At 44.3% G+C, this 144,179-nt stretch overlaps 1 protein-coding gene across 5 annotated transcripts; it reads right to left on the reverse strand.

Annotated features, from left to right (window-relative positions):
• Positions 1-7,802: 7,802 nt before the first annotated feature.
• On the reverse strand, positions 7,803-107,574 carry LZTR1 (leucine zipper like post translational regulator 1). Of its 5 annotated transcripts, XR_008847414.1 has the most exons (23): positions 107,187-107,573; positions 103,099-103,161; positions 101,713-101,769; positions 101,224-101,303; positions 96,123-96,231; positions 93,502-93,585; positions 91,931-91,988; positions 91,007-91,146; positions 82,518-82,719; positions 81,982-82,092; positions 76,376-76,468; positions 74,351-74,446; positions 73,777-73,957; positions 72,622-72,791; positions 72,265-72,421; positions 71,676-71,699; positions 66,003-66,129; positions 61,332-61,481; positions 60,072-60,177; positions 59,543-59,623; positions 38,242-38,396; positions 11,668-12,186; positions 7,803-8,252 (listed from the first exon to the last, which is right to left on the reverse strand). XR_008847414.1 is itself a non-coding variant. In XM_056537278.1 (21 exons), the coding sequence occupies exons 1-21, from the start codon at positions 107,333-107,335 to the stop codon at positions 56,743-56,745; spliced, it is 2,412 nt and encodes an 803-aa protein (XP_056393253.1). In that variant the 5' UTR covers positions 107,336-107,574; the 3' UTR covers positions 54,235-56,742. The 5 variants fall into 5 exon arrangements, 4 of the variants coding, with proteins under 4 accessions (XP_056393253.1, XP_056393255.1, XP_056393254.1 ...); XM_056537278.1 differs by lacking the exons at positions 7,803-8,252; positions 11,668-12,186; positions 38,242-38,396 and adding an exon at positions 54,235-56,916 and having other exon boundaries at positions 107,187-107,574; XM_056537280.1 differs by lacking the exons at positions 7,803-8,252; positions 11,668-12,186; positions 38,242-38,396 and adding an exon at positions 54,235-56,859.
• Positions 107,575-144,179: the final 36,605 nt, after the last annotated feature.

The following is a 144,179-nucleotide window of genomic DNA, read 5'->3' on the forward strand; positions in this document are numbered from 1 at the left end:
CTAGCAGCCAGATGGGGCCGTGGGAGGGGAGATGCTTGAATGGAAGTCGCTTCTCATTCTCTTACCGCTTATATATCATATAATGTTTGAACCTGCACCGCCTGAAAAAAGGGAGTCCATTACCCTATTGGAGTGTGCCCTACTTGCCCAGGTGGCACACTCAGGGTTTATTTTTTCCTCTATAGTACCTATGATTGTTATGTTATGCGTTATTTATACTGTTTTGTTACTGTTTTTTTCACATGTCTCTCGCCCATGGCATGCAAGATATGAAGTCCGGGAGGTCCGCTCCAATGCTGCTGCACCTGATATATGCGCCCACCACATACTCCAGTTATTCTACGCCTGCAATCCGATCGACTTATTTAAGGTACCATGATTACACTCATCTCAAGGGTCAAGGGTCTTCGTTCCCCCCACAAACGAAGGCTCTTGCTACGTTATCTCAAAAAACATCGCCCTGACATAGTCATGTTACAAGAGACTCACTTGTCTCAGCAAGACTTTTTTCAGGATGCAGCAGCAATGGGTCGGACAAGTTTATGGATCTCCTGCAATTGAAGGCAAGGCTGGGGTGCTCACTTTAATGCATAAATCTTTCACTCATACACTACTCTCTCAGACTGCCGACGAGGAGGGTAGGCTCTCCCACCTACAGATTGACCATAATGGGGAGGTTTATAGTCTGTATAATGTTTATGCTCCTAATGGGGAAAATAAGACATTTTTTGAGGGTCTTCGAGATATGATGTTGACTGATGACACACCTCATAGGTTATTGGGGGGGGATTTGAACACGGTTCTAGATCCCCTGACAGATAGAAAGGGTCGCTCCCAGGTACAATCAACCCCTAGACAACGTGACTGTGTGCTACCCGACTTCCTGATAAGCCTAGCCCTGACTGACGCCTGGTGACTTTCCCACCCGGACGATAGGGAATTTACACACTATTCGTGCGTCCACCAGTCCTGGTCCCGAATAGATTATATCCTAATAGACCGACGACTGAGCGAACGCATTGATAAGGTGACCATTAGTGACTTAGTGATTTCTGACCATGCCCCGGTGATCCTTTCCCTACTTCCCACATATCCGAAGGTCACTGATATCCTCTGGCGCTTCCCGACATTTCTGTCTAAGGATGAATCCTTTATAGAACTTCTTCAGGCATGGTGGCTAGAGTTTGCAAACGATAACAGGTCCCACCGCTCTAACGCGGGGCTATATTGGGAAACTGGAAAATCAGTACTGAGGGGGAGATTGATAGCTCATTTCTCGACCCTTAAACGTACTGCTTCCACCAAATTCACCGAGGCTAGTGCTGATCTACGACGTGCCTATGCCGGATATCTACGTGCCCCTACGGATGCAAGCAGAGAGGATTGGCTCAAAGCCCGTACACAATTCGAATTATGGCTAGATAGGAAGGAACGATTTCATCGCTCCCATTTTGAAGCGGATTTATTCCGCCATGGTAACAAAGCAGGCCACCTGATGGCCAGGCTAGCAAGAGGTCGCCTTGGACTGTCCCTTCCAACTAAATTGAAGGACGGAATGGGTATGCTTCAAAGTGACCCTCACCAAATTAACAAAATTTTCGCACAATTCTATAAGGACCTTTATGAGGACTCACCCTCTGACCCTTCCTCAGGTAGGACGTTCCTAGATTCTTTGGAGCTTCCGCGCTTGGTAGAGAGTCAGAGGGAACTCCTTAATGCACAGGTTACGGAGGAAGAAATTCAGTACACCATAAAATCCCTACAAAACGGTAAAGCCCCGGGACCTGACGGATATACAGGGGAGTTCTATAAAGCACTCCTGCCACAGGTCTCTCCGATCCTAAAAGATCTGTTTAATGAATTCATATCCTCGGGCCAGATTTCTAAAGAGGCATCGGTTGCCTATCTCAAAGTTCTGCCCAAACCAGGGAAAGACCTGTGTGACCCCGGATCATACAGGCCGATATCGTTAATAAACCAGGACATCAAGATCTTGTCCAAAATAATGGCGGACAGGCTATCTAGACTAATGCCAGAATTAGTGGGAACGCACCAAGTGGGGTTTATACGGAGGCGCTCGGCGACCATGAATATCCGAACGGTTTTAGCAGTTTTGGATCGTGTCCAACACCATCCACAGGTGGGCGAACAACCAGCCTTGCTTTCCCTGGATGCTGAGAAAGCATTTGATAATGTGCGATGGAATTGGTTGTGGCTGGTGCTTGATAAGTTCGGTATTCACGGTCGATTCAGAGACTTTCTACATGGGGTATATAGTTCACCTGTCGCAAGAGTATACACACCGGGTATCCTCTCCCAACCCATCCGTCTCTATAGGGGGACACGCCAAGGATGCCCACTTTCCCCATTACTCTTTGACTTGGCCCTAGAACCCCTGGCCAAACATCTTCTCGATTCGGCTGTTTTCTCGGGCATACGGGTGGGGGCGTCCGCGATCAAACTTACCATGTTTGCGGATGACATCCTCTTGTTTCTCGACAAACCAGCTGTGTCTTTGCCTACTGTGCTGACCTCGCTGCGAATGTTCGGTGAATTTTCTGGTTACAAAATTAACGTAGATAAATCCGAATTGCTGCCGGTGGGAGCTTCTCCACCTCGCTGGTTGCCGGACGTAACGAACCTAGGGATACGTCTAGCCTCCAGTTCTATAACTTACCTAGGCATTAAAATAGGACGCACCCCTGACTCCTTGTACCGCCTTAATTATCCCCCCCTTGATATTGAAAATACAAACAGAACTGAAAAAGTGGGCAGGAATACCTCTCACATTCATGGGCAGATGTCATTTGATAAAAATGGTTAGTTTTGCACGCCTCTTGTACCCCTTGCAGACCCTCCCCTTATTATTACGACACATGGACATACGCTCCCTGCAATCAGCCTTTACCAAATTTATTTGGGGTGGGAAACGCCCACGCATAGCGCTTCAAAAATTGACCATACCAAAGAAAGAGGGAGGCCTTAATTTCCCAAATATTAGGGGTTACAATTTAGCATGTCTCTTCCGCTTTGTGGTGGACTGGCTCCACGGTACCTCTTTCCATGTCAACTTTGGCCTGGAAAGTGACTTAGCAGCCCCATGGAGTCTGGCGGCACTGCTACATACGCCATTTTCCAGACTGCCCCCGTTGATCAAGCACTCCTCCTTGCTCAGGGATACCATCGTGACATGGAAAGTGACCCGTAAGCTGTACCGTCTTCCCTATTTAGTATCGAAATACCTTCCTCTTGCTGGCCTGCCTGAACTTCCGGATGGCATCACGGCAAGGACTCTAACTATGTGGTCAGATCATGGCATCCGTACAGCTAACGATCTGATGAACGTACAGGAGCATACCTGGCTCACACCTGAGCAACTAGCGGATAAATTTCACTTACCGACATCTCACATTTATTCTCTCAATCAAATCTACTCCTTCCTAAAACACCGATTGCGCGATCTGTCCAGAGAAGCGAACACGCATCCCATGGACGACCTCATAGGTTCGGGCCAACGCAGCCTGTCGATCTCGGACCTTTATCCAGCATTTTGACAAACCCTCCTGAAAACAGACCCTTCCTCTCTGTTTGCGTCCTGGGGAAAGTGGATCCTTGATGACAATATCTCAGATAGTATTCTGAAGGGATGGCAAAAACTACTCACATGTGTAATCAATGAGCGCTGGAGAGAGACTTATTTTAAATTGGCACACAGAGCTATCTATGGATTCAATATCCTCCCTTCCCCAGACTTCCCCGACAGAATAACGGCCTGCCCCAAATGTGCATCACCGCTTACTGACCTTTGGCATGGTGTGTGGGCGTGTGGTTCTACTCAGGAATATTGGGCGATGATTCAGAGTTATCTTAGAGACACTTGGAACTTGACCTTACCCCTTCAACCTCAGGTTTTCCTCTTTCACCAACTGAGACCCCCTGAAATTTCCCAGACAGAGCACTCGAAGGTACCCTCACTGATTCATGTCATCTTACTGGTAGCCTTACGCTGCCTTTTCACTGCATGGTTGTCTAACTCTATTCCCACGTTATCAATGGTAATCCAGCAAATGAAACAGTTCTGTAATATAGATCGGCTTGACACAGAACGACACAAAAACACTAAGACTCAGAAATTTTTTGACAAATGGGAACATTTTATTATTAACCATTATACGACTCCTGAAATAGCAGACATAGTCCAACCCTTCAGCCTCACAGAGTGGTATTGTGTACAATCTATAGGGAATACCTTGGGTACCCTACGCCTGCCTCATTCATAAATGGGACCACAAATACTCCACGACTCGGCATGTCAAATCCCCTTGCTCCCCCCACCCCCCTCCCAGACTTCAATCTTGACTTAACAACGATTTAGTTTGTAACGGACGAGATATCTAATGTTACTCTGTCTAATCTGAGTTGATGACTTTACTATCCTGCAAGACATCGCAAGTTTTTATATTGTGGTGGTTTGTTGAAAATATCAATAAAATATGTTTAAAAAAAAAAAAAAAGTTAAAAAACACTATACATCGCAGGGTTGCGGAGCTTGCCGCCCGCTCCCCGGCTTAACAACTTCGGATCTCATCGTGTCTCAGAAGTGAAACCCAGGGCGATCAATCCCTCAGCCCCTGTACTACAACCCCCATCATGGAACAGACACTGTTCCATGATGGGGGTAGTAGTACAAATAGCTTCCACAGCTGTCTGCAGACCCCCGAAGCCAGGGAATTACTACTCACATAATGGAAACAAGTCTGTTCCATAATGGGAGTAGTAGTCCCAGCTGTGGGAGTCGGTAAGCAGAGGTGTTATGGCCATACATGAGGGATGTTATAACGGGTCTTAACAGATGAATATTTATTCATCCGTTAGCACCCGTTATTTCATCCGTTGTTATACATCCGTTTTCACACAGAAAATGGACATTTAATAACGAATGAATGCTCATAGTGTGAAAGGAGCCTAATCTGTTGACATATCGTACTGCAGATATGTTGTCTAGGTCTAGGAGGTTGGGGGCCTCTGTATGGTTGTCTCTCTTGGAAAGAATGGCTGGGAAATCGGCCCCTCTGTTTCCCAGCCCTCCCAAAAACACGCTGTGCCCAGCTTCTGAGGGTAGGTAAATCAATACAATTTTCAGATAGTGTAGCTTCCTCAAATAGAGGATTTTTGTCAAAGGACCCAAAAGGTCTGGAAACCTATCCTGGATTGCTCTAAAAGAGCAATCAAGTAAGAGCCTGATTTGGCCAAATACTTGACCAAAGTTGGGTCCAAATCCGGGGTAGATGCTTATTTATTGGGCAAGGTGGGTCTAGGGCATTCCGCCTTTAATTTATTCCTTACTGTTTTATCCAAAGGTTTCTTTATCCAGAGACTTACAAGTTGTACGGATTTCCCGCACTATCCAAAATTACATGTTCTGATGGAATATCATCAAGCATCTCATCTCCTTCATCTGATATATCCACATAACCATAATCATCATGGTCAGAGGAGTTATCCTCATCAGAAGATGATTGATCTGGTGGTATTGGGAAGGTATCTGACTTCCTCTAAGTAGAGGTTTTATTTGCCCACTTATTACAGACTTCCTCAGGGGCTGAGGGTAGTTGAGGTAATTGGGAGACTTCTTGTTTAGAGATTTTTGGATAAGCTTTGATAGGAACCTGGTCTGATTGTACCATCAATTTTTGAAGTTTAATTTTGGGACCGGTATTGAAATGCATTCTTTTTTGAGAAGCTTTACTTTTTTTCAAACCTCCGCCATATGCGAGGTCAAATCATCGGCAGACCAGGATATTGCAAATTAATAGCAGATGCAACTGAATTTGCTATCACGTCATGCATGGAAGACATTGCTAATCTTAGAGCTGTCTGCACAGATTTAGCTACATAGCTTGTAGGAGGTTGTCATCAATAAGTTCAAAATTCTGAGTTTCGCATATTTCTTCTAAATATTGTAAAATAAATTACTATAAATTATATATTTTTTTATTAATATTAATTTTATAACAAAACAATTAATTATATTTAATTGTTTAACTATTATAAGCTATTAAATATTAATACATTTATTCATGAATTCATGAGATGTCAAAAGGATACTGTAGTAAAGCTTTTACACAGTAGGTGGCGCCAGCAGACTGTTGCAGGTATATGTCGGGATTACTCCGTTCTGCTGTTGCGGACAATGTATTTAGATAGAGAGACAGCTGTCAGGACACAACGCTGTTGTGTGGGGAGAAATGCTGTGATGAGATATTGAGACACGCTAATAGCTGGTCATCAACTAAGCGTGGGAAGGACCTTAGTACAGGACGAGAGCTGCGCTGAGGTGAAAAAATTACGTCAGTTACCGGTATAGTGTTGTGACTAGTGTGAGGGGAAATATGGAAGGGCAAAATAATGGAAATGAGAAAATAATTATTTATAAAGTATGAAATGGAAAATGTCAATGAATTATATGTGAGATATATGAATTTATGAGGTATATGAATAATTATGTTTTGTGAGAAAACTTTTATAATAATGGTTGAAATAGTGATACAAAAAAAAATTATATATATATATATATATATATATATATATATATATATGTTTAACGTTCAGAGAGCAAAATATCAGAGAGCTACATCTGAGGGACCATTATATGCACATGGAATGTACCATTAGATGGACCACCATAACTGTTACTCAGCTTTAAAATGTTTTTTTTCTTGTTACTTGTTAAAATGAACCCTATATTTGCTGCTATCAGTAAAGAAAGATTTAAGCATAATGGGAGTCTCCTGTCCTGTGATAAAATTGAAGAATACAAGAAAATGAGAGAATCGGATAACTTATGTCTAAGAGAAGCTTTATGTGTATTTTCTAATACCACCTAAGCAGTCCTTAAATGGGCACTCTCAGATATAAAAACTTTTTATATATTGTTTGTCTTGGCAAAACAATGTTTTTTCTAATATACTACTTTAAACATTTTTCACACTTTATTAAAGAAAACTGCCTTAGAAAATCCCACCACTAGGGGTCCCCATATCTCCTAGGACACTGAGTCTCACAGCAGCATGAGCTTGTCCAAGGGTCATGGACACGAGATGGCTGATTGACAAGGCTGCAGGAGGAACACAGCCTGCAGCAACATTGCTGTAACACAGAGTTTTACCAAACATGTGCCTCCAGCACAAAACTACATCTCCAAGCATGCCTGGATAGTCAAAGGATTTCTGGGCATGCTGGGAGTTGTAGTTTTGCAGAAGCTGTAGGCACACAGCAGAAGGCAACACTACTGCAAAAAGAAAAGAGTTATCTAAACACTGTACCTCCAACTATTCCAAAACTACAAGTCCCAGCATTACAGGACTGGCAAAGGAAGACACACATGAATGGCATAGGAATCTCAATGTATACAAGCCATATTGTCTTTGGTGGTAGAGTACAAGCAATCCCCAATAATAATTGTGTGTGTGCGTGTATACAGCATAAATCCAGAAAGGAAAAGGTTACAGAGCAGGGCTGCCAGGCTCGCTCCCCAGAGTAGTGAGTCAGCAGAGTGAGTGAGGGGGGAGGAGTCATCACAGTACAGGCAAGAGAGGGATATGCCCCCCTTCCTTTGACAAGATGGAAAAGACATTGAGCAGCTGTAATTTGCTGTATTTTTTTTTAATTACATGTACATGATCAGGATGAGGTACTAAGTAACATATATCAGGGTTTTCTTTTTCTTTTGTGGGATCTGACAGGTACGCTTTAAGGATGCTGCAGGGTATATAGTCAGAAAACAACAAGGTTATCTTCAGATATTTGTTTAATACGCACTGACCAGTGAGCATTTACACACAAAAAAAAATTCACAAGAATAAACTTTTTCACCAATTTTGGTGTGCGCTGCAAGACCACAAATCCAATACTCTTTGTCAACTAAACAGCGGCAAAGTTTGTTGGCGTTCCCCCCCCCCCATTCTGCATTAAGATTCTACATCCAAAGCAGCAAAATATAAATTCTAAATAAACAATCATTTTAGTAATTGTCCGTTTCCTGTCATCCACCTAAAATGCCCCTTTGCATGACACCATTTGCATGTATTATTCACCAGCTCCAAGAACATTTTCTTATAGCTTGGTTTCAGGTTCTAGTCCATTTGCTTCTATGTCATACTTGTGAAGTTCATTCTCAATGATGTACACAGAGCTGTCTCTTGGGGCTTTTTTGTTTTTCATAAACACTGTAAACTGGTAAAGAAGGGCACCTGGAAGAAAATGAATGGACATACTTAAGTGAGACAATGGTCAGAATTAGTAACCTTCTAATTTTGATATAGCTATGAGTTCTGTACGAGAAGTGCTGTACTATAAGGGGGGATTTATCATTGTGTTTAGAGCTGTTTTTGTGTGTATATTTGTTGCACAGTTGGTGCTGCCTGCAGCGTTTTGGGCTCTTTTTTGCGACTTTTTAGATTATACTTTTTTTTTTTATAAAAAAAAAAAAAAAAAAAACAGGTTGCACGGACCAGCTGTTTGGGTTAGTCTTTTGCAGTGGAAATTAATTTATCAACTGAGATTTTTTTCAAGTTGTTTTTGTGCAAAAAACAAAGTAAAAAAATACACCAGCCCAGACTTAGCATAGCTTTTTGATGTGTGTAGAGTGAAATTTCAGTAAATGTGTACCTGCACAAAATTTAATAAATGCCCTGCAACCCATAAATTTGGTGCACCTACACATTACCAGCACACAAAAAAAAAAGGTGTACAAAAATGTTTCACCTACAATTATAAATTCCCCTATGTTCTTTAAGGGCAGGTTCACACGGGCCGTTTTCACGGCTGCATCTGGATAGCTCAGTAGAGATCCACAGCTACGAGCGGACACACAGAGCTACCCGACCGCAGCTGGAAGCTCACTCAGCAGTCCTACTGTGACTGCCATAGTCGGATCCGTAGCCTGAAATGTGCTGCGGATGCGCCCCTTGTGACCCTGCCCCAATACAGGAAAATAATGCCATCATAGTAAAGAGTTAGGCTCTATTCACACGGCAGAATTTCCACAAATCTGCACCAATTCTGCTTCCGCATTCATTTGGGTGGTTTCTGGCTTGTGCGGAATTGGTGCTGAAAGCCCAATAGACACCAATGGGATTCTGCACTCCCATTCACACTTCAGAATTTCAGCATGTGGATTCCGCACAAGCTAGAAACCACCCACATGAATGCAGAAGCGGAATTGGTGTGGGGGTGGTTGGGTTGAAATGGGGGGAGACTGCCACTGGAGTTTTTGAATCAAAGCCTGAAGTGTGTTCAAAAGGAATGGGGAATATCTGCTGGATCTACTTCTGGCTTTGGCTCAAACTGCGGTGGTAGTTAAAAACACCAATTGGAAGCTCAGCCTTAGGATTCACATGTAGCTGTAATTTGTACCTAGCCTTACTGCTCATAATCGCCTCCTAGACAGGAAATTGTGTTATACTTTGAAAAACACATGAGAATAAATACAAATACTGATGCAAAATGGACCAAATACAGATAGATGCATAATTTAATCCATAGACTTCAATGGGAATGTTCCATTTTTAATATGGATAAAGGCAGCCTACCACATCAACACCGGCTCTGTATTATTTCTGATAAAAATCAGACACAATACAGACTTAGGGCTCTTTCACGCAAGCGGATTTACTTTCAAATTCGCAGCATTTTTCCCGGGATGGGCTCTTCACAGCAAATTTTCAGGCACTGGATTTTCTATTGGAGTCAATAGGGTCTGTGATTCAGTAGAATTGTTCCAGTAGAATTGTTCCCATTGACTTTACATTAAAGTTTTCCTTTTGACTTACATCATATTCCGTTTTTTTATTTTTTTTTATTTTTTTTTACACAACAGCATAGTTGACTTTGTTTTGCATACAGCAAAAAGTACTGTAACAGAGACAAAAATGCAGTGTGTACCCACTCTAAGACCTATATCAATATCCAGAAACTTGATCTGGACAGTCTTGTGTATACATCAGATAACTGGAGAAGCATTTGGCTGACAGTTACCAGAACATGCGTTCTGGATTGTCGTGGAGCGTGCATGTTGATTTTTAACAAAGAGATGGAGATAAGGCCAGGTTCACATCAGCATCAAGCTCTGTTCAGTGGAGCTCCGTTTGCTGAGTTTAGTCAAATGACAGGAGTTGAGTGATGAAAAAAAATAAATGCAGGTCCAGGTTTTTTTCTCTCTGCTCAACTCCTGCAAAACATCCGTCCAGCTCCATTGTTTGTCTCTAAAACAGACTCTTCCGGACGGAGCTCTGACAGATGTGAACTTAGCCTTCAATGTTACCTCTGGTAGTGCTCATGGGGAAGAAAGGATTGGGCACGTATAGATCCAGCCTGCCAGATTTTTGCACCCTACACAGGTTTGCAAATACATATTAGATCATTGGCCATGTTTGCCTAACCCAAGTTTATGTGTGTAGATTAGAGCTGGGCGGTATGACCAAATATGTGTATCACGGTATTTTTGCAACTTATGGCGGTTCAACGGTATATAACAGTATTTCTTTCAACGCCACCCCCCCACCCGCGAGCGCTGTTCTGCTCCCCCCCCCAATTAATTATCAGCCCAGCGGGGTACTACTCTCAAGTGTCACCCGCAAGCACTGCCCTCCTCCTCTTTGTTGGGGGCCTCCGGCAATGGAACTCTATACTGTACGCCAGTGGTCTCCAACCTGTGGACCTCTAGATGTTGCAAAACTACAACTCCCAGCATTCTGGGAGTTGTAGTTTTGCAACAGCTGGATGTCCGCAGGTTTGAGTTGGCTGTCCGGGCATTCTAGGAGTTGTAGTTTTGCCACATCTGGAGGTCCGCAAGTTGGAGACCACTGGCGTACAGTATAGAGTTCCAGCGCCGGCAGCCCCCAACAAAGAGGAGGAGGGCAGTGCTTGCGGGCCGTTGGGCTGATAATTAATTGGGGGGGAGCAGAACAGCGCTCGGAGGTCACATAGGATTAGTTCCCAGATGTGGGGACAGCGCAGCGCTGGGCTGGTAATTCATTCCCAAGGGGGAGGGGCCCAACGGTTATTGCGGTATGGGAACAATTCATATCGTGCAGCCCAAAAATTTCGGTATGAACCGGTATACTGCCCAGTGCTAGTGTAGATTGTAGATTGTACTAGTCTAATCAAGCTAAAATCTGTATATACAAAGCCAACATCACTTCTACATTGGCTAGTGTTCTCTAAGCACTAAACAGATACATCCATATTAGATTGGTACCTCATCTTCATTGGAAAGCAAAACACTGGGATGTCGCCCTGTCCTCACAGTAAGGTTATTGTCTAAAGAAGTAATTGGGTTCCTTGAACAACCCCAGTGTGCCAGGAAAGTACATGCACATGATAGAAATATATGCCAGGTGCTAAATAGGGTGGAGCAAGTCACAGCACAGATCGGCCCCAGGCTACCAATGTCTACATGCAAAAACCTGCTTATATGATGCTAATGAAGGGGAGTGCTCCAAGACGCCTGCATGCACAGATCCTGGCAGGATAAAGAAAGTAGAGAATCTTACATCTTAAGATAATCTCTTTTGCTGTAGTCTTATGGGCACAAGAAGGTTCTGTTTCACAGTTGTCATGGACAATATTCATTTATTTTCTTATTTCATTCAAGTTTTTACTTACTTAATAAAATAGTGAGAAAAAATGCCCCTAAGGCAATAGCCAGGACTTCACCATTTGTTGGGCCAGAATTGCAAACTGACTTGTCCATTTCCATCGCAAAAGTGGTGATGCCAGGAGTCACTGACTGCTTATCTGCAAAGTAATGACTTGGAGAGAAATTTGTGTGATTATTTACTTCGGTCCAGGAGATACTTCTTGTGTTAGTCTGTGCATCACTAGTTTGGTCCGCTGTAGTCCATGAGCTATCTGGGCTCTTCGTTGAAAAAATATTGTCTTTAATGACTGGATAATGTGTTTGGGCTTCAGTCAATGTCAAATTGTTCTCTGAATCCGTCACAAAATCAGATCCATGTGTTGTGTTTGTTTCACTCAAGGTAGGGTGCTTCCCATAGGGTTGGATTTCAGAAGCTTCTATTCGTGTAGTTGTGTGAGTGACGGCTCCACCAGTGAGCAGCAGCAATATGTCCGCAGCAGCAGAATTCACAGGGAGGAACCATATAGCAATAGCACTTAGCAAGGCTGAAATGTAAGATACAGTGTGAGAAATAGGAAAAACAATTGTTATATTTCATCAGTAAAACTCTACTACAGTAAGTGCGAAGTAGACAGAAAAAAACTGGATTTTTGGGTGGAGCGCTTCTGCTTGTAAAGAACAGGACTCAACAGCCGCGGTTGCACAGGACAAAAGGATTTATTGAATAGAAAATTATAGGACAACGCGTTTTGGCGCTAAAAAGCGCCTTCCTCAGGTCCACAGAGATCAAATAAGTGCGTCCTGTAGGTGTTTGTTGTGCATTGGCGGCGTGTCACGCCGCCAGTGCACAGCAAACACCTACAGGGCACACTTATTTGATCGCTGTGGACCTGAGGAAGGTGCTTGTTAGCACCGAAACGCTTTGTCCTATAATTTTCTAATCAGTAAATCCTTTTGTCCTGTGCAACCGCGGCTGTTGAGTCCTGTTCTTTACAAGCAGAAGCGCTCCACCCAAAAATCCCCTGTTTTTTCCTGTCTACTTCGCATCCACATTTCCGTACCCTTGGAGATACGGAAGAGGGGAAAGTGAGCTGCATACTGCATAGATCCCACTCATCCCTCTCCCCGCAGAGGGTTTTTGTTTTGCTCTGCTGGAATCTCCCAGCAGACCATGACAAAACCCAAGATGGGGTAGTGAGTTGGGCCCCTTCGTTCCTCCTACTATCTACTAGAGAGCGCCCCTTCGTTTTTTTACCTCTGCCTCTACTACAGTAAGTGCTAAGAGTCATTTGTGTAATGTACCTTGCAAAATTTATTTTTACGTTAAAGGGGTTGTCTGCCCTTAGAAAAAGGACCTGCTTTTACCAACCACAGTATTATAGAAGCATTCTAGGATATTTTTTTTTATATATAGTGCAGTATAGGCTATTATTAGAGAATCATGTCAAGGTTTCTTTGTTTGCCTTTTGCTTACCTCATTTTGTTGATGTGGCAAGCATGTGATTGTTTTACAAATGCACAATGATGTGGGCTCTGTAATGCAGCCTACATTTCCCAGGAATCCTCTGGCTTTGGCTGGGGTATTTCATTATTACAGCTGGTCATCTCATGGGGATCACCCAAGTGAACTCATTAGACTCGTTAAGGGGGTTGAGGTCAGTTCACACTATGCAGTTTTGTGATTGATTGATTTGATTTGTTACTCAAAGTGAGTTATTTTTAGAGAAATATTGCCATGAGGAGAAAGTGGTTTGACCTATAAACACAATAGGAAAGCGAAATTAGGGCTCAACTTATAGATGGGCATGGCTACAAAAGGAGGTGGCCTATTGGGCCATGGCAGAAGGAAGAGCAGATGGTGGGGACACAGATATGCGGTGGACATGCTTGACACCATGTTGCAGTTGGGAGGCAGCTATAAAGAACCCCCCAACAAAGGTACAAGCAGGCAGTGGATTGAGATAAGCATGTTCAGCTTGTAAGTTTTTTTTTAAAAACAGTGTGCCACCTGCTGTTGCAGACTACGATTCCCAACATGCTAGGACAGTTCAAGAATATCTGGACATGCTGAAAGTTGTAGTTTTGCAACAGCTGGAGGCACGCTGTTTGGAAAACACTGCTCTACACCCACGCATGTTGTGCTACAGAGCAGTCATCTACAATCTGTGGTTCTGCAGCTAGTGGAGAACTATAACTCCCAGCATGCCATGAAAGCCAAGGGCTGTCAGGACATGCTGGGGGTTGTACTTTACACCAGCTGCAGAGTCACAGATTGTGGATCACTTCTCTGTAGCACAACTTGCATGGGAGTTGTAATTTCGGTTTTCACCCAAGTACATCCCAAATTTTTAGTTTTGGCCTGCATTTCAGTTCACCACTAGTTTTTACCATATTTCGCACTATTGTGGCAGAAACCCTATTTTTGCTATGATTTGGGGAAAATCAAAGAAAAAAAAAGGCAGCGAGAAACACAATAGGGGACATTTATTATTGTGTGTACACTGGTTTTTATATCTATTATGTAGCGCTATTTTTTTTTTGCGTCTTTTGAATTGTTTCTACGTTCTGGTTGCTGGATGCTTTTTTTGCAGTGGATAGCGAGTTATCATGTGCTCCTTTTCATAAGTCGAGCACAAATTTTGTGCACAGCAGCATTATTTTGCGCAACCCTACATCATCAATGAGGACACCCGGAAATGTGTGAGATGATAAACAACTAAATGTGCGAGAAAGGGGCGCATGCGCGCAGCTTGCTGAGCAGGACGTGTTCTATGTGAGCTCCGCGCCACTCGCTACAAAGCACCTATATTAGTGCTGACCTGTCAGCTCCTGTGAGAAGAAAACCACTTACCAAAATGGCGGATAAGACCAAGACAGCTAAAAATCGTGTTCCGGGAACAAATCGTTCCATATCTCAGACTTTACCTGAAATCTTTGGGTCCGGCGCAAAATCCAAAACCTCCCGCGCCTCAAGCCCGACTCTCCTTGAGGAAGCTGATATAGCTGACGAGCCGACCCTATTACAATTACCAGCGGACCCCATGAACCCTGCAGAACTCTACAAGTCCATACAACAGATGTTTAAAGCTGAACTTACTCAAGCGGTGACTGACTTCACCAAGCAGGTGAGCGACTTAGGCCAGAGAGTCTCAGACCTGGAGCTGAGGTCTGATGATCTAGAGGTAGCCATAGAAACTGACAGACAAGCCATAACTGAACACACAGACCGCATGGATCTTATTGGACTTAAGTTGGAGGACCTTGAAAATAGGTCTAGGAGGGCAAATATTAGAATCCGGGGACTACCGGAGACGGTCACTGACCTTCCCACCATGGCCCTCTCTCTATTCGGATCCCTGCTGCCACAGATTGATCCCACACAATTTAGAATGTACCGCATGGTCCCGAGGGATGTGGTTCTTAGACTGCACTATCCAGAGATGAGAGATCGCATCCTCCAGACTGCCAGAAATGTTTCCCCGCTACCGGGCTTACCTCAGTCTGTACATCTATATGCGGACCTGGCTCCTTCCACCCTTGAACGCAGAAGACTCGTGACCTGTTACACTGGCCCTACAAAAAGCGCAAGTGCGATATCGCTGGGGATTCCCTTTCAGCTTGCAGTTTGAATTGCGTTCTAAGAATTACACAGTCCGCACACCTACCGAAGCATTGGAAATATTTCAGCGTGAGAAAATACCCTATGATGAAAACGAAGCTCCACTGGCCCGTCAGCCTAAGCTGAAGAGAGTCTGGCAACGTATTGACTCACCATATAAACGACAACGTTCACAGGCTCGTCACCCTGATTGACATTACATCCTGCAGGATTTTACATGCTGGGTTTAGTGATGTTTCATATCCTCATGGAGATTTGACTCAATTTTTGTTGACTACCTATGTGTATTTGAACACTGTTCGGATATAAAATACCTGAATTTCGTGCTGGACTTAACCTACAAATTAAAGGAAGGGCATAATATCATATTTCCAGTCTTATACCAGCATTTCTACCCTTTCTGACTTCTCACCTCACCTTCTTTTCCTACTAATTATTCTCCCCCTTTTTACCTTCTTCTTTACATTAATCCTGCTCCCTCTTTTCCCACCTCTTCTATATCCTCGGTATACTTACCTATATACTCTCAGATGTTGCCTTATGATGTTCTGACAGATGGTTAATTTATTAGATCTGTTTTCTGAATCTGATAGGTTGGCTTTCTTTGTACTACATGTGGTGCTAGGCGGAATGGATTAACATGTTGCCTCACTTTCCGAGGTTTTGCTGGGAGCCGGGGGTCATGAGTGGCGATGAGTTCCCTGCTCCCACCGGCCTTGGACTCCTTGATTTCGTATTAGTTGTTTTACTTAAGTTCATTGCAGTTTTACTTACCATTATTTGTTTAACTATATCTTCTCCTTGTCCCCATCTTAATGTGTATCTCCTGTGGTATGGTTCAAGTGTACGCTCCAATCATATCTTATTCCTGTTTCCCTTATGTCCAGTGCTGTTGTTCTTCCATCACTTTGTATTATCCTTCCCTAATGTGTCGAGTCCTGTCCCATAATGTGAGGGGATTTAATTCCCCCCTGAAGAGGAAAAAAGCATTTAAAGATTACCTTAAACATAACCCAGATATTATTGCATTGCAGGAATCTCACTTTACTCCGCAATCATATCCTTAATTCTTTCACTCCAGGTTTAATAGATACTTTATGGCTTCCTACACTAACAAAACCCGAGGAGTAGTAATTCTTCTTAATATTGAGTTCCTCCTTTCTGTCCAGGGCTCCCATGTTGATCCTGATGGGCGTTATCTTATTTTAGAGGGCCTCCACATTCACTCTAAAATATGTATCATCAACACATATGCACCTAATGATGATCCACTGACATTTTTTACCCTTATTGCTGCCAAACTACAAACCCTTTCTTATGATAAACTGATATGGTGTGGAGACTTCAACATGGTCTTTAACGGAGTTCTGGACAGATTGAGCACCACTTTATTTAGACGCTCGGGCACTCAACATAGGCTTTTACTTAAAACATTTCTTGATAATGAGCTTGTGGACACGTGGAGGGAACACAATTTAACTAAGAGAGGCTATAATTATTTTACCCCAGCTCATGGACTCTACACCAGAATTGACTGGATCCTCACTAACTCGACCACTTTATCTAATCTCCTCTATGCCCGACATATTCCATTTGTGTGGTCCGATCACGAAATAGTTTTTGCATGTTTCCAATTTGGAAATAGATGTGATACTCCATTTACATGGCGACTCAATGAATCGACTCTGTCGTCCACACATACGTAACCAGATAGAAACAGACCTTTCTGACTTTTTTACCACCAACTGTACTGACAACTCAGATGTGGGCTGGGTTTGGATGGCCCATAAGGCCTTTATTAGAGGTAGACTTATAGCTGTTGCTTCATAACTGAAAAAATATCGCAATAAGATACAGGCCACTCTTGAAAATAAATTAGCCAGATTAATCATAGCACATCAGGACAACCCTACTCCGTATCTCCTACAAGCTTTATGGACTACGAGGTTACAGTTGGACGCGGTACTTACGGAACATACGGAGAAGGTTTTAAGATGGACCCAGGCTACATATTATAAATGGGCAAACAAACCGGACCGTCTTCTGGCGTCCATGCTTAGACAGAGGCAAAGACAAAATAGAATACACTGTATACAGATTAAACCTGGTGTTCCCACCTCCGACCCATCACGAATTTATGAGGTTTTCCATAATTTTTATTCCTCACTATATAAAGAAAATGCCACATCCCCTTCTGCTCCAACTATTAATACTTTCCTTCGCTCTCTCTCTCTTCCTTCAATTTCTTCTAATACTAGAGACGCTCTTAATGCCCCCATCTCATCTGAAGAGGTCTCTGCAACAATCTCAGATTTAAAACTTGGTAAGGCCCCAGGGCCTGATGGGCTTTCGGCTATGTATTACAAGAAGTTTGAATCCATATTAGTTCCACACATTGTTAATTTTTGTAATAAATTACTGACAGGATCCCCAATGCCCCCTGAATTTTTGATGGCCTTCATAGTTGTTATCCCCAAACCCCAGAAAGATCCTCTTATCCCGTCTAACTACCGTCCAATCTCATTGATTAACTTAGATACAAAAATATTTACATCTATTCTGGCCAAGAGATTAAATGTTATACTCTCTGATATTGTTCATAACGACCAAGTGGGATTTGTTAGGCTAAGTTTCCACTTGTTTTATTTTTTTTGCAAAATGCAAAGAAAAACGCCAATTCTGCCGCATGGCGTTTTTTTGGTCAAAAAATACTGCGGCCAGATGTTAGCTGTAAGTCAATGAAAAATCGCAAATTTCAAATTCCACTTTGCGTTTTTTCACTTTGGTGTTTTTTTCACTTTTTCTGCGTTTTTTTCTGCTCTTTGGCGTTTTGAAAAAAACGCTGTAGTTCCCTCAAACCGGTGTTTTTGTCAAAATCGTGGCGTTTTGCTCCAATAGAAGTCTATGGGAGTGAGAAAACGCCAAGAAAAACGCTATGTGGATTTTAACTTTAGCGTTATTGCAGTTTTTAATCTTTTTTTGACTTTAGCGATCCAAAAAAGTGATGTAGATATAAGGAAAAAATTGTATCTAAAAATTGTATCTAACGAAATGTATATTATTGAAAAAAAATATATATATTACTTTTTAAACAGGAATCAATTTATGTGTGCGGGGAAATAAAAATGTAGCCGACAATTATAAAAATGTATTGTGTGTGTTTCACTTTTTTGCTTTATTTTTTAATTTTTTTTTTAGTTAGTTCTACTACTCCCAGCATGGAACACACTGTTCCATGATGGGAGTAGTACTACCTGTACTAATAGACAGATCGCCCGCTGCGATCTTTCTGTATAATATATAGATGCGGCGGCCGCTCTTCTATGGTCCCCTGCCCTGACGTATATTTACACTTATTCATATTTCCCACATAGCTGTGATTAGACAGATGGTTCCAGCCAATCACAGCTCTCTGTGAGAAATAGGAACATGTGTATATATACGGCCGTGCAGGGGACCATAGGAGAGCGGCCGCTGCATCTATACATCATACAGGAGCATCACAGCGGGTGTCAGGAGTGATACCCGTGGTAATCTTTCCATAACTGCAGGTAATACTACTCCCAACATGGAGTACACTCTGCCTCATGCTGGGAGCTGCAGTACCTGCATTAATAGACAGATTGAAGCGGGTGTCAGAAGTTACACTCGCTGCGATCTGTCTATTAATACAGGTACTACAGCTCCCAGCATGGAGCAGAGTGTGCTCCATGTTGGGAGTAGTAGTGCCTGCTTAAGGACACATCACAGTGGATGTCACTACTGACACCCGATATGATCCTCCTGTCTATAGCAGAGATGGAGCGACTGTATACATCGCTCGCATCCCTGCTCTGCTTTATACTCTGGGCCGGCCGCTCATTCATTCATCTTTTCCTCAGAGCTGTGATTGGCTGAAACCATCCAGCCAATCACAGCTCTGGGTGGGAAATATGAATTTCTGTTGACATCAGTGGCCGGAGTATAGTGCAGAGAGGCGAGCCATGTATAGACCCGCTCGCTTCTCTGCTATACTATGGACGATCGCATCGGGTGTCAGGACTGACACCCGAGGCGATATGTCTATAGTACAGGTACTATCACTCCCAGCATGGAACAGTCTGTTCCATGCTGGGAGTAGTAGTACTACATAAAAAATGTTAAAAATGTATTTAAAAAAAAAAAGTGAAACACACACTTTATTAAAAAATAATAAAAATTGGGTTATAAAATATATACATTGCGTTTAATAAAAAAATTTCGGGGGCGTGGCCTGGCCGTGCACGGAGATGGCCGCTTAACTTCGCAGCTCCGCAGCAGTCACTCGTAACACGGGCTATTGATCCTGCCAGCGACTCCTAAAACTACTCAGAGGACTCACCGTCCACTATGGCGACTGCGGGCAGGAAGCGGGCTAACAAGCAGGAGGAATCTCGGTCCCTAAGTCGATTTTTCACGCCGGGGAGAGCCGGAGCTCGTGGCGCCCAAGATGGCGCGGGTCTTCCTGCTGCAGCTACCTCGGGAGACGGCGCTACCACACGCAGATCGTTCCTCCCACAACCTCAGAGGAAATCTGCGCCCTCCATTGCCGAGGTAGGAGACACTGCCCCACTCTCTAGGGCCCCCTCTTTCAGCATTCTCCCGGAATCATGGGACTCCCCAGGCCCGTCGCTGCATTCCAACATGGCGACGGGGGAAGAAGCAGATGATACCATGCCACTGCCACTGATGGGGTCTCCTAATACCCCTGGGATTGATGAGGGCCTGCCAGCTCTCCACTCCCCGTCCCCACACATAAGCCCTGTGAAGCAGAAGCCCCGGCTTGACTCTGATGAGGGGGGAGAGTGGGGCCTTGCAGCTGATGGCAGCCTCAGGGACGCTGCAGAACACAGGGACATGTTTGCTCTCTATCAAACTACCGACAAGGCTGTCTCTGAAAATACCTTAAAGGATATGCTCCTGCTTCTCCGCTCATCCCTCCATAAAGATTTCTCTACACTACTGATCCCTATTAGATCCTCCATCTCAGCTTTGGAGCATAAAGTAGCGCATGCAGAAACCAAAATGGCGTCCTTTGCTAAGGCCCACAACGAGCTAGTGGACGCCCACAACGCTCTGGATGAAGCTGTTACCGCGGTGAAGGGAAAAGCTAGTCGACGCAGAAGACCGAAGTCGGAGAAACAACGTTAAACTTAGGGGCATTCCAGAATCTATTCCGAATTCCCAACTTGCCAAGTATGTTGAAGATCTGACTAGACATATTTTGCCGGATCTCCATCTCTTTGAATACAGCATTGACCGGGCGCACAGAGTAGCCAAACCTAAAACGCTTCCTGATGACTTGCCCCGGGATGTCCTTGCCCGCTTCACCTTCTTTAAGACTAAGGACTTGCTACTGCAATACTCCAGGAGGCGAAACTCCCTCCCAGCACCCTATGAAGGGATTCAATTGTATGTCGACCTCTCAGCTGCAACCCTACAGGCAAGACGTGCCTTAAACCCCCTGACAAGAGAGCTGCGCAGATTGGGGGTGCCCTACCGTTGGGGGTTTCCGACGAAGCTGCTGATTCTGCGCCAGAACAAGATGCATGTCATGACCACGGTGGACGATGGGCTTGAGACTTTGAGAAAATGGGGTTTATGCCCTAATGACCCCCCTGATTCACCTGTCCATCGCTCTCCTAGAGACCCCCCCGGACTCACTTGATCTACACTATACCTGGCGCGGGACTGTCCTGATTCATCTCCTAGTTTGAATTTTTTTTTTTTTTGCCTTGAGTGACTCTGCTACTTCACGTTGTGACTCACACTTTGCTCTTTCCTTTTCCACGACCCCGTCTGTGGTGTAATTTCTCCTTTAACACCTTGCTCATTTTTCCTAGTCCCTTTTTATTTTTTGTCCTTGATTTGTGTCTTACCCCTCATTATTACTGGTCCCTGTCCGTTTAATTCCCATTTCTCTTATATTGATGTATGTTATACTTGTTGGATTTCAGGTCTCACCCAATCAAAGACCAGCACGTTAACCGACACAGGCTCACATCGACAGGTGACAAGGTAGGCCTCTCATCTGACTATTCTCCTCATCCTCTCTTCTCCGTTTTCCTCTTTCTCCTCCTCTCTAATCCCTTCTTCCTAATTCTCTTAAAGACCCCTGACTATCATGGGCGTTAAGCTATTTTCCATGATTGCGAACGGACTTAACAGTCCACAGAAACGGAGCTTCATGTGGTGTGAGATAGAGCGCAGCTCTGCTGATATTGTTTGTATACAGGAGACTCATTTCTCCTCCAAAAACCCCCTGTCTTGCGCCACAGGAGATTAACCACACAATTGTTGCATCATCTTTTCAGAAGAAGAAGAGGGGGGTAATGATTGCCTTTGGCAACAAGATAGCGACGACCATTCACACACAAATAGTTGACCCTTTTAGTCGTTATATTATAATTGTGGGCACGTTTGACAATGTTGACTATACTATAGTAAACCTATACGCCCCTAATATTCGCCAGGGCCAATTTTTACATCGGCTTATGCGTAAGGTAGATACGGTACGTAGGGGTGCTTTAGTCGTCTGCGGGGATTTTAATACGGTCGCCTCGCCCTTGCTTGACTGCTCCTCCCCTGAGACGAGGCGATCCTTTTCCTTATCGGGATTGCTTGCAGACAATGATTTGTTTGACATCTGGCGGCTGCAGCATGCGTCCGAACGAGACTACACCCATTGTTCGGCAAGATTTCGTACATATTCTAGGATTGATCTAATTCTAGTCGATCGAAGTCTCATTGAATGGGTGGCCTCTTCATGCATCGGCCAAATTACATGGTCGGACCATGCGTCGGTCTCCATTATTGTCAAAGGAGACTTGTCAAAACGCTCTGACTTTGTGTGGAGAGCGAACACCCACCTGATTGCACATACCTCCCACTCTGAGCGACTGTCGACTTCCCTAACGGATTATTTCCTACTAAATAATACCCCTGACGTAGGGACCCTGACAATCTGGATGGCACACAAGGCTGTGATTAGAGGCTCTTTCAATCAAATGGGGGCTACGTTGAAAAAACAACGGACTCTGGCATTGCAAGAATCCCTTAATAAAATAGCTGCTTTGGAGGCCATCCAGAAATCCCAATATTCTGCTGATTCTGACTTACATCTACGCACTGAGCATTTACACCTCAGATCGTTGTTGTTGCGCGACTATGAGAAAATCCTCAAACGCTCAAAACTGTCTTTCTACCTGCATGATAATAAACCCGGCTCTCTCTTAGCTAGAAAATTGAAACCCGCTTTTTACAAACAACGAATTCCTCTGATTAAACATCCCAAAACCCAAGCCCCCATGCTCTCACCTCGACAGATTGCCAATGCCTTCAGGGATTATTATGAGTCCCTCTATAACCTCAAGGATGACCCTCAGTGCCCCCAGCCCTCCCAGACTTCCATTGATTCCTTTCTCTCCTCCCTCACACTTCCTACACTCTCTCCAGACGCACTCTCGCTTCTCAACACACCCATTCAAGCAAAGGAAATTACAGACGCCGTACGATCCCTGCCCTCTGGCAAAGCTCCAGGCCCTGATGGTCTCCCGAACGAATATTACAAACGTTTTCTCCCTATCTTACTGCCCCATCTCTTACCTGTATTCAATGACGCTATGACGACTGGAACTCTTCCCTCTGACATGTTAGACACTCTGATTACGACTATCCCCAAACCAGGTAAATCGACAGACTTGACCTCTAACTACCGTCCTATTTCACTGCTGAACGCCGACGTTAAACTTTATGCCAAAATATTAGCCACGCGCTTAAGTTACTACTTACCTTCTCTGATAGGTAGAGACCAGGTGGGGTTTGTTAGGGGACGTCAGGCTCCGGACAACACTAGAAGGATGATCTCCATTCTGCAACATTGTGAACTACACCAGCTCCCGACTGTATTCCTTACCCTCGACGCTGAAAAGGCATTCGACAGGGTGAACTGGCAATTTACATTTGCGGCGTTAAGAGCCTTTGGCATTATACTCCAACCCTGTTGCCAATGTATTTACCAACGGAGCCCGCTCTGACCGGTTCACCCTGTCGAATGGGACGCGCCAGGGCTGTCCACTGTCGCCACTGGTTTTCCTTTTGACAATCGAACCTCTAGCCCATGCTATACGCTCCCAACCTGACATAACAGGAGTCCGTATTGGAAAGAGGGAACATAAGCTGGCGTTATTCGCTGATGACATAATTCTGACCTTGACGGACCCGACTACTTCCCTGACAGCCCTTTTTCAGACTTTAACCCTCTTTGGCTCTGTCTCCTACTATAAACTAAACGTTTCCAAATCCCAGGCCCTCCCCATCAGTGTCCCCCCAGCTCTCCTTACAGTCCTACGCCCTCTGTTCCCCCTCGACTGGCAACGGCACACTATCTCATATTTGGGCATCCACCTTACTTCCCCCTCCACCTCCCTCTTTCAGGCTAATTTCCCCCCGATGCTACCCTCCCTAGAGTCTTCCATCGCACACTATAAAACGCAATTGTTGTCCTGGCTTGGTAGACTAGCTACATTTAAAATGCTACTGCTCCCCAAACTACTATACCTTTTTCGCACACTTCCCATTAGGATCCCCCCTTCCTTCTTTAATTCTGTTAACAAACTCCTCGACAGTTTCATATGGGCGTCGGGCCGCCCTAGGGTTTCCAGGAGGGTTATGACCCACCATAGACAAGTGGGGGGACTGGGAAGGCCAGACGTTGCAGACTACTATCGGGCCGCGATTTTAGACCAAATGCAACATTGGTGGTCGGGTAATCAGGAAAAGTTGTGGGTGTCTTTGGAACAATCATGTAGTCAAGAATGCTCTCTACAATCTAGGATGTTAGCTCCACTGTCGCGTAAGACATTACTCCGCACCCCTTTGACAGCGATCACGACCTCGGATAATATTTGGAGAACTAGCATAAAATCCTTTCCGAACCGCACCACTTGCCCCACATCTGTCGTTCCCATTGAACACCTTTCGCTCCTCATACCTGACCTAGACCTGTCTTCTTGGAAGGCAGCGGGTATTCACACTGTCAGAGACCTCCTAGATGACCACAACACAGTACATTTCCCGACGATCAAAGATAGGTTTAATGTTCCACAAAGCGACTTCTATAAGGGGCTTCAAATTAGGAGCCTGCTAGCGACTGGTCTGCTAGACCGTATGAAGCTACCGGCAAGATTACTCAGTTTCCTGGGTTCACAGAGAGGGTCATGTAGAGACATCTCATTCTTCTATGATTTACTTAGTGATAAACTAACCATAGCTGACTTTCCTTATATGCTCAAATGGGAACGGGACCTGAAATGCACTATTTCTTCTGATCAATGGCGCTCAGCCTTTCAACAGCTTACCTCTATATTCAGGAATGTGACCCATCAAGAAGCCGTCCTTAAAAGTATCCATAGATGGTACTACACCCCCTACCGGCTACATAAAATTTATCCTACTTGCTCCGCCCAGTGCTGGAGAGGATGTGGGGAGGTGGGTACAATAATGTATGTTCTCTGGGACTGCCCATCCATAAAACCTGTTTGGAGGGGCATTGAGCTGGTTCTATCTAGAATGTTAGGCCTCCCGATCAGCGTTCCCCCTACCACTGCACTTCTCTTATTAGACTTAGAGGACTACCCTTACTCTGTCAGAACTGTGTTAGCGCACCTATTTATGTCTACTAAATTGTTCATTACCCGTAAATGGAAGACGCCCTCTCCCCCAACCCTGTCCACATTTGCTCTCTCTCGCCAGAGAGATGTGAAATTTTTGAGGGCCTGGGACATTTGGATACACAGCCCGCACTACGTTCCCCCTATCTAACCATGCGACTCTCTCCCATCTACCATCTGTGCTTTCCTCTTCACTCCTTTTCCGTTCTGTTTTTTTTTTCTTTTTTTTTCTTCTCTTTCTTCTCTCTCTCTCCTCTGAGGGGCCATGCCTGTGAAAATTAGTCCACTGCACATCCAGAGTAACTCATTATGCCACCTATATATGCATAGGGCCATTACTAACTCTCTGACTGACTGACTGTCTGTGTCTCTTGATTCTCCTTGATCCTCGAAGATGTATTTTTGCAAGCTCTTTTTTTTTCCACTTTCTTTTTTTTTTTCCTCTTTGTACCTAGTGGCACTGCTCTGGTGCTCTCTGAGGATAATATCATTGTTTACTGTTATGTTCCCTGTTATACGGTTTGTTCGATGTAATTATACTTTTCGAACTGTATATGTTATGTTCACCTTTTTCCTAAAATAATAAAACTATTTAAAATTAAAAAAAAAAAAAAAAAAAAAAAAAAAAAAACACTGCTGCATCCTTTTTTTTTTTTGGTACCCAAGAAATTTTGGGTACCAAAAAAAACCCACCAAGGTGCAATTTCCACACAAATGAAAAAAACGCCGGAAAAAACGCAAGAAAAAACGCATGATGACGTCACTTGCACTGGCGGTTTTTCAGGCGTTTTTTTTATCCCTAAAAACGCAGTGCAAAAAACCAAGTGGAGACTTAGCCTTAGAGGTAGACAGGCCCCAGATAATATCCGTAAAGTCCTTAACATAGTCAACTGGGCCTCCTCCACTTCCACTCCTGTTACGTTGTTAGGGCTTGATATCGAAAAAGCCTTCGATACAGTATCATGGCCCGATTTATTTGGTGTCTTGCAGACTATGGGTTTTTCAGGTCCATTTGTTGATGCAATTCGCCTAATCTATTCTGATCCTCAAGCCTACCTCAAACTTCCATCCCTCTCACCTTCTCCAATTCAGATTGGACGGGGAACTCGCCAGGGGTGCCCCTTATCACCGGCACTATTTGCTTTAGCCATGGAACCCCTGGCGACACTTCTTCGAAACAATCCAGATATAGCAGGAGTCCACATTGGGGAATCAATATATAAGGTGAACCTTTTTGCCGATGATTTGTTACTTACCATTACTAAGCTGCTCATCTCCCTGCCCAATCTTTTTGTACTACTTGATAAGTTCTCTACAATATCGGGGCTTGTCGTGAATAGATCTAAATCTGAGATTTTGCATTGCCAAACTTCTAAATCTGTATCTGACCTCATTTCCCTCAACTTTAATCTGAAATCTCCTTCCTCTTTTCTTTCTTACTTAGGTGTCTCTGTCCCTACATCCCTCAGTGAAATTTACAAGGTAAACTATATACCCCTCTATAAAGCTATTAGAGAGGATTTAAAAAATTGGAATCTTCCACATATCTCATGGATGGGGCGGATCCATTCAGTAAAAATGGTGATACTCCCGAAAATATTATACTTATTTCGCACACTACCTGTCCCAATTAGGGTGGCTGATATTAGAAAACTACAATCTGAGATTTTCACATTTATATGGCGAGGTAATCACCCAAGAATACCTAAATCGATCATGTATTATCACAAGAGAATGGGGGGTTTATCAACACCTAACCTTCTCCTTTACTACCGGGCGGCTAGATTAGCCCAACTCCTTCTCTGTAATGCACCGAACTCCTATCCTAGATGGGTAACATTGGAAAATGATCTACTTTCTCCTTACGGTGGCTCCTTATATTAAGACTAGGGCTACTATATCTTTGTATTCTATTTTGCTGTGGCGATCTGTAAGATTTAAGTCCCATTTACAATCTCCTATCTCTCCTGCTATGCTTATTCTACACAACCCAATGTTCCTTTCGGGTGTCCGAGGCTCAAATTTTTCATGGTGGTATAGGAACAACTTACTTACATTAAACAATTTTCTAGTGAGGAACAAATTAATTAGTAAAGACGCATTCATGTCATGCCACAACCCACCTTTAGCGGAATCCTTTAAGATCTCTCAAGTATTTTCTTTCCTCGCCTCTCTGTTCTCAAAAGAATCTATGGTAGAACCATCCTTGTTCGAGAGGTTAGCCTTATACTCCCCATTACGTCCGGGTTCTCTCTCTATAATCTATTCGTCTCTTAATGCTCCTCCACCTGATACTAAACTTAAATTTATGTCCCAGTGGGCAGAGGACTGCCAGATAGATCTCTCATTAACCCAATGGCACGACTGCTGTACTCAGCTCAGCAAGGGATGTTGGCAGGTATCTTTGGCAGAAACCACTCTAAAGATTTTACATAGAACATATTTCGTTCCTATCAGACTAAATGCCATCTATACCTCAGTATCTCCACTATGTTTTAGAGGTTGTGATGTGGAGGGATCGATGCTGCATACATGGTGGACTTGTTCTAGGGTTGAATCTTTCTGGAGAGATATTATGTCACTCATCAAGTCTGTTACAGGTAAACAACTCTCACTTGATCCAGCTACCTACTTGCTGGGTCATAAACCTACGGGAATATCCTATGCCTGCTTTAAATTGATTCAATTTATCTTGTTAGCATCCAGGATTCATATAGCAGCTAAATGGCGCTCTCCAGATCTCTCAGTTAGTACTGTAATTACTCGCATTAATTCCATAATGGTTTCTGAAAAACTAAATTCAATCCGAGCTGACTCGATGGAACTGTTTACCAAAATTTGGGACCCATGGATCTCCTCTTCTCACGCTCCGGACATATCCTATTACTTATCTTTATAAAAGACACATTTAAATTTATTATTATACGACAGCGCTCTCTAAGTATCTACCATATTACTGATGATGCCAATTTCTGAGCAAACTATAGTTCACTTGACATTATATTAATTCTGACATCCATACACATACCTAACTCTTCCCCCCACCCTTCATACTTCTACCCATTAAGACTTTGTATGTCTGTTATTTTACTATGCTTTCTCATTGAGCATCATTTGCTTTTTGTTACATTTGATTCTACTCTACGAATATGTTTTATTGCATTGATGTATGTACTCTTGAGTCTTTCAATAAATTTCTCATTTTGACATTAAATGTGCAATAAAAAAAATTTCACCTGCCATGCGCATGAACGATAAATTTTCCGCAACAGCGTGCAAAATAAAGGAGAGGATAGGGGGTGAAAAACCATCCATGACACAACAAGATTGATAAATGTCCCTCATTGTGTAAGAGGAGGAGTATTACTACTATATATCCTGATCCCATAGAGATAGCAGATGGAGCGGGGTGGGAAGAGGTCAGGGAGCTAGGAGGGGATCTGTTGGTAATAATATCATTCTGTAGTCCACAGGCACTGGAAGATTTGGAGAGCCAGACATGACCGAAGTAGAGTAATAAAAAACAGATGCAGGATGAAACAGGCGACGCTGTAGGACTGGTGAGGGTGAGCTGTGTGATATAGGCTGGGGAAAAAACAACAGCCCTAACAAGCTTCTTTAAGACAAATGCACATAAAGAAAAAGAAGAATACATGTGTTGGTGCCAAAAATAAAAAAATTACGGTAAAAAAGTTAGGAAATGTATCAAAACCTGTGTAGAGGAAGAGTGGTGCAGTTGCCCATGTCAACCAGTCTAATTGCTTTTTTCCTATTTAATGAGGCCTGTGAAAAATGAAAGAAGCAATCTGATTGGTTGCCATGGGCAACTATACCACTCTTCCTTTACACAGCTTTTGATAAATCTTCCCGCTAGAGTTCAGTAGAATTCAGTAGTTTAAAAGGCTGGTTTTCTCAATTTTTGAGCAGTTAAAATGCAGTTTTACAAGTGTTTTATGACAAAGTGTTCCGAACGCCGGCGCCGGGAGCTAGCGGAGTACCCCTTTAAAAAAACTGGCAAAAGATAGTCTAATACTGGATTCCCACATTTGCAGCTGACAAAACATGATTCGGCAACAGTCTTTCTTTGGGTGTGTTCACATGTTCAGGTTTTTAATTGCAATTGTTGAATACAAAGCCAGGAACGGATCATAAATGGAGGACACATATAAAGGATAGACAAAGACTTCTGTTTTAATATCCATTCCTGGCGTTGTATTCAATAATTGCAATTAAAATGCTGAATGTGTGAACACAGCCTTAGTCATAAAGGCTCTGATTAGGTCTGGTAACGCTGAACACATTGCAGAGCCCACACAGTCAATTTAGGCTGTTATGGAGAGATTTATCATTACTGAAATTTGGGGCAAAAATTTTTTGCACAGTTTTTTGCACACAAATTTAGCGCAATTTCAAAATAGACAACTTTGGCAAAAGTGACTGTTCGATGCAGTGCTTCATTCTTGACTATGCAGTGGACGAGATTTATTAATTGCATCTTTTTTTTTTTTTTTTTTTTTTTTTTTTTAAAGGCCCAAAAATAATGTGCAAACATAAAAAAAAAAAAAATGCTAATTCATACCACCTCTGTCTTTTAGAAAATAAAAAATCTACAGCAAGTTCTGAGGTGATTTTTCATTTGTACAAAATTTATCAAAGTCTGTGCGCATTTATAAATTTGACGCATGCAAGCCAAAAACAGAGCAAAAAAACAAACAAAAAACAGGCGCTGAAGTGGCTGCACACAGACACATATTGATAAATCTTTAGTGTAAACAAAGAAACGCAGCAAATATTAAAATAAGGGAACGCAGCCAGTATGGACAAAATGATTGAATTCAGATGTTTCCATCCCATTGCCACAGGTGTATAAAATCCAGCCCAAAAAGAATGGGTCCAGTGAGATACTCTAATAGGACACTCCTACTGAAGCAAGTCAGTTTGTAAACATTTCTTCCATGGAAAGGGGATTATTGAAAAGATTAAGGAAACTCGCCAAGAAGTGGAAACCATATAAATTTACAGAGCAGGGTTTCGTAACAGTCACCAACTTTCTGGTAACTCAATAAGCGTTTCAAACATCAGCTGGCATTGAAATCGGCACAATAACTATGCCCACAGTGAGCTTCATGGCATAAGTTTTCATAGCAGAGCAGCTGCATGCATCTTATATTTACAAGCACATTTCCGCGTGCCGGATGGAGTGGCGTAAAACCACCACTACTGGACTCATATTCCGTAGAGAGACAAATCACGCTTCTCTATCTGGCAGTATAATAGATGCGCCTGGGTTTGGCAAATGCCAGGAGAACATTACCTGCCTGACTGCATGCTGACATCTGGGAAGATAAATACTTCTAGCTTCGTGGGAACAGTTTCAAGGCAACTTTACTGTTCCAATATGATTGTCCTAGTGCATGAAGCAAGGTTGGTGTTGAACTTGATTGGCTCACACAGAGGCCTGACCCTAACCCACAAACACCTTTAAGCTATGTTCACACTTCTGGAATGTCCCACGTAAAATCTCTGCGCAGACTTTTTGGAGACTGCTGGAATCGCACAGAAATAGACGGCTATGCATTCCGTGCAAAGTCTGCAGAAAGAATGAACAGGTTCATTCTTTCTGCAGACATTGAAATCGGAATTTCCGTGCCAGAAACATCTGGCGCGGAAATTCTGCCATGTGCAAAGCGCAGCAGTATCCTGTTGAATTCAACGGGACTCTGCTGCTCCGGAATCTCCAGCGGAATTCCGTATGAAAATTCCAGACTTAAACTTAGTTTAAACTAGAAAGGAGATTGTTAGTCAGGCCATCTCATCCAACATCACTGATCTTATAAATGAACATATTTTGGTAAATCATTTTATCTTACTACCTTTCAGTGGTCTTTCATGCTTTCTTCTGCTTCGGATGCAAACTGTCTGCTCTGTTGTCTTCATTAGCCCAACTTCCTGTCTGGTCAGGACACTCTAGCAAGGAATTTTGCCACAATCCTTTCGACTACTCTGTCTTGTTTATAACCCAGGGAGGTAAAGTGGGATAAATTCCTGGCTAGAGTGCCCATACATGCACAACAGATAGGAAGTTGCGCTAATGACGACAGCAAGAGCAGATATTTGCATCAAAAGCTGAAGGAAAGCATAGAAGACCACAGAAATAACTTTATTAAATAATATTTATCAGTATATGCTCATTTATTAGACAGTCCAAAATAGGTTTTATCATTGGACAACCTCTTTAGGGTCTTTTTGATGACCCAATGTTGGCTTTACAGCACCTGTATAATAACCAAATCCTGTTGGTATGGTCATATTTTTGCTCCAGCTGATGTAAGCAGACCCATGGACTGTACTAAACTAATCCACTTGCTTTAACAGCCGGATATTTGGCATTTGTCATATAATGATAAAGACTTTTCAGAAGAATCCCTGATATGCTGGCCCGAGGTCGTATGTAGATCTGCATTTTTTCACTACCAAACAGTATATTTATTCACTGCAAGGCTAAAGCGGTTTTATGTAAGCGAAGGATCAAGCAGATAGACAACTTCATTGTTTGGATGCTAATCATGTCATGTAAACAAACCTGCAAAAGAGATCTGAAGCATCATGTGAATGGGAACTAAATAGAGCTTATGGGGAGATTCATCAAAACCTGTGCAGAGGAAAAGTTGCCCATAGCAATCAGATTGCTTCTATCATTTTTCAGATGCCTTTAAAAAAAATTAAAGCAGCAAGCTGATTGGTTGCTATGGGCAACTGATCAACTTTTCCTCTGCAACGTCCCCCTATGACTCCATGATTTAGAAGCAGGTAGAAACAGTGAGCAGTGGGCGACCAGACATCTGTGGAACTGGAGCTGTGGTGGACCAGTATGACTACTTTTTTATTTTTATATCATACTCAGAAACATATAAAAAATATTTTGCCCATTATAGTACTTTTTATTTGTGCATATTAGATGAGTAATGGATACTTGCTTTAAAGCATTACTCTGAGCAGTCCTAGTAGGAAGGAACCTATATGCTTTATATACATTTCTGATTTCCTGTATGTTAGATCATGACTAAGGAGCTTTAGAATTCAGAAACATGTAGATTGTTTTCAGCTTTCCTGTTGTGCAATTTTGCTTAAAATTTGGAGCTTTTTATGTGAAGCACTGGATCTGCTATTTTGATTTCTATGGGTACGTTCACACGAGCGGACTCACAGCATATTTTATGCTGAAGATCTGCCGCTGAAGGACCCTAGCATGGTGGCTTTACATGTGCCTGCTCGGAGCGGCAATACGCCGCTACGAGCAGACACACTGCCTTGTGCGAGTTGCCACACATACGCGGCGTACTCGCACACATAGTGGCTGCTCCCCCTGCTCTATGAGCTAGGCTGACAGCTGCCGCGATGTGCGAGTATACTGCGCACATCGCAGTGTGTCTGCTCGTAGCGGTGGATTGCCGCTCAGAGCAGGCACATGTAAAGCCACCATGCAGGGTGGAGGACCTATTTGTGGAGGACTCCAGGTGAGCACCAACAAACAACACTTCGAATCAGTTGGTGAACGATAAAAAAAAAAAATCAGTTGTTGGCTGCACATCTCTCCGTTCACTGTGTGGGGTCTGACCATGTAATAGAGCCCGACGACACATGGAACAGAGTGGAATTGTAAATAGTCTACATGGGAAAAGAAGCAGATTGCTTTCAGATATGCCAGTGTTTGCAACGGGCGACACATGGCATTTTTTTTTTTTTTTTGTGCAGACACACTGCATCCGGATGTTAGTTGGGAGTCAATAGGGAATTATGCTATGCCTACAAATGTTTTTTTTTTTTTTTTTGGGTTTGTGGTTTAGTGGCTTTTTAATTTTTTTTTGTCAGGTGCAGCTTTTTTTTCAGAATGCCGCATGCTCTGGTTCTGCTGTTTTTTCACCTAGTTTGTGGTGTTTTTACTCCCATAGACCTCTATAGGTTAAAAACTCCTTTTTGATGTTTTCCCTTTACATTCTTCGAAAGGTTTAAAGGAATGACAGGATTAAAGACTTGTCATTTTAAAAATGCCACAAAAAAGAACAAAACATAAAAAAGGCATATACTAGCGTACATTGTTTTGGGTAACACACAACAAAACTGCATCATGGAGGTAAAAAAAAAAAAAAGGTTAACTTACATTCATAGTACTGGGACAAATCTGTAAAAGTCGAATCTTGTTAAATAGTTGAAGATCATGTGTATGAAGAGTCAAAGGTAACGGGATTAGAAGGAGCTTGCAGGCAGTGGTGCAGATAACATATTAGTGCTTGCTAGTCAGTGTTTGAGGAAAGTATTAACTCAAGTGATATACATGAGTCGCTGGTAGTTACACAGTCATAGGCTTAGTTAATCTGAGAGATAAGAGGACTTTGATAATCGTACTCTACAATGTCTGGCTCATATGGCTCCTCCTCACAATAATCATCAGTATATCTATTGGACTGAGTAATCTGCTATCCTCCCTGATTCTACTAAGTCAGATCTACCAAATGGACACATTATTGCTATAGTAGAAGATAAACAGCCCAGACATACCTCACCTATCCCAAGGGAACAAACTCATTTATAGACACCCTACCATGTTAGTCAACTAACAAATACCTTTGATGGGACAATGTGAAGGCAAGGCAAGCTTTTTACACACCAAACATGGCAGACATCTTATAGACCTCGCCTTATGCATGGGGGGTATTGCCAAACTGGACAAGCCTTCTCCAAATAGTCACTACAAATCTGGATGCACACAATTCAGTTCTATGCCCCTTTTATGCTATCATTTCTCTTTACTAAAATACACATTAAGACAGCCAACCCAATCCTTAGACCAATGGTCTTCAAGCTGTGAACCTCCAGCTGTTGCAAAACTACAACTCTCAGCATGCCTGGACAGCCAACCTCAACTCTCAGCAGGCATCACAACTGCCTACCCACCAGCAATGCCTGGGCTCTAAGGAAGGGCTGAGGTATTGCTGACAATGTCCGGTAGACATCTGCCCACTATGACCAGCTTTAGATGAGGCAAAGAGCATTTTGCCCAAACCTTGTTTTTACAAATATTTTAACACAAATTTCAAGATTCAGGGGGGAATTTACCATTGTCTGTGTAAATCTTGTTCTTGTTACCTCCTATTTTTCTGGACATACATCATGTGAACTTCCCCCACATTTATCAGATAGGTACATGCTCTTCATAAATAGCAAAATACCTTAAATAAAGACAAGTTTGTGATAAGGGCTGGTGTGAGATTGCGCTAACATAGGTTACAGGTCAACCACTGTTCTGAATCTAAATGTGTTATGCAAAAATGTTGTGATTTTTTCATTCATAGCACAAAAAGTTTGCGACCATTTACTGCCCAAAAAATGAAATTTCCCCAATAGTCTATGACTATAGCTTAAAGTGTACCTGTTATCAACAAAAACTTTTAATATAATGTAGATAATATAATTATATGTATATTTTTGTCCCTGCAGCTATTGCCTGTGTGTCTCTATGAGGAGTCCAAATACAGGAAGTGTGGTTGGACAAGCAGGGCTCTGTACACTGAGGACATGCGGGGCTCTGTACACTGAGGACATGCAGGAATCTGTACACTGAGGACAAGCAGGGCTCTGTACACTGAGGACAAGCAGGGCTCTGTACACTGAGGACAAGCAGGGCTCTGTACACTGAGGACAAGCAGGGCCCTGTACACTGAGGACAAGCAGGGCCCTGTGCACTGAGGACAAGCAGGGCCCTGTGCACTGAGGACAAGCAGGGCTCTGTGCACTGAGGACAAGCAGGGCTCTGTGCACTGAGGACAAGCAGGGCTCTGTGCACTGAGGACAAGCAGGGCTCTGTGCACTGAGGACAAGCAGGGCTCTGTGCGCTGAGGACAAGCAGGGCTCTGTGCGCTGAGGACAAGCAGGGCTCTGTGCGCTGAGGACAAGCAGGGCTCTGTGCGCTGAGGACAAGCAGGGCTCTGTGCACTAAGGACAAGCAGGGCTCTGTGCACTGAGGACAAGCAGGGCTCTGTGCACTGAGGACAAGCAGGGCTCTGTGCACTGAGGACAAGCAGGGCTCTGTGCACTGAAGACAAGCAGGGCTCTGTGCACTGAAGACAAGCAGGGCTCTGTGCACTGAGGACAAGCAGGGCTCTGTGCACTGAGGCTCTATGACACGCTCCTGGCTCACACACACCAGGATGATTGACAAGCCAGGAGCCTGCACAGAGTCCTGCTTGTCCTGCCCTCACTACCTGTATTTGGACTTGTCACAGATACACACAGACAATAGCTGCAAAGACAACATTTTTTCCCATCAGAAATATACACATTTTTTAACCAATGTATATTACAAATATACATATAATGGTATTATCTACATTATATAAAAAGTTTTTGTTGACGACAGGTACACTTTAATTGAGATATCTCATGAATAAAATGTATCCCCTATACACAGGATAGAGGATAAGTTTTAAAATGCATGGGGGTCAGAGCGCTGGGGGCACCGTGATGTCTTCTATGGAGCAACGGCTCTTCCGTGGAGATATATGGAAAGGGCGTTTCGGGGATCATCACAAGCCGCTTCATGCAGGAGATTGCGGGGTGGGTGGGGGGTCTGAGTGCTGGGGTCCCACTCTAAAATAAGTTTTATTCCATGAGACTACTCCTTTGACAAGAATGAAAAAAAATTATCTTAGGCGGAGGTCAAACACCTTATTTTGGTCAGTATTTTTTAGCTAAAACCAGGAGTGAATCAGAACACATTGCACCTCGTTCTGTGTTTTGGACCCACTCCTGGTTTAGGCTAAAAATACTGGCAAAATACTCTTCATGAACCCAGCCTTATGCATCCTGAACATACGTGTAACTTTCTTAGGGTATGTTTACACATAATCCACTACAAATTTGCCCCAAACGGATTATGTTCCCACCCATTGACTTCAATGAGTCTGTAGCAAATCTGCTGCGAAATCACCGCAGTAGATGATGTACATGTGAACATGCCCTTATACAGTACACCACATAGAGACAAGTTTACTTTAACAGTACATTTTAACCGCAGTAATAGTTCTTTGCCACAGCTTGTGCTACATGTTCCTGTTCTATATTGGTTATTAGAGATGAGCGAACTTACAGTAAATTCGATTCGTCACGAACTTCTCGGCTCGGCCAGTTGATGATTTTTCCTGCGTAAATTAGTTCAGCTTTCAGGTGCTCGGGTGGGCTGGAAAAGGTGGATAGAGTCCTAGGAAAGAGTCTCCTAGGACTGTATCCACCTTTTCCAGCCCACCGGAGCACCGGAAAGCTGAACTAATTTATGCAGGAAAAGTCATCAACTGCCGAGCGGAGAAGTTCGTGATGAATCGAATTTACTGTAAGTACGCTCATCTCTATTGGTTATGTATCAAGAGAGCTAATGCCATACAGCAGTGGTCTCAAACTGCGGCCCTCCAGATGTTGCAAAACTTCAACTCCCAGCATGCCCGGACAGCCGTTGGCTGTCCGGGCATGCTGGGAGTTGAAGTTTTGCAACATCTGGAGGGCCGCAGTTTGAGACTACTGCCCTAAAGCAATGCTATGTGAATGATATCCTATTAGAGGCAATTGTGGCTGCAGGACAAGGTGAGGCGACAAGTTCTGTTCTGTGCCAGGGCTTCAGATTTTTTTTCTATAGCTGATACAATGCCAGGTATAGATTTATTACTGGCACCTCAGCTACACTCACCAGTCTGACTCCACATTCACGTGTTTGCAGCTAGGTACAGCAGAGTCACAGAGGGGGGAGGTTAATGACAGCGTCCCTGCACTACATATGGTGGTCTGTGCTGATCTGTGACCTCTTCATTATTTATCAGGGCAGAAAGGAGGAGCTCAGATAGGCAGCTATAACCAAGACTCATGACATTCACTGTTTCCTTTCCCTCCAACAATCCCCTAAATTCACCATTATGGACATTTATCAACGGGTTTAGTCAGGTTTTCTTTACTATAATTGTCGCAAAAGTGTCGCAACTGTGACTACGCGATTTTTCGTGCGACATTTTGACTGGAAAGCGAGAAAAGCAAGTTTTCCAAAAATTAACTACGTAGTAATAATTTTAAAATGGACTACGGGTAGTCAGGTATTTATTAACTGTCACAACTGCGCAAAAAAAAGTCGCAACAGGGTTAAAAATTGACTAAATTTACTCCAGCTCAAACATGGAGCAGAAAAAGCTACTACCAAAGTAAAAAAGGAAAAATTGCTTACGTGAAAGAAAATTATCAACAGGCTGAAACCAGTTGATAAATAAGTCACACATAAGCAAAAAAAAGTAAGGAAAAAATTACTAAAAAAAAGAATACATAAGCAAACATTGATAAATGTCCCTCTATATGACCAGTTTCTTAACTTTGCTGCTATACAACATTTATATATATATATATATATATATATATATATATATATATATTTCTATCTATATATATATATATATATATATATCTATATCTATCTCTCTCTCTATCTCTCTCTCTCTCTCTCTCTATATATATATCTCTATCTATAGAAGACAGATACGAACAGCACGTCCAGTAAAGGTTCAAATTAAATGGTGCACGCCATCATCTGGGTCTTGGTCAGAGATCCCAATGTTGAAAATCTCCACAGGAAAGGATGGCAGCACACAAAAGAAGTTTCAAATCCACATGTAGTTTATTTCATCCTCAGCACAATACAAAGGTGCGACGTTTCAACGACCTCAAATCATCTCTTTCGAGCTTGAAAAAGACTATGTGAGGTTGTTGAAACGTCGCACCTTTGTATTGTGCTGAGGATGAAATAAACTACACGTGGATTTGAAACTTCTTTTGTGTGCTGCCATCCTTTCCTGTGGAGATAGATATATATATATATATATATATATATATATATATATATATATTTATTATCTTCACAAAGGTGAACACTATGTTTTGCATGTTTGGTAGTTAACCACAATATTTATTACAGTATCATATTATTTAATGGAGGATCAATGGATGACTATAAACAAACAACAAAAACAAACCCCTATGTAGAACAATATGATACTGTGTGTATATGTGTATATATATATATATTATACATATAGCTGTAAATTAGTGAGCAGCAAACATCACGGTGAATGGACTGGACACAGAACTGACCTGCCAGCAGTAGGACTCCCAGTCCGCATTTGCTTTTCATTTCCACATTGGTGGTCTTGTAGCATAGGTCTAGGAAGGAAGGATATATATTGTAAGGCAAACAGTGCTCTTACCTTCTGCTGCCTCCAAATATAGAGTAAGGTACAGGGTACAAGTGAATGGGAGTCTGCCCCTCCTCCTGGCAGGCTCTGGAGGCTGAACTTTTCTTTAGGAGAGGGGAATGTGCTTTCTTTGTTGGGGGAGAGAGCCACTTTTATCACGTCCCCAGCTGTGTGTAAATAAACAGAGAGGACACAGTGACTGGGACTGAATTACAAAGATTTTTTCCCCTTATTGTTTGATTTTCGTTGCTGCAAAAAAAATGTTTAAAACCAATTATTTCATGTATGTTCTGATATTGTCTTCATTAGAGTCCATATTTTGGCATATAGACACCTCTGTACATTGCAGATAAAAAAAATATCTAGAAAACCCTGTTTTTCGAGGTTTATTGACTTTATCTCATGTGGTAGTATACATACTATATACAGATTTGATATCCATGTAGGCAAAGTGAGTGAATTACAGCTATGTACTGTTGGTTCTGGTGGAAGGATAGAAACATAGAATGTGTCGGCAGATAAGAACCATTTGGCCCATCTAGTCTGCCCAATAATCTGAATCCTATCAATAGTCCCTGGCCCTATCTTATATGAAGGATAGCCTTATGCCTATCCCATGCATGTTTAAACTCCTTCACTGTATTTGCTGCTACCACTTCTGCAGGAAAGCTATTCCATGCATCCACTACTCTCTCAGTAAAGTAATACTTCCTGAGCATGCATAAATTCAGATGACCACTCCGATAAGAAGATTTAAGGACTAATGTCTGGAGATAAAACTTTGAAAGATCCTGCAAAACAGGAAAGTATCTATAGAAGGCAATGCACCATTTTCTTATCCTGCATGTGTTGTATGTCAATGTAAAGGGACAGAAATTCCTACACAAGATACATTACGAAGCATGACCAATTTCACACAAGGATATTACATTGTACTGACTTGACACTGTATCTAGTTACCAGAACTGATTACAGATCCTATAATACACTTATGTGAAACTGATCTTAGGCTGCATTCACATCTCATTTTTGCAATACGGTTACCGTATCAGTTTTTTTTGTTGTAAAAAAACGTATGTCTCAAAACAGGACCGAACCATATACAACCGTGTACAACGGTATAGACCTCTGTACGGTTTTAAACCGTATACGCTTTGAAAACGGATGTCCAGTTGCATACGGTTTAATAAGTTTAAAAAAAAAACAATACGGTTTTATGTGTCCTTAATTAAATAAAGTTCTTTTTGTTCTATTTGTGGGAACAACTTTCGACGTGAACTGCGCATGTGCAAACTGCAAACCAGATGGAACCGTACGCACATACGATTCAGTATGGTTCCCATAGATCACCATTTAAAAAAAAAAAAACATATAGGGGTTGTATCCAGTTTTTCACCCGGACATAAAACCGTAGTAGACTGTATATATATACGTTTTTTTCACTGAAACCAGATATGGGAACCGTATTGCAAAAACGAGATGTGAATGCAGCCTAACTGTGTTACTATCATCAGAGCTCCCACAATGCATTGCCATTGTCATGTGCCCTGACTCTCCATACCAACTATGGGACAAACAGAAACAGTTGACCACTGTAGTTTGATGTTTTTTTTTTTACTCGCATATTGTTGGTATGGAGCAGTGATGCACATACTTGACCACCGCTCCATGCAGGCTCTTCACTGCAGTCATACAGGTGAGGAGGAATTGGAGACTTAGGATGTCCCTCCCCACCCAACTTTAGTGATCGTGGGGTTTCCTGCAATTTAACATTTATAACTTATCCATAGGTGCAGTTTATTGTAGGAAAATCCCTTCAGTCAATGCTGATACCATGCTACAAATGGTAGTAACCAATACTTTTAGGCAAAGAAGTTGAAGGGGGGAGGGAACAATAAAGCCAGATCGCCAGCTATAGTTCACTATACAGGGTGGGCCATTTATATGGATACACCTTAATAAAATGGGAATGGTTGGTGATATTAACTTCCTGTTTGTGGCACATTAGTATCATCATGTAGGCCACTGGATATCTGAAATTGCTACATGATGATGTGTTTCCCTCTTTATGCACTGAAGCTGGCACGTTCCCTGAGTTTTTCCAGCAAGATGGTGCACCACCAGATTATGGGTGTCAGGTCCGAGCATTCCTAGATGAACAGTTTCCTGGAAAGTGGATTGGTCGTCATGGGCCAGTTGAATGGCCCCCAAGGTCTCCCGATCGGACCCCCTTAGACTTTTATCTTTGGGGTCATCTGAAGGCAATAGTCTATGCTGTGAAGATACGAGATGTGCAACACCTGAAACTACGGATACTGGAAGCCTGTGCTAGCATTTCTCCTGCGGTGTTGCTATCAGTGTGTGAAGAGTGGGAGAAGAGGGTTGACAATCCAACACAATGGGCAGCACATTGAACACATTTTATAAGTGGTCAGAAACTTGTAAATAACTCATGAAAGAATAAAGTTACGTTAAAACCAAGCACATCATTGTTTTTCTTGTGAAATTCCCAATAAGTTTGATGTGTCACATGACCCTCTTCCTATTGTAAAAACAAAAGTTGGATTCAAAATGGCCAACTTCAAAATGGCCGCCATGGTCACCACCCATCTTGAAAAGTTTCCCCCCCCCTCACATATACTAATGTGCCACAAACAGGAAAATAATATCAGCAACCATTACCATTTTATTAAGGTGTATCCTTATAAATGGCCCACCCTGTATATTTCACTAGCAGGCGGTATTGCTTGACATCAACAGTGAGTGACGCCAGCGGGATGCTCAACCATGTAGAAAAGGCAGTCTAGTATATACAGCACAATCAAAGAAAGCAGGCAAGCACTCACCGCAATAGGAATCTAAACGCGCGAGGCAGCGATGTCACGGGAAGGCATATGCCTTCCCGTGACATCGCTGCCTCGCGCATATAGACGCCTATTGCGGTGAGTGCTTGCCTGCTTTCTTTGATTGTGCAGTAACCATTACTTTGCTGAAAACTTGTAAACAAGTAATAATGTTTATTTATTGTTAAAGCTAAAAAAAAATCCACAGCACTTTATAAGTCTGAGGGTACAAATATTATTACAAAATGACACACTATTTATTCGGAAGAGAGAATGAGGGTCCTGCTTGTGAGAGCTTACAGTCTATGATGAATGGTTGAGACAAAAGGCAGAAAGTGATGGAGGTTGTATGTCTCTTATGCTGGTGATGTCACAGTCATCAGAAACATATGAATGTGTGATGCAGTGTCCAATTGGAAAACCATAGGTAGTCTTTAAGCTAGCCCTACATTTCAGATCAAAGTGGGCAGTAGGGACTGACTGCAGTCTAATGTGTATAGGGGCCTACTGAGATGTAGATGTTGAGATAAAGAAGGATTTTGCAGATGATGAGATAAAGAAGGATTTTAACAAACCTGATCCTCCCCATAGGAGTGGACTGGCCACATGGTATGCATGCATATTCAAGGAGGAGTCGGGAGAAATAGCTGGTATACTTGGCAAAGCTGTATACAAAAGATAGCCGTCATAGCTGATGGCAGCTTCTCTTCCCCCCAGTACTGGGGATGATGTCGGAAAGAGTCAGTAGGACTTAACATAATAAATGGTGATCAAAGTCGTTGGATTCAGCTGACACGTCTAATGTCTATGAAGGCCCTTGGATTGCCATGACAGCCCATCTGTACATAGTAGAGCTTTTGTGTTCAAGAGGAATGAGTTGCACTCAGTTTTAGCTGGAAACATTTTACTTGTTTACAACTTTTGTGCAATGTGGAAATGTAGTGTGACAGTATACTCCAAGGCAATATTTTATTTAAGAGAATCTGGCAGCTATTTAACCTTACATGTTTACGCTACGTATGTATGAAGTTCTGCCCGTTAGAAGCTCCCTGCTATAGTGCTCCAGCGCACACTGGAGGCGGGGAGCCAGCTCGCGCAGCTCCCCCTTCCTCATCCATATTCTGCCCAGGCCCACCCCCTTATGGGACATCAGAGCTGGGTATAGCCCAGAGTGGCACATTTGTATTTTACAAAAAAAGTGTGGCCATATAATGGTTGCATCCTGTAAATGTGCAAAAAACTAAAGTAGACTGTAAGCTCTCGCGAACAGGGCCCTTACTACTTTTGTTTTAATATTTAGGGTGTAATATTGTAATGTCTGATACTTCCCTTTATTTGTATTTTCAAAATTGTAAAGTGCTGCAGAATCCATTGTCCCTATATAAATATTATTATTTATTATTAAATTCGGCTTTACCTCCTTCCACCTCACATATGCTCCTTTATATATACACACCTTGGATAACTGGCTCCATTGCTCAGACAAGAGCTGTGGCAGGAACAGGTGAATGCAGTTGTACACGATATTCGCCAATAATTTGGATAAAACTTTGAATAAAAAATGATGTTCAAAATGCATTGCCATTAGGACATGTTTATGTTTTATACTTTTTCCACGTCAATGTATTTGAATGAATTTGAACAGAAGTTAAGGAGTTTTAACGCTAAAGTACTCCAGTGGCAAGATATGTATGGCCAGTATTGTGTATCCAGAGGTATTACACTGAAATTAGATCATAAAAGGCTTCTATGGAGCTGCAATATGGCCATCTCAGATGAACCTTACAGTGACATTTAGCTGCCCACACCTGTTTAGATACAGTAGAGTCTCCCAATAGCGGGCACTCACAGGAAAAAAAAAAAAAAGTATTGAGAAACGTCAAAAGGCTCACAAATCTTTCTAAATGACGGATTACTCTCCTGTACTCACTACAGAGTGTAATTACCTATAAAACACGATAAAACGAAATATTACAGTAGAATCCCCCAGTGTCATTTAATGCCCCCTTACACCCCCAGTGCTTATTTATTTCCCTTGTTGCTCCTTTCAATGCCACTTCATTCCTCCCCCTTGAACCCCCTGTGCCACATCATTTCCCCTTGATCCCCCCTGTGCCATTTCATTCCACATTTATCCCCCTGCACCAAATCATCCCCCACCTTACCCCTTGTACCACATTACTTTTCCTCTTCCCTTCTCCCCCTGTTCTTTCCTGGCCAGCAGGCTCAAGTGTTAGGGTTCTCAGCAGGGTTTGGTTGTTAGCAGCAGTGGCTATTAGCAGTGACTCGTTAGTGCCCCCAGCCACTGCTCTCAGTAAGTGCAGCGCAAAGGAAATCAGGAGCGTCACTTGTCACTGCTGGCAGCTTCTCACAGCCACCTCTGCTTTCAGTGAGTGCAGCGCAGAGTACATAAGGGGTAAGGAGGGATGATTTGGCACAGGCCACAGGGGGAATTAAATGGCACAGGGGGATAAAGGGGACTCAAATAGCACATGTGGTGGTAAAGAGTGGGTGATGAATTTGCACAGAGGGTAATAAAAGAGGAAAATGAAATGGCAAAGGAGGATGGAGTGGTCAAGGGGAAATGATGTGGCACAGGGGGTAATAAAAGGGGGGGGGGGGTGTTTTTGGCACGGGGACAATAAGGTGGCATATGGGGGAGGGGGGATCAGAGGGGGCGAATGATGTGGCCAGCGGACGTACAGAAGCAGGAAACCACTGTTTAAAGAGCAGCATTCTGCTTCTGTGCTAGAGCTGCTGCCTTGGGGTGCAGGGGCCCTTACTGTGGTATTGGCTGTGCTCCCTGATGGCGGCCCTGCTTACAAGGTAAGGTTGGCACATAAGCCTGGTTGTCCCCTATTGTGTGTGTCTGCGTCCGCTATTGGGAGTGTCCCCTATTTGGAGGGTGCAAATACATTAAGTCTTACTAAAAAATTGTCCACTATTGGAAGGTGTCCGCTAAGGGAGATTTTACTGTACATAGAAAGTGGAAGAAAAACTGTTGACTTTAGCGTCACTGCTGTGCTATAATAGTAATGCTACTGAATACCTTCTTATGGTATCACGCTAACCCTGGAATGCATGGGGATTTCTATTTAGACCCGAAATTTCCTGTGGCAGTGCAAGTACAGAATGTTGTTCAGCTTCTATGGAATGTCCCAGGAACGGAAGACACTTAGTACTCTACAGTACACAGGGGATATATTGTTGTCCACTGTAATATATTGAAAGCATGCAGACTATAGGTCAGGAATATGTGGATGTTTGTTCTAGGACGGGCAGTTCATGAATAGTGCAGTGCATCTACATCCATATTTGTCATACAGTGTATACACAGATGTAACTAACCATTAGAAGAGATTGAAATGGAAACATTTTCTACATAGCTATTGTGTGCAGCTAGTGTGCATCTAGCCACAGCAAGACAGATGGTTCCTATACTATATATCAGAGACCACTTTAGCTATTACAACAAACAGAATTTTGTCCAAATGTCAGGATCATATATGAATAAACCCAGGTTAAGTCAGGGAAGTTTAGTGTCATTTTAAAGATAAAGGCAAAATACACCAATACAACACAACGTGAACCTAGCTCCTAGGACACATTTGTTAAGGGTATCCCTCTGTATACCTGTGGGAAGGTACCTGGTGCCAGAAAGTTAAACAGATTTGTAAATTAAATTTGGGTAGAAAGCAGACATGGCGCACATCTACAATCTTGTATAATGATCTGATTGCTTCTCAGCATAATATCAAAAACTAACAGGTTGTTAGTATACATTTTTGATCAAAAAGTACAAGCCCACTCGCCACGTCAAGGCCACCTATTTAGAGTGGGTCCCTAATGTCCCTAGCATAAAATGGCGTAGCACTGGGCGGCGACCACCACCGCCGCGGCACCAGGGCCCACGGGGGGGGGGGACCCACTGGCAGAGCGGCCCCAATGCCACTCAAACCAGTCTATGGGTCGCACTACCCCGCAGACACAGCAGCAACGGACGCCGCACAGCACCACACCAGTGTGAACAAGGTGTAATAGCTCACCCCTCAGCCCAACCCTATATAGCACACTCCCTCAGCCCAACCCTATATAGGTAGTAGTTAGCTACACAAGGACCATTTCTTTCCTAGCAGCCTCCCAGTCTGACTGGGAGAGCATGGTAAGCGAGCTATTACACCTTGTTCACACTGGTGTGGTGCTGTGCGGCGTCCGTTGCTGCCGTGTCTGCGGGGGGGTGCGGCCCATAGACTGGTTTGAGTGGCATTGGGGCCGCTCTGCCAGTGGGTCGTTCCCCCCCGTGGGCACTGGTGTCGCGGCGGTGGTGGTTGCAGCCCAGTGCTACGCCATTTTATGCTAGGGACGTTAGGGACCCACTCTAATTAGGTGGCCTTGACGTGGCGAGTGGGCTTGTCCTTTTTGATCAAAAATGTATACTAACAACCTGTTAGTTTTTGATATTATGCTGAGAAGCAATCAGATCATTATACAAGATTGTAGATGTGCACCATGTCTGTCTTCTACCCGAATTCAGATTTGTAAATTACTTCTATTAAAAAATCTTAATACTTCCAGTCCAGTACTTATCAGCTGCTGTATGCTCCACAGTGCTCTATGCTGACACCTCTGTCCATGTCAGGAACTGTCCAGAGCAGGATAGGTTTGCTAGGGGGATTTGCACCTACTCTGGACAGTTCCTGACATGGACAGAGGTGTCAGCAGAAAGCACTGTGGTCAGAAAGAAAAGAACAATACAACTTTCTCTGTAGTATACAGGAGCTGAGAAGTACTGGAAGGACAGCAGCATTCTGAACAAGCTTCTGTGTTCAGAATGCCGCCGTGCCAGCCCAGAGGCCGAGGGGGGTCCCAGCGGCCAAGCCCCCTACAATCAGCCAGATGTTTAGGGGTGGAGTACCCCTTTAAAGGTGTACTCCGGCGCTAAGACATCTTATCCCCTATCCAAAGGGGACCTGCTGCTGGGGACCCCCGTGATCTTGCACACAGCACCCCGTTACAATCAGTCCCCAGAGCATGGGTCTGATTACTGGCGATCATGGGGCCGGAGCATTGTGATGTCACGGCCCCGCCCCATGTGATGTCACGCTCCGCCCCCTCAATGCAAGTCCATAGGCTTGCACTGAGGGGGCGGAGCCGTGATGTCACAATGCTCCGGCCCCGTGATCGCCAGTAATCAGACCCGGATCGAACATGCTCCAGGGACTGATTGTAACGGGGTGCTGCGTGCAAGATCACGGGGTTCCCCAGTAGCGGGACTCCCGCGATCAGGCATCTTATCCCTTATCCTTTGGATAGGGGATAAAATGTCTTAGCGCTGGAGTACCCCTTTAACTCTATAGTGATACTTACATACTCATACAGCAGTATTTTAGGGTGATACCAAGACCTAACCCGGTTCTACTGAACAGATCACCCAAATATCTCTCACCAAAAATTATATGTGACTTAAAAAGATAATCTGTATTATTTTCAGGCATACTGCAGCTAGGTTAGGAGGATTACATGGGAAATTCTGTAATAGTAATACAGTACAGAGACCACTAGAAATATTTGATCATATTTAATACTTTATCTTTTGTATTGTAGTATTTTTAGAGTGAAGCTTTTAACACCAATGTCCTACATAGTTCTCACCTCGGACACTAAAAATGGAAGCCCCCCCCAGGACATGGTTATTTGTGCTATCAGCGACTATGTAAAGGCTAATCCCCTATTGTTGGCTTCACTGTGACAAGACTTTGAGGGAACAATCTAAAAAGATAAATAAGATATTAGACCTCTATTCCAACAATGGAAGGAAGAGGAACAGGTAGAAATGGTATCTTATAAAGTAGTCTAGCTTATTTTAAGACATTAACATTGAATATTACAATCCAGGTCTGTTTCTATAAAGTGCACATCATATTGTTGATATGGATACAGACTGTACAATGGTTCGGTGTTTGAAGAACAATGGTAGTTTAGCTCCCAATCTTAAGCTGCCCACACATTAGGCATTTAAGACTGAAGAACTGGATGTGTGAAGGTTATTGTCTTGTACAACAATGCCATAAGATAAAATGACAAGTTTTATAAAATAATCTCTCTCCACTCTGATGTGAGTTTTCATTAATGGGATACAGTGGGATCGTATACAGCAGGTATAGGCAACCTTAGGCACTGCAGATGTTTTGGACTACATCTCCTATGATGCTCTTACAGCCAAAATGCTGCCAAAGCATCATGGGAGATGTAGTCCAAAACATCTGTAGTTGCCTATGCCTGGTATACAGCATTCATTTTTAAACCACGCCCCCTTGTGGTGACCAGTGGCTGCACACTGTTGTGGCAACATGGGGCCATTGGTCAATGCAGGAAAGCATTGTTTTGCCCAAATGTGAAGATTTCAATACTATACCTGCAAGTTATACTTCTGAGATGACCATGACAAAAGGTGATATCTAGAGATGAGCGAACTTACAGTAAATTCGATTCGTCACGAACTTCTCGGCTCGGCAGTTGATGACTTATCCTGCATAAATTAGTTCAGCTTTCAGGTGCTCCGGTGGGCTGGAAAAGGTCGATACAGTCCTAGGAAACTCTTTCCTAGGACTGTATCCACCTTTTCCAGCCCACCGGAGCACCTGAAGGCTGAACTAATTTATGCAGGATGTCATCAACTGCCGAGCCGAGAAGTTCGTGACGAATCGAATTTACTGTAAGTTCGCTCATCTCTAGTGATATCTTTCCTGCTCCTGAATAACCCCTTTCAAGGTTAGGTTTAAGTTTGTCAATTTCTTCCACACTAAACTTACTCAACCATGCCTTTATGGACTTCCTTTGTGCGCGGAGGCACAGTCATGTTTGAACAGGAGCAATTATTTAAAAAAAAAAAATTTCTCCTTAGTTCTAGAAGCAGCATGATATTGGGATAATTCTGCTTCTGTAAACTAGGTCAGATTGATTTTTTACCCCCTTAAGGACTCAGCTTTTTTTTTTTTCAGTATTTGCATTTTCGTTTTTTCCTACTTGCCTTTTAAAAATCATAACCCTTTAAATGTTCCACCTATAAATCCATATTATGGCTTATTTTTTGTGCCACTAATTCTACTTTGCAGTGACATTAGTCATTTTACCCAAAATCCATGGCGAAACAGAAAAAAAATCATTGTGCGACAAAATTGAAGAAAAACGCCATTTTGCTACTTTTGGTGGCTTAGATTTCTACGCAGTGCATTTCTCAGTAAAAATGACACCTTATCTTTATTCTGTAGGTCCATATGGTTAAAATGATACCCTACTTATATAGGTTTGATTTTGTCGTACTTCTGGAAAAAATCATAACTATATGCAGAAATATTTTTACGTTTAAAAATGTCATCTTGTGACCCCATAACTTTTTTTTATTTTTCCACATATGGGACGGTATGGGGCTAATTTTTTGCACCGTGATCTGAAGTTTTCATCGGTACCATTTTTGTATTGATCGGACTTATTGATTGCTTTTTATAAAAAAAAATTTATGGCATAAAAAGTGACCAAAAATACGCTATTTTGGACTTTGGAATTTTTTTTGCGCGTACGTCATTGACTGTGCGGTTTAATTAACAATTTATTTTTATAGTTCAAACATTTCCGCACGTGGCGATACCACATGTTTATTTTTATTTACATAGTATTTTTTTTTTTTTTAATGGTAAAAGGGGCGTGATTCTGACTTTTATTAGGGAAGGGGTTAAATCAGATTTATTAACACTTTATTTTCACAATATTATAGCCCACACTGATCACTGCCATGCATCAACATGGCATTGATCAGTGTTATCGCCACTCGACTGCTCCTGCCTGGATCTCAGGCACAGAGCAGTCGTTCGGCGATTGGACACGTAGGAGACAGGAGGGATCCTCCTTGTGTCCTGTAAGCTGTTCGGGATACCGCAATTTCACCGTGGTTGTCCTGAACAGTCCAACTGAGCTGCGGGGATGGATTCGGTTTCGCCGCGTCTGAAGGGTTAAACCAGGCACTGCCGCGATCGGTGAAGTCCGGTATTAGCCGCGGGTCCCGACCGTTGGTGGCCGCCGGCACCGACCCGATATGACGCAGGTCAGGGAGCCAGCACAGCAGGACGTAAATATATGTCCTGGGTCGTTAAGGAATTAAAGGGGTACACTGATGGAAAACTCTTTATCAACTGGTGCCAGAAAGATATGCAGATTTGTAAATTACTTCTATATAAAAATCTTAAGTACTTATCAGCTGCTGTATGCTCCACAGGAAGTTATGCAGTTCTTTTCAGTTTGACCACAGTTCTTTTTACTGCCACCTTTGTCCATGTCAGGAACTGTCCAGAGCAGGAGCAAATCCCCATAGCAAACCTCTCCTGCTCTGGACAGTTCCTGACTTACAAGTCTGTAATAACTTTCTGGCACCAGTTGATTTGAAAAAAAAAAAAAAAAAGTTTTCAACCGGAGTACCCCTTTAATGACATCACTTTTTCACTTATTAATGAGAAAATGCAGGAGTGAGGTAAATGGCTATTAGCTCTTTCTGGTTGGTGGGCATTAGCTACATTGTATTCTCTATGTAGGTTGTGCTGGAATCTTCAGCCATCATAGCTTCTCTAAGCTTTACCACTTTGAATGCCCTAAGACCCCCCCCCCCCCCCACAGGTGGACGTGAGAGCTTCCCCTGGTCGACATCTTAGTCCCTTGAGCAGATGGCCTTCAACAATGGCTGCTATTTCTACAGGAATCTATAATCTCTACATTTCATTCATAGACATGGAGAAACTTCATCTGAACTCCATCAGATTGATGTAGCGGTCAGAGCACTGCCACAGTAACGCTTAGGCATTTAGACAATGACTCCATTTCAGCATGGATTCTTGCCCATACGTATCGGCCCATCATGCACAGGTCAGATCACCAGGTAAGTACTCAGATGACAAATTTGGCACTTGGATATTCATAGGAGTCAAGTAGGGGATATCACAATCTCTGTGAATAAAGGACTTTTATCCGCTGTCACCAGAACCAGCTAAAAAACAATTTAGCAAATTCTTTAACCCCTTAAGGACTATGGATGTAAGTGTAAATCCTGGTGCCCTGGTAATTAACACATCTGAATGTATATTTATACACTTGCTTCATAGATTGTAAATGAAAAATTCTATCAGCAACTGTGCACTTAGTCAGTTATGAAGAATGAAGAATGATGTACCCTCTCACTCTGTCATTACCCCCTTAAGTGCCATGATTAAAGGGGTACTCCACCCCTAGACATCTTATCCCCTATCCAAAGGATAGGGTATAAGATGTCAGATCGCCGGGGTCCCGCTGCTGGGGACCCCGGGGATCACTGCTGCAGCACCCGGCTATCATTACAGCACAGAGCGAGATCGCTCTGCACGTAATGACGGGCAATACAGGGGCCGGAGCATCGTTACGTCATGGCTCCGCCCCTCATGACATCACTGCCCGCCCCCGTCAATACAAGTCTATGGGAAGGGGGCATGGTGGTCGTCACGCCCCCTGCCATAGACTTGCATTGAGGGGACGGGCCGTGATGTCATGAGGGGCGGAGCCATGACGTCACGCTGCTCCGGCCCCTGTATCGCACATCATTACGCACAGAGCGAACTCGCTCTGTGCTGTAATGATGGCGGGGTGCCGCAGCGGCGATCCCCGGGGTCCCCAGCAGCGGGACCGCGGCAATCTAACATCTTATCCCCTATCCTTTGGTTAGGTCATAAGATGCCAGGGGCGGAGTACCTCTTTAATAAGTATAACAGCACTCAAACATCACAATTATTGTCCCCCTAACCGATCAGCACCCTGCAACATGTATGTGGGGGCTGATCCGTTTACAGGCCCGCCGAATATCCTCTCACCTGCTCTATGCTGGGTCCGGCTCAGACTTGCTAATAAAGTCTCAATCAGTAGATCGCCGATAACACTGAGTAATGCTTTCCAAGCTCCCCTGCCTCCTCTATACGCAGCACTACGCCCATCTGCTGAATATTCTCATATCTTCACTCTCCTATCCTAGTGACAAGAGCCTGTGGGCATTTGAGCACTCTGCACTTGTGGCAGATATATGTATATATGTCCCAGCCGCTGAGACTGGGATTGGGCTGTCCTGGCAGCATTAACCCCATAGATGCAGGGGGGGCCTCCCCCTGTTCCCCAACGGCAACCCCGCAATCACATTGTGGGGTCTGTTGGTTGCCATGGCAGCAGAAGACCAGCCAATGGCCTCCTGTCTGCCTAGTATGGCAGCTTGTGAGGTCCAGCCATAAGGTGGATTGCACAGGCTGAATGTCAGTGTAGTACTGACTGTTATACTGTGCTGCTGAATAGGATTACGAGTAAAAAGTTAAAAATATTATTATTTTTTTCCATAAATGACTAATACAATGTGAGGGGTACCGAGGTCAATAGTTACCCCCCTAGGACTATGATAATGCTGCCCATAGAGAAAAGTATTAAACATACTATATAGACAAATTCCACCAATGAGGCATAGATTGTATAAAATATAGCTTTTACTCAATTCATTAAAATGCAGAGTATACAGAACACATGAAAAAATAATACATAAAAAGATGGCCCACCCAAGTGGTAAACAATGTGAAATAAAAAAAAAGGTATTAAAAATGCTCCCACATGTGGCCTATAGGTGAAGAGGATACAGGTGCGTACCTATCCCGTAATACCCCCCTACCTAATACAACTATCCCTTACTACCCATAATTGTGGAAAAGGGAGGGGGTAGACTATAACGGCTTCTCTGCTCTGTGCCAGCTATTTAACGGTTTCAATGCTGCTTTTCGTTTTGAAAGTGATGTCATAACAGTACTACACCACATCACTGGAGTTCAAGATCGCAGGGAGCCAATCCTTCTGAAGGCTCCGGTGCCTGCCATGACAGATCTGCTTTTACTAGTAAATTGCATATAATGCAATTCTATGCATTCCCCAGGGGAGCTTAAAGTGTAAAATAAATAGTAAAAAAAAAGTGATTAAAAATTCAGATCGATATCAACTTGATCCAATAAAAAAAAAAAAAAACTACTGATTATGGCAATAAAAATTGAGCCATGCAGCTCTAGACATAAAAAGTAAAACGTTATAGGAGTCAGAATATGGTGACAAATTTATTTAGTATTAAGTTTTTAATTTTTTTTTAGGTAGTAAACAACAATGAAAACCTATACAAATTGAGTATCATTGAAATTATACTATATTGTCAAATACAGATAACATGCCAATTTTACAACACAGTAAGTAGAAAAATACCCCCCCCCCCCTCACACACACACGGCGTACGACCCGACAAAACATGTCGGGTTTGCAATAGTAAATGAGGGCCAATAAAGCAGCCAGTCAACCACCTACCCAAGTCATCACAGGACACAAAAAAATCCCACAGGTTGGAAGGGGCCTAGACGGCCTTTTATAGGGTGTAGGGTTCTAATTAACGTAAATTTAGTTCACAGGGGCAGAATGACCCCATTATTGTGCTGCTGGTTAGGATGGAAGGGAAAAGGGTTTCCCCAAACATTTATGCAAAAGGTCTTGGTTTGCTGAACCTTTACGATTTTTGGCACTATGCTTGGTGATGTGAGGGCTTGTTCACATATGTCCGGCGACAGTCTTCTTTCCCTCCATTGCTTGCTAAAAATAGTTGGGAAACTGATGCTAGAACTTATCCCATTCATTTGAATGGGACAGTTCACAATCATCCATCATCTCGACATGCCAGTCACCGGCAGAGGAATGCATCTTGCTGCTTTCCCGTCTGGCATTCAGAAAAAATGGACACGAGATGAATCGGTTGAGTTGTTTTAGGCTGGGTTCACTCCGGACTAAGGCCGGCAGGCAGCTGTTCGGCAGTAGAAGCTCATGTCATGAAGCTCCCAGTGCACCTTTTGTGCAGATTTTAACACCAGATAAACTTCAGAAGTTATTAAGCAAGTAGAGTGGTGGTGGCTTTTATGCACTTCATCAACCCGGCTCTGTAACTTTCCGTGGTTTCTGGGGTTCCTAAACGCTTCCTCGTTTCGATAATGGTGGATGATCTCGGAGGGAAGAAATTTCCCAAACTTACTTGTTGCAGCCGTGGCATCCTATTACAGTACCATGCTGGAATTCAGTGCGTTGTTTAGAACAATTCATTCTTCCACTCTTTCAATTATGTTTAATGACAGACTGTGTTGGTAATCTTATAAACCTGTGGCAATGGGTCTGAACAAAACATCCGAATGTAATAACTAAATGGGGCCCAATACTTTTGTCTATATAGCGTATAGTGTAAGTCTGATGGGACATACAGTGTGAAAGGGGCCAAACAGTTAAGTCTGGGACAAGTAATGATCAGACACATTTTTACGTTACAGCAATAAATACATTTTATTTTTTAAACTGATACATATCATCTTTCTCTCATATCACAATATACAGAAGAGAAGATACTTGAGCATATTATGCATTTACTATGTACATTATGAATACACAGACATTAGTTATGTGTACAGTATATAAACATGCATTTATACCATCTATACTTGGCAGGGAAAAGATCAATTATATTTTAGAATATCTCATAACTTGATCCAATTACTCTCCAAATTTAAGGAAAATGCTTTAGAGATTGTTTTATGTTATTTAATGTTTGAAACCTGTTAGGGGTACTCCAGTTTTGTTGTGGATTAGGGATAAGTGTGTGATCCTGGGGGGCCCGAAATCTCGTGTCCCCCTCCCCCCAGCGCTCCTGCCCTCACTTTCAGAAGCACACTCATGGTGAACCGGAGTGACAGCCCACTCAGCCAATTACCAACTCAGAATCCCATCCGATTGGCTGCGTGGGCCATCACTCCTGTTCACCAAAAGCGCATCTCAGAGGTGGGGGGCGGAGGTGGTCAACCCTTTAAAAGGGGTACTCCGCTGCTCAGCGTTTGGAACAAACTGTTTCGAACGCTAGAGCCGGGAGCTCGTGACGTCATAGCTATGCCCCCTCATGACGTCACACCCCGCTCCCTCATTGCAAGTCTATGGGAGGGGGCGTGACAGCAGTCACGCCGTTCCCAAAGACTTGCATTGAGGGGGCGTGATGTGACATCATGAGGGGGCATAGCTATGACGTCACGAGCTCCCGGCTCCAGTGTTCGGAACAGTTTGTTCCAAACGCTGAGCAGCGGAGTACTCCTTTAAAGTTTTTTGCTGCAGGCTTTGCTAAGCTGAATAAAATGTAGTTTTCCCTTTTAAAGAGCCATAGACTGACAGTGACAAAATAATCAGTGGAATACTTCGTAATTTAACAGTACTGGAGTATTTTCTGAAGACTGAGAAATTGAGCAGGGGGGCATATCAGGAGATTACGTCAATTTGAGTCTTATGCATAGAAATTAAATGGGTATTTTGGTATCAGAAAATAGTTTCTAGATAAAACTGTCACCCTAGGACATATAACTTACTAATATAGAGTTATCACAAACTGTACTGGCTTCAGAATGTTTTTTTATTTTATTTACCACAACACGAAGTTGTGTAGTTCTTTGTCAGTGTGGCCTCAGCACCTCCCTTCCGAGATGACGCATTAGTCTCTGCACTCTAAGCCCTTGTGCTGAACAATGCCACAGGCAGAGAAGCAGATAGGGAATGAATGCAGCATCCTTTGCAGACTTGCTGTGTGGAGACATTCTGCTGTACAGAGCAATATTCTGCAGAAGCTCTGGGCAGGAAACTGGCAGGAGTGCTGTGGGATAGGGGTGAGCAGGCTTTAATGAACAGCTGAGGGGAAGCAGTGCATTCTGGGAATTGTGGTACTGAGCAACTTCTCAACTGGTAAGTACAGTAATTATATGACACAGGAGAACCACAGGCACACAAAACAAATGGATATTGGTGGTTTTAGAACTGGGGTAAATAGGTAAGCAATGCTATAATGCTTCTGCAACATTTTTATTTTATTTTTACCCGATATTGGGTAAGGTGTCCTTTGGTAGTCTGTAAAGGTTTATTTCAGACTAACAATATCTCTAATCCAAGTAAATATAAAGCAAGTTTTTAATATCTCAATATATATTTCTATACAAGAAATGAGCCATTGAAGTTTTTCTCATTAGTGCAAAAAAAGTATGTGTTTTAAAGATTCAGGGATAATTCTACCAGACATAGGTCCACAAAGAGGAAACGAAGGTGTACTCCGAGGAAGTTGTATGTAATATGGGTGTGTTACCATGTACTGATACCTGTATTTATATATGTTTGTCACATTGCTAGCACAACACACTTTATAAAACAAATAAATAAGACCCCATCGCATACATAATAAATGATTTCCAAGGAGTGGTTCTACATCTCTTTCATATCTAGTGGATGCTGAAAGTAAGAGTTTTTGCAACAATTAAAAGACCACTTGATTAAGACCTCGTGCACTCCAATGTCTCTGGTGTCCTACTACGGGCCCCGCAGTGATCCTCTTTGTGAGCCGGAGCGTGACTGTCGGGTCCAGCATGTCACACTGCTGCTCAGCAAATCACTGGCTGAGACGGGACATCGCTGTGGCCAGTACTACCCTGAGCGGCAGCGTCACACACTGGACCCAGGTGCACCAGGGCCTGATCAAGAAGAATAATGGGGGGGACCAAGCAGGACCCCAGAGGCATTGTTGGAGCATAGGAGGGGAGTTAAATGGGCACTGTCAGATACAAAAACTGTTGATATGTTGTAAAGCATGTATGACCAATAGTTTTTGCAATTGCTTTTATTAGAAGATTTTCAGTATTTCATACTGAAAAAGCCAGTCAAACAACTGCCCCCCTGCCTGCTTGGACACATACTAGTCCTGCTGTGTCCATGCATCATCACCTATGTCATGGACACACTTCCTTGATTGACAGCTGTGAGTGCAGGGCTCAGAGCTGGAGGAAAAAGCTTCCCACTGTCAGCTTGTGTCCCCCTACTGTCAGTGAGGACAAGGAGTCGTAGTTTTGCTAATGCTAGTGGAGATGTGGGCAGACAGCATACTGAGGGAGGGGGCGGAGACCTGCACAGTGAGGCCACACCCCCTCCCTTTGAGAGGAATTCAGACTAGTGAGCTAAATTATAAGTGTAATAAAAATAAATAAAGGTGCTAGAAACACACAAATTAGATGTACATGATCAGGATTAGGTACTGAGTGATACAAAATATTTTTGTTGGATTTAACGGGTACGCTTTAAAGGTTGTTTGTTATATACCAGAAAGCAGGCATACTTTTGAACCCCCCCGCTGCTGGATAACCCATTAAAGTCAGTCATTCATATGTCTGCATATGTAGGTATTACACCCAATGCAAAAACAGTGGTATTATTGGATATTTATATAGTATACAGCTGTTAAGTACTTTAAACTACATTCAGAAAGTAAAAAACAAAAAATGTATGTGCAACTACACGCAGCTTCTATACATAAATGGAAATACCACATGATGGTGATCCTTGATTTATTACTGCTATAATGTGCAGGATAAATCTTCTCACTATCAGTATGTATAGAATACTCAGGTCAAATCAACAGCTGCTCATTTCTTGATACAACTTCATGGTCCCAAGCGTTCTGGCTGTGAAGGACATTCAGCAGCGAGGAATGATTCAAACTGTCCACAGGTAGGTCCTAGAAAGTGGTCATTCATATGTCTGAGCCTAGCTCCGCACATTGCTTGTCTGAGATGTGGCTGGCCAGAGATTCGATAATGTTGATGAGCAATGGCTGGCTCAATAAACGTAGGTTCGGCAACTTGGCAACCTTCATGTGGGAAAGGAAAGGAGGAAGAATGAGGAGCAGTGTGGTGTCATCCTCTATCTAATAAAAAAACAGACTGACCTGAAATGTGCACTGTCAGATTCAAAAATGTTTTATATGTTGTACATATTGGCAAAACATTAACCTTTCTAATATACTTTATACATTTGTATTTCCTTTTTATAGAAATCATGGCTTATAAATTAATGGCTTCGTCCAAGCTGAAGCACAGGCATGGACAAAGTCCAGTAAGTGAGGGTGAGCTAGCACTCCTCTGTGCTCTCTCCAGTCTGATAGGACTCCTCTGTGCTCTGTCCTGTATGATAGGACTCATCTGTGCTCTCTCCTGTATGATAGGACTCCTCTGTGCGCTCTCCTTTCTGATAGCACTCCTCTGTGCTCTCCCCTGTCTGATAGCACTCCTCTGTGCTCTCCGCTGTCTGATAGCACTCCTCTGTGCTCTCTCCTGTCTGAAAAGACTCCACTGTGCCCTCTCCTGTCCGATAGGGCTCCTCTGTGCTCTCTCCTGTCCGATAGCACTCCTCTGTGCTCTCCCCTGTCCGATAGCACTCCTCTGTGCTCACTGCCTGTCTGATAGCGCTCCTCTGTGCTCTCTCCTGTCTGATAGCGCTCCTCTGTGCTCTCTCCTGTCCGATAGCACTCCTCTGTGCTCTCCCCTGTCCGATAGCGCTCCTCTGTGCTCTCTCCTGTCTGATAGCGCTACTCTGTGCCCTCGCCTGTCTTATAGCGCTCCTTTGTGCTCTCTCCTGTCTGATAGCGCTCCTCTGTGCTCTCTCCTGTCTGATAGCACTCCTCTGGTATATCTCCTGTCTGATAGTACTCCTCTGTGCTCTCTCCTGTCTGATAGGACTCCTCTGGTATATCTCCTGTCTGATAGTACTCCTCTGTGCTCTCTACTGTATGATAGGACTCCTCTGTGCTCTCTCCTGTATGATAGGACTCCTCTGTACTCTCTCCTGTCTGATAGGACTCATCTGTGTTCTCTCCTGTCTGATAGGACTCCTCTGTGCTCTCTCCTGTCTGATAGCGCTCCTCTGTGCTCTCTCCTGTCTGATAGCGCTCCTCTGTGCTCTCCCCTGTCTGATAGCGCTCCTCTGTGCTCTCTCCTGTCTGATAGGACTTCTCTGTGCTCTCTCCTGTCTGATAGCACTCCTCTGGGCTTTCTCCTGTATGATAGGACTCCTCTGTGCTTTCCCCTGTCTGATAGCACTCCTGTGTGTTCTCTCCTGTCTGATAGGACTGCTCTGTGTTCTCTCCTGTATGATAGGACTCCTCTGTACTCTCTCCTGTCTGATAGGACTCATCTGTGCTCTCTCCTGTCTGATAGGACTCCTCTGTGCTCTCTCCTGTCTGATAGGACTCCTCTGTGCTCCCTCCTGTCTTATAGTACTCCTCTGTGCTCTCTCCTGTCTGATAGTGCTCCTCTGTGCTCTGGCTTGTCTGATAGCACTCTGTGCTCTCCCGTCTGATAGCACTCCTCTGTGCTCTCTCCTGTCTGATAGGACTCCTCTGTGTTCTCTCCTGTCTGATAGCTTATCTGACACTTATCTGATCAGGGGATACATTTTACTAAACTGGATAACTCCTTTAAAGAGGACCTGTGGTCACTGAAAAAATGAGTGACTTTAACCTTTGTATATCTTGGGGAGGGGGCTGATCACATACCTTTTTATAGCATGTATACCCCTCCCCATTGTCCTCTTTAAGAGCTATGTCTAAATAAAGTATTTCTTAAAGGGGTAATAATTAGCAAGAATGTATGACCACTTGTCAGCAGCTCAGTACTGTGGATGTTGGGTTGGTAGGAAATGTACTATACATGGTAGTAATTGAACATAGCTGCTTTACTTCATAAAATGAATTGGTAGGGTTAACACCACTATTCAACACCCTCTGGTTTTATCATATTATGGTACAGTGTATAAGCATATGAAAGTAGTAGTTATGCACAGAGACAGGACAGACAATAATAGTTTTATTTCTGCACATGCATAAAAGGGTTATGTTAATAGAAATCCACAACAGACAAAAGATGCATACAAAACATAAGTGCTCCAAGTAGAGGTAGCAAACAGACTGATACTTCATCACAATGAGACTTTAACAGATGGTGTAATGAATCAACGTGTAGAAAAAGAGAGATGTAGCACAAGTGGTGACAGCTCCTCCAGTGAAAGAGCAAGCGCTAGACCAGTGTTTCCCAACCAGGGGTCTGCAGCTGTTGCAAAACTACAACTCCTAGCATGCCCAGATAGCTTTTGGCTGTCCGGGCATGCTGGGAGTTGTAGTTTTGCAACAGCTGGAGGCACACTGGTTGGGAAACACTGCACTAGACTGATTCACAAGGATGATGTGGAAGAAGGTGCTGGTGAGCCGATACGCACTTCATTACTCTTGTAATGGGAAAATACTCAAAAGCCAATGAAGTCTTACACAGACGGCATAATGCAAGCCAACACTTGGGGCGAAATCAGATGAGACCAATCCAGTCATTCTTTAAGCCCACCAATCCTTTACTTCCACACACACACGAATATAACAGTCAGATTTAGTAGCGTTAGTGCAGAGAACCAGCATTTTTTTAAGGCACATTAGAAAAGATTGCTCCAAAACTGAAGATGAAAGGACAACATGTTCCCAGAGCCCCAGAAAAGATGCCACCAACCTTGGTGAACTGATGGACAATGATGTGAAGACAATGTTTCTTCATATCCAGGGCTTGTGTCTTGTCTGCTGCTTCTAAGATCTGAAAACATATTTCACGTTAAACCAGGATTTGTCTTTTTCTTTTATAGTACATGGTTTGATTCACATATTTAGAATCGCATCAGAATCCTATAGATGCAGTATGGGGGAGATTTATCCAAACCTGTCTAGAAGAAAAGTTGCCCAGTTGCCCATAGCAACCAATCAGATCGCTTCTTTCATTTTTCAGAGGCCTTGTTAAAAATTAAAGAAGCGAGCTGATTGGTTGCCATGGACAACTCGACAACTTTTCCTTTGGACAGGTTTCGATAAATCTCCCCCAATATTTCTATACTGGTCCCTATTCTGGTCTATCATAACAGGCTCCATGTAATATTCTCTTGTTAAAGCCAAGAATGCGAACAGTGGCCACACGCAAAAGCCTCCCGTACTTTCCACTGTATAGATAAAGCTATCGGTGATGAAGAAAAATCCACAGATTCCTTTACCTGGAGCACATTCTCAACAGTCACGTTCATCTCCAGATTTTGCCGGCAATAGGCCTGCAGCCGGTTACTGAAGAATCCGTAATAATATGGAGCAGAGAACAAATAACTGGTAGTTTTGTTAAGGAATAAAGAGACTCATTTGTAGACTTTATTAGGAAAGAGCAGGTACAGACAGTGGGGGGAGATTCTCAAAAACTACTGTAATTTATGTTCCAGCGATATTATTCACACCATATTTTTTTCTCCTCGCATTTTCAAAGGTCTCTTGTGCCACTTTTGCTTTTTTCGTGCCACTTTTGTTTTGTTTTTCACGCCAAATTTTTTTTTGCAGCCATATTGGATTTTTGGGAGCCAAAATTGCTACATTTTACATCCCAGAAAATTCTGGCGTAAACAAGCCCAGACAAGCGATAACTGTATAAATAGAACTTTTCTGAGCTTAAAATGTGAGTGCAGGTGCAGTGACCAAGAAAAAAATAAAAATTAAAAAATAAATAAATATATATATATATATATATATATATATAATTTTTTTTAAATAATTACTTAAATAAGACCTTTTCCCCAAAAAACTAAGAAAAAAACAAACCAAAAACAATAAAACTGCAACCATCTCTGTGATTTCTACACTAACAAAAAGCTGGTGAGAATTTTTTTTTTTATGTAAACAGGACTCTCACCCCTATAAAAATATCATGTAAAGCAGACAATATACATGGACACGCCCACTTTGGCAAAACTGACGTGAACAGTGTAAACCGCGGCACAAAGCTCTTTGAAAATGTGGTCGATACTGTGGTCGAAATTGATATTTTTGGGGCGCAAAATTCTATGAGAATCTCCCCCAGTGTATTCATTGCTGTCCTCAAAATACAGACGCCAATTACTGTATACAGACACAGCTGGGAGGCGGCCACAGATGCTGCGACACATTACAGCCGTGTTTCCCAAACAAGGTGCCTCCAGATGTTGCAAAACTACAACCCCCAGCATGCCTGGACAGCCTTTGGCTGTCCAGGCATGCTGGGAGTTGTAGTTCTGCAACACCTGGAGGCACCCTGGTTGGGAATCACTGCATTACAGGGTAAGGACTTCTCTTCCGCTACTGAGGGGACGATCACTGCACCCCTTTTTGGAAATCAGAGTTAGTGCAGAGAACCAGCAGTTTTCTAAAGCAGAGTAGAAAAGATTAAGCAAATAAAATATGATATAAAAGTTCTCATTTGGAGATAATTTAATGTTGCTGGATGAAAAGGATACAGAGAGTCTTCAGGTGGCATATTGACTTCTCCATAATAGATGTATCGAAGTAGTGATTCAAAGGCTTGTTTGCTTGGCACCATCTCGCCAATAGAAATATTCACTTGTCCATCCTCGGGCATGAAAGAGCGGAACATGGCCTCAAAATAACTGCAAAGAAACCCACGACAAGGATCCGATTTACATGTACTGCTCTTGGTAAACTAAGTCATCTTACTGTTAAGCTGGCCGTTTACATTAGTGTTAGCCAAACCTGTGGTTTAGTCAGGACTGGATGACTATGAGATGTGTATGGGGGCCTCCCGACTATTCCCCAGTGGCAGATGCCAATGCAGAGAATCATCAGGCATGTTGGATCCACAGATACGGTCATAAGTGTCTGGCAGCGTCATTCTTCACTCTCACTAAACAATCTGTTTAGCTTAAAGGGGTACTCCGGTGGAAGCAATTTCTTTTTAAATCAACTGGTGCCAGAAAGTTAAACAGATTAATAAATGACTTCTATTTAAAAATCTTAATCCTTCCAGTATGTATCAGCTGCTGAATTCTTTTCTTTTTGAGTTTCTTTTACTGTCTGACCACAGTGCTCTCTGCTGACACCTCTGCCCATGTCAGGAAATGTCCGGAGCCATATAGCAAACCTCTCTTGCTCTGGACAGTTCCTGACATGGACAGAGGTGTCAGCAGAGAGCACTTGTGGTCAGACAGAAAGGAAATTCAAAAATAAAAGAACTTCCTCTGTAGTATATAGCTCCTGAGAAGTACTGGAAGGATTAAAGATTTTTAAATAGAAGTAATTTACAAATCTGTTTAACTTTCTGGCACCAGTTGAAATATAAAAAAAAAAAAAATTGTTTTCTACTGGAGTACCCCTTTAATAGTGCTCTAATAAATAATCTGCTATAACAGTGTTTCCCAACCAGGGTGCCTCCAGCTGTTGCAAAACCACAACTCTGAGCTTGCCCGGAAAAAGCCTTTGGCTGTCCGGGCATGCTCGGAGTTGAACTTTTGCAACAGCTGGAGGCACCCTGGTGGGGAAACACTGTGCTATAACCGTTTCAACAGATGAATAAAGGCTGGCTCCTCTCACATCAAGACTCAGACCATTAACATGCATGTACAGCATAGTAAAACATGTATGGCATTTTATCTGCACAGAAGAGACTGTTAAACATGCATTTTTTTTATCCTAGTATATTAAAGGGGTATTCCAGGAAAAAAACTTTTTTTTTTATTCATCAACTGGCTCCAGAAAGTTAAACAGATTTGTAAATTACTTCTATTAAAAAAATCTTTATCCTTCCAATAATTATCAGCTGCTGAAGTTGAGTTGTTCTTTTCTGTCTGGCAACAGTGCTCTCTGCTGACATCTCTGCTTGTCTCGGGAACTGCACAGAGTAGAATAAGTTTGCTATGGGGATTTGCTTCTACTCTGGACAGTTCCCGAGACAGGTGTCATCAGAGAGCACTTAGACAGAAATGAACAACCTTAACTTCAGAAGCTCTGAAGTACTGAAAGGATGAAGATTTTTTAATAGAAGTAATTTACAAATCTGTTTAACTTTCTGGAGCCAGTTGATATATAGAAAAAAAAAGTTTTTTCCTGGATAACCCCTTTAATGCCAGCCACATATGTCAGATGGCTGTTGAGTGAACAATGGCTTGGAAAACAGGTATCAGCTCCTGTAAACATTCCGGTCACCTTAGGTGAACATGCATATTGTAATAGGGAGGAGCGCCCTGTGGCCATATTTCCAGGGAAGCAAAAAATACTGAAGGATAAGAATCCGATGTGTTAGATCCCTATTTTCACATATAACCGTAGCATTTGGCAGTTTCTACAGTAAGTGGATCAACTTCCAGTTAAAGGCTGTCCGGGCATGCTGGGAGTTGTAGTTTTGCAACATCTCGAGGCACCCTGGTTGGGAAACATTGCACTAGGACATTGCTGATCGTTCCATGGATACCACAGCAAGCCTAGGTTCCCACTGTGTTAATGTAGTCCATCCTAGGTATACGTTGGTATCCCGTTAAGGGTACGTTCCCGCGTACAGGATCCTGCGCAGGATTTGTAACTGCAGATTAGAAGCTGTGCTCACTCATTTAGTTTACACTGAAATCTGCAGCAGAATATCCTACGCATCCAATCTGCGTATGTGTGAACGCACCCTAAAAAGGAATTCTGTCGTATACTGTGAAGTATACGGACAGGCCCATTCAGCTAGTGGCGTGACTCCATTCAGACCACTTCCTACACATGTATTTTATTTAGCAGGTCGCCCGTGCTGTTCAATCTCGCTACATAAACATATACATGCAGGACGTGGACTAAAAGTAGTCCATTTGCCTGCTGCAGTACGCCACAGTATATGTGGGCTTTTTTTTGTGTCGTAATGTTGCGGTATGCCGAGGACAGACCGCATCAGCACAGCTGAACTTTAAGGGCATGTTCGCACGTACTGTATACGTGGCAGATTTTATGCTGTTTATTTAAACAGCATAAATCTGCAGCATATACAGTATACATTCTCTAAGGTTACAAAAAAGCGGAAATCAGCAGCATAAAATCTGCAGTGTAAACATATCCATAACCCCTTAAGGACAGGCTAATTTTCACTGTAGGACCAGAGCGTTTTTTGCACATCTGACCACTGTCACTTTAAGAATGAATATCTCTAAAATACTTTTACCGAATATTCTGATTCTGAGATTGTTTTATCGTGACATATTCTACTTTATTTTGGTGGTAAATTTTCAGCGTTACTTGCGTCCTTTTTTTGGTGAAAAATCCCCAAATTTTTTAAATTTAGCATTTTTCTAACTTTGAAGCTCTGCTTGTAAGGAAAATGGATATTCACAATACATTTTATTTTTATTCACAAATACAATATGTCCACTTTATGTTGGCATCATAAAATGGACATATTTTTACTTTTTGAAAAAATTAGAGGGCTTCAAAGTAGAGCAGCAATTTTCTAAAAATTCATGAAAATTGCAAAATCTGAAGGGACAGATGTTACAGAACTACAACTCCCAGCATGCCTGGGCAGTCTAGGCATGCTGAGAGTTGTAGTTTGGCAACATCTGGAGGGCTACAGTTTGGGCACCACTGTAACAGTGGTCCCCAAACTGTGACCCTCCAGATGTTGCAAAACTACAACTCCCAGCATGCCCAGACAGCCTTTGGCTGTCTCTGCATGCTGGGAGTTGCAGTTTGGCCTTCCTAGTGGTTGCCACAGTATAGATCACTTTACTTTCACTTTCATTCCCCTCCCCCACCCCACGTTGCTTCCCTACCTGAGCCAGGATCCAGCAGTCTGCAGCGACGATCAGCTGTTCCCAGGCATCTTCTCCTGCAGGTACTGGCCTCCCTCTTCTCCCCATGTTCCCTGCGACATCCAGGGGTGGGCAGAACGGGGGGTTGCCATGGCAACCCACTGTCCTGCTCTGCCATTAGTCAGAATCAGTTCTGACCAATGGCAGGGGATAGGAGGAGATCACATCACTGCGACTTCACTCCTACCCTGCAAGATGATCTGGGCTGTCACTGAAAGGTCAGATCATCACTATTTTCCAGAGACCAGAGACCCGATCAGCCCGGAATAGTAGAAAATCGCATGTCTGAATTGACATGCGATTTTCTGCGATCGCCGACATGGGGGGTCTCAGGACCCCCCTCGGCGTTTGCCTCGGACGCCTGCTGAATGATTTCAGCAGGCGTCCGGTTTCGCAAGCCGCGCGGCCGGATGCGAAATTCCCACGGACGTACTCATACGTGCCTGGTCCTTAAGCGGTTAAAGGGATACTACCGTGGAAACCTTTTTTTTTTTTTTTTTTTTTTTTAAATCAACTGGTGCCAGAAAGTTAAACAGATTTATAAATTACTTCTATTAAAAAATCTTAATCCTTCCAGTACTTATTAGCTGCTGAATACTACAGAGAAAATGGTTTTCTTATTGGAACACAGAGCTCTCTGCTGATATCATGAGCACAGTGCTCTCTGCTGACATCTCTGTCCATTTTAGGAGCTGTCCAGAGCAGCATATGTTTGTTATGGGAATTTTCTCCTACTCTGGACAGTTCCTAAAATGGACAGAGATGTCAGCAGAGAGAACTGTGGTCATGATGTCAGCAGAGAGCTCTGTGTTCCAAAAAGAAAAGAATTTCCTCTGTAGTATTCAGCAGCTAATAAGTACTGCATGGGTTAAGATTTTTAAATAGAAGTAATTTACAAATCTGGCACCAGTTGATTTAACAAAAAAAAAAAAAAAAAGTTTTCCACAGAAGTACCCCTTTAAGCTGACACTACATATCCTTTTTTACTTTCTCATTCCTTTTCAACTTTTTTTTTTTTTACTTCTGGCTTTGGCTCAAAAACCGAATTAAAAATTGCCACTAATTGTTGTGTGGGAAAACTTCTTTAAAAAGATTACAGGAATCCCGACTCCCTCACACAGGTTGGAACGTACATGTGTTGTCAATAGGGAGAAGAGTATTAGCTGCAGCCAGACAACTCTAATAGTGGCTTATCTTCAAGAAAAAGAAATCAGGATCAGTTAGCTAGAACACATTTCACACATTTCACTTGTAGCTGCTAGAGGGCACATTCATTCTCCTAAACTACCAGATACGGTTCTGTTTTTGATAGCAAAAATAATGCAGCATGCTCACCTGGAGCGAGCAGCCAGGATGGCTTTGTGTGCAGGTCTAGGGTGTCCATCCAGCAATAAGGTAATGTCACAGAAATCTCTTCCTGCGCCCTCCAGATAAGCCTTCATATCCTGGACCAGAGAGGTGCCTAAAGGACAAACACAATACCTGCTGTATAAGTACTTGCATATATATGTATATATAAATATAGCGCTGGCTCACAACTTGCTATTTCTTCCAAAAACAATACCATGCCTGTCCTCAGGTTGTGTGCGCTATTACAACTTTCTTCTATTCACTTCAATGGAACAGAGCTGCAAACCCACACCCAACCTGCAGACAAATGTGGGGAAAGGAGCTCTGGATAACCCCTTTAAAATCTAGCAACAATTTATTCAGCCTTCACAATGGCTTCAGCTTTTAGGCAACACACATCATATAGTAGTATGACTATTATTCCCTTTATTTGGAATCTGTCCTTTCTCTACAACCTTCATTTACTACTATTTCCCCCGCACTATTCACTCACTACCCATACTTACTACCTGCAGTCTTTCTGACATTCAGGAAAACTGCAGGGAAATAAAAATAACCGATTTAAAACGATTTCCCAACGCTACATTATATTCCAAACAGGCTGACATCACCGCGTGTAATAGGGCCTATAAGCAGCGTTTGCTTGTTGGTCAGCTGGGATGTCATGACCGACCTTTTACTGGCAACAAGACCGTAATCTGGGCAAACATTTGCACCCATATTAAGCCTGGCCTAACCATGGGTCTCCTGACTTGAACAAACAGCTTGTTATGGTGCATGCGCACCATGTTCTCACTCTATGGGTGCCGGATCCGGCTGGGGGAGGGGAAAACCGTGCGCTTCCGTACACCAGCCGGACAGACGCCTTAATCCATTGATTTTAATGAGCCTATAGTATACTACGTTTTGAGGTCCGGTCGGAAAACCGGATACAGGTTAAAAATGAGCCGACCGGAGTAAAACGATGACTCCGGTCGGCTCATTAAAGTCAATGGATTAGGGCGTCGGTCCGGATGGTGTACGGGAGCACACGGTTTTCCCCTCCCCCAGCCAGATCAGGCACCCGTAGAGTGAAAATGTGGAGTGCATGCACCCTTAGCAAGACCAACTTGGATTTTTGTCTATAGGTCCTTTGACTCTGAGATGAGCCAATGATGGTTTAAAGGGGTTGTGTGGTTTTATATACCCTATTAGAGACTTCTAGTTAACAGGACTATTCCTTGGCCAGGGTGGAGAGTGCATCTTGAAAAGAACTTTCTCTGTAGTATATAGCAGCTAATACAAGGTGCATCTCTCTCTGTTTTCTGTTCTGTGGTGCATTGCCTAAACCACCCATTGATTTAAAGTGGACCTGTTGGCAGGTTATTAGGGTATAAAGAACCTCTGTGCGCTGTCATCTCCTCTTTCCCCCTAATTGACAGTGAAGTGACTAACTGGTGAGGGGGGCTGAACTGTGCTGTAGCAGCAATTTGAATATATATTTAAACTCTCTCTTAGCACTGGAAGGGTCAATTAACAATGAGATATTTAAAGGGGTACTCCGGTGGAAAATATTTTTTTTTAATCAACTGGTGCCAGAAAGTTAAACAGATTTGTAAATGACTTCTATTTAAAAATATTATTAGCTGCTTTCTTCTACAGGGAAAGTTATTTTATTTTTTTTCTGTCCACGGTACTCTCTGCTGACACCTATGTCCGTTTCAGGAACTGTCCAGAGCAGGATAGGTTTGCTATGAGGTCCTGCTTTGGACAGTTCCTGAAATGGACAGAGGTGTCAGCAGAGAGTACCGTGGACAGAAAAAAAAAAAAAAAATCCAGAAAGAAAAGAACTTTCACTGTAGTATATAGCAGCTATACCCCTTTAAGGGTAAAAGCCTTACACATCCATGTCCATGCTCTATACCCTGAAAACCTGCTGACAGGTCCGCTTTAAATGGGCACTATGTAATGCTTCTTTCCTCCTATGGTGGTGCTGCAGGCAAATTGAACACTAAGGCTATATTCACACGAGAGAATTTCCGCACCAATTCCGCATCTGCATTCATTTGGGTGGTTTATGGCTTGTGCACTGAATCAATGCAAAATCTGCATGCTGAAATTCTCAAGTGTGAATGGGAGTGTGGAATCCCATTGGTCTATTGGGCTCTAATTTGATGCAGAATCCATATACAGAATCCGTGCGGAATTCCACGTGCGCAGATTACTGTACGTGTGAATAGACCCTAAAAAAATTAGTATGTTTAAAATTGTTATCTTCTGACCCCTATAACTTTTTTATTGTTCCACGTACAGGGCGGTATGATGGCTAATTTTTTGCGTCGTGATCTGAAGTTTTTATTGGTACCATGTTTGTTTCGATGGGGCTTTTTGATTGCTTTTTATAAAAAAATTTAGGGTATACAAAGTGACCAAAAATACACAATTTTGGACTTTGGAATTCTTTTTGTGTACGTCATTGACCGTGCGGTTTAATTAACATTATATTACGCACATGGCGAAATCACATATGTTTATTTTTATTACTTTTATATATGTTTTATATGTAATTTGGGAAAAGGGGGGGCGATTTAAACTTTTAATATGGAAGGGGTTAATGTTTTTTTTTTTTTTTTAACACTATTAGTCCACCAGGGAGTGGGGAGTGTTCAAAGGTCCCTTTAGACACCACTGTCAGCTTTGACAGCGGCGATCTAAAAGGGTTAATAGCTGGCCGTGGCGATCGCCGCACGTCGGCTATTAACGGCAGCCCCCAGCTACAGGAATCCGCTGGGGGCCGTCCGGTATGGCCCGGGCTCTAGTCGGGAGTTACACTGTTAACGGCACAAGGACGTGTATGTGTCCTTGGTCGTCCCCTCCTATAGACTTGCATTAAGGGGTGGGCCGTGCTCCGTCACGATGCTCTGGCCCCTCTATCACCCGTCATTACGCACGGAGCGAGTTTGCTCTCTGCAGTAATGACAGCGGGGTGCTGCAGCAAGAGATCCCGGGGGTCCCCAGCAGCGGAGGACTATCCTTTGGATAGGGGATAAAATGTCTAGTGGCGGAGTACCCCTTTAAGGCTATATTCACACGGCAGAATTCCGCACAGATTCTGCATCAAATTAAAGCTCAATAGACTTCAATGGGATTCCACACTCCTATTCACACTTCAGAATTTCCGCATGCAGATTTTGCATGAAATCCGTACAAGCCAGAGACCACCCAAATTAATGCAGATGCGGAATCTGTGCAGATGTGCGGAAATTCTGTCATGTGAATATAGCCTTACTGTCAGGTTACCCCATTGATTAAAGCTGTTAGTTATGGTTTCAAGATAAGGACAATTTGTGATAAATTTACTGCCAAGGGACCCACCAACAAGCAGACATTGCTCAACAGAGAGAAACCCTTTAAATATATCAGGATGTCAGACATCTGAAATAGGACCAGAAACAGGCTTTGCATGTTCAGGTAAAGGTAAGTTTTAAGGTTAGGGGGTTGAACTTTTGACTACTCTCTAAAAGAATGTCTTCCTGGTTTAGAGTTACTCCTTTTATCCAAGGATTCGTGTGTTAGGCCTCCTTTACACACTACTTTTCGGGTAAAAAAGAAATTAAAAATGCTGTGTTTTATTTTGTGTGTCATGCATTTTTCAGTTGTGGGTTTTGTGAAGCTGCATGTGAACTCGCACCACATTTTCAATGTGTTTTACACACTTTTGCTTGCTAGGCGTGCATTAAAGGGGTTGTCCACCATAAGGTGATTTTAGTACATACCTGCCAGGCTTTCTTTTTGTGAACTGGATATTTCCTGTTGGATTTAATTCTCAAACTACACATCCCATAGTTCCATGCTTGTAAGTTTGAGGTCACTTTCCTCCCTCCCAACACATCAGCCACCCCACTTATTGCAGCCCAAATGAGCTGCATCGATTCAAAAGACCAGTGTTTTCTAACCAGGCTGCCTACAGCTGTTGTAAAATGATTTATCTTCCACCCAGCGGTTGCTCCACCCATTGAAGCAGGACTGGCTCCCTTTGCACAACTGACTAGTGATGTCAGGTCGAGACGCACTGCAACCTGGGAAATCCCGAGACATGAGTCATTTTGTATGCTGTCAAAAATAAATATTGGGGCGAAAATCACATAAGAATTGCGAGACCACTGTCACACACACAGGTACAGACACTATATTATGAACTACACTAACTTTAAGATTTATTACAGGCAGAGAGGGAAGCTATGCACTGCCTCTGGCCAGACCACATTACCAGACTTTGGTCTCATGCCAGTCCAGCAGTAGACCAAAGCCTGTGCTTTTAAGGATATGGAATGAGGTCTAGCAAAAGAAGGCCTAGTGGCCATATGTATGAGGCCATTAAAAAAAATAATAATAAAAAAAAAAAAAAAAATTATATATATATATATATATACACACACCGTATTTATCGGCGTATAACACGCACTTTTTAGGCTAAAATTTTTAGCCTAAAGTCTATGTGCGTGTTATACCGCCCCAGGAAAGGCAGGGGAGAGAGGCCGTCGCTGCCCGCTTCTCTCCCCCTGCCTTTCCTGGGGTCTAGAGCCCTGCTGCCGGCCCTTCTGACCCCCTGGCTATCGGCGCCGCTGCCCGTTCTGTCCCCGACTATCGGTACCGGCGCCGACAGCCAGGGGGAGAGAAGGGGCAGCGGCACCCATTGCCGGCGCCGCTGCCCCGTTGCCTCCCCCCATCCCCGGTGGCATAATTACCTGGGTCGGGTCCACGCTGCTGCAGGCCTCCGGCGTGCGTCCCCTTCCTCGTTGCTATGCGCGGCGCATGACGTCAGTGCGCCGCGCCGTGCATAGCAACGACACAGGGGGCGCACGCCGGAGGCCTGCTGCAGCGCGGACCCGACCCAGGTAATTATGCCACCGGGGATGGGGGGGAGGCAATGGGTGCCGCTGCCCCTTCTTTCCCCCTGGCTGTCGGCGCCGCTTCTCTCCCCCTGGCTATCGGCGCCGGCAATGGGGCGCCGGCACCGATAGTCAGGGGGACAGAACGGGCAGCGGCGCCGATAGCCAGGGGGAGAGAAGGGCCGGCAGCAGGGCTCTAGACCCCTGGAAAGGCAGGGGGAGAGAAGCGGGCAGCGACGGCCTCTCTCCCCCTGCCTTTCCTGGGGATGTATCGGGGTATACACGCGCACACACGCACCCTCATTTTACCATGGATATTTGGGTAAAAAACTTTTTTTTACCCAAATATCCTTGGTAAAATGAGGGTGCGTGTTATAGGCCGGTGCGTGGTATACCCTGATAAATACGGTATGTATATATATATATATATATATATATATATATATAATTTTTTTTATTTATTTTTTTACAGGGAGTAAATTAAAATTATTATTTATTTAACCTGAGGAATCAAATGTGAAAAAAAAACACACTTAATGACATTGCCCATTTAAGAAATTCAAGTTTTTTTCACCAGTTATGTGATTTCAGATTTTCAGATTATTGAAGAATGTGAAAAGATGGCACAAAAAAGGCAAGACAACAAAAAACAATGGAAGTCTATGGGAAAATGTTACATGCAGCCTTAACATACAGAGGAAAATGGCACACACAAACTAAAAAGAGAAATAGTAAATAATTAAAAAGCATTGTAAGTAAAATGTTTTATATTTCCCTACTGACTTACAGCTATTATCTTGCAACAGAATTTCTGAAAAAAACAAAGAAATTTAAGAAAATGCCACAAAAAAATGCTGTGTCTTCCTGGAAGACTTTATATGTGAAACCTTTATGTGTGTGTCTCACTGTAATGGCTGCTGTGATACAGTCATAATCATTTATTATCACATATACCCAACAAGGACTGCCCCCACAACTATGTATTGCTAGTGAATCAGACCTATGGCATCCCTGGCAAGAACAATGTGAGGGAGCATCCTTGAAGGTCCATGCACCTGATACATTATGGAGCGTGGCATAGCGTGATGCCTGGACAAGGTGCACATCCAGAGGTCCTCACTCTGCCTGGCATACCCTGGTATGCAGCGATAGGCCACTTTTTACAATATATATGTATGGTGATTATAAATTTCACATGTTATATATCAGATGTACATTGCTAAATGTACTCTAGTTTTATTTATATGATGCACATTATATGACAGTAGTGCGCGTATATCATAACGTATTTGACTTACAGACAACCAGTGTGGTGGATCTATTTTTTGCTATGTATACACATTTTACACAATAATCTACAAAAGCCAGTGACAAACCTATATCCACAGGCTGATCGGAGTGGATCCGGAGAGGAGGCTGCTGCTTCCGTCGCACAATCTCCACGATCAATGAGGACGACAAATGCTCAAACTCTTTCATCATGATCACCTGGTTAAAGTGGGATTCCTTCACAACAAAGTTCAGGCAGTGCTCCTGGGGAAGAGGGTGTTAAGTCAATAGTACACCAATTATACATCAAGTGAGCAGTTCATATTTATGAATAATGACATTTACAGTAACTGGATGGGTCTGGGGCAATAACGGACTAAATCTTTTGAAGCAATGCCTGTGACATCTGGAGCTTCCCATACCCTGGAAAGTAACAGCCTTGAGCTGGCCAGGCCCTGTATTACCTTTAGCTGGTCCAGCTGCAGCTTGTTTGCATTTTCACACACTACAAGGACATTCTGAAGGTCAACAGATGCTTCAATGTACTGAACGCAGAGCTGCTCAAGTCGTGACAGCTTAAAGTGCAAAGCTAGTTTATACACATCCATAATGAGGAGGACATCCTGGACATGACCTGTGGGGGAAGAATCACTTTTAATAACAATCGATAAGCACGGACACCATGAGATCATCAATTATTGCTAGACTGATTTATCCATTGAGGGGAATAAGTAAAAAATAGCATGATACGTGTTCTGATTTACTCTATAAGAGTTAAAAGAGATTACAAATGTTATACAGTATGTACTGACCATGTAATCTACATTTCCTGGCCCTTAAAGGGGTACTCCACTGGACTGCAATCAGAAGCAAATGTTCTGAACGCTGTTTTCGCATTGCATGGGGTCGGCTATGCCCCTCGTGACATCACAACCATGCCCCCTCAATGCATGTCTATGTGAGGGGGCGTGACGAAGTCACGCCCCCTCCCATAGACTGGCATTGAGGGGGCATGGCCGTAATGTCACGAGGGGCGTGGCTGACCCTGCAGCGCGAAAACAGCGTTTGGCTTCCGATCGCTGGTCTGTGGAGTACCCCTTTAAGGTTACTATCCTTCCTTACAGGAAACATATTTAATAAGTCCTCATACAGTCACTGGTGCAATAAATTAAAACACTTGCATCATAACAAGGCTGCCAGGGCATGCTTGGAATTGTAGGTTTGCAACAGCTGGAGGAACACGGTTTGGAAAACACTGACCTACACCCAAGCATGTTGTGCTACACGGCAACAATCTACAATCTGTGGCTCTGCAGCTGGTGCAGAACTATAACTCCCAGCATGCTCTGAAAGCCAAAGGCAGTAAGGACATGCTGGGTGTTGTGCTTCTACACTTCACAACTGTACAGCTACATAGTCACAGATTGTATATGACTGCTCTGTAGCACAACTTGCATTGGAGTTGTCATTTTGGGCCAAGTACATCCATCATTTTTTCGGTTTCAGACCCAAATTTTTTTTTCGGTGCTCCACTTGTCACAGTCATACTTTATAAGGACAATAAAGACCCCCCCCCCCTTGCTCTTATTTCTGGATTGAAAATACTCGGGCACATGTACCTCTCCGTGGGTATTTTATTTTGTCTGTGTATAAAAACTGCATGAGCAGTTCAAATGGCCGAGCTTCTGCATCTCGGATAACCACATCCAGCATGGGGAGAGACCGGTTTGTTTTCTGGGGACAACTTGCATTCTCTTGCGGCACACTCTGACCATCATCTTCTGAATCCTGCTTTACCTTCTGATGCACAAAACATTTTATCTTAATGTGCTGAGCATATAAAGGAATAACACACAGTAACTGAACATATAAAAGACTAAAATAATAATAACTGATACATACATCCTGCTTTACAACTACGGCAGTGAAATACTTCTATAGAGAATAATGTAGCTATCCTATGGAACAAATTTATCAATGAAACAGAAACAGTCGGAGTGGTTGAGAAGTTAAACGCTAATATATATAATATACATGATATAAAGTGCCACAGTTAAAGAATACAATTTGCCTCACAAAAACAAGAACAGCAAAACCAACAGAAATGTTGTCAGAATGCTGTAATGGAAAAAGTAAAATGTTTTCTGCATTCTAAATGGGCCAAATATGATATTGCCACATGGTTGTACTTACTTGCCAATGCCTCTCTCTTGCTTGAGTGATTTTCTTCCGCAGATATTTACATCGAGCAGTGATAATAGAAATGTGTCCTCGGACTTTCTCCTCTTTCTAGAAATGAATACATTTTTAGGAGAGAACATTGTGTTATTCACTGTAAAACACTCTAAAATGGACACTGTCATTAAAACTAATTTTTGCTATTGCACTCCTTATGGTAAATAAAAAATCTTTCTAATATACTTTGTTTAAAAAAAAATAAAAAAAAGTTTTCTATGTTTTTTTTTTGTGTTTAAAAAAGCTGGCACTAAGTGTCTCCCTACTTGTCCAGAGCACATTTCCCCCTATCTTTTGCACAGATTTTGGACTCCTGCTGGCCTGGCAAAAGTCCAAAAGCAAGAAATGCAGTCTGGAGCGTTAAGGGGTGTGTGTGCAGCCTTAGCCAATCATAGCTCATCTAACACTAGAACTGCTCTGGGCTGTGCGTAGCAGAGTGAGGGAGGAAGTTCTCCCCTGTATGGCTTTCAGATGATGTCACGCCTGCTGGGGAACGACCCTTCCCAGTCTGTGAATCTGACAGAAAATACAGAGCACTATCAAGGTAGAAAACTAACAAATAATAAAAATAAAGATCATGAGAGGTACTCTTAAAAATGGTTTGCTAACAACAATAAAAGTGATAAAATAATTCAGTTCTTGACCTTTTTCTCTACTTAAGGGCCCAAGCACACTACAGATTTTCTAAGTTAAGAAATTAGTCTTGTAAATTTTAATGCAGAGCTGTCACTGGGATTCCGCTGCACGCACTATGCACTATACTACAGAATTTCAGCGGCGGAGCTTTCCGATGCTAAATTTCACCCACCAAAAGAATGCACATGGAATGCATTGTCGACTATGGGTCCTAGTGCTGACTAATTTAGTGGGCCCATTGGCCATGATTAAGCGCATGTGAGTGAGAAACGGCCCATCGGCCATTGTTTGTATCCGAGACCTGAGGAATAAATTACCAAGTAACTGCAATCCAGTGTCTCCTCTATTTTTTCCTCAATGTGGATCTAATTTAGTGGGTGCCGGCACTCTCAGAATCTCCATCCGAAGACTTACTAAATAAAATCAGCTCCAATTTGGAACATTAAATTAATCTCCAAAATTAAAGAAAAAATATACTTAACACAAAACATTCCAAAGGATTTAAAGGAAAACTGTCATATGTTTTGTCCCGCACTATCCACAAGTACCTGTGGATAGTGCGGGAGACGCTGAACAATTTGAGTCCTACCTTGCCCGGATCCGCTGCGCCGTTTGCCCGTTACAGGTATTTTTCTGTTTTTTTAAATTAGCACTTAACTGGCAAAGGCGGGGTTACTGCCTTCAACTGCCACTGTGTTGTAACCGCCGCCCTGCCCGCAGCACCGCCCGGCTAATGAATATTCATATATTGCCTTACTATGTTGTCTCATATCGGCCGAGTCTCAAACTGCCTACACCCTTACTTCAGCGCTGCTCCGGACGAATGAAGCAGCGCTGAAGACCGCTTCCGGGTGTAGTGAGAAATCCCGCACATGTGCAGTAGCGTCCGGGACTCGTCGATATGAGACAACATAGTAAGGCAATATATGAATATTCATTAGCCGGGCGGTGCTGCGGGCAGGGCGGCGGTTACAACACAGTGGCAGTTGAAGGCAGTAACCCCGCCTTTGCCAGTTAAGTGCTAATTTTAATACACAGAAAAAGACCTGTAACGGGCAAGTGGCGCAGCGGATCCTGGCAAGGTAGGACTCAAATTGTTCAGTGTCTCCCGCACTATCCACAGGTACCTGTGGATAGTGCGGGACAAAACATGTGACAGTTTTCCTTTAAAGGAGTTCTCAACTGGCCAGCATTCAGAACATGGACTTGCAGTGAGGGGCGTGGCCGACCCCAGCATCGCGCACACAGTGTTCGGAACTAAATGTTCCGAACACTGGCAAGTGGAGTACCCCTTTAAATACCCAACACAATGTAATCTAGGCGTTTTAGTAACAATCTACTACTCACTTCTCCCAAAATAAATTCTACATCACAGAATTGTTGGTTCTCAAATAATCTTCCATAATCCTCATGTAAAGTGCATTTTGGATAACATGAAAACTGTAGAGAAAAAAAAAGAAAAAACAGGGACTGTATAAGAAGCTTTTCCTCCTAAAAATGAATCATTCAAGGAACATATCACTTTTCAGACCTCGCTCTTAATCTCATATTATACCACACTAAACTCATTCACCTGAACAGAGTCTCTATTTGCAACATTACATTACAATGGAAGTGAAAGAGTCTGCGTGAAATAGGAATCTGTTCACATAAAATAGGCTTATGAAACCGAACACACAACGTTCAGTAGAGCTTCACAAGCCTACTCTAGCCATAAGTTGGATAATATTTTAGGGTGCAGTGTATAAATAAAATAAAAAAATAAAACATTAGTAAACCCTCTAGGGGTTTTCCTGATCAGACTGGGAAGCAGGGCCCGGGGCCTGGTATGATTCGGGGCATCTCAGACTCCCACTCCCCCCTCGACTGACACGGTGCATGCACCTTCAATCAGAGGGCTTGACTTGGAGAGAGGTGTTTTGGCCCTGCCTCCTGAAGGGTTTACCAAAGTGTTTATTGATATACCGCACCCCAAATTATTATCAAAGGTATGGATGGAATAGGCTTGTGAAGCCTTACTGCCCTGTGTGTGTGCAGCTTTGGTGCAACTACAGACCCCTCAACATCAACTGATCATTGGATGACTGTCTTTAGGCACTGGGTTGTCTAGATGACATAACCTCTTTAACCCTTTCCTGACCCATGAGGTGTCATGGATGACATGGGTTGGGTGAGTGGACATGACGCGGGCCCACAACTGGGAGCTGCCTGCTGCTGTCAGCAGCTGACATCTGTCGGTAATGATAGACTTCGAGATCTCTCTGATGTCTGTCATTTAACTGGTTAAATACCGTGAGCTATACAGATCACAGAATTTAACTGGTTAAATACCGTGAGCTATACAGATCACAGCATTTTAACATAAAAATGCCACTATTCCCTGGTGTCTAGTGGTCCCAACCCTTTGTGCCCCTCCTCCCCGGCAATGTAATCGCGCCAAGACGATGGGTTGCTAGGGAAGCTCCTGCTCCTCGGGCTTCCCTGGCTCTGTGATTGTTAAAGGCTGCCTTTGGAAACCCTTGGCAATCAAGCACAGATTGCAATTGCATTACATAGATCTATGTAAAAGCATATAATGATGGCTTATGATAGGCCCCTAGGGAGGCCCAAAAAAAAAAAGCCCCCCCCCCCAATAAATTACTCCCACACATATTTAGTGTGTGTATATAAATTTTGCATGTGTGATTGTCCGAACTATTACATTATTACTTTCCTGATCCCACGTGGTCAAAGGACTACGACAAAAAAAATTCCAAAATGCCAAGATTGCTGATTTTCATCACATCCCATAAAAAATGGATTAAAGAGCCAGAACTACACAAAAGTGTTACCATTGAAAACTACAGCATGGCATGATAAAATAAAGTGTACCAATAAAAAGTACAACTTGTCCTGCAAAAAATAAGCCCTTATAGGACTTTGTTAGTGGAAAAATAAAAAAATTATGGGACTTAGAAGGTGAGGAGGAAAATAATGTGAGCCAGAAACCAACATTCTCTGGATCATAAAGGGGTTAACCAGTATCACCATGTGAAATAGAACTGCTTCCTTAAACTTAAAGGGGCACTCCCCTTCCCAGTGTTTGGAACATTTAGTTCCGAATGCTGGTGCGGGCTTTGGGGGGGTCGCCACAACGCCTTGTGACATCAGGCCCTGCCCCCTCAATGCGAGTCTATGGGAGGGGGTGTGACAGGATATACCTGCTCACTGGAAGTGAGGTAATCAGTTTTGTCACAAAGCAGTAGGAGAAGCCAACAAAGAACAAGTCCGAAGGGCCCGAGAAAAGAATCCCGGATAAAAAAAAACATCCGGAAAAGATCATCCAGAAAAAAACTGAAGAAATGGGTGGTCGCGGTGTCCCCCAATGAAGGCTACGAGATTTTACGGTGAGTACAAAATCTCCTTTTCTCGGTCGCTCTTCATTGGGGGGACACCTATACTGATGGGACGTAACAAAGCAGTCCCCTAGGGTGGGAAAAACAACCACCAAAGAAAGAGAATCAGTCCAGAGACTGAACTCACGAGTCCGCAAGGCCTGCGGACGAGGATCCTGGACAACCAAGGCCCAGTAACTGAGCTCCCTGAAGATCCCAAGTCCAAGGAGATGAAGAAAGATGCCAAAGGAAGGGACCATCTTCTGTAGAGACTCAAGACACACAGGCCATATAGAGAGACAAGAAAAAGTCTAGTAGGAAGCCAGATGGGCCAGAGCCATCGAGGCAGCAGATAGGAACAACTCAAAAGAAATATCTAACGGGCGACCTGGCAGTGTAGGAGATCCAGCAGATGAAGGACTGGCTGACTGGCAGCAGTCTCGTGTACCTGCAGGGATCCTCATCCAGTTCCCTCAACCCAGCAATGAGGTACAGGAATCCTGGTCATGCCCGCGGCAGCTCTGAGATCAGAGACCGATGGTGGCGTAAACCATGCAGACAACAGTCTGGCTGAACAGATACACCTCTAGGTTCTGGCAAAAAGGGAACAGTCAGATAGGCAATCACTGTGCCCCATGTCATAGGTGGGAGGTCGGGGAGGCCTAGGAGCCATGGATAGAAACTGCACGCCCCTGGGAAATGGGGGAAGGCTGAGGAGCTGTGAAGCGAATCCCCTTCATCCCGTATCGGGTCCATAGGACACACTGGGTCACTTCTTCGTATACCGAGGACAGCAGTTGGGTACAGGAACTCCAGCTGCAGATACAGCAGCCGTGTGACAGGCAGCGGAGGAAACCATGCAGACCACTGTCTGGCGTACTGGTATGGGTCCATGGTAGACAACGGGCCATTCCTTCGGACACCTCGCACAGCAGTGAGGTACCGGAATTCCAGCCGCAGATACATAAGCTGTGTGATGAGTGACAGGCGGCAGAGGATACCACACAGACCACTGTCTGGCTGACTGGTATGGGTCAATAGTATACAATGGGTCACTCCTTCAGACACCTTACACCAGAAGTGGGGTACCGGAGTGCCAGCCGCAGAGTGGCAGCTGTGAGAAGATTGACAGGCGAGACTACTGTCCGGCATATTGACATCAGGTCCAGTCCATGCCCACGCAGGAATACTCTCACGGAGACTCTGCGCTAGATGTAGGGTTCCGGAGCACCAGCAGCGGATGCAGTAGCCTGTGGAGAAGGGAATCATAATATGACATGCCAAGATCACCCCCTGGATGGATGGTCGGCAGACCTGACAGATGAGGAACCTCAAAAGAGACCTTATTGTCTGCCAGGAACGCAAAAACCCTTTTACATGGTACGGCACTCAGTAGTAGGGGAGAACCGGCATTGAATACATCCCCGGTAGTTTCCAAGGGATCGTGAAATCCCTGGCAACAACCCTCCACGGCGGTTCACATATGCTCCCTGACAGTGAGCGACTATGCAGAACTTAGGGACGCCAAGGACATACTTTAACCAACTCAATGTAATTTGTGTATTGCAGGTCACCTTACAGGGTAACTGAAGCAAATAAAGCTGCCCCCATTACAGACCCTAGGAAAGGGACTCTGTAGATATTAAACTGGTAAAAACAGATATGACTGACCAAGGCTGTAATATCGAGTGGTTGCCAAGGGGAAGCAGCAATAAAAAAAAAATCAGAGTGCAATACAATGATTGGCCACAAAAGGGCGCCAAACGCCACCAAATGGTCTGAGGGAAAAGAGAATTAAAATGCATTATTATTATTTTTTTTTTTCCACATGCAGAAAAGAGGGGTGGGGAGTAAGGCACCCTGTGCTGAATCTGCCTGCGAGGTCCCCAAAGAGAGATGGGCAGGACTTCCACACCTTGGGGACCACTGAAGAAAAAGCACACATGGGCAGCCCCAGGAGCGGTGATGGCATGGAGCAGCACGCTCAGAAGTGCCTGCTAAGCCGCGGCACAGTTACAAGGCCAAGGGACAAGAACGAGCCGGACAGGAAGAGCTCCCATTGGGCCGCAGCTCAGGGAGGCCGATGGTGCCGCTCTGACTATGGAGCGCCGTCGATCCCCACAATGGTGGAGGGGAGGAGCTAAACTCAGCTGGAGGCGCACAGCATCACGGCCACAGTTAAGCACCTGTCTGTTCTAAGAAGAAGCAGTGAAGCGTGTGAACCTGGAGGGGAGGCACTGCCTGGCAGAGCCACGTGCCGCCATGACCCCCGATCCTGAAGAGGAGGCCTGGCCTCCCGGATTGCGCGATGGCTTGGGGGGAGAAGAAAGGTGGAGCCATGTGCCGCCATAACCCCCTCACCCAGCGTGCCACCATAACCTCTCACCCAGGGCGCTGCCGACCCCCCCAGTGGGGGAAAACCAATATAGTTGGCAGAATGCAGTTCAGAGGTGAGCAGGAAAGAACACCTGCGGAGGGAGCCGCTGCAAAGGGCTGGCAGCTGTCCTCAAGAAAACCTAGTACACAGAAAACACAGCCCCTCCAGGGGACCTGAGTGAGCCCCACACATAAAGCTCCCAATAAAGGACAGAGTCGCTCTTTAAAGATGAAGGGGGAGGAATGGGGGGGGGGGGAGGTAATATACTCACCTGCGGATGCCATCTTATTCTCACCCAGGCGTCTTCAACCAGCTTATGGCCACGCGGCATCATACCAGGCTAAGATAGCGGGGAGAGCAGGGGCAGTGGGGGACCCGGACCCAGGGTACAACCTCCTGGCGCTGGCTGTTGACGATAAGGGGTTGATGGCCCATACTGTTGTGTTCCGTGCCCCTTTGTCGCTTATGGGAGAACAGGTAGCACCATACTCCTGAACCCCCACCTGAAAAAGGGAAACAAAAAGGGAGGAAAAAAACAAAAACTAAACAGCCCTTACAAGAAAATAATTTAAAAAAAGACCAGGTCTGGGGAGCTCCCAGACCTGTGTCTTGCCTCCTACTGACACTAGCTTAAACTGATTACCTCACTTTCAGTGGTCGGGTATATCCTGCCAGGGAGGAGCCGATATTTTTTGCTAGTGTCAGCGCCTCCTAGTGGCAAGAGCATATACCCATCAGTATAGGTGTCCCCCAATGAAGAGTGACCGAGAAAAAAAAAAGTTATAGGGGGTCAGTCGTACTCTCCATTTCTAATGTTTGTGTTTACTTATATGTTTAATGTGAGCACTGCATACTGGAATCTCTATCAAATGTTGGAGGAGATTGAATCAGATCATTAACCTGTGACAGTGGTTCCAAGACGCTCACATAAGTGACTGTTCGTCTCTAGGTGACAGTGTCATATTAATAAAGTAAACTGAACGCCTGACCCGGCTGCAAGAAACTCGGATTTGGATAATGCTACAATAACTTTCAGCAATTTATTTTTATTTTGGGATGAGTCCTGAATTGGATTAGCTTGCTTGTTCACGTCTATTTTGGTTTAACATTTCATCCAACTATGCGATAAAAGGGAACCAACTGGCTGATGAATAATGTGTAATACACCAATGCTATCAGGCTTGACATTCATTCTGTGTTACCTGAAAACGGTACATCTCTCCACTCCTAACATTGTTATCCACAGTCCCTCCAAAGATATACATAGCGTCTGCGATTACAGCTGCAGCATGGAACAGGCGGCCACTAGGAAGCTGGAAAACAAGGTTAGGGTGATACATTCACTTTAATTGTCCTCAGAGAATCATGCATTTTTGGTGTGTATTATTGCAAAGCAAAAAATAAAAAAAAATTATATACACACACACACACACACACACACACACACACCATTTGCATTGCACAACTCCAATGAGTTGCGCAAATTGCATAACAGAGCTGACCGAGTTGTTTTCGGCACAAGACCATCTCTTCTGGAGGCAAATAGGTTGGAGATGGCCAGGCGGCTATATCTTTTATATACTAAACCTGCCAAGAGACAGCCAAGTTCAGTAAGTATACCAAAGTATATAAAGTGTACCCAGGCTACACAAGGAGTACAGTTTTCTTCCACAGACTGCAACAACATCTGATCAAGAGGAAAGGCTCTTATTTATCAGGATACTTTCATGGTCCTTACCTCACTGTCTGGACTGGGCTGTATTACCTCCCAGGATTGAGAATCGACATCATAGCAATGCAATTCATTAGGCAAAGTGTTGTCTGCAGCTCCACCAAATACATATAGGTGGCGATCAAAAGCCACCATTGTGTGCCCATAACGCCTTTGTGGGGGTGGTGGTGACCCACGCAATAGGTGCTCTGTAGGAATGCGCATCCAGCTGAGTGGGGGAAAAAAAAAAATCACAGATTAGATCGTGTCTCTTTTTGTGTTATTGCTTAAAAACATTGAGAATAGAGTTTTAAGAATTGGTTGCTCCAGGCCAATGTTCCCTACCTGGGGTGGCTTTAAACTGGTAACAGTTCTAACGCCAACAGAAAAGTCAGTTTTGCTAAAACATAGATTGACAGCAGAATATTATCACTTTCTCCTCTGCTCTTATTTTATTTCCTTGTTATTTTTCTATCATACATGTATTTTCCAGCATTTATTTACTGTGGATTCATCAACTACATCTGCTGGAAGTTTGTGCATGAGGCTTTTCCCTCTTAACATAGCTCCCCAGCACATCACACATATTTGTAAGTGGCTCGTACACTAGAAAACATGTTCTATACAGATCTACATTTGCCATAATGCTCTGAAGACTGCACTCCTTCAGTGACCTCCAGATATGTATTTATTAATAACCTATTGACAGTAGTCATTACTGGCAGGAAGCATCTGGATCTACTGCTTATAGGTGAATTTACACCACAGTAAAATCTCTCTGTGAGGAGCTTTACCTTTCCTATATGAAAAAGGATAAATAGGAAAAACACTGCGGGAAGAGCCCTCTTTTTTTAGCCCCGTTCAGCCAATTCTTAGAAAAACCTACAGCACACTGAGGAAATAGATGTAAAAATAAAAAAAATTAAACAGGGGTAGTCTGACAAAAAGACAAGGTCTAATATGTTCTATAGGTGTACCTTCCAGCCAAAATTCATTGGTAGATGCAATACTAACACCATGTGATTGCGCTACTGCAGCTGAGTCAATTCTCACAATATTCCTCTCAAATGTCCTCTTTAGGGCTCTTTCACATTAACGTCTGCCCCTGTTAATAAATGCCTGTTATGGTCAAGGCCTTCCAGTGCGTATGGAAGGTAAGCCTACCTAAACTAACAAACAATGAGATATAAACTTAACACTACTTACCTAACCTGTAACCAAGGATGCAAGACATAAACCTACCACATCTAATTTGCGGCAGAGGTGTGCCCAGGCCGCCGTCGGGGGTACACCTTAAGAGGGCAAAACCAGCATACCTAGGGAAGCAGCATGTTATATACCCTTGATGTAAGATTAGGGCATCAGCTGCCGAACCAAGCACGCGGCCATGGCCCACAAACAGCCCTCAGTGAAGTACACATAGAACTGAAGACACCCCTGCCATTACCTCTAACTCCCCAGACTTCACTGCTACCCCCCCTCAAACACCACGTGCATGTTTACCATATTACCTGCCGAATACACTGACCAAACATGTTCCCCTCACCATTATACAATATGGACAACCTCTCTAACCATCATCGTAGGCTGCTTCTATGTTAAAGGGTACCTCTCATCAAAAAAACTTTTGATATATTATAGATTAATGTATGCAGAATAACTTTACAATGGCATGTTATTAAAAAATATGCTTCTTTCTATTTAATTTTCCACTTTGAAGAAATGACCACCAGGGGTCTCCCTACCAGTCCTTGCAGCAAGCATTTCAGACTCATCCTGGAGTCCTAAACACTACGAGCTGCCAGTCTGCTTTGTTCACAAAGGAGAACACTCAGAGCTGCCAGCCTGCTTTGTTCACAGCCTGTTTGGCTGGAACAAGGAATGACTAACTGAAGCATGTCATCATGGGTTGGTATATCACCTACATATGAGGTATAATTAGTGAAAACATGGAAGCCATGCCCTGAAAAAGCGTGTCAGAACACACAACTCTGCAGTGCATCCCACCTGAAAGAGTGACAGGCATAACAGGTATACAACTGCCTATGTGTAGTGATGCTATTGTTCTGAAAAAAGTGCCAGCAATAACTGAGCGGCGTATCCCACCTGAAAACATGACAGGTATACAACCACCTATGTGTCCTGCTGCTATTGTTCTGAAAACGTGTCAGAAACAATAACTCAATTAGTGTACACCCTGCAGACGTGGCAGGACAGCTGAGAATGATAACGACTATGCAGATGTCCTGTAAGTGTGTCATGACCAATGGCTTGATAATGAACATCTGTGCATGACGCCAAAGACAGTTATGCGTAATTATGCGCTGTGACTACCCTGTAACGAAGCTGAGCGAATGCGATGCAATGATGCTGGAACTAACAACCTATGGTAACGCATGTAAGCCAAGAGATAACAATGCTAATGGTGCCTCAGTAACCAAGCTATAAGAGCACATTTGTGACAACCATACGTGCAGCAAACAAAAACTGACATGACTAAACATATAAACTTGAAACTGAAAAGTACCAATACTAAGGCAGTGTGACGCATAGTGACACCATACACTTGGCCAACGCACCTAACTAGAGCAAGTTATGTATGTAACATCAGTGAAATCACCTGTGAAATATGAATGCTGTGACTATCATGTACCACCATGACAAAATATTGCAAGATGTCATGGTACTGAAATAAGAAGCGTGCCGAAATGATGAAAGATATGGGGGGACTAGTGTCGGGGATGAACAAATATTTAAAATGTAACTTTTAATAATTAGGTCTAAAAATATTTATAACCAGTGAAATGTATGTGAATATCTAATGGTCAGAGTATAATATATTGATCTATCTATTCTCACCTGTTGTGGTGTTCCTTGTATTGTACCCCAGGTGGGTGGTGTCTTTGGGTTGGCTGGGCCCTGCAGAACCCACTGGCACCTTGTATATTATACTCTGACCATTAGATATTCACATAAATTTCACTGGTTATATATATTTTTAGACCTAATTATTAAAAGTTACATTTTAAATATTTGCACATCCCGGACACTAGTCCCCCCATATCTTTGATATCTCTTGCTGGATGATATAGATTTATAATTTGGAATTATGTGAATTCCGTTATACTTGCTTCATGCTCTTAGTGCCGAAATGATGCAAGAGCTACGATACTATGGTAACCAAGCTATTATGACGTGTATGTGATGAATGTTAATGCAGCAACCGACTAAAGTGACAAACAAACCAACACCGAAGCTGGAGAAAATGCAGAGTAACAAGTGCAAGTAACCTTACTAACCTGCGAAGCACAAAACACAGATGAAACATAACCATGCCAACTCATATGCGCAAAACACATTAGATAATGTAAATAGTAATAACCCCATAGTAATGAATATGTCGCAATACAAGAAAAGAAAAAGCGTACGAATGAGTATGGAGACCCTTGCTAGGTACCCAAAGACGTGTGGGGAGATAAGCACCGCGCCATGCATGTAGTAATGTATACGCAGCAATACTGAAATGACAAGCGTTTGAATGCGTATAGTGACACCTGCTTGGTAACAAAAGCCCTGTGCGATGCATATGGTAACATATGTGAGGGGAAATACTTACTTGACCCTGCTAATGGAAACTATACTTGAAATAACACGGCAAATAGCTGCCCGGTCACCTGCATAATACATGAATGCATGACATGCCTTCCCCTATGGCTGAAAAACGTCATTGACAAGCTACCACAATGTAACTGTGACCACGTATGAATGCTAGCATATCGTCCGCAAAACAAAAGCTAGCTAAAGTATAAGCACTATGACAAAGGTATAGTGACGTGACATAACCTTGCCATAAAATAAGTGTAGAATCAGGACAAAAGTAACATACTTAACGTACACTATCGTGATGCCATAACAAGCATGCCATAAGCACAATACCATAATACCATATGTAACGTATGTGCCGGGACAATGCTAGAAAATTGATGTGTGCGTAATACAAGACTTGATGTAACGATGTGTAGTAACAATCGTGACAACAACGCCGTAATGACAACACTAATAGAAGACAAACCAACAAGGCTACCCCCAGCAATAAAGCTGTGACCAATAGCGTCACAGTGAACATGCTAAAATAACCAAGCTATGATAAACGATATGTCATCATAACAGGCAGAGTGAGGAGCTACAATTGCATACAAGCTGTAAAGTATGCGTATAAGCAAGCTATAATGAAGAAACAACATTAGAATAAGTTGACATATAAAACAAGAAAAACTAAAAGTAACAATGCTAAAATACTGTAAACGTAGTAACCATGTACAAAGTAACGCATGCTAAAGTAACCTATGAACACATATGCATAGTAACAAAGCTATGCTACGCTACTGTGACCTAGCCAAAACGCTATGGTAACATGTGCAGTAACAAACGCTATGGTAACCTCGCTACTGTGACCTAGCCAAAACACTATGGTAACATGTGCAGTAACAAACACTATGGTAACCTCGCTACTGTGACCTAGCCAAAACGCTATGGTAACATGTGCAGTAACAAACGCTATGGTAACCTCGCTACTGTGACCTAGCCAAAACACTATGGTAACATGTGCAGTAACAAACGCTATGGTAACTTCGCTACTGTGACCTAGCCAAAACACGATGGTAACATGTGCAGTAACAAACGCTATGGTAACCTCGCTACTGTGACCTAGCCAAAACACTATGGTAACATGTGCAGTAACAAACGCTATGGTAACTTCACTACTGTGACCTAGCCAAAACACTATGGTAACATGTGCAGTAACAAACACTATGGTAACCTCGCTACTGTGACCTAGCCAAAACGCTATGGTAACATGTGCAGTAACAAACGCTATGGTAACCTCGCTACTGTGACCTAGCCAAAACACTATGGTAACATGTGCAGTAACAAACGCTATGGTAACCTCGCTACTGTGACCTAGCCAAAACACTATGGTAACATATGCAGTAACAAACGCTATGGTAACCTCGCTACTGTGACCTAGCCAAAACGCTATGGTAACATGTGCAGTAACAAACGCTATGGTAACCTCGCTACTATGACCTAGCCAAAACACTATGGTAACATGTGCAGTAACAAACGCTATGGTAACCTCGCTACTATGACCTAGCCAAAACACTATGGTAACATGTGCAGTAACAAACGCTATGGTAACCTCGCTACTATGACCTAGCCAAAACACTATGGTAACATGTGCAGTAACAAACGCTATGGTAACTTCGCTACTATGACCTAGCCAAAACACTATGGTAACATGTGCAGTAACAAACGCTATGGTAACCTCGCTACTATGACCTAGCCAAAACACTATGGTAACATGTGCAGTAACAAACGCTATGGTAACCTCGCTACTGTGACCTAGCCAAAACACTATGGTAACATGTGCAGTAACAAACGCTATGGTAACCTCGCTACTATGACCTAGCCAAAACGCTATGGTAACATGTGCAGTAACAAACACTATGGTAACCTCGCTACTATGACCTAGCCAAAACACTATGGTAACATGTGCAGTAACAAACGCTATGGTAACCTCGCTACTGTGACCTAGCCAAAACGCTATGGTAACATGTGCAGTAACAAACGCTATGGTAACCTCGCTACTGTGACCTAGCCAAAACACGATGGTAACATGTGCAGTAACAAACGCTATGGTAACCTCGCTACTGTGACCTAGCCAAAACACTATGGTAACGTGCAGTAACAAACGCTATGGTAACCTCGCTACTGTGACCTAGCCAAAACGCTATGGTAACATATGCAGTAACAAACGCTATGGTAACCTCGCTACTGTGACCTAGCCAAAACACTATGGTAACATATGCAGTAACAAACGCTATGGTAACCTCGCTACTATGACCTAGCCAAAACGCTATGGTAACATGTGCAGTAACAAACGCTATGGTAACCTCGCTACTATGACCTAGCCAAAACGCTATGGTAACATGTGCAGTAACAAACGCTATGGTAACCTCGCTACTGTGACCTAGCCAAAACGCTATGGTAACATGTGCAGTAACAAACGCTATGGTAACCAAATGCCATGGTGGCGACCAACGTCATGGCGACTAATGTCATTGTACAATACACCGAAGCAACAAGGCTATGTTAACAAAGCACTATGATACCGATTGTTATGGCAACCAAACGCTACGATAACCAAACGCCACGGCAACAACCGCTACAGTGCCATATGTGAAGTAACGATTCTTTAGAAACAATGTTCAAGTAACATAACAGCAAAATGCCAACCTATGCGTAATAACAAAACCTATAGCAACAATGCTAACCTGCATAGAAATGGAGCTATAGCAACGTGGGCATGAACACAAACCATAGAAAACATACGGGCAGTGACAACCCTATGGTAACCCCTACATGGTACCAATGCCATAGGAACATAAGCGTAGTAACATTGCTATGGCCGCATCTGCGCAGTAAAAACAAGCTATTATGACGTGTGTATAGTAACCCTACCACTGTAACCTAAGTGCAGTAACACCATGCCAACTCATGCGTTTTATATGAGTGTGATATATAGTATGGAAAACATAAATGTATTACGCCGTATCAAAACATGAACGTGTTATACCATATGGAAACATGTGACACAGGGTGTGTCATATGTGTGTGACATTTGCATAGAAAAATACCACCGTAAACTAAGTACAGAAACACAATGATCGTAACGCGTGTGTTGTAATAATGCCATAGGAACCTGCACTCAGTATTGTATGAAAACATAAGTTTGTAATACTATGAGGCAACCTAAGCATATAAACCGAAAGACACACTACAAGTAAAAGTGTATAATACCGTATAAATATAAGCGTGTAATATGATATGAATAAGAGCGTGATATCATATAGGAACATAAGCATATTAAAGCATATGGAAAATATAAGCGTGTTATACTGTATGAATGAGATATCATAAAGCATATGAAAAACATAGGCATGTTATGTTGTATGAATAAAAAGCGTGATATAGTATCGGATATGGGAACCTAAACGTGATATTTCCTATGAAAATGCGCGTGATATACCATATGGGAACCTAGCCTAAAAACGTATGGAAACATAAGCCAGTTACATTGTAAGGCTGAGTGTAGTAGCGTATGGGAACGTAGCTGTTTTAAAGCGACTGGAAACATAAGCACTTTATGCTGGACTGAGTAAGTATAGGCGTATTAAAGTGTATAAAAACATGAACATGTTAACCAAACGGAATATATAAGTACATAAAACATGAGCATGTGACACCGCATGGACAACAACAGCGAGTGACCTTGTATGGAAAAATAAGCAGAAAATATACACATGGAACATGTAACCACATATAGCATCATCAACATGTAAACAGTAACAGAACATCTGTGTGGGAGGGGGGGGGGGGGTATATATGCTCCTTAACAGTGGAGACGGACTTAGGAATGTTATTGCATACCGGAAAAGGGGTGGGACAACCGTAAGTGCTGACTTAGTGCCTAAGGGACACTGCTGCGGACCATGCCTGGACACAGCTGCCCCGATGCGGTGGGGGGTGGGGTCGTTGCGGGGCACAGGGGGCATTATCGGATTATCAGCAAGGTAATTGCCGTTACCGATAACATCCAAAATCGTGAATATCGGCCGATAATATCGGCCAAACCAATAATCGGTCGATCCCTAACGGGTAGTGCAACAGACTGCATAACTGCCCAACTTCCCGGTCCCAGTGCATCAGTAGGTGAGGAAAAGATTGACCTAGCACGACACCAGCTTACACATTCCCTGTCCGAACCACTCCTCATCAGCCCACAATTACCTCATCACCACACCCCTGAACCTGCACGTGCCGGTATTTATTACATCCAGGCTCCTCCCATGAACACAGGTTGTAACCAACCTTCAAAGTATTAATCCGTTCAATAATTCTTCAAATGGGTTACAAATGGCTGTAAAATAATCCCATTGATGTCAATGGGATTTTTTTCATTATTTTTTTACAATCCTTTATCACCCGTTTCTTTCTCTTCCACAAGATATATAGAAGCTCTGCGGGGGACATACCGCTAAATGTCTGGCCCCCTGCAGCGCTTCTATATGTATTGTTCCCTGCTGCGCTATATGGCTTGCCAATAAATGGCATCCCTTTGCATCCGTTAGTAGTGGTCCGTTTCTGCAGCATTGATGGGAGAATTGCGGGATGGGGACAACGGCCATGTGAGCCTAGCCTTATTTGGATAACTAACATGTCCCAAATATAGGAGAATCCACCCAACTGATTCCCATGCCCCCCCCCCCCCAGAAATGACTATTAATTCAGGAAAGTCAAAGAAGATAGCTGATGGTTAAATGATGAGCAGGTATCTTACATTAATGGTGAAGGTTGGCCACAGAACATAAGAGGAAGTTTCCATCTGTGCTTCATTGGCAGTAAACTGGTGTGTGATATAAAAAAACATTCAATATTTTTGTATTTATTAAACTTACACTTTTTCTGCAAACTCAAACTGGAATAGGTTGTTTGTGATCTTCGCCCCACTCTGCCCAGAGAAGACAAACATCTTGTCCCTACAGACGGCCACGGGGAAGTTACAGCAAGAAGGTGGGATCTCTCCACTTTGCTCTATCTGCAACACACATTTCACAGATTCAGTCACACAGTTTACTTAGGCTAGGTTCACAAGGCCATTTGCATCTGACCCATTAAGGGTCCGACCAGCTTTTTTTTTTTTTTTTTAAATGATCGGACCCTTAAAGGGGTACTGCACTACCCTAACGTTCGTAAAATTTTGTTCCGAGCGCTGGGTGAGGGCTGCGGGGGTCGTGAGGTCACACCACACCCCCTCAATGCAAGTCTATGGGAGGGGGCGTGGCATAGCCACGCCCCCTCCCATAGACTTGCATTGAGGGGGTGTGGTGTGACATCACGACCCCCGCAGCCCTCACCCAGCGTTCGGAACAAAATGTTCCGAACGCTAGGGCAGTGGAGTACCCCTTTAAAACTGGTTTAATGCAAACGACTCCTACCGGGTCATGACGCACCGCATTCACTTACATGGGGTCTGTTGGTGACCTGGTAATTTTACAGGATTTAGGCGGAGAAAGGAGAAAAAAAAAAATAGAGCTTTCACAATTTTTTTCTCCGCTAAACTCCTGTGCCTCTGGCCAGATTGCCGACGGAACTCCGAATAGCTGAGTCCGATGGCAATGTGAATGAGGCCTTAGCCACATTACCATTTATCTATTATGTACATAATTAGATCAATTGCATTTTAGTTACTTTTAATAAAGGATACAGGAATCTATTTTAGGACCAGTGAGCACTATTATATTGCAGTATATACACTGCCCTCTATGTACTATGCCCTTGCAGAATTTTTTTACCTCTGTAATCAAAGTTCTCAATTTTACCTCTTCCCAAGTTGCTGACTCTCGGTCTTGCAAACTGATGGTCCACATGTCATTCAACCTAAATGAAAAACACACACAAAAAATAAATAAAAAAATTAAAAAAACAAAAACAAAGATAACCCGGTTTACACCATAACGATAACTAACTTCCAGAAAACAGTTTCTGCAGCTGGCACATTTATACTGGCACAACATTTACAGTGTTTTGGTATGGTCGTCCTATGCACAACGTAGGCTGAATATCTGCATGTTTTTTCAGACTTATAACTGCAAATTACCCACAAAAAATAGCTCATTAGTACAACTGGTCTGCACAGGTTTTTGAGAGACTTCCAGCTGAAGACATAAAGTCACCACGCTCACGTTTATTTGTGCACCATCATCATTTAGCTTGTAGATGTTTAAGCTGTCCCTTCATTGTAAATTACAGTGCAGTAGTTTAAAGGAAAACTGTCATCCTGTTCACCCACACTAAACCCAATGCACTGGGTTGTAGTGTGGGGGAACAGGAGTCCAACGAGGGGTCACTTACTTAAATAGGAATTTAGCAGAGGATCTTCTCGGGGACATATCTCAGAACCTACAGGACATATTTAAGGGTGCATGCACACCACGTTTTCAGGCTACAGCTGCCAGATCCGGCTGGGGGAGGTTAACTCCGTGCGCTCCCGTACCCCAGCCGGACCGGCGCTGAAAGCCATATTAGCCGACTGGAGTGAAACGGTGATTCCGGTCGGCTCATTAAAGTCAATGGCTTTCAGCTAGGGTACGGGAGCGCACAGTTTTCCCCAGCCGGATCTGGCAGCTGTAGCCTGAAAACGTGGTGTGCATGCACCCTAAGTAAGTGACCTCTCGGACTCCTGTTCACCCATAATATAACCCAGTGTATTGGGTTTAGTGTGGGTGAAAGGCTGACAGTTTACCCTTAGAGGGGTACTCCGGTGGAAACCTTTTCTTTTTTTTTTTTAAATCAACTAGTGCCAGAAAGTTAAACTGATTTGTAAATTACTTCTATTAAAAAATCTTAATCCTTCCAGTACTTATTAGCTGCTGAATACTACAGAGGAAATTATTTTCTTTTTGGAACATAGTGCTCTCTGCTGACATCATGACCACAGTGCTCTCTGCTGACACCTCTGTCCATTTTAGGAACTGTCCAGAGCAGCATATGTTTGCAATGGGGATTTTCTCCTACTCTGGACAGTTCCTAAAATGGACAGAGATGTCAGCAGAGAGCACTGTGGTCATGATGTCAGCAGAGAGCTCTGTGTTCCAAAAAGAAAAAAAATTCCTCTGTAGTATTCAGCAGCTAATAAGTACTGGAGGGATTAAGAATTTTTAATAGAATACATTGACAAATCTGTTTAACTTTCTGGCACCAGTTGATTTAAAAAAAAAAAATAAAATAAATAAATAAATAAATAAATGTTTTCCACCGGAGTACCCCTTTAATAAGTCTCAGATGCCATCTGTTTACATTCATCAGCTGACTTTGCAGATTTAATATATTTTATATAATTAAAATTGTATAAACCGAGGCAAAGCCTCATAACCAATATTAAAATAGGTACCTTGCATTTCCATCATAGCCAGCAAAGATCCATAGCTTGTCATCGTATACTGTGGCTCCATGTGCTGACCGGGCCACTGGCAATCTGAAAGAAAAGGATATCAGGTAGGTTATTGATGGTCTATTTTGGAGTAAATCTACACCTATCTATTAAAAGTAACCCCTCACTAAACAGATAAAACAGAACATAGCAATATACGATACATCATGTAACAGAACAATGACTCTTAAAAGGGGGAAAATGACTCTTAAAGGGGTGTTCCTGCCATAACATTCACAAGATATACCATTTATGGCTGCCTCTCTAGAAGGCCCCCACCCATAGAGGTAAGTGGGGAGCCCAAGCTTTTTCCATAATTCCCGATATGCTTGTTGACTTCACAGTACAGCATCTGATAGAAGCTTAGGTATCTTATGATGGGCTTATGTCCTCACAAAGGCAATACAGTGAGAATTTTACGAACTATATAAACCATCATTTATTGTGTTCTACCCAGTGCCAAACTATATGTGAATTCCTATTGACTATCGAATAAATGCCATGTCTATTCATCTGAATGCAAGCAATACTACATACAGGCCCTCATTTACTTAGGAAATCGGGTTGTAAGTCTATGTTGCTTTCTTACCCGACTGCTTTTTCCCCTGGTATTTATTATTATGTCGCATCCTGTTTGTCGCACGTGGGTTTTGTTGGTTTTGGTTTCCAACTCCTCTGAGTTGTCGGGAAAAAATCCACAACAATTCAACAAATTCGGGTTGGAAACCTTAATAAATACGTGGGAAAGCTCAGAAATGTCGGGTTACGCCCCTTTTCCGGGTTTATGGAGAATCCACATCGGGTCCGTTGGGAAAAAATGTTGCATCGTGTCGCAGACTGGCGCACGATGTCTGCGACATGTTGCAGACAAAGATGCACCAAAAAAACCTGACAAAACAATTTGGGTTTAGAATAGTAAATGAGGGCCAATGCGAACCTTTCTATGCTGATAACGTTAATCTCATCTGTAAATAAATAAGTGTTCAGAATAAAATATGTAATTTATTACATAGACATAATATACCCTAGCAAAGGACTACGAGTAATTATGATAAAACAAAGCCACTCATACCAGGCTGATGGGTCTTCAGAATACCATGCCAGGCCTTAGCTTCACACTAAACCCCTGATCCACCATGGTTTACCAAACCATGAAAGGACTTTGCACTACTTAGAATATAGCCTTGTATAGTTATAATATATTACACAATTTCTAGTGTATCTATTTGTACTGCATTTTATCTGCATTTGGTTAAATGTTTACCGCTTAAAAACCCTCTGTGTGGCAAACTGTTGGCAAAGAAGGCCATTTTGTTCAGATTTACAAACACCAATAAAAACCATTGAAAATATACAATAATATGCTGTTGGGTTGGGGAGCAGGACCTTCCCACTCAACCAATCACTGGACAAAATGGGACACCACTGCGGATAGTGACTGACTGAGCCGGCAGGTCCTGCCCCAAACGCTCATTGTGGAATTAGGAAGCAGAAAGAAGTTTAGGCTACTAAACTGAGCTGAACCAGAGCTGCGGAACAGTGACATGGACTGGGGCTAGGTAAGTATGCCTCCCCAGGAGCATTTTTTCTTTTTTAAAACTAACAATACAGAATGTATTGGGAATGCTTTCATGTAGATTTGGTGTCTTCCCCGACATGGAAATAAAGTGCTGCTAGGGGCATATAGCACTTCCATCAGTGAACTTCATGGCAAGCTTGACTAGGAGCTGAGGCTGCAGTAACCCTGCACAAAGTACAAAGCCAACTGCTACCAGCTTTGTGGTCAGTATAGTGCGGGCACTGAATAGCTGATCAGTGAGAGAGCAGGGTGTCCTGTGGATAGGCAAGCTATCGTTTTTTAGAGTTTTTTTTCCCCAAGAAAGACACCTTAATGGTCTATTCACACGTACAGTATTCTGCGCAGATTTGATGCGCAGGATTTTCTGCTGCAGATTTCAATGTAAACCGAACACAGCTTGAAATCCTGCGGATCAAATCTGCACAGAACACTGTACATGTGAATAGACCCTAAGGGTGTATTCACATGTACAGTATCCTGTGCATATTTGATGCACAGGATTAAAAAAAAAAAAACATTATTATTTTTTTTTTTTTTTAATAAACCCTGTTCTTATTAAAAAGTTTTTAATAGAAAAACATCCCAAAAGACAGATGAGAAGTGGCAGATTTTCTTCAAAAAGGAGTTGTGTGGTGCTGAATATAAGCTGTGTAGCCATCACTATTTTGCAGCTGAAGTAAAGAGGAATGTTATGCTTACTGAACTATCAGCTTCTACAGACATATATAGCCTGTTCTGCTATATTTGGCCCATGTGAGGATGGGCCACAATATAACGGCATTTGGAAGCCAATACAAATTTTTATAGTAGCCATACAATACCAATCTTCACACAACGCAACAGAAAATCATCCGAAAAGTAAGAATTCAAAACACAATTGGTGCACTGGTTAAAAGGCTCCTGGGATGTGTCCAGCTCTGGGGAGAGCAGTGAACAGGGCACCATAACAACCATACATGTGTATAATGTACAAGTGTAGGTTCTGTTTTTAAAATCTACTAACCTTCCTTCAATTTTCCATTCTGTCCATAGACCAGTTCCAAACTTGTACTCAAAGAGGTCATTTTTATTCTTCAGATTGGAATTGGAGTAGATGTCACCGGTATAGCCACCTAGTTATCACAAAAGACAACCCAAGTTAGACATGAGAAGAAAACTTAACCCCTTAAGGACAATGGACGTACTCCTACGCCACCGTTTCCAAGTCCTTAAGGACCGAGGACGTAGGAGTACGTCCTGTCCATTCCCGGCCCCCCGCCGCTAGCCGGAGGGGAGACGGTGCCGGATGCCTGCTGAAATCGTTCAGCAGGCATCACGGCATATCGCCCAGGGGGGGTCATTATGTCCCCCCATGTCGGTGATGGCCGCAGATCGCTGGACAATTCAGTCCAGCGATCTGCGGCGATTCCGGGTCAATCGGGTCTCCAGTGACCCGGAATTACTGGCTGATCGAGGCCGTCAGAGACGGCCCTGAACAGCCATAGCCAGCAGGGGTGAGGTGGCACTGGTGCCACCTCACGATCGCCCCGATTCGTCGGCCGGTTTTTGCCGGCCGACCAATCACGGCGCCTGCTGCGGGTGTCACTCCCGCAACTCCCTCCGCCCCTCTTCCGGAGGACGTGAGCGGGTGAGGGACGTGCACCCCGGGAGCTGGGGACCCCGATCCCCGGTGTGAATGTTGGGATCGCGGCCCCAGGAGCGACGACGGCGGCGGCGAGGGACTGACTGCGCGGCGTGGATCAGCAGCAGTAGGAGGTGAGTGACAGCCTCCTGCTGTTGCTTAGCAACAGCTCCCAGCATGCAAAAAGGGCATGCTGGGAGCTGTAGTTATGCAACAGGAGGAGGCAGACAACCACAACTCCCAGCATTCCCTTATGGGCATGCTGGGACTTATGGTTTTGCAACAGCTGGAGGCACATTTTTTTCTATGGAAAAGTGTACCTTCAGCTGTTGTATAACTACAACTCCCAGCTTGCACAATCAGCTAAAGTGCATGCTGGGAGTTGTAGTGGTGCATCTGGTGTTTGCATAACTACAACTCCCAGCATGCCCGTTGGCTGTCGGTGACTGCTGAGAGTTGTAGTTTTGCAACAGCTGAAGGCACACTGAGTTAAGTAGCAAACCAGTGTGTCTCCAGCTGTTGCATAACTACAATCCACAGCATCCCCAGCCAAAGTAGTATGCCTCCAGCTGTTGCATAACTACAAGACCCAGCATGCCCTTCGCTGTCCGTACATGCTGGGGGTTGTAGCTTTTGCAACAGCTTAAGGCACACTGGTTGCAAAACACTGAGTTTGTTACCAAACTCGGTGTTTCACAACCAGTGTGCCTCCAGCTGTTGCAAAACTACAACTCCCAGCATGCACTGATAGACCGTACATGCTGGGAGTCGTAGTTTTGCAACAGCTGGATGTTTCCCCCCCCCCAATGTGAACGTACAAGGTACACTCAAAGGGGCGGAGGATTACAGTAAGTATCCGGCTGCAAGTTTGAGCTGCGGCAAATTTTCTGCCGCAGCTCAAACTGCCAGCGAGAAACTACTGTGAACAAAAAAAAATAAAAAGTAAAAAACACTACATATACACATACCCCTACACAGCCCCCCTCCCCAATAAAAATGAAAAACATCTGGTACGCCACTGTTTCCAAAACGGAGCCCCCAGCTGTTGCAAAACAACTACTCCCAGTATTGCCAGATAGAAACTGACTGTCCAGGCATGCTGGGAGTTTTACAACAGCTGGAGGCACCCTGTTTGGGAATCACTGGCGTAGAATACCCCTATGTAAGTCCCTAATCAAGGCCTCAAATGCGCATGGCGCTCTCACTTTGGAACCCTGTCGTCTTTCAAGGCAACAGTTAAGGGTCACATATGGGGTATCGCCGTACTCGGGAGAAATTGTGTTACAAATTTTGGGGGGTATTTTCTGCTATTACCCTTTTTAAAAATAAAAAATTTTTGGGAAACCAAGCATTTTAGGTAAAAGATAAAATGTTTTTTTTACATATGCAAAGTTGTGAAACACCTGTGGGGTATTAAGGTTCACATTACCCCTTGTTACGTTCCCCGAGGGGTATAGTTTCCAAAATGGTATGCCATGTGTTTTTTTTTTGCTGTTCTGGCACCATAGGGGCTTCCTAAATGCGGCATGCCCCCAGAGCAAAATTTGCTTTCAAAAAGCCAAATGTGACTCCTTCTCTTCTGAGACCTGTAGTGCGCCAGCAGAGCACTTTTCACCCCCCATATGGGGTGTTTTCTGAATCGGGAGAAATTGGGCTTCAAATTTTGGGGGGTATTTTCTGCTATTATCCTTTTTAAAAATGTAACATTTTTGGGAAACCAAGCATTTTAGGTAAAAAAAAATTTTTGTTTTTTTTACATATGCAAAAGTCGTGAATCACCTGTGGGGTATTAAGGTTCACTTTACCCCTTGTTACGTTCCCCGAGGGGGTCCAGTTTCCAAAATGGTAAGCCATCTGTTTATTTTTGCTGTCCTGGCACCATAGGGGCTTCCTAAAAGTGACATGCCCCCCAAAAACCATTTGTCCCTCCTTCCCTTCTGAGCCCTCTACTGCGCCCGCCGAACACTTTACATAGACATATGAGGTATGTCCTTACTTAAGAGAAATTGGGTTTCAAATACAAGTAAAAATTTTCTCCTTTTTACCCCTTGCAAAAATTCAAAAATTGGGTCTACAAGAACATGCGAGTGTAAAAAATGAAGATTGTGAATTTTCTCCTTCATTTTGCTGCTATTCCTGTGAAACACCTAAAGGGTTAATACACTTATTGAATGTCATTTTGAATACTTTGGGGGGTGTAGTTTTTATAATGGGGTCATTTATGGGGTATTTCTAATATGAAGACCCTTCAAATCCACTTCAAACCTGAACTGGTCCATGAAAAATAGCGAGTTTGAAAATTTTGTGAAAAATTGGAAAATTGTTGCTGAACTTTGATGCCCTCTGATGCCTTCCAAAAGTAAAAACTCTAATTTTATGATGCAAACATAAAGTAGACATATTGTATATGTGAACCCCAAAAAAATATATTTGGAATATCCATTTTTCTTACAAGCAGAGAGCTTCAAAGTTAGAAAAATGCAAAATTTTCATTTTTTTCATCAAATTTTGGGATTTTTCACCAAGAAAGGATGCAAGTTACCATAAAATTTTACCACTAAGTTAAAGTAGAATATGTCACGAAAAAACAATCTCGGAATCAGAATGATAACTAAAAGCATTCCAGAGTTATTAATGTTTAAAGTGACAGTGGTCAGAATTGCAAAAAACGCTCTGGTCCTTAAGGTGTAAAATGGCCTGGTCCTTAAGGGATTAACCCCTTAAGGACTCAGCCCATTTTGGCCTTAAGGACTCAGACAATTAAATTTTTACGTTTTCATTTTTTCCTCCTCGCCTTCTAAAAATCATAACTCTTTTATATTTTCATCCACAGACTAGTATGAGGGCTTGTTTTTTGCGTGACCAGTTGTACTTTGTAATGCCATCACTCATTATATCATAAAATGTATGGCGCAACCAAAAAACACTATTTTTGTGGGGAAATTAAAACAAAAAACGCAATTTTGCTAATTTTGGAAGGTTTCGTTTTCACGCCGTACAATTTATGGTAAAAATGACGTGTGTTCTTTATTCTGAGGGTCAATACGATTAAAATGATACCCATTATTACATACTTTTATATTATTGTTGTGCTTAAAAAAAATCACGAACTTTTTAACCAAATTAGTACGTTTATAATCCCTTTATTTTGATGACCTATTTTGATAACTTTTTTATTTTTCCGTATAAGCGGCGGTATGGGGGCTCATTTTTTGCGCCATGATCTGTACTTTTTTTTGATACCACATTTGCATATAAAAAACTTTTAATAAATTTTTTATAATTTTTTTAAAATAAAATGTATTAAAAAAGTAGGAATTTTTGACTTTTTTTTTTTCGTTCACGCCGTTAACCGTACGGGATCATTAACATTTTATTTTAATAGTTCTGACATTTACGCACGCGGCGATACCAAATATGTCTATAAAAAAAATTTTTTTACGCTTTTTGGGGGTAAAATAGGAAAAAACGGACGTTTTACTTTTTTATTGGGGGAGGGGATTTTTCACTTTTTTTTTACTTTTACATTTTTTTACATTCTTTTTTACACTTGAATAGTCCCCATAGGGGACTATTCATAGCAATACCATGATTGCTAATACTGATCTGTTCTATGTATAGGACATAGAACAGATCAGTATTATCGGTCATCTCCTGCTCTGGTCTGCTCGATCACAGACCAGAGCAGGAGACGCCGGGAGCCGCACGGAGGAAGGAGAGGGGACCTCCGTGCGGCATTATGAATGATCGGATCCCCGCAGCAGCGCTGCGGGCGATCCGATCATTCATTCAAATCGCGCACTGCCGCAGATGCCGGGATCTGTATTGATCCCGGCACCTGAGGGGTTAATGGCGGACGCCCGCGGGTCCCTGGCTGCGATCAGCAGCCGGGATCAGCCACGCATGACACGGGCATCGCTCCGATGCCCGCGGTTATGCTTAGGACGTAAATGTACGTCCTGGTGCGTTAAATACCACCGCACCAGGACGTACATTTACGTCCTGCGTCCTTAAGGGGTTATCAAGGAAAAAAACCTTTTTTTTATATATATCAACTGGCTCCAGAAAGTTAAACAGATTTGTAAACTACTTCTATTAAAAAATCTTAATCATTTCAGTACTTATGAGCTGTTGAAGTCGAGTTGCTCTTTTCTGTCTTAGTGATCTCTGATGACACGTGTCTCGGGAACTGTGCAGAGTAGAAGCAAATCCCCATAGAAAACCTATTCTGCTCTGCGCAGTTCCCGAGACAGACAGATGTCAGCAGAGAACACTGTTGTCAGACAGAAAAGAACCACTCAACTTCAGCAGCTGATAATTATTAGAAGGATTAAGATTTTTTTTAATAGAAGTAATTTACAAATCGGTTTAACTTTCTGGAGCCAGTTGATATATTACCATTTTTTTTCCTGGAATACCCCTTTAAGTCTAGAAATGCCAACATATTCCAGAAATAATATTTTGCCGATTCCAAAAAACTCACCAAACACAAACATGCTGCTTCCATAGACCACTGCAGAATGGTGATATCTTGGTGCAGGGGGAGTTCCTGTAGTAAACGCCCTGTTAAAAGCACAAGACAATATACGTTATAGATACTATAGTGTTTATCTGTAACCAATAAACAAAAGGAATAAAGTGTTCTCCATCCAGCGGTCATCTCTTTTTAAAGCTTAGATCAGTGTTTCCCAACCAGGGTGCCTCCAGTTTTGCAACAGCTGGAGGCACCCTGGTTGGGAAACACTGGCTAAGATAAAGGAATAAGTGACTTGGCCCCCACAATCTAAACCTTCATCCTGTATTTATTTTACCATGCTGTTTGAAATTAAAGCTTGAAAACATATTTCTTTGACTATTCAAGGTTATTCAATGACTTATTAAACATTTATGTAAGAAAATGTTCAGCTTTATATAGAAATGTATGGTTTTCTCCACTAGGGGTGTAGCAGTTGTGTGTCTTCCACCACCGTACCTGCACCAGGAGCAGTCTTTCACGTCAAATCTTAGCAAGTCATTCAACATGTTCTTCCTGTTGGTAATAAACAATAGATTAATACACATATTCACTGATCATAAACTGCAAATGCAGTAGCAATGACATAATGAATTTATTTCTAACAAAGTTGTGTATCCCAACTTTTATCTTTCTCATCATGCTTGGCACTCAGCAGCTCAGGGATTTCTGTACCCACCAATAGTTATAAAGCATATTGCACAGCACTGATTTCTTTAAAGGAAAACGATCACCCTCACTATAACCAGATACACCGGGTTATAGTGCAGGTGAACAAGAGACTGATGAGGGGTCTTGGACTGCTATACCTACCTGCAGTCCGGAGCCCCGATCCTCCAAAGGTCCCCCTCTTCCAGGGCTGACTTGCGCTTTGAGGCGGGCCCGCCGGCTGGATTTTAATATTCATAAGCGCCAGTCACGGGAGCGCTCAGTAGGCATGAGCGCTCACATGACCAGCGCTTAAGAATATTTAAATCTAGCCGGCGGAAGTCAGTGCTGGAAGAGGGGGACCTTTGGAGGATCGGGGCTCCGGACTGCAGGTAGGTATAGCAGTCCAAGTCGGTCTCCTGTTCACCTTCACTATAACCCGGTATATCGGGTTATAGTGCGGGAGAAAGGGTGACTGTTTTCCTTTAAAGGGGTAGTCCAGGAAACTGAACTTATTCCCTATGCACATGATAGGGAATTAGAGTCTGATCGGAGAGGTTCCTACCACTAGGAAGCCCTGCGATCTCCAGAAAAGGGCGAATCTACTCACTCATCCTCTGTGCACTCTGGCCCCACTCTAAGAGACAAGCAGGGTGACGGCCAATCACTATGCTAAGACGGGACCTCGTCTAAGCGCGCGGTCACTCTTGATCATAATAGAGGGTGGTGCGGACAGGCAAGTCGCCAGGCCCCATAGAGGAATTGCTTGTGTTGATGTGGTTGCGAAATGGATTCAAGTAGGGGGTTATCAGGCCAAAGAGCAGCACCCACATTCTATGCAGGGCGGCATCTCCAGTCTCGGAAAGCTCTTTGTTTCCAGGACTGGAGACATGATGTAACGCCACGCCCCCTCCCTTAGAGATGAATGGAGGGGGCGTGGCTTTCAGAGACTTGAGACACAGTCCTGTATAAAATGCGGGTGCTACACGGAGATTGCAGGGGGTCCCAGCGGCAGGCCCCCCACAATCAGACATCTTATACCCTATCCTTTGGGCAGGGGATAAGATGTCTTTCACCGGATAACCCCTTTAATCCCTATTCTGTGGATAGGGGATAAGTTTAGTTCCCCGATCTATCTTCAAATACATTTTCAAAGTATACACTTTAAAAACAAATATATAGAATGCTATCACTTACCCGTTATCACCACCAAAAACATAAATGGCGTCTTTGTAAGCTACAACAGTGTGTTTGCTTCGTCTGTAAAACACAGAATACATATGGGGTTAGGTCCACATTGTTATCTGACAATTAATGAATCAGTTCCTTTCCAAGATATTTGTATAATCTGTGTCTTTGTAGTCATTAGCTTGCATCTGTTTTCATTCTAATCTGAATTTTTACTCTATGGATAATATCAGTATCAGCCTTAGGATGAAATAAGCCGGGTGATAGTAAGGGACAAGGTTCATTGATGAAACAGCGATAGTATAAAAATGATCAAACAGTAATACTCACCTACCACAAGCTCCAGCAGCTCTGAAGCTCCCAGTTCCTGCTATTCACCACTACCTTCTGGTGATGTGTAATCCCCCAAGAAGTGAAAGCTCGGTGCCCACCACTGACTTACTGAGGCGGGCACCACAGTGGCTGGTGACAGGCTGAGTGGGACACTTCCTGCACCAGAAAGCAGCGGTGATGAGCTGGGACCAGGAGTGTTGGTGCAGCTGCTGCTCAGGGAAGGTGAGCATTTCTATTTTATAACATTTACACTACCATCAGATATCTATTATAGAGATATATCTCTATACACATATACAATCATGGCCGGAAATGTTGGCACCCCTGAAATCTTTCTAGAAAATGAAGTATTTCTCAGAGGAAATGATTGCAGTAACACATGTTTTGCTATACACATGTTTATTCTCTTTGTGTGTATTGGAACTAAACCAAAAAAGGGAGGAAAAAAAAGCTAATTGGACATAATGTCACACCAAACACCAAAAATGGGCTGGACAAAATTATTGGCACCCTTTAAAAATTATGGAAAAATAAGATTGTTTCAAGCATCTGATACTCCTTTAAACTCACCTGGGGCAAGTAACAAGTGTGGGCAATATAAAAATCACACCTGAAAGCAGATAAAAAGGAGAGAAGTTCACTTAGTATTTGCATTGTGTGTCTGTGTGTGCCACACTAAGCATGGACAACAGAAAGAGGAGAAGAGAAAAATATCAACAATCTCAAGGTTACAAGTCCATCTCCAGAGATCTAGATTTGCCTTTGTCCACAGTGCGCAACATTATCAAGAAGTTTGCAACCCATGGCACTGTAGCTAATCTCCCTGGGCATGGACGGAAGGGAAAAATTGATGAAAGGTGTCAACGCAGAATAGTCTGGATGGTGGATAAGCAGCCCCAAACAAGTTCCAAAGATATTCCAGCTGTGAACTATCCGTTGACATTTAAATGAAACGAAACGCTATGGCAGGAGGCCCAGGAGGACCCCATTGCTGACACAAATCCTTCTGGGAAACGTCTTGTGGACAGAGGAGACCAAGAGAGCTTTTTGGTAAAGCACATCATTCTACTGTTTACCAAAAACGGAATGAGGCCTACAAAGAAAAGAACACAGTACCTACAGTGAAATATGGTGGAGGGTTGATTATGTTTTGGGGTTGTTTTGCTGCCAAATATTAAGTTAAGGGTGCCAATAATTTTGTCCAGCCCATTTTTGGAGTTTGGTGTGACATTATGTCCAATTTGCTTTTTTTCCTCCTTTTTTTGGTTTAGTTCCAATACACACAGGGAATAAACATATGTATAGCAAAACATGTGTTACTGCAATCTTCTTTACTTCACTTTCTAGAAAAATTTCAGGGGTGCCAACATTTACAGCCATGACTGTATAAGGCTGGGTTCACACTACGTTTTCTCCCATACGGGAGCGCATACGGCAGGGGGGAGCTAAAATCTTGCGCTCCCGTATGTCACCGTATGCGCTCCCGTATGTCATTCATTTCAATGAGCCGGCCGGAGTGAAACGTTCCGTCCGGTCGGCTCATTTTTGCGCCGTATGCGCTTTTACAACCGGACCTAAAACTGTGGTCAACCACGGTTTTAGGTCCGGTTGTAAAAGCGCATACGGCGCAAAAATGAGCCGACCGGACCGAACGTTTCACTCCGGCCGGCTCATTGAAATGAATGACATACGGGAGCGCATACTAAGGCATACGGGAGCGCAAGGTTTTAGCTCCCCCCTGCCGTATGCGCTCCCGTATGGGAGAAAACGTAGTGTGAACCCACCCTAATATATATAAAAATTATCCTTGAAAACCCATTTAAAATAGATGGTAAACAGCACTGGGAAGTAATGCAGTCTTCGTGTATTGGCCATCCTGTAACATTTTATGGCTTTAAAGGGAATCTGTCAGATGGTTTCTCATTGTGTAACTAGTTACAGCACCAGGTAGGGGTTAAAAGCTCCCTCGCATGCATGAAATCTGTGAGCTTTTACTTGTGAGTTGAGCTATTTGCATTTGTCATACATGCAGAGGAGTGGCAGGGGCTTTTACCATATACCTGGAGCAATACACGATGGGAAAACATCCAACAGATTCTCTTTTAGATAAACATGAGGGCATATAACTAAGTTATCACTGGGAAGAAAGGATACGCAAAGCGGCTCTCATGTCACATATTGTCCTTAAAGTCAGTGGGGGAGATTTATCAAAACCTGTCCAGAGGAAAAGTTGCTGAGTTGCCCATAGCAACCAATCAGATCGCTTCTTTCATTTTTGAAAAGGCCTCTGAAAAATGAAAGAAGCTATCTGATTGGTTGCTATGGGCAACTTTTCCTCTGGACAGGTTTGATAAATCTCCCCCAGTGTGTCACTCCAGCCTGAGATGGGATGTATGTCAAGCCAGAAATCTCTCCAGCAGGAAAGAATACCCATCTGCAGACAGCAGCTTCAAGATGATTGCCCCTCAGCACAGAGCAGGGGGTGCTTGAATGGTGAGGCCTGTAAGCATGGGGTGTAAAGGGTCTCAACACAATCTGGCACTCTGGACATGAAACACAAGTACAAAAACAGGTCAAGCATACCAGTTGCAGCTGTGTCTTAAAGGGGTTGTCCAGCTAAAACGAACTTCTCCCCTAGAGCGCTGAAAAGACCAGAGTACAGCACTCCGGCATCTCCAGCGCTTCCTTAGAAATGAATGGAGCATGGGCAGTCTACCGCACGCCCTCCTCTTGAGAGCCGGGGTCCGGTTTTGAAGATCGTGGGGAGTCCCAGCAGTGGTTGGACCTCCAGCAATCATCTACTTATCCTAGTTTTGGCTGGACAACCCCTTTAAATATGCCCACTATGTACCATCTCTAGTCACTCTCTCTCTACCATTAGGAACTACATGATGCCCAGGTTATAGGGGGTGAGCTGCGTCCAGATTGTGGATGTGACCTGTGCCCGGGTTATAGGGGGTGATCTGTGCCAAGGATGTGGACGTGACCTGTGCCCAGGTTATAAGGGGTGAGATGTGCCAAGGATGTGACATGTGCCCAGGTTATAGGGGGTGAGCTGTGCCAAGGATGTGGACATGACCTGTGCCCAGGTTATAGGGGGTGACCTGTGCCCAGGTTATAGGGGGTGAGATATGCCAAGGATGTGACCTGTGCCCAGGTTATAGGGGGTGAGCTGTGCCCAGGATGTGGACATGACCTGTTTATGGAGGTGATCTGTATTCAGATTATGGGGTAGGCTGTGTTTAGGTTATGGGGGTGACCAATGCCTAGGTTATGGGGGTGAGCTGTGCCAAGAATGTGGACATGACCTGTGCCCAGGTTATAGGGGGTGGGCTGTGCCCAGGATGTGGACGTGATCTGTTTATGGAGGTGATCTGTACTCAGATTATGGGGTGGGCTGTGTCTAGGTTATGGGGGTGACCAATGCCCAGGTTATGGGGGGTGACCAATGCCCAGGTTATGGGGGGTGACCAATGCCCAGGTTATGGGGGGTGACCAATGCCCAGGTTATGGGGGGTGACCAATGCCCAGGTTATGGGGGTGACCAATGCCCAGGTTATGGGGGTGACCAATGCCCAGGTTATGGGGGGTGACCAATGCCCAGGTTATGGGGGTGACCAATGCCCAGGTTATGGGGGTGACCAATGCCCAGGTTATGGGGGTGACCAATGCCCAGGTTATGGGGGTGACCAATGCCCAGGTTATGGGGGTGACCAATGCCCAGGTTATGGGGGTGAGCTGTACCCAGGCTGAAGCTGCCTTACCTGGCCCCCACAAACTCATCGCAGGGCAGCAGCCTCCTCCAGCGGTGAACACTCTCAAAAGGCCCGAAATTCAGGGTCAGGTACTCAACACTGTCCGAGCAGCTGTGGTCGAAGTCTACACTGGGGGCCACCTTGGACTTGCACGCCATTGGGGCCCAGGCTACAGGCTACAGGCTCATACACCATACAGGGAGGAGACACTCTGCCCTATCTCCTTACAGCCATGGGTGACTGCATGCCCACCGCCCGACTACTACCAGGTACCCGACTGCCGGCCACATAACGCCGGAACTACGGGAGCCACAGAGGCTCAATAATCAGCAACAGGAGAGGCGACAGAATTAGCCGACTGGAAGCCAGCGGAAACAACGAGAAGACGGGACAGAACGTCTCTCACTATCCGCCCAACTTCATAACTCTATGGTAATGTGGCAACTTGTGTACTACAGCGACATCTAGTGTTCTAAAATCAAACTAACGCTAACTTTTTATTTGTATATATTTATTTATTGGACTATGATTCTCTTGCCTCTCACAAGCCCTGACCTTTCATACATTTGATTGGCACAAAAATGTTATAAAGGGGTCCAATTAAATATACCAATATTACAGTATAAAACCTTTCCTGGCATGCCAAGTACATGTACATCAAGGTGATCTTGCAGGAGCTGTGCCCACACTCTCACCAAAGGAGCCTGGATGTGACCGATAGCCGAGATCAGAGATAACACCTGGATTTTATTCTCTCGTTCATAGCACCCCTTAAAAAAATAGAAAAAATAAATAAAAAGAAATTAAAGTCATAGGTACCTCATAATAGCACCAGTGAAAACTACAGTCAATAAATCAATCAATCAATAAATGAATAAATATCTCTGAAACAGTTTAGTTGATGTGATTGATGGAAAAAAAGGGGTTTAAAGGAGAACTGCAACCTAATATAACTTATGCCCTATCCGCAGGATAGAGGATAAGTGTCTGATCCCGGGGGTCCGAACGCTGGGAACCACCGTGATCTCGTATATGGGGCCCCGGCTCCGCCATATATTTCCCCGTGCAGGAGGCGTTTCCGCCGCAGCATGAAACCACGACCGACACGCCCCATCCATTTATCTCTATGGGACGTTCGTGCATCCCTGCATTTCCCATAGAGCTGAATGGAGGGGGCGTGTCTGTCGACCTCTTAGTAAGGTCGATGACATGAGAATTAGCCGCGCAGAGCTACGGCAGTGCATGTCTCCAAACGGGAGATCGCAGGTGGTGCCACTGCAGTTTTTGAGCCGAAGTCAGAATTGTATTCAAAAGGAATGTAAAATATAAAGGAAGGACTTATACTTTGTCATCCTACTTTATCCATTTCTGACTGTGGCTCAGAAACAGTGGCAATTTTCCAAAAACACCAGAAAAAAACCTACGCCATACACGCCACTATTCTATTCCCATACAACAGTGTTTTCCAAACAGTGTGTCTCCAGCTGTTGCAAAACTACAACTCCCTGTATGCTGGGAGTTGTAGTTTTGCAACAGCTGGAGACACACTGTTTGGAAAACACTACCATACGCAGATGTCTTACAGCTTGAGCACGGCGAGCCTTAGGCCGGGTTCACACCTCCAGCCGGTCCAGATAGACCGTAATGTCTGCGGTGCGGATTCTTCCAGAACATTGAGCAGGTTCAATGTTGTGGCAGATTTTTGGATCAGAATTTTCTGAAGGAAATTCTGCCCAGAACCCATTCACCTGCCTGTTACCTTCAAGCAGCGGAATTTCCGACCAAAATTCCTAAGCAGAATTCCGGTCGGAAATTCCGTAGTGTGAACCCAACCTTATAGTCCAACTTTGCACCCAGTAAGCCTATTTTTGTATTTTTCAGCCTGAGGAACAGCATTTTACCTGAAACCAGGGGCATTGCCGGGGAAGGGGGGGGGGGGGGGGGGGCTATTAGGGCTATAGCCCCGGGTGTGTCCCCCAGTAGCCCCGGGTCTAGCCTTAGCTCGCTCACTTATGGGAATCCAAGACACTTGTCCTGGATCCCCTGGCGAGCAAGTGCCGCTTTCCTCTGTATGTGTACACACTCATACAGGTGAAAGCTGCCTGTCAGTGTAAGCCAAAGGCCTGCAGGTAACGTTGACAGGAGAGTGTGACCTCTGCCCTCACGCAGTGCAGGTGCAATGACGTCACTCATCGGCGCCTGCACTGTGGAGGAAGAAGGAAGCGGACAGGCTGTGCACAACTGATAGCTGCGTTGGACTTTGAGTATCTATGTTTGTTTTTTGTTGTTTTTTTTAACTCTTTTTCAACCTGGCACAAAGAGGAGGGGGGGCAACCTGGCTGGCAAACTACCTGGCTGGCAAGCTATATTACTGGCTACCTGCATAACGGGCTAACTACATTACTGGCTACCTACATACCTGGCTAACTACATTACTGGCTACCTACATACCAGGCTAACTACATTACTGGCTACCTACATACCTAGCTAACTACATAACTGGCTACCTACATACCTGGCTAACTTAAATACTGGCTACCTACATACCTGGCTAACTACATTACTGGCTACCTACATACCTGGCTAACTACATTACTGGCTACCTACATACCTGGCTAACTACATTACTGGCTACCTACATACCTGGCTAACTACATTACTGGCTACCTACATACCAGGCTAACTACATTACTGGCTACCTACATACCTAGCTAACTACATAACTGGCTACCTACATACCTGGCTAACTTAAATACTGGCTACCTACATACCTGGCTAACTACATTACTGGCTACCTACATACCTGGCTAACTACATTACTGGCTACCTACATACCTGGCTAACTACATTACTGGCTACCTACATACCTGGCTAACTACATTACTGGCTACCTACATACCTGGCTAACTACATTACTGGCTACCTACATACCAGGCTAACTACATTACTGGCTACCTACATACCTGGCTAACTCAATTACTGGCTACCTACATACCTAGCTAACTACATAACTGGCTACCTACATACCTGGCTAACTTAATTACTGGCTACCTACATACCTGGCTAACTCAATTACTGGCTACCTACATACTTGGCTAACTACATAACTTACTACCTACATACCTGGCTAATTTAATTACTGGCTACCTACATACCTGGCTAACCACATACCTGACTAACTACATACCTGGCTAACTACATACCTGGCTATCTACATAACTGACTACCTACATACCTGGTCAACTAAATTACTGGCTACCTACATAACTGGCTAACTACCTAACTGGCTACCTACATACCTGGCTAACTACATTACTGGCTAGCTACATTACTGGCTATCTGCATACCTGGCTGCCAAACTACTTGGCTACCAAACTACCTACCTGTGTATAAAAGCCACTGCCATTAAGAAATGCCATTAACATGAAGGGGATACTTCTGCGACAGTTTTTTGGTAGGTGGCATGCAGTGTTCTTTCTGTGCACTCCTGACAAATACTGCTGCTATTTGGCTCGATAAACTTATTAGTATGTTGCTTTAATTCTTTCCTATTCAGAGTATACAGCTTAGAGTGACCACTGATGCCATGTGTTGAAAGCACACCCACATGAATACCATGACTTAAAGTTTCCTAGCAGATTATTGTCTTGAGCACCACAAAGCCCCCACCAGCTTATCTTTTCCCCATGGTGCGTCCTGGTGCCATCTCTTCAGGTAAGACTGGGTCCACACTACGTTTTGTCCCATACGGGAGCGCATACGGCAGGAGGGAGCTAAAACCTCGCGCTCCCGTATGTGACCGTATGCGCTCCCGTATGTCATTCACTTCAATGAGCCGACCGGAGTGAAACGTTCGGTCCGGTCGGCTAATTTTTGCGCCGTATGCGCTTTTACAACCGGACCTAAAACCGTGGTCAACCACAGTTTTAGGTCCGGTTGTAAAAGCGCATACGGCGCAAAAATGAGCCGACCGGACCGAACGTTTCACTCCGGTCGGCTCATTGAAGTGAATGGCATACGGGAGCGCATACGGTTACATACGGGAGCGCGAGGTTTTAGCTCCCTCCTGCCGTATGCGCTCCCGTATGGGACAAAACGTAGTGTGGACCCAGCCTTAGCAATGTACCTGAAGGGAGCGCTGAAGATATCCGGATACAGCACCCGGGCATCTCCAGCATACCCTTAGAAATGAACGAAGTGTTTGCCTTCTGTAGTATGTGATCTCTCTGAGAGCAGGGGCCCTGTTCTGGAGATCGTGGGGGGATAAGTTGTTTTTCACTGGACAACTCCTTAAAAAAATCAACAAACCCTAAAACTATTGTTTAAAAAAAATATTTAGTGCCCCAAAATAACAATGTGTAAAAAAATACCTTTAATAGGAGCCTGAGTATGCCATTGGTGGAGTTCCCATATTTACTTTTGAACTGAGACCCAGGCCTGCATCGAGACACAAAGTATGTACACAAAGATAAATACTCACTATAAATGAATCACAGTATGAATGAATTGCAGGTATTTCTTACAAGTGTTTCTACAAATGTTTCCAGTACAGTGATCCCTCAACTTACAATGGCCTCAACATACAATAGTTTCACCATACAATGGTCTTTTCTGGACCATTGTAACTTGTAACCAGACTCAACATACAATGCTACGGACAGTACAGATCTGTGATACCTGTCACAACTGGAGGAACTGACCGAACAGAATGGGCATTTTACTGGTAAATCGCAGTGCATGCACTGACTGGCTGTTTGGTAGCGCCCCTTACAGTACAGGGAGGAACTACATGTTCTGTACTACTCCTTACCTGTGCCAGGGTTAGCTGCTACTTTGGACACCAAGTAAGGGTGGCTCCATTTGGGACACTGTGTGTACTGTATAGGACTCTGAAGAAGCTCCTGTCCTCTACATAAACCATTGTTTCCCAACCAGCGTGTCTCCAGCTGTTGCATAACTACAACTCCCAGCATGCCCGGACAGCCAACGGCTGTCCGGGCATGCTGGGAGTTGTAGTTTTGCAACAGCTGGAGGCACCCTGGTCGGGAAACACTGACATAGACAGTGATTTACAGCTCCCAGCAGATCTTTCTTACTTTTATACGTATGGACTTGCTTTATCTCTATTAGTTATTTACTTATTTTTCTTCAATCCTCACTTTTTCCTATTTTTGGAGGACATTTTGGGGCTTCAGAACTAATTACCAGGTTTCCATAGAGTTATGGTCTCAACATAGAATGGTTTCAACATACAATGGTCGTACTGGAACCGATTAATATTGTAACTTGAGGGACCACTGTACTTCTAGTGTGCAACCAGTATGTTGTAGAGCAGAATGTATTTACTCCTATTTGTTTCCCTTGAACAAAATGACAACTATAAAGGAATAATCAAAATATAAATGTTATCATTCCTGATTATCTAGTAACAACACAACACTGTAAAGAGAACCTGTCTATGCTCCTGGCAATTGTTTTAGTAAATATTTAAATTCCTCTTAAAAAATATGTACATTTGCTTCTATTTCTCCTAGAAAAAGAACTTTTCAGGTGGACTTTTTCCTCTCTCAGTGTTGGAGATAGCAGCAGCGTAGATAGTGGATAGAGGGGAGAGAAACCTTAGGGGGGGGGGGGGGGGGGTAGATCACATGAGTTGTTGAGAGAAAGGAAAGGAAATACAAGGCAGACTGCAGGGGAGAAGCAACAGGGGCACTTTTGCCAAGAAGCGAATTCAATGACTCGCCTCAAGTGATGCCACTTAGCCTAGATGGGGAACAACACAGGCAGATTATAATGAAGCCAGTCTCAGCTACAGCTCGTATTATAATCTGCTTTGGTGCTCACTCACTATCGGGGAATCCAGAACACTTGCCCCAGACAGAGCTTCCAGAAATGAGTTTTCATGGTCAAGCAGCTGCACACAAGTCTAGGATCAACATGGGCAATGCCATACATGAGCTAAAGCGATATAAAGCATGCCATTTGTGGACTCTGAGCTGTGATAACAAATTCCGTGGCGTGATTAACGTGGCACCGTCTGGCAATTTGATGGACAAATCTGTATTTGATAAATGCTCAGAGAACACTAAATAACAGAATCCATACCTTCTTGTCCAACTTCAGTGTCAAACCTTACTACAAGACAGCCTTCATAGAGGTGTAGGGACGGTTTTTGCTAGAAAATGGAGCTAACTTCATATTTAGGCCCATTACTTTAGAATGGGGGAGTAAGAGAGGAGATAGGAGTTTTTGGCCAGTGCATAGTAGGTAGTCCTGGGCATGGACATTAGGGTCCTAGCTGTACCCTCTGCAGAAGAGGCAGAGAAAATGGGTGCTGAGAAGACACTGGTGTGCTGGGAAACACTATGCACACCCACGTTGAGCTAATATGGCTTGTTACCTCACATTTCTAAAACCTATGGTTAGCTGTCATTGAGTCTGTTTTGGGAGCTGAGGGGGAATGCCTAGTGTTGGTGGGCTGAAGGACAGCTATAGAGGAAATTTGTTGCCCTGCAGGCCTTCAGAGTGGTCTTGATTGTGGGGCATGGGTAGTAAGCCTGGTTGGGAAAGTCCTGTAAGAAACCAGCTGGATCCAGTTCACAATTTAAGGGGTGGTAAAGTGGGGTCCCTGTGGTAGTTTCCAGATATGTCCAACTTTCCACTAAATGGGCTCAGGATCCTGCCCACTAACACTTAGGCTCGGGATCCTGCCCACTAACACCCACAATTCTTCATTGTGGGTGTTAGTGAGCAGGATCCTGAGCCTAAGTGATGGGTTGAATAGAGTTATATTTATAATGTTGTGTTAGCTGTAATGCTTTAGAAACTGTGCAACCTTGTGTGAACATAACCAATAAGCTTCTGTGCCTCTTTTCGGACTTGCAGTCATTAGGATTGTTGTGCCACTGTTTAAAAAAGTTCATTAAATGTGTTTGTCTGAATTACCTTCCAAGGATGCCAACCATGATGGAAGGGTATCAGATCCACACTACAAGTTTCACTGTTCTTTTTTATGCTCTGAATTACCCAGTTGGTGTTCAGGTGATGTACTCATTGTAATATTACAGTGAAGGGTCAAACAGTCCATTGGCTATGAAATGCAATTATACATGAAGATGAAAGGTAAGTCACAGTGGATTGCTTTTTTCTATGGCAGACCTGTGTAATTACAGCCTGGGAATACACCATAAACTTTATTATCAGATAGTCTATAAAACTATTGAGTTTAAAGAGCATGTAAGGTAGACATAGAACACACATACAAAATAAGCACGCAATGCATGGCTTTCTTATGACATCTAAAACACCTTTGTTGTATCTCAAATATTATCACCATACATGTTACTACCATACTGTTCCTGAAAAATTCAGTTTACCAAGTCCAATAATACCAATGATACAAGAACAAAATAAAAATAAATTGTAAACACCTCCTAACAAAATGAAATACCTGAATAGGAGAACACTGCTTGTTTTGTGTGTTATCAGTAAGGGAGAAGAGACAAATAATACCGCTGCCCCATGACCACCACTACTATTACCAATGATTAATGACCGACTAATGCTGCTATATTGTAAAATCCACTGTATAAATACCAATTTGTACACATACAATGACCATATAGTGGGCATATAGTGGTATATACAGAGAGACTGCCACACCAGAAATCCGTTGTGAAGTAATAGGACAAGAAGACATTGGCTCTGACCCGTCCCAAGCACAGCATATTCTTTAACTCTATGTGCATCTTAAAGGGGTACTCCACCCCTTGACATCTTATCCCCAATTCAATGGATAGGGGTTAAGATGTCTGCTGCACCTGTGTTCGTTTAGAGCCTCTGGTGCAGCTCCAGAGGCTCGTGACGTCACTTCTGCGCCCCGCTCGTGATGTCACGGCCACGCCCCCTCAATGCAAGTCTATGGGTGGGGGCGCAACGGCCGTCTCGCCCTCTCCCATAGACTTGCATTGAGGGGACATGGTCGTGACGTCAAAAGCAGGGCGTAACCGTGTCACAAGCCTCCGCCCCGCATCACCAATCATCCGACATGGAGCGAATTTTGCTCCGTGCACCGGGTGTCTAAGGTGCCGCAGTCGAGATCGTTGGTGTCTTCAGCCGTGGGACGCCTGCGTTCAGACATCTTATCCTCTATCCTTTGGATAGGGGATAAGATGTCTAGGGGCAGAGTACCAGTTTAAAGACTCTTTAGGGACCCCTCTTTACCACCCCCTGTGATCGCGATTGTTACACCCCTGTGTATATAGAAATATGCGCTCTTTTATATAATGCAAAATCAAAATGTTTTATCCTTTGGCCACAGACTCACAGTGTTGTTCATCCAAAAGCAGAATTACAAATTTAACTAGTTAATAACTTATCAAATGATTGATGATGAAGAAGATGATGCTGAAAGCTTACAGTGTAGACTCAGTAAGATGACCATAAAATCTGCAGTAAAATTGATCTTCTAGACAGGTGCCCCTCTCAGAGAGCCTGTAAACATGTAACAAAGGAGATTTGAAAACCCACATACAGGAGGTAGTTTCACAATAAGCCAATTATCCTAAGTAAATATACCAGCAATTTTTGGCAACTGAAGTCTTTTCTCAGAACATCACATTTAAAGTAGAGTAAATATTGCATTAAAATAACTTAAAATTATTCAAATATTCAGTGTTTGTTCGCATATATCTCATCACCTGCAGAGTTCTGCAGCACCTTTGTGTTTGTTTGCTTATGCACTGTAGACAGCTGATTTGTACCTGTACATTTATTTAATAACTTATTACACATTTCTGCATTGTATTTATAGCTGTGGTGACTGACTCCATCTTGATCATGTACACCTCCAATATGTTCACGGATAGTTTTTGTTACTGCAAAATAAGTTGGTTTCTAACCTACTGAGAATACATATTGTAGGCCTAGACTAGAGATTAGCGAATTTTTAAAAAAAATCTATTCGGCCGATTTGCCAAATCTTCCCAAAAAATTTGGTTTGATCTGAATTTATACACGGCGAATCGTTATTAAAAACTGCTATTTCTGGGCTACAGACAGCCTCAATAGGGGTGTAGAACACTTTGCCTTGCCGTAAAACGCATAGTCAGTGTGCTGGGGGTAGTGAAATAATACTGTTATTCAGCATGACATGCAGATTACAGGCATTGCTGTTAGAATCACAGCCGCAGAGCGGCACAATGACAGAGCCTGTGTTACGTCGAGCGCTCCGGGTCCCCCTCCTCCTCCGGAGCGCTCGCGGCATTTGGCCTGTAGCAGCGCTCCGGTCACTGTCCCTGACCGGGAGCGCTGTCCCCCTGCCTGCGGCGGGGATGTGATCTGCGTGGCGGGACGTCCCCGTCTGTGGGTCGCATCCCGAGTCACTTACCAGTCGGGTCCTGATATGTCTTCCTCCCGGGGCGCGCGGCCCCGCTCCCTAGGGCTCACGCGCGCCGGCTCACTGAAATTTGAAGGGCCAGTGCACCACTAATTGGTGCCTGGCCCAATCAAGTTAAAATGTATATAAACCCACTTCTCCTTCCTGTCCTCACTGGATCTTGTTGCCCTAGTGCCCTGAGAAAGCGTTTTGTGTATCCCAAGCCTGTGTATCCAGACCCTTGCAGTTGCCCCTGACTACAATCCATTGCTGCCTGCCCTGACCTTCTGCTACGTCCGACCTTGCTCTTGCCTTGTCCCTGTGTACCGCGCCTGTCCCATGGTGCAACAGCTTCTTGCCGCTCAGCAGAAACAGCAGCAGCCACCTGTTCCTGAGCCTCCTCCTGAGTCTGCAGCTTCTCCCGGGACCAAGCTTTGTTTGTCCTTGCCTTCAAAGTATGACAGAGATCCCAAGCTGTGTAGAGGCTTTGTGACACAGTGTTCTATCCACCTAGAACTCATGGCGGAAGAGGGGGAGACCAAAGGGGGGTTACTGTAACACCTGCGCTCAGGCCGTGAGCGCTCTCTGCTTATGTCCCCTGCTACGAATCCCAGACCGTCACTCACCTCCCTCATCTTCCGCCTCTCCGGGTCCTCGCAGCCCCAGCAAGCGTGCCAGAGCTCTTTCACTTAAAGGGCCAGTGCTCTACTAATCAAGTATCTACACCTGTCCTTAAATATCAGCTCCTCCTTTGTTTCCCTGCCGGACCTTTGGTTATCTTGTGCCATAGTGAAAGCCCTGTGTCCCTGTTACCTTGTACCTGTTCCTTGCTACCTTACCTCCCCTGCACCTGTGTTGCCTGCCCTGACCTACTGCCATCTTGCCAAGTCCGGCCAGTCTCCTTCTGTGCCACGCCACCTCCCAGCTACCTGTGTGGACGAGTCGTGCCAGGGGTAGCGACCTGGGTGCCACCTGCTGCAGTAAGACCATCCCTCTTTGCGGAGGGCTCTGGTGAAGGCCAGCAGCACCATAGACTCCGCTCCCTGGCATGGCATCATCCACACAGGCCCAGAGGATCCACCACCTGCCGTGTCCCATTAAATATACTTGTAGAACAATGGTGTGCGTATATATTTTGCTTTTTATAGAGCCCCTATACGGCTGCAACAGAAACAAGTGGAACAATCTAGCGCTTTTACACTTACTGGCCCCAATTAGCTTTAACCAGAAAAAACGTAGAACTGTGGAGTTTGTAAATTTTTCACTTATTTACAGTAATAAACCCCAGTACAGTTGCACCAGAAATAAGCGTAACAATCTAGTGCTTTTACACATACTGCCCCCTATTAGCTTTAACCAGAAAAAACGTAGAACTGCGGAGTGCGTATATTTTTCACTTTTTTACAGTAATTCACCCCAGTACGGTTGCAACAGAAATAAGCGTAACAATCTAGTGCTTTTACACCTACTGCCCCCTATTAGCTTTAACCAGAAAAAATGGAGAACTGTGGAGTATGTATATTTTCCACTTTTCTTTACAGTAATACACCCCAACAGAAAAATTGTGTACTCCTGTGATCACTGTGCTTCCTGTGATCACTGATGATCTCAATTGGCAGACTATGAAACAACTTATGAACTCTCCCTGCCTGCCTGCAGTGATGCGGGCTTGAGGTCAATGGATTTCCCCTGTGCTGATCTGTATTGTCAGTAACAGTAACACTGATTAGTGACCACACAGTGTCTGCTCTCTCTCTAGCCAGAACAAATGCAGGCTTGAGGTGAATGTATTCTCCACTAGACAGATCTTTGTTGTCAGTCAGTAACAGTCTCTGCTCTCTCAGCAAAATGCATGTCTTCTATAATGGCTGCCGAATATATAGGGCTGTGACATCACAGGGCTGGCTGGCTGCCGATAGGCTGCATGCCGCCATGTGATTCAGGGTGAACCCGCCTAGCCAACTTCCCAGACTTCCTGGCCCCATGTCCTCACATGTGTAGCCGCCATTTTAGCCCCCCCGGCCCGCACAAAATGTAGTAAATGAAGCGATTGATTACCACAAAGCGCAACGAAATTCAGATTTGTTCCGAATCAAATTTTCACGAAATTCGGAACGAATTCGACTTTGTCAGCTTCGATTCGCTCATCTCTAGCCTAGACCTAAAACAGAGGAGAGTCTCCTGTTGTACAGGTATAATCTTTCTTCACAGGAACCACTCTAAATGAGGTTGCCATGTCATGGCAAATGTGTTCATCTGAGTCTTACTGGCCACTGTTGCTCAAGGGCTTTCACAGAAACTCCTAATGCTTTATGGGCTGGCAAAATGACAGCGAAGTTGCACTAAAATTGGTGATACTGATGTGTCTCTGGGCACACACTGTATTGAGACTGGGCTGTTGGTGTTTTGGGTACCCTTGCTGGTTGTGTGCAATGATGAAGAAAGATACAGTCATAAACTTAAAATTCCATTACAGCTGGCAGAAGAATCATCCACAAGGGTAACACAGCTCTTTGATGTTACTATTCCCTTTGTCTTTCTCCTTGATGCAGGTGGTAAATGGATTCTGGTAAAGGTCAGAGATGGCATTACATATTCTCATATCTTCCCAGTAATGCCCTTACCATTATGAACCCCAGTCTTCCTCTGGATTCTTAATAGGAGCTGGTGTCACCCCAAGCTGTTCCTAGCCATTCTTCTTTGATAAAACTCCTCATATGGAGAGAGGCCAAACTTGGGTAAGGTCCTTCCCTGCATATCTAAAGCTGTTTACTCTATGCTCTCTTGCATTTCACTACAGTCAACTTTCCACAGAATAGGGACAGGGCTATCAAAGCTCTCCTTCCCTTCAAGAAAGATCCTGCAGTGTTTTTGTGTATGATAATACTCTACTGCTCATAGCTATGGATGCTAGATAAACATAATATAAACAGTGTAAAACAGTTTAAAGCATCGTAAAACATTATAAAATAGTGCAACTCAATGGATAACAGGTATTAAAAGCACATGGAACATAAGGCATTTCACAAATTACACCTTAATGCCTGAAGGGATACCAGTAGGACAGTTCATCTGCAGTCTGTTAGTTCCGGCCTGCCAGTCCCTGCCAAAAAAAGGGGTCCTAGCAGTCCTAGCCAAGAAGATGAGACTTGCCTGTCCCGGCCAAAAAGAGGGGGCATGCCAGTCCCAGCCAAGTGAGGGGCCTGCAAGTCCTGGCTAAGAAGAGGGGGCTTGCCAGTCCCGGCCAAAAAGAGGGGACTTGCCAGTCTCAGGCAAAAGAGGGAATCTGCCAGTTCTGGCCAAAAAGAAGGGGCCTGCGAGTCCCAACTAAAAAGATGGTGCTAGTCTCAGCCAAAATGAGGGGGCTTGCAAGTCCCAGCCATGAAGAGGAGGCCTGCGATTCCCAGCCAAGAAAAGGGGGCCTGCGATTCCCAGCCAAGAAAAGGGGGCCTGCAAGTCCCAACCAATAAGAGGGGGGCCTGCGTGTCCCAGACAAAAATAGGGAGCTTGCCAGTACTGGCCAAAATGAGGGGGCCTGCCAGTCCCAGTGAAAAAGGGGGCCTGCAAGTCCTGGCCAAAAAGAGGGGGCCTGCCAGTCCTAGTCAAGAGAAGGGGGCCTGCCAGTCCCTGCCAAAAAGAGGGGGCCAGTCCCGGCCAAAAAGATGGATCCTACAAGTCCCGGTAAAGAAAAGGGAGCCTGTGAGTCCCGGTCAAAAAAAGAGGCCTATTAGTCTCGGCCAAAAAGAAGGGGCCTGCGAGTCCCAGCCAAAATCAGTTGCCTGCCTGTGCTGGCCAAAATGAGGGGGCCTGCCAATTGAGGCAAAAAAAGAGTGGGCCTGCGAATCCCGGACAAAATGAGGGGGCTTATGAGTCCCGGCTGTGAAGAAGGGGGCCTGCGGGTGCCAGCCAAGAAGAGGGAGTCTGCGAGTCCCAGCCAAGAAGAAGAGGCCTGCGAGTAAAGGCCAAAAATTGGGGGCCTACCAGTCCTGGCTAAGAAGAGACAAAACACAAGGACCAGAGTTAATGTATCAAATGAAAGCACACCCAATCTAGCAATACATATCAAAATAAGTCATCTTTATTAAAGGCTCATACAAGTTGAAGATGAAAAAATGACAAACATGATAAAAACAATTAAAAAGGTCCACACTGGACCACACTACACAAGTGAGACATGGTGAGTGTCCCACTAGGGACTGGGACATAAAATGTCACTCAGTGACGGAACGGGTGGAGTTCATGGGACTGGGACGGATGGGTGACATTTTTGTTTAACTGTTGATTGCAAGTTTTGCCTCCTCTTATCCTGGTGTTTGTGTGTGGCAGCTGATTGATCATTCTCTTGCTTCTCATTGTCCATATATATTTTTCAGGCGGTGTACTATCATTATCCAGCTCCACATTATGTATTGTTTTCATTAAGAACTTCACTGTGATTGTGCTGGCAGGTTTAATCCATTGAGATTGCTCATTCATTTATTTTATACTGTATACTGCAGTATACTGTATACTGACCATATTATACCTGCATATATTACATTCCAGGATTACTGACAGTTAATATACATTTTATGTCACTCACCATGTCTCACTTGTGTAGTGTGGTCCAGTGTGGACCTTTTTAAGTGTTTTTATCTCATGTGTTTGTCATTTTTTCATCTTCAACTTGTATGAGCCTTTAATAAAGATGACTTATTTTGATATGTATTGCTAGATTGGGTGTGCTTTCATTTGATACATTGACTCTGGTCCTTGTGTTTTGTTGCTTGGTTTGTTCAATGTGATTAGCACCCCTCGCACAGTGTATTGCATGGCTGAGCCCCCCTTTTTTTCTGTTTAAGTGCTGGCTAAGAAGAGGGGGCCTGCTAGTCCTGGTAAAAAAAAAGGGGGGCCTGTGAGTTATGGTCAATTTCTCATTAAAATTAATGGAAGAATTTTTTTTAGGTTAAACTGCAGATTTTGAGGCAGAAATAAGCAAGCTTTCCATACCAAAAATCACACATTTTTGCCTCTGTGAGCAAACCTTTGAGTCATTTCTCACATGGTGTTTTTTTGAACTTTAGAAAAAAATTGCCAGTCAGTGGGGAAAAAGAAAATGCTTATTTTTTATTGTGTTGTTTTTTCTCTTTGGGTGAGTTTTTGTTTCTTCAGTTTTGTTTTAAATGTAACATGCTGTAGGAAATTTTTTCACCCAATTTGTAGCATTTTGCTCCCTACATAGTTTTTTCCCCCCTGTTTTAAAAAACACATGTATATTTGTGTTGTGTTTTTGTATTAAATCCCATAATCAAAGAATTGTATGACTAAGGGTGCGTTTACATGTGCGTATTTTCTGCTGCGGATTTGCTGTAGCAGATTTTGCTACCCATTGAAGCCAATGGGCAACAAAATCTGCAGCAGATCTGCAGCAGAAATGTGTACAAATAGGAAAATATTTACATAAAAAAACAACGTCAAAAACTGCGGTGTAGAAATTGTAAAAAGGATGTCATGTGTGACATCAGTCTAAGGCCCTATTCACCCATTGGAAACCAGTGGTAAAAATTCTGCTCAAAATTCACTGCAGCAGACTCCTATTGTTTTCAAAGGGATTCTGTTGCACCATGCACATAGCGAAACTTCCACGGCGGAAACATCTGCCGGAGAAATTCTGATTCTGGAGCCCACAAAAAGGAATTGACATGCCAATTGTCGGAAATGTATTGCCCTCTATGGAGACAGCGCATGTTGTGCCAACCCATGCAACCTGCTGAATGTCTGCACGGAAATTTTCCAGGCAGACATTCTGCAGTCTGAATGGGGCCTAAGACTGGGTTTTCACTTGCCAGTCTTTTGGGAAACTGTCACTACAGTTTTTGAGCCAAAGCCATAAGTGAATTCAAAAGAAATGGTAAATATAAATGAAGGTCTTATAGTTCTTCTTCCTGGATCCACTTGTGGCTAGGGCTCAAAATCTGCAGTGGCAGTTTTCCAAAAATTGTCAAGAGGAAGGGCCTTGGGCAGAAAGCTTGAAGTAGGTATTTGGGAAAGGAGGGGGGCTCCCTTTTGGTGCTTTCACCTTGACATGGTGAGGAAGTTTGCGTGCCTTGATGATCCTGTGATGTGCCAGTACGGGTTATGGTCCATCTGTCCTGTCAGGTTGAGTTCCTGCCTGTCTCCAGGGGTCTCCTGCCATATCTCCCCCTGTGTACGTAGGTTTTACATAAAGAGTAAAGGACCTTTATTGTTTGTCACATGATTATATTTGTACCACATGATTATGTTCAAGTCATATAATTGTTCCTCCAGTGTCTTCCAGTGATTCTTCCTCCAGTGTCCACAGGTCACCAACAGGTCACATTCCAAGAACAATTTTTGAGAAAAATCACGGCAAAAATGGTGCGGTTTTACAGCAATTTTTAGAAATTGCGGTAAAACTGCACCACTTTTGCCGTAATTTAAAAAAATTTGTTCTGGTAATGTGACCTGTTGGTGACCTGTGGACACTGGAGGAGGGAAAGGGACCCCACTGGGGCGACAACATGTGAACACACTGCTTGTTTATTTATCATTAAACCCTTAAGGGTACATTCACACGTTCAAGATCAGCTGCATATTTTTGCTGCATATTTTGTGCAGCTGATTTTGCAACCCATTAGCTTCAATGGGTAGCAAAATAAGCTGCAGAAAATATACAGCAGATCCTGTACATGTGAAAGTACCCTAAGGGCTCATTTACAAGTACGGATCTGCAGCATATTTTATGGTGCGGATCCGCCGACAATGGACCCTACAGTGCTGACTCCATCTGTGCCTGCTCATAGTGGCAATATGCCGCTTCGAGCAGATATGCTCCCCTTTCTCCCTGAGGTAGGCTGAGAGGAGCCATGATGTGTGAGAGTATACTGCGCATGCGCACGGTGACTCGCACATTGAAGCATGTCTGCTCATAGCGGCGGATTGCCGCTAAGAGCAGGCACAGATGGAGGTAGTACTGTAGGATCCATTGTTGGTGGATCCACACGGTACAATATGCTGCGGATCCGTCCATGTGAATGAGCCCTAAGGATGCAAGGCGTACATGTGCACGCACTGTGCCTGCTCCCACTGTGTTGTATACATCAATAGTTGGAACCCTCGTCTAATGCCAGACATCACCAATCAGGCTGATATCCGACATTAAAGGAATAGTCCGGTACAGACTATTCTTATTTTATCCTGCCCGGGCTGCAAAAAAAGGGAAAATAAACTTTCTATGCTCCCCCGGAGCTCTGCCACAGCTGATCGGTCGGCCGGGCTGTCTGCTTTCTACTTCCCTTAGCCTTGAAAGTCACACAGCGCTTCAGCCTATCACCGGCCGCAGCTATGTCCCGCCTCAGCCGGTGTGACGTTCCGGGCTAAGGGAAGTAGGAAGCAGACAGATCGGCTGACCGATCAGCTGTGGCGGAGCTCCGGGGGAGTGTAGGAAGGAAAGTGAAAGATTATTTTCACTTTTTTTGCAGCCCGGGCAGGATAGAATAAGAACAGTCGGTACCGGACTATTCCTTTAACCCTTTAGACGCCACTATCAAAGTTGATGGCCGTGTCTAAAAGTGTCTTAAAACGCATGTGCTAGTCAGTTGGAGAAGTTGATCAGGACCACAGCGGAAAAATTACAGAGTCCCAATCAGCTGAGAGGAAGGCGGAACTGGCCTTACCTGGCTCAGTGCCGTCAGATCGTCACTCCAAGAATATAGGAAGCCTGTATAAATAGAATGCCAATAAAACTGATTAATGCTATGCTAATGCATTGCTCAGTGTTTGTAAACAAAAGGTTTCATGTGACAGTTCCCTAAAGGGACTAAAAATGGTGAGAAAACTTTACTATAGGACTTTTTCATTTTTGCACTTTGGTTTTTTCCTCCTGATCTTCTAAAAATCAGAACACTTTCAATTTTCCACCTACAGAACTATATGAGGGCTTGTTTTTTGCGCCACCAACATTGCTTTGGAATTACATCAATCATTTGTCCACAATTGCTGAGTTTTGGTCACTTCATATACCTTCATATATAGAAATTAATAAAAAAAAAGATCAAAAAGTCCAATCTGAACAAGAATGATACTGATAATAACTACAGATCATGAGCACTCATACATCCCCATATACGGAAAAATAAGAGTTATAGGGTTAAGAGGATGATTTGAAACATATGTATTTTCCTACAAAAAGTGATGTAATGACAAACTACTTAGCTAGTTACCTGGATACTTACATACCTGACTACCTAATTACACACCTACCTACATACCTGGCTGGCTACCTACCTATCCGGCTAGTTACCTACCTACATGCCTGACTACCTAACTACCTACCTGGCTACCTACCTACCTGCCCTTTTACTTTGCCTTGAGGGCATTATAACAGTTTGGGGCCTATAGATGGGGAGATTGTGTAGAGGAGGGGAGGGCACTGTAAAAATGCAGAGTGTAACATGTTTGTCTTACATATGTTTTGGCTTGAAGAAGTCGACATGGCGATCTGATGCGGACAGAGAAGAAAACGAAAAAGGACGACACTGATCAGAAATAATGTTGATTGTGAGTCCTCAAATGTAACTGTAATCACTTCCGGCTCCCAGGCCTTGCTGATGATGAAGTTTTGGCCAGCAGCCATTTTGTTGGAGAATGGTATAAGAAGCGATGTGGAACCTGGCCTCTTCAGTTCTGCGGAAGTCCTGGCTGAGAGTAAGAAGGTGGTGCCTGAAGACCAGCAGCTTGCCACGGCCGCGGGACAGGTGTTTCAGGAATTTGCAGATCGCCTGCATATGCTTTCCATCGGGGCTGAAAACACCTTTGCCAAAGGACGATGGAGAGTGGGCCGCAACTCTGGCGGAAGGTACGACGAAGTCGTCATGAATACCGTTGCCGGTGAGGCTGTCACCCCACCACCAGACCTCGGGATCCTGGGCAGAGATCTACACGGAGGAATCAGAAGTGAGTACTCTGGCTGATGCTGCCCCTCCTTCCACTCCTAGCCCAGAGGAAAGTCCCCAGGCGCAGAAGTCTGCAGAGTCAGTTCCACGTCCACAGTCACCACCTTTGCCCAGGTGGTTGTTCGGCGATGAGCCGAACTTGATCCTATACATGAGGGAGCACCTTCTTCCCTTGCCAGGGAAATCCCTTCCCTCAGTTCCTCCGGCCCAGTCCGAAAGGGCTAAGAGAGAGGCTGAGGTGGCCGCTATTATGGAGGAATTGAGGGTTCAGAGGATGGAGAGATATGGGCCAAAGAAGCTGCCATGTGAGGTGTGACAGGAGCAGCAGCAAGATACTAAAAAGTTGGAGGCCCTATATACCCAAAAGTTAGAGCACCCCCGAGAGGGTGAGCCCTCCCTGGAGCACCGCGGTGCAACAGTAATTAAATTTGACAAAGTGTGGCACTCTTATGGACTGCCGCCATGGGGGAATCCTCATAGTGAACAGGAGGGCAGTACAAATAGACTATCTCCCCAGCTATGCATTCTCTGAAGAGTGGGGAGATTGTGGAGTACACACCAGTACAGAACCTGCCATGGGGAATGGGCAGCAGCCGTCACCAGACCTAAGAATCCCACACAAATCCCCTTTGCCTATTTCCCTTCTGAAGATTGGGACTCGGATCCATTTGGTCTCCTTCCACCAATTGTCAAGGGGACAGTTGATCAGGAGGAATGGTATCCAGAGTCACCTGCTGTGGACCCCAAGTATCTGCGTCGTCTACAGGTGTGCCCAGGCCTACTCCTGTAGTTGTGGAGGTTTGGCCTGACCAGCGGGCACCAATGGAAGTGCCTAGGCCTACTCATGTTGCCCCAGAGGTTTGGCCTGACCAGCGGACACCAACAAAAGTGCCTCGGCCTACTCCAGCTGTTGAGGAGCTTTGGTCGGCCCAACAGGCACCAACTGTCATTCCCCCAGTGGCGCAAGATGCTGCTGTACAAGTTTTGGTCACTGTGAGCCCGACCATCACAGAGTCCTGTTTATCCCACGTCTTGTGGAACACCCATGTCAACCCCATAGAGGGGGCCCAGTCTCGCGGTCCTAGGAAACAGTCCGACAGGCAAGGCTGGAATGGAAGAGTACCTATGTAAAGAAACGTCACTATTTGTGTACTCGTGTACAGTAACTTTACCAAAATTGGTCGTAAGACTAACTGACTTCTGTGTGCAAGCACACTCTTTTTTTGTTGTTCCAGGTTTACAAGCAATGTTCAAGCACAGTGCCTGACTAACTTGTCAAGAAAGTTTTGAGGAAACTAATCTCCTAAGTGTTGTGCCCGGCTTCGGCCGAGATTCTTTGGAACCTGTCAGAGCCTGAGCTCTATAGTGTATCTGGACATCTGTGGACATCTGTGTACATATTGTCATAGTAATATATTTTTGCTTGACATTATGCACAAGGGAGATAATTGTGTTTCCATACTATCATTGTTATAGTATGATATAGTAGAATGTATATAATCTGTTGTACACAAAGGTCATGGTGTACATTGTTTTTTTGGTGTCTGGCAGTTTTCTTTGTAGGGGTATCCTGAATCAGTCAGGAGAAGTGACATTTCCCCCCATCACTAACACCATGTACAATCAAGATTTAATATAGATTAAAATCGTGTACTACATATAGTCCATAAGTACACATAAAATTAATGTACACATATCTAATGTACATTAGGGCTGTAGCATTCACTATATCACAGTCCATTCAAATGTCTTTGAGTATCCTATGTCTCACATGTTTAATGTAACTTTCATTTGCTCAGGATACTTTGCTGGCCAGATGGTATTCCTGTACTCACTAAGCATGTAACTAAAAAGTCAAAGGTAACAAGTGTCTAGTGTTATCTGATGTGTGTCCTGCCAAGGGACCCCAGTAGTCAAGGCATTGGGCAGAAAAGCTCCGGCAACTCAAACCGCCAGTGTTATGTCTTAGTCATATCTATAAATTGTTGTTACATGCATATGTGGTATGCCTCTGGGGTAGGGGTAATGTAGTCAGGGTATTGCTTCAGTATATCAGGGGTTAAGGTTAACCCTATTGTTCGTGACGCCAGGCTGAGGGCTAGTATGCTGAGGTAATTCTCCGGCCTATCGCCGCCCTTCCCAGTAACGATAGGTGCTTGCAAATAATGACTGAAGGTCCACAAGATAGTTGAACTTGAACTTGGATAAACTTTACTTAAAGACCTGCGGTACATCCAATGCACCATAACAGTCTCATTCAAACAGTCTCTATACACTTCAGTGACTGACAGTTGTTGTGGACCTTGATTTGTGTTATAAGTCTCTGAATTTAGGGTTAATTGCGAAGATCCGTCCGGATTTAGGGGATAGATAAGGTCCGGTGATCTTGCAGAGTACTTAGGGATTGATACACTCACGGTTTAGAAGAGATCAGTCGTCGCCGCAAGGCTCGGGCCTAAACTCACTGATGACAGCAGCGCAGATCCTTCCCTGTCAACAGCCCAGGAACAAGTGAGCTAACAATGGCCGCCGCTCCCTTATATGGGCAGGGGCAGGGCCGTTTTTAATTGGTCCCAATATCTGTCACTCACCGTTACAAGGAATGATGGGTTCAATACGTCATAGGGACCTCCAAAGGTCCTTAAGCAAAAACCATAGAGTTTACCTGATCACGTGACCCGCAGGTCCTGCTACGCTCCGTACAGGTAATTAACCAATTATATACATTTGTACAATTATACTTATATAAATCCTGAATAAACTGTTTGATTAACGAATACCTAGATGAGAGGTGACAAGGGTCGGACTAGATAAGAATGACCCCGACGTCCTAGGGACTCTGGCTATGGGGACCTATATACAGGTACCGTATAGGATGCGGTATCAGGACACCACAAACCCCTTTACTTAAGATATGTCGACCTCGACGCCAGTCCCCTAAGGCAGAGGAACTAGGACTAGACCAGGATGACACTTATACATTTGCTATACATCCTAAGTAAACATTGAACACATTTACATTCTCTGATACTCCTACTAGTATCTGGACTAGACAATAGAAATCTTTCTAGACATTGGTACTATCTAGACATTAATGCTATCTGGACATTAATGAAGCTATCTAACATTTAGTCTCTAGCTTCTTAGACATTTTTATTAAGCTTACTATACATTTTAAAGCTTGCTAGACAATTAGGCAGCTATCTAACATGTAGTTGCTAGCTCCTAAGACATTTTATTAGCTCTCTACACATTTTATGAGGCTAACTAGACATTAGTACAGCTCTATATACCTTTAGTTTCAAGCTGACTAAACAATTTTATTATCTCACACATTTTATTCGCCAACAATGAGTTACCTGTTAGTATACATAAGGTATACTGGCTTGCCGGAAGCTAGGTCACAGTAAGGTTGGCTGCTAGGGTCTATATTGGCTACACGCTACTTACCCCTAGAGCACTTCACATAACCTACGTAGGTTACTTTCAGAATTACGTGTTTCATTTGTTAGCTCGCAAAAGCACCTACTGGCAAGGTAGAGCATCTCACATACGCAAAGAAGGAGAAGAAGTGTACCTAACAGCGGCAGGAATTGAACTTCAATAGGCTACAATCCCTAAAGTGTTTTCTTAAGTGAGATATTTATTTTGGTGTATGTACTAGAGAAGCTTGAAGTAGTACATTTAAGTCAGTAATCTAGAGTACTGAAAAGTTATAGGCAGAGCATGGAAGTGGGTTATCAAAGGTACTATGTGTGCAGGCACTAAATGTGAGTCCTGGTACCCTATGGGTAGTTTGCCCTGTGTAGTCCTTTGAGACCGCCGCAACACCACCTCCGAGTCGTCAGGAGTTCCATCACTTGGGGATTCTTCAAGAACTTCAGTCCCCGAGGGACCAGCTGGAGGGATAGAAACAGAAGCAATATCTTCGGTTGGACTGGGGGGGGTTCTCTGAAGAACGGCCACTGGCAACTGTCTGCGTGGAGCAACCAGTGGCGGCCGGCTGGATGGAGCTGGAAACAGTATACCCCAATACATGGTAGGCTGTTGAGATGGGAACAAGGGAACGTCCATAGTGGGATGGATCCCTTCTCCCGGCACGTATTCTCTCACTGGCCTTGTTGGAGGTGGAGTAGAAGTAGCAGGAGGAGTAGAAGGAGATGGGCCAAGCATATCTTCTTTCAGGCACAATTTTATCCTATTTCTGTTGACCACCTGTGGCTCGCTCGAACCCATCTTTCTGTATCTCGTACGCGTCCGTTTCGGGATAAGGGACTGCAGTAATGGTGTATGGTTCCGTTTCCCACAATGAGTCCAATTTATGGGTTCTAGGGAATTTTCGGAGCCACACTTTATCTCCAAGCTGTAAGGGCTGAGCCGAAGCATGTCGATTATAATCTTTCTGTTGGCGCTCATGAACTTCACCCATTTTCTTCTCAACAATGTCTTTGGCTTCCTCAATTCTTTGTTGATGCTCTGATACCCAACCTTGGGAAACCTGAGGGGAATTGTTGAAAGGTGCCTGCAGCCCAAAGGTCCGATCCTTTGGCAATTGGCCGTGTCGGCCCATCATCAGGAAAAAAGGCGTATACCCCGTAGAGCAGTGGACAGTGTTGTTGTAAATTTCTAGGAGTTCAGGCAACAGCTGAGGCCACTCTTCGTGCTTTGAGACAGAGGCAGCTCTTAGAATTTGGAAGAACACTTGATTGATCCTCTCGCAGAGCCCATTCCCTTGGGGATGGTAGGCCGTCGTCCGGAGCTTCTTGCAGTCATGCAACCGGCAAAGTTCTTGGAACAACTGGGCTTCAAAGGCGGTTCCCTGATCCGTGAGGACCCATTCGGGACACCCCAGAGGTTGGATCCAATGATGATAGAAGAGCTGAGCAGCAGTCTTGGCGGTAAGATCCTTGACAGGGACCACGACTACCCACTTGGAATAATGATCCACCATGGTTAGAGCATGACAATAGCCAGATCGAGTGGGAGCCAGCTTCACATGATCCAAGGCAACAATCTGGTTCGGCCTCTCTGTACAGATGGGATGTAAAGGGGCTCTTGCGTCCCTTCGGGGATTCTTGATCACATTGCACACGGAGCATTCGGCACACCATTTCTCGATGTCTTCCTGCATCCCAATCCAGTAAAATCTCCTTCTGACGGTGGCCTCTGTCTTATGGACCCCGAAGTGTCCGGATTGTTCATGATAGGCATTCAGGACCATGGCTGCATCTGTTCTGGGAACCACAATCTGGTGTATGTGGTCTCCGGAGACTGGGTCCAGGGAATTTTGGTAGACCAACCCCTTGTGCAGGAACAGGCGATTCCTCTGCCGCCAGACAGCCGCTTCAATTCAAAGTCCCCTTGTGTCTTGTGCACCCGAGTGGGCACTTTCTTGTGGAGGCAATAGTCTAAGAGGTCCCCGATAACCCGGCTTTCATCCTGAAGTGTCTTCCATGTAGACAAATCTTCAGGGACTTTGGGAGATTCAGGTCCGTCACCCGCCTGGGCAGTTAGAGCACTCTGGCTCACGAATCTTTGGTAGAAGGGAGGCATTTCCACATCTTCCCACACATCTTCAGCAGGAGGTGCTTCTCCCGGGGCCATGCGAGAAAGTACATCTGCATTAACATTGTTTTTTCCGCTGCGGTACTTAATGTTGAAATCACAGTTGGCCAATCGAGAGGCCCAGCGCTGTTCAAGAGCTCCCAACTTAGCAGTGTTCAAATGGGTCAAGGGGTTGTTATCAGTGTAGACCGTGAAGGGAGTAGCAGCCAGATAGTCCTTAAGCTTCTCAGTAATGGCCCAGACCAGGGCCAGGAGCTCCAGTTTGAAGGAGCTATAGTTGGCGTCATTCTTTTCAGCACCTCGGAGATGTCGGCTGGCATAGGCAATCACCCTCTCCTTGCCATCTTGCACCTGAGATAAGACTGCCCCCAGACCTTCGAAGCTAGCGTCTGTATATAAATGGAACGGCAGGCTGTAGTCAGGATACGCCAAAATGGGGGGTTCCGTGAGGAGGTACTTCAGGGCTCGAAAGGCATCTTCTTGTTCTTCAGCCCACTGTATGGGTAGCCTCCCATTATAATTCTCCCGGGCAGTCCCTCTCAGTAACTCGGTTAAGGGCCCAGCAATTTGAGCAAAATGGGGATGAAGCGTCGGTAATAACCAGCAAATCCCAGGAAACTTCAGACGTCTTGCACCGTCCTGGGTGTAGGCCACTCTTTCACAGCACTCACTTTGTTCGGATCAGGCTGGACTCCTTGAGCACTGACGACATGTCCCAGATAGTGTACTTGTGGCTTTAGCAAGTGACATTTGGAAGGTTTAACCTTGAGTCCATGTTGGATAAGGACTTGGAAAACTTCTTTCAGGTGGTCCAGGTTTCCTGATATGTTCGAGAATAGACAATGACGTCATCTAAATACAACAGAACACTCTGGAAGTTAATATGCCCCAAGCATCGTTCCATTAAGCGTTGGAAAGTAGCCGGTGCATTGCACAGTCCAAAGGGCATACTTTTGAACTCGAAGAGTCCCATAGGGGTCACAAATGCGGTCTTCTCTCTATACTCTTCCGCCATTGGCACCTGCCAGTAACCGCTTGTAAAATCCAGTGTAGAAAAGTAGGCAGCAGACCCCAATGCAGTCAAGGATTCTTCAATACGGGGAAGAGGATAGGCATCCTTATGAGTTATGCCGTTCAACTTCCGGTAATCTACGCAAAAGCGGATAGTCCCATCTTTTTTCTTCACCAGGACCAAAGGTCCAGCCCAAGGACTCTGGCTTTCTTGGATGACATCAGCCACTTTCATCTCCACGAGCATCTTCTTTATGTTCTGATACATCCCAGGAGCCACAGGGCGATGTCTCTCCTTAATGGGTGAACTGTCCCCAGTAAGAATCCTATGTTTGATCATGGTGGTCCTGCCAAAGTCTGTGGGGAACTTGCTGAAAGATTCTTGATATTTCTTAGCTACCTGGATGACTCCTTCCACCTGTTCCTTGGGGGTATCTTCGCCTCCTATTTGTAGTTGGCTCCACCAAGGTTCCGCAGGATTCTGGTCAGGTACTCGTTGAGCCACTTGTGACTTCGAGACCACATCTCTGACGTCTAAATGGTGCAAGGAAGCCACCGGGGTATACTTGGGTAGTCGGACGGCAACTTGAGAGAGATTAATAAGTCTCACCGGAACTTTCCCATTACGTACTGTTACCAGGCTTCTAGCGGCTCGCACCAAGGGACAATCTTCCAGTAGGATGGGTTCCAAGAGCGCTTGATAATCTTGATTTTTCACCCCGGGTCGGGCACGACACTAAATAACTGTCTCCGTCAGTGGCAAGTATTTCTTGAATCCTTACATGACAGATTTCTCCTTGATGATTCACAAACTTCTGTTCTGCTTGGAGGATTTTGAGGTGGTGTTGGGCAGCTCGCCGGCCTGGGGGTGACAAGTGAGGGAGAGATACATGCAGTGCACAGACAATATCATCAAAACAGTGCCTCATAATATTCATTCCTAAGATTAAGTCAGCTGCCCCTTCATCCCTAACATTGGTGACAATCACACCCTGCCTTTCTAACACATGTTTTCCCACCTTCACCGTGGGCTCCCAGTAGCCATGCCTGGGTACTGGTTTCCCGTTCCCTGCAATTACTCTAAACTCTGCTTCCTTAGGTTCACACAACCTTTCTGGGCCCCAATACTTATAGAAAATCTCCTGCGGAATAGTGGACACCTGAGACCCCGTATCTATCAGAGCTTGTAACCGGATACCTTCAACTATCACCTGTACATAAGGACAAGAAGCTACATACTTAGGCAGTCCTTTCTTGTCGCTGGTTGGTTCTGGACCTTCTTACGGTAAAGCCCAGCATTGGCTCTTCCAATGTCCAATCTTACCACACTGGCTGCAGGCAGGCCTCTGATTACCAGGTGGTCTCACAGGAGGGGTATAAGGTGGATTGGCAGGGCGGGGTCAGGTTTCTTAGGTGGGAGTGTCGCAGGTCTAGGGGGATTGGGCCAGATGGCCATTTCCTTAAAGGGCTGGGCTAACTGTTCAATGTCCTGCTTAATGTCTTGTAAATCAGCTGTCCAAGGACTAGGGGAAGGGCAGGCTGAGAAGGGACAGATAACTGGGGCGAGGGCCCCGGGGATTCTGGAGCGGGGACACTAGCCTCCTCTGTCTGGGGTCCTGATTCGATCACTTTAACCACTAGTCTCTTAAAAGCTGGAAAGGCTATGTCGGGATTTTGCACAGCCAGCATCCTAAGTTGGGCTTTGTCCCATTTATTCAGTGCCGCCTCTATAAAACGGTCCATCAGTACTCGGTTACCCTGATTTGACGTGATGCCGTCCAGCTTCGGCACCGCCTCAAATGCGCTCTGTAAAGCTACTGCATATGCCCTGAGAGTCTCACCTGGTTTCTGACGTCGTTCATATAGTCTGAGGCGTACCTCGGAGGGGGAATGAGATTCAAACACCTGAGAGAGTCCTTCAAAAATCTACCCCACCGTGGCTTTGTCAGCCGCTGGCCAGGTGCGAAGTTCCTCCAAGGCCGGTCCCTGAAGCTGTCCCAGAAGCAACTGTACCTGCTAATGAGGAGGAATTGCATAAAACCCGAAGATGCTGTAAATCTTCTCCCTAAAGTCTCTCAACGTGAAGGGATCTCCGCTGTACGTGGGAAGAATGGGGTTTCCCAGGAAGACAGGTGCAGCAACAGGGGCTCCCAACATGTAGGGAACAGCTGGGGATGAAGGTGGATCCGGACTTGCTCGGGGTGAAGGTCTTGCCGTTGGTGTCGCAGGAGGACTATGTCGTTTTCGGTCAGGCGGCATCGGTATGGGTGGCAGCATTCTTCTGACTTGCGGTGGGGACCTCATTGGCGGGGTCCCAGGAGCACCAGCTTCCTGTTGGTCAAAAGGCGGGGGTGGTGTTGCAGGCTCTGACATTCTTTTATTGAGTGCACTGGCCATTTAAATGAAGCTTGTATCTGTATGTCCCCGACTTTGGGCTCCAGCAAGATGGCTGCCGCACCGCAGACTTTGATGGGCGGAGTTTCTGGATCCCGCGCGCGGGAAGGCTTTGTGCCGGTTTTAACTCGTGCCGGTTTTAACTCTTCTCCTCCCCCTTTACTTTTCGTGTGGCCCCCTTGTAACGTTTGCCACAAGCGCCACTCTTATACATTAAACACAGTCTCTTATATAGGGGGAGTACAATTTCACTAGTGGCAACTGTAGTAGGCACACACCCGAATCCTGTTCGTGCAATGCCAAAAAGGCTTTGTGGTAGGCCTCTGGGGTAGGGGTAATGTAGTCAGGGTATTGCTTCAGTAAATCAGGGGTTAAGGTTAACCCTATTGTTCGTGACGCCAGGCTGAGGGCTAGTATGCTGAGGTAATTCTCCGGCCTATCGCCGCCCTTCCCAGTATTGATTGCTGCTTGCAAATAATGACTGAAGGTCCACAAGATAGTTGAACTTGAACTTGGATAAACTTTACTTAAAGACTTGCGGTACATCCAATGAACAGTAACAGTCTCATTCAAACAGTCTCTATACACTTCAGTGACTGACAGTTGTTGCGGACCTTGACTTGTGTTATAAGTCTCTGAATTTAGGGTTAATTGCGAAGATCCGTCCGGATTTAGGGGATAGATAAGGTCCAGTGATCTTGCAGAGTGCTTAGGGATTGATACACTCATGGTTTAGAAGAGATCAGCCGTCGCCACAAGGCTCGGGCCTAAACTCACTGATGACAGCAGCGCAGATCCTTCCCTGTCAACAGCCCAGGAACAAGAGAGCTAACAATGGCCGCCGCTCCCTTATATGGGCAGGGCCGTTTTTAATTGGTCCCAATATCTGTCACTCACCGTTACAAGGAATGATGGGTTCAATACGTCATAGGGACCTCCAAAGGTCCTTAAGCAAAAACCATAGTGTTTACCTGATCACGTGACCCGCAGGTCCTGCTACGCTCCTTACAGGTATTTAACCAATTATATACATTTGTACAATTATACTTATCTAAATCCTGAATAAACTGTTAGATTAACGAATACCTAGATGAGAGGTGACAAGGGGCAGACTAGATAAGAAGGACCCCGACGTCCTAGGGACTCTGGCTATGGGGACCTATATACAGGTACCGTATAGGATGCGGCACCGGGACACCACACATAGTCATAGTCAAATGTCATTATATGCATAGTCATAGTCCTATTCATAGTCAAATATAAGGTTAATAGGTGTCACGATGCCGGCTGGCTGGAGGTGGATCCTCTGTGCCAGAGAGGGATGGCGAGGACCGTGCTAGTGGACCGGTTCTAAGACACTACTGGTTTTCACCAGAGCCCGCCGCAAAGCGGGATGGTCTTGCTGCGGCGGTAGTGACCAGGTCGTATCCACTAGCAACGGCACCTCTCTGGCTGCTGAAGATAGGCGAGGTACAAGGGAGTAGGCAGAAGCAAAGTCGGACGTAGCAGAAGGTCGGGGGCAGGCGGCAAGGTTCGTAGTCAGGGGAGATAGCAATAGTTCTGGTACACAGGGTATAAACACACAAAGAACGCTTTCACTGGCACTAAGGCAACAAGATCCGGCAAGGGAGTGCAAGGGAGGAGACTAGATATAAGCAGGGAACAGGTGGGAACCAATTAAGCTAATTGGGCCAGGCACCAATCATTGGTGCACTGGCCCTTTAAGTCTCAGGGAGCTGGCGCGCGCGCGCCCTAGAGAGCGGAGCCGCGCGCGCCAGCACATGACCGCAGGAGACGGGAACGGGTAAGTGACCTGGGATGCGACTCGCAAGCGGGCGCGTCCCGCTGTGCGAATCGCATCCCCAACGGCCATGGCAGAGCAGCGCTCCCGGTCAGCGCTGACCGGGGAGCTGCAGGGAGAAGGACGCCGTGAGCGCTCCGGGGAGGAGCGGGGACCCGGAGCGCTAGGCGTAACAGTACCCCCCCCCTTAGGTCTCCCCTTCTCTTTATCGGGTAACTGCCTCCCCTGGGATGAGGACACCGGGAAAGGATGGAGGGATTCCTCAACAGCAGGCAGAACCGCAGGAGTAGGAATGGGGAGAGAGGGCAGAGGGCGGGACCTGGCACGGGGCAGTGTGACACCAGGACGAGGGCCATGAGGGGACACAGAAGCTTGCCTGATGGAACTGGGAGGGGGGGAGGGGCATTTCCTGTGGCAGGCAGAGTCCTTAATGACCTTAGGGGGACCAGATACAGGAGGAACCACAGAGTTACGGCAAGGGTTACTGGGAACCGGTTTTAGACAGTTCTTGGAACAAGAGGACCCCCAACTCTTGATCTCCCCAGTGGACCAATCCAGGGTTGGGGAATGAAGTTGAAGCCAGGGAAGTCCAAGGAGAATTTCCGAGGTGCAATTGGGGAGGACCAAAAGTTCAATCCTCTCGTGGTGAGATCCGATGCTCATAAGAAGGGGCTCCGTGCGGAAACGTATGGTACAGTCCACCCTGGCTCCGTTGACCGCGGAAATGTGGAGTGGCTTGACAAGACGGGTCACCGGAATCCGGAATTTATTCACAAAGGAGTCCCGAATAAAATTCCCAGAAGCTCCAGAGTCCAGGCAGGCCACGGCTGAGAGGGGAGAGCTGGCTGAAGTGGAAATCCGAACAGGTACCGTGAGACGTGGAGAAGCCGACTTGGCATCAAGAGACGCCACACCCACGAGAGCTGAGTGCGAGCGTGCGTTTCCCAGACGTGGAGGACGGATTGGGCAATCCACCAGAAAATGTTCAGTACTGGCACAGTACAAACAAAGATTCTCTTCCTTACGGCGATTCCTCTCTTCCAGGGTCAGGCGAGACCGATCCACTTGCATGGCCTCCTCGGCGGGAGGCCTAGGCGCAGATTGCAGTGGAGACTGTGGGAGAGGTGTCCAGAGATCTAAGTCCTTTTCCTGGCGGAGCTCTTGATGCCTCTCAGAAAAACGCATGTCAATGCGAGTGGCTAGATGAATGAGTTCATGCAGGTTAGCAGGAGTCTCTCGTGCGGCCAGAACATCCTTAATGTTGCTGGATAGGCCTTTTTTAAAGGTCGCGCAGAGAGCCTCATTATTCCAGGATAGTTCAGAAGCAAGAGTACGGAATTGTATGGCATACTCGCCAACGGAGGAATTACCCTGGACCAGGTTCAGCAGGGCAGTCTCAGCAGAAGAGGCTCGGGCAGGTTCCTCAAAGACACTTCGAATTTCCGAGAAGAAGGAGTGTACAGAGGCAGTGACAGGGTCATCGCGGTCCCAGAGCGGTGTGGCCCATGACAGGGCTTTTCCAGACAGAAGGCTGACTACGAAAGCCACCTTAGACCTTTCAGTAGGAAACTGATCCGACATCATCTCCAGATGCAGGGAACATTGGGAAAGGAAGCCACGGCAAAACTTAGAGTCCCCATTAAATTTGTCCGGCAAAGACAGGCGGAGGCTAGGAGTGGCCACTCGCTGCGGAAGAGGTGCAGGAGCTGGCGGAGGAGATGGTTGCTGCTGCTGTAGCTGAGACTGAATCTGCTGTAGCTGCGACTGGAGTTGCTGAGTCATGGTGGTCAAGTACGACAGCTGGTGATCTTGTTGGGCAATCTGTCGGGCTTGCTGGGCGACCAGTGTGGGGAGGTCGGCGACAACAGGCAGAGGAACTTCAGCGGGATCCATGGCCGGATCTACTGTCACGATGCCGGCTGGCTGGAGGTGGATCCTCTGTGCCAGAGAGGGATGGCGAGGACCGTGCTAGTGGACCGGTTCTAAGACACTACTGGTTTTCACCAGAGCCCGCCGCAAAGCGGGATGGTCTTGCTGCGGCGGTAGTGACCAGGTCGTATCCACTAGCAACGGCACCTCTCTGGCTGCTGAAGATAGGCGAGGTACAAGGGAGTAGGCAGAAGCAAAGTCGGACGTAGCAGAAGGTCGGGGGCAGGCGGCAAGGTTCGTAGTCAGGGGAGATAGCAATAGTTCTGGTACACAGGGTATAAACACACAAAGAACGCTTTCACTGGCACTAAGGCAACAAGATCCGGCAAGGGAGTGCAAGGGAGGAGACTAGATATAAGCAGGGAACAGGTGGGAACCAATTAAGCTAATTGGGCCAGGCACCAATCATTGGTGCACTGGCCCTTTAAGTCTCAGGGAGCTGGCGCGCGCGCGCCCTAGAGAGCGGAGCCGCGCGCGCCAGCACATGACCGCAGGAGACGGGAACGGGTAAGTGACCTGGGATGCGACTCGCAAGCGGGCGCGTCCCGCTGTGCGAATCGCATCCCCAACGGCCATGGCAGAGCAGCGCTCCCGGTCAGCGCTGACCGGGGAGCTGCAGGGAGAAGGACGCCGTGAGCGCTCCGGGGAGGAGCGGGGACCCGGAGCGCTAGGCGTAACAATAGGTCATGTTCCTTACATATTCCTAAGTATGTTGCTAAGAGTACTTATCCTTATTCTTGGTTGCTCAGTTATACAATTTGTCAGAGCATGTATGGACATTGACACAGAGTGCAACACTCACGTTTCAGAAGACAGAAACTCCAGTGGATGTTGATCCGCTGGACCTGTGTGGCAGATGACTCGTTCCGTACCAGGGAGCGGAGTCTAAGGTACCGCTGCTTTTCACCAGAGCACGCTGCAAAGAGGGATGGACTTGCTGCGGCAGGCGGCACCCAGGTCCCTACCCCTGGCACGGCTTGACCACACAGGCGGCTGAGGAGATGCGAGGCACAGGTGGGAAAAGGCAGCTCATAGTCAGGATAGCAGAAGGTCAAGGCAGGTGGCAAAGTAGCATAGTCAGGACGTAGCAGGGAGGAGCTGCAATCTCTCTTTGATCTCTCTTGTTCCTGAGGTCCAGTGCAGCCAAGTCGTCTCAGTATCAGTGTCCACAGCATTGGAGGCCTCAAGCCTAAAGTCTGCAGACACCTGTCAAATGCAAGTAAGCTAAAGTCATCTAATTGTCATTCATCAAGTCAGTCAAGTCAAGTCTATTGTCTAGTCACCGTGGCCTGCATTATAGTCACTCTACCTACTGCAAGTCCCAGCAAGCCTGCCAGGTCTCTTTGTGTCTCTGGCCACCTCTCTGGGATACTGGCTGAACTGTATAGACTGTACCACCTGTTTAACCTCACTAAAAGCTACCGTTACCCTTAACCTGGCCTTGGACTCTTTATTGCCCTTGGACTAGCACCCTGACATCACGAACACGAAGAGGTTAATACCATCTACCCTTGGGCAACACCATCTGCCCCTGACACCTCACCTCTCACGCCGTGGCTCACCACAATCCAATGAGTTAAACTGATTGGAGTAGTAGTGCTCCTGGTGGGGTCACCCGTGCCAGACAGTTCAAAGAGGAGAGGCCAGACTAAGCAAGACACCCGGAAGAAATGCTTGTGACCTACTTCTGTACTCACTGCCACAAAATCTCAATTGATATAGTCAGCGGAAAAGAGAAACAGTGTGCAGTACGATTTGCCCCTCCGATCAAATGGCTCTCATTGGGCTACTGAGGAAGAGTTTTGCATTCATTCATATATTTATATTAATTGGCCTAAGTTGCCATAAAGCAGTGAACAAGCTGTAGAAGATACTGATCATTGGGGAACAGCAATGTGGGAGGTATGATGTTGGTCTGTTGTGCTTTTGAGTCCGATGAAAATAGCGCAATGAAATGAATGGCATCCGTTGCTCTCCATTACAGTATACATTGGCATCCCACTTTCAGCTGGATGCCGACGGACACCTCTAATAAAAGGCCAAACTCAGAGTGGACCCAGCCTAAGATCATTTAATTGAGCTGTATCTGGAACATGAACTGCCTATCCTTATCCCGACCGTTGATGTACCTGTTCATCATGAGACGAGCGACGGAGTACGGCACGGGCTCTGGAGTCAGGACGGCTCTGTAACCAGCAGATGACTGTTGCTATCAGCAGCTGACATTTGACAGTAATGACAGACATTGGAGAGTGTGTTTTTTGTGGTGTTTAACACAATTGTCATGAAAAAATCCTTAAATCCCATGATCAAAGAATTATATGACTTTATAACAGGAGAAAACACCAGCCTAAGGCCCCATTCACACAGCAGAATTTCTGAGCAGAATCCAGTGGAAAAATTCAGCTCAGAAAAGTGTTGTGAACGCAGCATCACCATCTAAGTTTTTGTTATATGTATTTTCTTGGTTTAATTGCGCACAAAGTAATATTAACTGGGTTTCACACAGTTTGTTCCATCATACCTGCAGCTGTTGGTGTGTGGTGTACTATGTGTCCTGGCTCTTACCTGCGACAAGTGACATTCTCTGTGCCATGTCTCTGCTGTGTACCCTGGCCTTCCACCTCTGGACTCTCTCCTGCTCCTTCAGCCATTGCTGCAGTTTCCCCACTACGGGCTGTTCGTGACCACTGGCTGAGACTTATAAGGCCAGTGTGCACTCTTTATTGGATCATTCTCCAATCCCTGCCAAGCATCACCTATAAGAGAGCACTCCTGTGGTGCATGAGCAACATCGTAGTATTCTAATAAATGCTCCTGTCTGTATTGCTCCTGTGTTCCTGTTTTTCTGTCCTTAGCCTGTTTTCTGACTTCGTCTCTGCCTGATCATTCAGTTCCTGTTTGCTTCTCCAAGACCCGAATTGTTGACCATGCCTCTGTCTGCCATATAGCTACACCTGAGCTATTCAGCTCTGCTGCTTTAACAGCACCAGCTAAGGCAGCTGCCACCTACTGAGACCATCTTGTTGCAGCAACCTGGTATCGTATCTCTCCTGCAGCTAAATCCAGCTTTCGCATCCTGGAAAAGATGAAAGGGTTAAAACCAGGGGAACACCTAGACTACTCTCCCAAGTTTGGCCCTTAGACAAACCAGTAAGTTGAACAGCAAGTCCACACCTGTTGGGACGTTACAGATAGATACTTGGAGTAGTATCCATGCCCAGGGCTAATACATGTCTTTTTAATGACCCACTGGCTCAACATCCTGCAGAACAAAACTTCACCACAACAAGGCCAGGAAATTGTAGTGAAACCTCCACAGTTGTGCTGATCCGGTTTAACTTCTGATATCTGCTGCCTATCCTCCTCCCCATCCAAGTCTTCCCCAACAGACTTCTTGCATCCCCCCCCCCCACAGAGAAAAGCGTAGATTACCCTCCTCCTCCCCCCTCCTTTCAATGGTGCAAAATCAAGCACTGCCATGCTGTATTACATCTGCTTAACCTGGGTAAATAACAACTGAAGAGCTGATGCCTTGTCTGCAACAGGAAGTTTCACACTGGTTCTCTGGTCATGATCTGACATTGAGAAATGTGGTCGCCAATAATGGCACAAACATCGTAAAAATGTTGCGTCTAGGTGGCATGACACACTCTCCCTTTACAGCACATGAATTAAGTCTCTTTTTCTGTCAAACGTTTATATAAAAATTGTGATTGTGGCTATGTGCAATAAAGTTTAAGTTCAGTTTAGCTGTTCTCATGGTTTATAACATGTCCTCCAAAAGTTTTTCCTGGAATACCCCTTTAATACTGTGTATTGCCCCCTTTAGCATCAATGACAGTGTGCAGTCGTTTGTAATAGTAATATAGGCTCTCATTTTTTTGTAGGTGGTATAGCTGCCCATTCGTCTTGGAAAATGCCCCCCGGTTATGAAAGCCTTTGGTCATCTTGCATGAAGAGCAGGTTTGAGATCTCTCCAGAGTAGCTCAATGATATTAAGGTTAGGAGACTGTGAAGGCCACTCAAGAATCTTCACCTTTTTCTGCTGTATCCACTGCAGGGGAAACTTGGCCTAAGTTTATGGTCATTGTCCTCGTGTTGGAATGTTATAAATTTTAACAATATTCCCCATGCCTTTAGAGCCCACCCTCTCCAGACATAACGCTTATGGTTGTGACCATAAACCTCTATTTTTGTCTTGTCACTCCCAATTACAGTGTGCCAAAGCTGTGGGTGTGTCAAGGTGTTGTCGGGCATATTGCAACTGGGCTTTTTTTTGTGGCATTGGTGCAGTAAAAGCTTCTTTCTGACAACTCGACCATGCAGTTCATTAATGTATATTGTCGTAGTAATAAGTATTGTCGTATTGTGCTCCTTGAAACAACCACACCATATTTTTCAAAAGCAGCCTTTATTCATCCTGGGGGATATTTATCATTGTTTGCTTTGGCAAGCGAGTTCTGTAGGCATTTTATTTTTTGCTTTGGGTTTGCTTATGTGGGACATTTATCATACTATCACAGGGAGTTGATAAATTTGGCTCACATAAGCAATAACCAATAAATTCACTTCTGAAAACCATTTTCTTAGCACACATAAGCAAAAAAAAAAAAAAAATGTATGTGTGTTTATTAAATTTTTTTTAACCAATTTTTATCCCCCTAAATGTGCTAACCCATTTTTTTTTCACTTAAAGGTGTATTCCAATATTTTTGTGTATTTGACTATGCTACAGGGGCTGTAAAGTTAGTGTAATTTATAATATAGTGTATGCACCTGTGTCTTATGGTGGTCTTGAAATTCTTCTGTGATTTTTCCTCCAATGTTTATTTTTAACATCATGCTAAATGTTGTCTCAGGTTTTCCCAGGTTGCAGTGTAGCCAGAGACATTGCATCACTAGTCAGATGTTCAGAGGGAGCATGTATTTTGCTTCAATAGGTGGAGCCACCTGGGTGGCAGGGAGAACTGCAAGAATTATAGTTTTGCAACAGCTGGAGGCTCCCTTGTCAGAAAACACTGGTCTATTGCATGGAAAGAATCACAGGTGTGTTTTAATAGATGGGGTGGCTAATGTGCGGGAGGAAGAAAAGTGACCTCACACTTACAAACAAGGAATCATGGGTGGCAGGGAGAACTGCAAGAATTATAGTTTTGCAACAGCTGGAGGCTCCCTTGTCAGAAAACACTGGTCTATTGCATGGAAAGGATCACAGGTGTGTTTTAATAGATGGGGTGGCTAATGTGTGGGAGGAAGAAAAGTGACCTCACACTTACACACAAGGAATCATGGGATGTGTAGCGTGAGGGAAGGAACGAACTCCAACAGGAAATTGCCAGTGCATAAATGTCTCTGCAACATGTTTGCAGGGTGCTGCTCAGTTTCCATGGCAGCCAGAGGCCTTCACAAGGCCGCCATGCCTGCCACTTGTTGGTCTGCTAATAGAGTGTGCCTCATACAGGCTCTACGATAGAGCATTGATCTAACTGATAAATGCAATGCAATAGTCCCCTAAACAGTCCCCTAGAGGGACTTAAACAGTGTGCATAAAAAAGTTTTTAAAAATGTAAAAAATTTATAAAAATTCAAATCACCCCCCCTTTCCCATTTTTTATACAAGAAGAAGAAACAAAACAAAAAAACAGCATAAATAACATAAACATGTGGAACTGTCTGACCTTCTAAAATATGAGTTGAAAACCCTTTCCTTGTTGGAACTCTCTTCCCATAGTGCTTGGATGATTTATCACCAATTGTCTCATTTTTATGACTCCCTTTCACCCAAGGAGCCACTTCATAGGTCCCTTGTGCTTTTTCAATGTCTCTGTGTTAGCTCCTCCCCTCCATGTCATACCATTTCCTTGGTTTACAGACTGCTGCTGGACTCAAGGTCTTCAGAAGCCAGGCCTCCCTTTATTCTGAAATAGAAAAATGACCTGAACTTGACTTTCTCTGTTGCGGATTTGAAT

The sequence above is a fragment of the Hyla sarda genome, chromosome 1, assembly GCF_029499605.1.
Source record: "Hyla sarda isolate aHylSar1 chromosome 1, aHylSar1.hap1, whole genome shotgun sequence".
Lineage (NCBI taxonomy): Eukaryota > Metazoa > Chordata > Amphibia > Anura > Hylidae > Hyla > Hyla sarda.

Coding starts and splice junctions, on each gene's coding strand:
- LZTR1 (XM_056537278.1), bottom strand. CDS start 107,335: ATGGCGTGCAAGTCCAAGGTGGCCCCCAGTGTAGACTTCGACCACAGC. Junction 74,447..76,375: donor TAGAATTTATTTTGGGAGAA/GTGAGTAGTAGA, acceptor ATTCATTTCTAG/AAAGAGGAGAAAGTCCGAGG. Junction 60,178..61,331: donor ATGCCACCTGAAGACTCTCT/GTATCCTTTTCA, acceptor CAAAACTACCAG/TTATTTGTTCTCTGCTCCAT.